Here is a 144,179-nt window from a genome sequence, read left to right as displayed (position 1 = left end):
TCATAAGTAATCAAGGGAAGCATTCCAATGAGAGCCTGATTTAAATTTTTTCCAAAATGATTCCCCAATTGATTGATTTTTAAAAATTTTAGTGTATATTAGCATGCTACAACCATACAACTTACCTGAAGGAAACTGACTGCCATTAAAAAGAGACTGTAAGAACCAATTCCACCTGTAAAGACTTCATTAAGGTCCCTCTGTAATAAGAATTGTTTCAATACTAAAACCAAGTATGGTAATACAGGATATTTCTGAAAAAGAAATAACATTATATTTTCAATGAATTCCTCTATGAGTAATAGCTCGAAGCATTAACAGTACAATGGTCATAAACTGGTCCTTATGTTACAAACTTTGGTGGAGATTGGCAATATACTTAATTTTCTATTTTAAAAACAAGCTATAAAAGAGTCAGCTGTAAGTAACTAAGGATTCTCTCCTCACATCTAAAACCTAAGACATGCAGATGTAAACAATGGCGCCAAGCACTCACTGTAGGCCAGAAACACTAGCAGTATAAGCTTGATGACCTGCACTTATGGCCATTACCAGATACTCATTTGTAAACCGCTTAACAGAAACAATACACGACAGTCTCAACTCCGAAAGCACTCAATCAGCAGGATTTTGAAGAAGCACGTTTTGCCGGTGGCGCTCCACCAGGTAAACCAGAGTCCTTCAGATCATTCTGCACAGCCTAAGAGGAGGAGCAGTTCCGCCTGCTGTCGGCCATGTGCCCAGGTGACCACACACAGACCCACCTTCCATGCTGTACAGAGAACGGTGAGAATACTTGAGCTGGCACATTTGGACAGTGTGAGTCCACCTTTCACTCATGCATATACTCATTAAGTACTCTCCACAAGCCAGGCCATAGGCCAGGGACGCTCAGGGGAACAAAGCAGGCAGAAACATCTAGAAAGAACTCTTAACAGCCATTACCTAGGGTGGTAGAATTACTAGTGATTTCTAGTTTCTTCTTGACACAGTGAACACATTCTAATTCCATAAGAAAGAAAAAAGTTTATACTTTTGCAAACCATGTCAAGGTAAGCAAGCATGAGAAACAACAAAAATATGGAGAAATAATTATTTTTAAACATTATTGTTGAAGTCAAAAGTAGATACAGTCTCTTTAAGAACAATTAGGCAAATTTCCAATAGAATTTTATCTGCATACTATATCCTTTGACCCAGAAATTCCACTTCCAGGGAAACATTTCACAAGTATAAAGAAAGCTACAGACATGAAACGATGTTCCCCAAGCACTTATATCACGGCAAAGACCACTCGCGACCACAGTGGGAACGCCACACAAAGTGTGACACATCCACACAAAGGACACCGTGGAGTCAGTAAAAGGACGGAGGAGACCTGTCTGCGCTGATAGGAAAAAAAACCCTAAAATGTTCCGTTAAAAAAAAGTATACGACAATGTGCATGTAGCGTGCTGTTCCTTTGTTTAAAATTTCAAGAAGAGGATAATAAGCAAAGAAAAAAACAAGGTTGATGGTGGCAAATCCTATAAAGCTGATCTAAGCAGAAACGGAACAAGGGCGACTTGTTTTTCACTCTCCTTTTCCATCGGTAAATTTTTATCATGCATATTATGTCAATTAAAAAATGTTTCTTTTCTGGGGAAAACAAAATTTACACAACCCAACGTCTCCAAAACACTGGGATTATGGATAATATTTCTTATTTCTTTTCTTTTTCTACTTTTCTGTACTCTGCACATCTATACAAGAATATAATGTTTATAACATGATAAAGCAGTTAGAAGTTCTTCTTACAAAAAAAGGTAAGCCCATAGAGCTGCTGAAGAAAAAAACTGTAAACGGATAGAAAAGATAATCTACATAAGCCAAAGCAGTTAGTGATTTTATCTTAGAGAGAAAAAGGCTGACGTGTCTGAGCATGTGAAATGTCCTCAAGATGATGCTGACAAACTCCTTATCCTGGAGGGAAGACAGCAAGAGTAGAAAGAGACTTAAATCACTTCCAGATAAGTAAGGAAACTTGCAGCAACTAGGCTGACAATGAGGTGGGGAGCAAAATCTAGCAAAGGCTCCCAGGGAGGTTGTTAATCTTAACAGCAAAGAGCAATCAACTGTGCAGCAGGACTTCAGCCCTCGTCTCTCTAAGGAAGGATCCAGAGCAGGGAACTTTTTCAGAAGCTTTCCCAACCCCTAATTCTTACTGGAGGTCACTTTATAAATGACTGATTATTACAAGCCGATCACAGAAAATAAAACCATTGCACTGAAAAGAAGTGTTTGTCAGCAACAGGCATATAAAAATAGCAAAATATATCACAATACCACCACAACAGAATCTCAAAACAAAACTCCATTTCTAAAAGTTTCACTAAATAAACACTGTAAGTTCTCTGACCTTGGTAAAATCTTTGATGAGGTCAGCGGCTCTCACGCCATTCTGCACATTAAAGCTGATATCAACTTTCACTTCAGTAAAAGAATCTGTTAGTTTAATAATAGGTACCTAGAAAGAGAAGAAAGGTAAAATTAAAATACTTCAACCAAATTAAACGACAAAATCAGGGGATGGAAGGTTACCAGACTTGAGGTTCGACCTCGTCATGAAGACATAAAAACAGAGTGTTCTGAACACTATGTACCAGTTAACTTGGCCTGCTACATACGTTACATACTTAGCGTTGAACTTCATACAATGTATTTTTAAATTTCTATTGATTGAGAATTTTGAAATCAGGTAACAAAAACCTTTCTCAACTTTATGTACTTTGGAGAACAGTTTCCAACCCAGTAAAAGATCAAGAATCATGAATGTCAGGCGTATCACCACACTGTTTCTAATAAGAAAACTGCCAGATTGTTTAGTCACACACAATAACCCACTGGCATTACTGGTCAATGTTGCAAACAGTCTAAACAGAATCTAACAAGATAAGATAAAACATGAGAATTATTCTCAAATGAAAAATGAGAGAATGATTTATATGATATATTAAGAGTTCTTTAAAAAAGAAAAAGTCTTATTTGCACGATGCATTAGAAAACTTAGGCCAATAAACTCTGTGTGCAGAAATGAGTTTCTAAAATAACAGCTGTTTGTAAGAAACAATATAAGTTGTTTCACTTTAAGAAAACCTAATATGGGGCTGGCTCCGTGCCGAATGATTAAGTTTGCGTGCTCTGCTTTGGCCACCCAGTTTGGATCCTGGGCGCCAACATGGCGCCACTCATCAAACCATGCTGACACAGCATCCCACATGCCACAACTAGAAGGACCCAAAACTAAAATATACAACTATGTACTGGGGGGCTTTGGGGAGAAGAAGGAAAAATAAAAAATAAATTAAAAAAAAAAGAAAACCTAATATACAAAAATCCAAACTTCCAAAATAGATATATTTATTTCTAGAATGAGCTCCCATGAAAGTTCTTTAATGGCCAGTCCAGATATAGTTAAAATATGACTTGATTTACAAAATTTCAACAAATTTTTCAAGGAGACAAAATAAGACAAAAGAGCAACATCTTCTGTGTAACTATAAATTGTTTAATAGATATCCATTTTTTTATATTTAAAAAACCTCTACAGTGAGTATTACAAAATTGGATATTATTTTTTAAAGAAATGAATAACCAGAACAGGTTCATTTTTTCACAAAGCTTCTTTCTTTTAAAATGCAAACTAAAATCAATTTATTTCCACAGATCAACACTACGTTTCTACAGATTGTGGCATATCATGTCAGACATTTTTAAGAAATGACAGAAAGTAGATTATTAACCTAACCAGCCTTTCCTTCAAACTAAACAACAAATTCTGTACATGCCATGACCATAGTTTTTTTCAAACTCTTCTTTTTTTCTTAACTTTTTATTGAGATTATGATAGTTTACAACCTTGTGAAATTTCAGTTGTACATTATTGCTTGTCAGTCGTGTTGTAGGTGCACCCCTTCACCCTTAGTGCCCACCCCCACCCCCTCTTTCCTCTGGTAACCACTGCTCTACAAACACAACTTTTTATGTGCAAGTTCTGTGATCATTAACAAAAGGAAAGAGTCATTGCTCACAATCTAGCTGTGCTCACCAAAATCAAATCTTAATTTTATAAGTTTCATGCATAAGTAACAAGTAACTAGAGATGTTTAAGACAAAATGCTGAAGAACTTACAGTTGCTTTGTCTAGAACTTTCACTGAATCCTCATCTGCAACTTTATGTTTCCGAAGAGCTTCTTCCAGGGTCCAGAGGGGCAGGTTCTCCCACTTTCCAAACACCACGAGGTCGATGTCACTGAGCACACAACACACACACAAGATGTTTGAAGACGCAAGAAACTGATGTGTTTTACCTTACATTCAAGCGTACAGCCTTGAAATTAGTGCATCAGAGCCTGTCCGCACCCTGCCCACAAGGAGCAAACGCACGGGGATGCTGCTTTCTAGCGGGTGGAGGGCGGTGATTCCAACAACCTCCCCTAGTCACTTCACACAGTCAGGCCGCAGGAGACAGAGATTTTCAAAGAGGTAAAACCTCAAAAACTACCAGCTAGCATTTCCTGTTCATAAAGGTTTCTGGTACTAAAAACCTTAAGACTTTCCTATGTCGATTGAGATTCACTGATTGTGACAGATTATTAGGTGTAAAAAGCGAGATGCAGACAAGGTACCCACTATGCTACCATGTGTGTAACAGAAAGAAGACACACACGCACACACATTTCCCTTTCTATGCACAGAATGTCTCTGGAAGGATATGCGAGCCACTGGTAACAGTGGCTCCTCCAAGAAGAGAACCTAGAAGACAGAGGTGGGGTGCAGACTCTTCAGTGTAATTATTTTTGTGCCCTTTTCAAATCTCAACTATGTAAATGTACTACCTATTCATAAAATTTAATTAAATTTTTTAGAATGAGTGACTCAAGAGTTTTGCTGAAGCTCAGAACCTAAATAAGGAAAAACACTAATGAACTCAAAATTGAATGTTATGGCTTTCGTAGGCCTAGGGCAGCAATGGGAAGAAGGGAAACTGCTGGGGCCGGCCCAGTGGTGTGGTGGTGAAGTTCACGAGCTCGACTTCGGAGGCCTGGGGTTCAGAGGTTGGGATCCCAGGCCCTGACCACCCTCATCAAGCCACACAGTGGTGGTGTTCCAAATAAAATGGAGGAAGACTGGCACAGATGCTAGCTCAGTGACAATCTTCCTCAAGCAAAAAGGAGGAACACTGGCAACAGACGTTAGCTCAGGGTCAGTCCTCCTCACACACACACACACACACACACACACAAGAATGGAAATTGCTAGGATACATCCACTTCAACACGTTTTAAGTTTGGGTAAAGCAGATCAAATCAAGCTCAAATCAAAAAAGGTGACAGATGCCTACAGTTAATCATACCCTATTGTGTACTTAAAAATTTGTTGAGAGTAAATCTCATGTTAAGTGTTCCTACCACAACAAAAACAATACTAAATGTTTTTCCTTCATAAAGACTACAGCATTTCAACTCTTAGAGATAAGTATTCAGCCCTCAGGGAAGCATTACCATGCCCAAAAAGCGCCCCTCCCCCTGCCCCCAGGCTGTGGCCAAGACAGCCCTCATTTGCGAACACTGAGATAAACAAGGGGCCTGAAAAGACCAAGGCCTCCCTCAGAGTTTGTACTCTGAATTTCTGGGTCAGGATGCTGGGACAGTAGCTAGCAGTATGAGTTTTTAATAAAAAATGAGAGACCTGGCATTCCACAGTATACACAGCTCTACAATATAGTCAGGAGTCTTGTCATATGACATGAACCTCTGTGTTAGTGGGTTGAGTTATGGGGTTGAACAGTTCTCTGAAGGGTAGTCAATTGCTAAAATTCGTAACTAATTGATTCTACTGCTACATGCTCCCTCTTTTACATGTATCTGAGATGACAGACAAGATATCGTTATCATCTCAGTTTGATAAGATGATCTGCAGTGATAGTCTCCCTCTAGGTAATTAGAATAAAATACAGGTAAGTGAATTTTTGTTTCATAAATCTTTTTTGTTCCTACTCTTACACATTCAACAGCCAAAATGAATACACTCTAGAAAAATGCACAATCCCTTGAAAGCTTCATAAATGTACTAACCTAGTAGGTAAATACAGGCCAGTTTTAAAACTTCCAAATATCTGGACCTGAAATAGAAAAAATTATTACATTAAGGTATCAGATGAAAAGCCACCAAGCACTGAAGAAATGCTGGGTTTCTGCTACCCTCTACTGGTATTTTTTTAGTACTACAAGAGTATTTTTTATAGCACCACACTTTGATGAAGGGGGACCCTGTGTCTCATAGGCAGACGTTTGGAATATAGTGTAAACTTATTAGGTCCAAATATCAAACATACAGACGCACACAGAAAACTTTCAAAAGTAATAATCACGTCACAATGTCCCCTTACAATCCCGAGACACGATCACAAATCCTTAACGCTTGTTCTCTAAGCAGGAGTCTTCTCCCAGATTACTGAACGAGGCTCAGACTACTCCAACTGCAGGACAAGCACTGGCCTGTTGGCCAGCGCCACAGAGAACACCAGGCACTGTCATTATAACATCATGCTGTGGCATAAAACCTGACACATCCTATCTCAACCCATGGAGAACAATAGAAGCCTCAGGCGGGTATGTGTACAAACGATGAAAAAGCTCAACCTCTGAGGGGAGACCGAGAACCTAATCATAGCCGTGAGTCCCTCATCTGTAAAACAATTTGGATAAAATCCCCCACACCTCAGAAGGAGGAGGATTACTTTAGATCAGGGTTTCTCAACCTCAGCACCACTGACATTGGGGCAGATGATTCTTTGTTGTGAGGGGTTGTCCTATGCACTGTAGGATTTTTAGCAACATCCTTGGCCTCTAGTCACTATATGCCAGGAACACCTCAAGAGTCATGATAATCAAAAATGTCTCCAACATTGTCAAATGCCTCCCGGAAGGCAAAGCTGCCCCCAGTTGAAGGCGCCTGATTCAGATCACAGAGGAGAAACAACTGTGGCATACAGCAGCTCATCAACGGAATATGAGCGCCTCCCTCTTCCTTATGCCTTCAGTGGCTTATCTGAAGCTTCTCTGTTTTGCCAATTGGACAAAAAAAGTTCCCTGGCTTCCCCTTCACCACCCCATGACAGAGTCTAAAGAACAGTTATAACACAAAGTAATGGATTCTAATAAGTTACTTCCTTGAATATACAAAATTATAGAGCAAACCCTCAAAGGAGCCCTAAAAAGTGAAGCACTAACTTCATGTCAACAACAAGAACCACAAATAAGCAAAGAGGAAATCTTGGGCAAAAGTTCTATTCACTGGGTGGGGGCGAAATTGGGAGACAAGAAGTGGTCAGAAACAGAGAAGAAAACAGTTTCAGGAGAGGAGTAGAACAGACTTACATCCGCATTAGCCCAAGAAAATGAACTTCAAGTGACATAAATTCCTACTTGAGATTTTCATTCAGTGATAAACAATCATAACATTTATAGTGGCAGGTTAGAGCAGAAGAGTAATGAGGTTTTGACATAACACATCCAATAACAGTCTACTACAACGAGGCTTGCTTTGTCTTACTAATGATTCCTAAATATAGTTTGCCTTTAGTAGTTGCTATTCAGCATGGTGAAGAAATAGTTTCAGTCAGTCACTTGATTCAATGCAAATGATAAGGAAGCCCAAAAGTATAAAGGCTGAAGAAACTTTAGACTCTAACCCTACAGCTGCACACACAGCTGCATGTGAGGGCTCAGAATGAGACGCCGACACATGCTCCTCATCCTGGGCCAGGGACGTTATCCTAAGCACCCAGCTACCCACACAGGTACTCACATCAGCGCTGGGCCAGAGCCCCTTAATCACACTCTCGATCCTGTTTACCACCTCCATCCGCATCTTCTCCTCCTCTGGTCTTGGAGACATGTATTCATAAAAATCACTGATTTCTTCATGCAGACTGAAGAAAAAAAGCAGAAAATTTAATAAGGTCAGGCCAATCTAATGAGAAAGTACTATCTTAAATAATCTTACCTAATTAAGTCTTATAAGATAACTCAAGCTGAGGACTTTACATTCATAGATTTCTACCTTAATTTTAATGTCACAATTCATGCTAAGCTAAAAATGGGAATGTACAGAATTTAATCAAAAAAGCCAAAATAATTCAATAAAACAAGAGATTCCAAGAAGTCTTGATGGAAGTGTACTAGCAACTCTCTCAGTATTTATTATGTGCCTGTGCAGAAAACTTGCTGGGTGCTGGTGATTTAAAAAATCTTTCAAAGTTAAAGGTAAGCCCTGGTTTCCACCTTTACACTTCCAATCCAGATGACACAGCCACAAGAAGACAGAGAATCCAAGTGACACAGGTAAGCTTCCTGGCAGTGGGGACTGACCCTGTTCCCCTCTGTCATCCGTTCCTCACAGGAGCAAAACAGCACGTCTTTCATAGTGTTTGCTTTGTGAATTAAGTGTCAAATGAACAGCTCAGCCAGTGAACATCAGCAAAGACCTAAGAGAACGGCTGGCAGACAAGGCTCCATGAAGGAGCTAAAGAACTCCAGAGACCCAGAGGTCCGAGGCACACCCAGGAAGCAGCAAGCAAACCACACAGGCTGTGGCAGAGGGAGGAGTGGGAGAAGTCCTTGAGAGGAAGGCAGGCACTGGATGACAGAAGGCTTTGAATGATGAGCTAAGAAGTCCACACTTAAGCAATCCAAATGCTCATCGGCTGATGACTGGATAACGATGTGGTATACACACACACACACACACACACACACACACACACACACACACACACAATGAAATACTACTCAGTCAGAAAAAAAGACAAATTCATCCCATTTGCAATAACATGGAAGGACCTAGGGGGAATTATGCTAAGCGAAACAAGCCCGTCTGAGAAAGACAAATACCAGATGATTTCACTCCTATGTGGAATATAAACAAATACATGGACAAAGAAAACAATTCAGCAGTTACCAGGGGAAGAGGGTTGGGGGTGGGCACAAAGGGGTGAAGGGGAGCGCTTATACGGTGACAGTCAAGAAATAATGTACAACTCAAATCTCACATTAATGTAAACTATTATGAACTTAATTAAAAAAAAAAAAAAAAAGAAGTCCAGACTTTCTCCTAGAGTAACAGGGAACTATGTAAATGTTTCTAAGAGGGACCAGGGAAAGATTGACTTCAAAAAGGCAGCACTTTAAGAAGACTCATCTGGCAACTGTGCAAACAATGGACTGGCAAAGAGGCAAGACTGGACGCAGAGAGAACAACCCATAAACTACTACAACTGTAGAAGGACTGGATGGTGGCAGGAAGGAATGGGCTCCAGAAACATCACACACTCACAGACATGATGGCTGGACCTGACCAGCAACGGAAAGAGAGGTAGGATGCTTCGAGGGCTGGCGTCTGAGGGGCCGGAGGAATCACTCACTGAACAGGATGAGAAGAAAAACTAGGCTGGCTAATGAGCTGAATGTAGTCAGTTAATAGTGGAGAACAGAAGAAAAATAAGGTAGCATTTCTGACAAAGCTGGTGCAACTGTGAAGAGCTACCTTTGGGAGGGGAAAGTGAGTGTGAAATGGGAGGAAACCTACTAAACCTGTGTTGAATGCTGACAAGGCCGGAGGCCGCGTTCCAGGTAGCTGGAGGTATGCTGGAGTGAGGGCCATCTCAAGCTATCTGTCTAGCACAGCTGTGATGCACCAGGAGGCCAGAAGAAGGGTGCTAAGAGCAATGGGTGCCAAGCACCGTGGGTGCATGAGGAGCAGAGGGGAGCATCCTGGGGGATGGCAGCCAGGCAGGGCAGCCTTGTAGTAACAGAATCTCGAAGAAGGAATGTGCCTGCAATTGTACAGCCCATTCAGGTCCAGAGCAGGTACAGGATTCACAGGAAGCTGGAAACACCAGGAGACCAAAAACAGTTTTGAGGAAGGAAAAAAATGTCTAAGTCCCAACCCCGACTAGCTATAACATTTAAAATGTGGCCAAGTAAGCAATCACAGTTTCTGCCTCTTCTGATGTTTTATTTTTAGACTGAGAGTCAAAATACTTCAATTTTAGACTCAGGCTCTGCCTGAGGGCAGCTGTGTTCCTTTCAAAAAGTGACTGGTGCTCTACGGCCACAGCATCCTCAGGCAAAACCTAAGGGTTGGCAACCAGGAACCTTTCCCGGCCCTTAGTTTCAAAGCGTGGCCCTTTGGTGAGAAATGATTTACAGCAACACTCTGCCTGCTTGCTGTGCAATACTGCAGAAAAACTGGATCTTAAAACTCCAGAGAGTTTTGCAGCTGAGTCCAGAGTCTCCCAGTCGAGTCAAGTCTTCCTTGGCATGCTTCTGGGTAGCTCACGATCTTAACCTTCTGATTTTTTTTTTTTAAAGCTTCCCAGGTTTTAATGTATTCTCTAAGGTTATCTGCTTTGGCTTTCTCTTGAAGACAACAGCCACAAAGATTAGTCATTAGCAAGTCTACAACCTGCTCTTCTGCACAGGTCTTTTGGCAAAGATGAGGACCACCAATAAACAGCAAAACAAATGGATTTCTTCTAACTGTGTCGTTTGCTATGAATTATCAGTGTTTATTTGTGGTTTGAAAGCACATCACCATAGAACATTTCCATTTTAACTAATGGAAAAACTTAAATTTGACTGTATGTAGACGCTACAAAGGCCCACTTGCACATTCTCTAATTCAAAAAATATTTAGCCCAATTTCCAGTTAATATTCAAGTCATATGAAACGGAGTAAGAATTCATTCTCCCAAAATTACTGAGTGCCTATGTTCAAAGCACTAGAAGCAAAAAGACTAAGCACACGTGATCATTGCCCTCACTGATTTCCATCTAACGACAAAAGGAAATACTCATTTAAAGTAATTTTGTGATGTGTAATGTGTATGTCCTGCACTGTTCCACCACAGGCAGATTTCACATGAACAGAAGGAGAGCTTTCCAGTGATCACAGCTGCAGGGAATGGAACGGGTTGCCTTGCAGGGTAGTGAGGTCCCTGTCACTACAAGTATAAAGAAAGAAACTAGAAGACCATGAGGTAAACAAAGGTCTAAAAAGAGATTTCTGAACTTGGTAAAAAGGAGAGAAGCTTCTAAAATTCCTGTTTATCACTAGAATTCTAGGTTTCTAATTAGCACATTCATTTGGAGGCAAATTATTATAGGTTTACGAGACAAGCTCTTAAAACAAGACTGCTCTGTTACTAGTCTATGGAACCACTTTCTTATTTAGGAAGAACTGGTTCCCCATGTTACCCTACTTCTTTTATTGACTTGCATTTGCCATACTGGAAGGGGGAAAAAGGAGGGCTTTTATTTTTTTAAAGCAAAGACATACTTGAACAGAAAGAACAAGAGAACCCATCTCAGGTCTGCCAGAATCATCTCCGTACCCACCTCAAAGACAAATAGCACAGCGTACCCTGCCTGGATGTAACCAGCTATGTGTAAACTGCAGAAGGACTAAGTGCGAAATCTTGGTACACTTTGGAAATAAACTTCCAGTACAGATTTTTAAGTAATTCTGTGGGGTTCCATCCTACGGACTGCATAATTTTACTGGCACGGTGCCACGTATTTCCAGGTGCTTAAAAAATCCTGAAGGAACTGTGAGTGCCCAATACATGCCTGGCTCATTTTTGAGTGACATCATGACCTAATAAAGGCCAGAAACTAGAGAAACTTTGTAAGCTTGCTTTCATATATTCATGAAACTTTATGCCTCTGAAATCATCTAAATACAGAGAGAAAACTTTAGTTTCTCCCATATCTGGATCCAAACTCAGTATATTAGTAAATAGTGCTGAATGCCACATATCCAGCCTTATAGTTTCTCATCTTAAACTATAAAATGCAACTCTTCTGTGATCAAAACACATGAGTGAGCAAAATACAGTGTCCTCTATTAGGATATCAGTGTTAGCTTTTTAAAAGGTCAAGTGAGCAAGAAAGGACACCACTCCCTGTTCACAAAAGTATATAATATAAAAGCAATATGATAAAAATAAATACCACTATACAACTGTAAAGGATGCCCCGAAAAAACAAGAAAAGAAAGAGAATCAAAATTAATTTGCTGAGGTAAAATTTATCTTAATCTCAAAATTAACGATAACACAAAAATTTAATGTGACAAGGAAGAGACAGCAACAAAAAATAGTTTCTATATTTTAGAGTACAATCCACAGATAATTTAGGTCAAAAAGGAGACAAGAAAAAAATCACTGTTGCTCTGAGAAAAGCTCTATCAGAGGAGAAATCTTGGCCTTTCAAAATTATATGAATTTTACAATGCTCATCATAGGAAAAGAAAGTAGAGCTGCCCGCAAAGGCTCAATTTCTCTAGCGATAAAGAGAAGAATCTGCTTCCCCCTTTCCAACTGGGGCCCTCGGGAGATGCCGCACCCTCAAACCGGACGCACTGTGGCAGCCGCCCTGCTGGGCCCTCTCCCCAGTCCCAGCAGGCAGACGACCCCCTGCTGGGCCCTCTGCTCAGCACCGTCCCCTGCAGCCCACCTAGCATCTGTGCAGGGGCTAGCACTGCTTCCTGCCCAGCCTGCACCATGCTTGAGGCCACCTCCCCATCCAGGTCAAGCCTTCCAGTTTTCATAACTGATGTCCGCGTTAATTACTAACTTCAGGCTTACATGGAGGCACTGACAAACTTCTATTCAATTACTGTCAATAAGAAGACACCCTGCAAAAAAATTTTTTAAGATTAATAATAACGAATTTTTACTAGGATATATGGAAAACGCATTCACATACTATGCGTCAAAGTGTAAATCACTATAAGCTCTCTGGAGATTGTTGTATTAATAAATGACAACACTTTTATAAATAATTGTTGAAATTCCCCTTCCTTCATTAAAATCAGGATCTTGAAGAGATATCTGCACTCCCATGTTCAGAGCAGCACTATTCATAATAGCCGAGATATGGAACAAACCCAAATGTCCACTGACAGAAGGGTACAAAAAATGTGGTATATACCAACAACGACATACTACTCAGCCTTAAAATAGGAAATCTTGCCTTTTGCAACATGGATGAACCTGGAGGACATTATGCTAAGTGAAATAAGCCACTCACAGAAGGACAAATACTGTATGATTCCAATTATATGTGATATCTAAAACAGTCAAACTCCTAGAAGCAGAGAATAGAATGGTGGTTGCCAGGGGTTGGGAGGAGGAGTGGGGAATGGGAGTTGTTCAATGGGTATGAAGTTTCAGTTAAGCAGGATGAGTAAGTTAGAGAGCTCTGCTGTATAACATAGGGCCCACGGTTAACAATACTGTACTGTGCACTTCAAAATTTGTTAAGAGGGTAGATTTCATGTTGCATTCTTATGGCAAAAAAGAAAGGAGGGACACAAGGAAACTTTTGGAGGTTTTGGATATGTCTATTACCTTGATTGTGGTGACGGTTTCATGGGTGTATGCTATGTCTAAACTCACCAAGTTGAATACAGTCATGCACCACATAACAATGTTTCAGTCAACAATGGAACGCATATACACTGGTGGTCCCATAAGATTATAATGGAGCTGAAAAATTCCTACCACCTAGTGATGTCACAGCTGTGGTAACATCCTAGCGCAAAGCATTACTCACGTGTTTATGGGAATGCTGGTGTCAACAAACCTACCGTACTGCTAGTCATATAAAAGCACGTATTCCAGAAGCAGGTATTGTTACCAGAGGAGACCATAGCTCCATGGGTGTTACTGCCCCTGAACCTTCCAGTGGGGACAAGGGGTGGAGGCAGAAGACAGTGATATTGATGATCCTGACGCTGTGTAGGCCTAGGTAATGTGAGTGTTTTTGTCTTAGTTTTTAACAAAAAAATTTTTAAAGTAAAAAAGACAAAAAATTTTAAAATAGAAAAAAGCTTATAGAATAAGCATATAAAGAAAATATTTTTGTACAGCTATACAATTTTGTGTTTTAAGCTGTGTTACCACAAAAGAGCTAAAAAGTTTTAAAAATTTTAAAGTTTATAAAGTAAGAAAGTTACAGTATGCTAAGGCGAATTTCTTATCGAAGAAAGAAACATTTTTATACATTAGTGCAGCCTAAGCGTGCAGTGTGGGTAAAGTCTACACTAGTGGGCGTGGTGTCTTAGGCCCTCACATCCACTCACTGACTCCCCCAGAGCAACCTCCAGACCTACAAGCCCCGTTCATGGTAAGTGCCCTGTCCAGGTGTACCATTTTTTATCTTTTATACCGTATTTTCACTGTACTTTTTCTATGTTTAGATACACAAATACTTACCATTGTGATACAACTGCCTATAGCATTCAGTGCAGTAGCACGCTGTACAGATTTGTAGCCTAGCAGGAACAGGCTATACCATATAGGCGAGGTGTATAGTAGGCTATATCATCTAGGTTTGTGTAAGTACACTCTTATGATGTTCGCACAACGACAAAATCACCCAACAATGCATTTCTCAGAATATATCCCTGTCGTTACATGACACATCACTGTATTTGTATTAAATGTGTGTAGTTTTTTGTTCATCAATCATACTTCAATAAAGCTGTTTAAAAACGAATTCCCTTCTTTTCATCCTCCAGAAATATTTCCATGAGGGAACAAGGATATTCATCACAGCATTATTTGGAATACTAAAAAACTTAGAAACAGCCTCAACGTCCATCAATGGGATCCACTTAAATAATCAGAAGAGCACTCATTGACTTTCCCTTAAATTATAGCCAATAACCCATTAAAAAGAACAAAGTAGCTACATGAGCTGATAAAGAAAGATCTAAGATTTGTTAAGTTTAAAAGAAAAAGCACAAGGTGTTTAGCAGGATCCCTTTGATGTGTATTAAACATGCACACACACCGAGAGAGACATTACAAGTTCTCCAGAAGGAGAGCTACTCACATTGACCATCTTAGGGACAGGGCATGAGAGGAGAGCTAGCGAGACTCTCACATTTTATTTCCTATCATTCTATACTATTACAGTTTTTTTTAAACCACCAGTGTGTATTTGTTTGTCTGCTTTCCTAACAGGGCTTATTATCTGTTTGGAGAGATTACAGGCCATTTGTCATCTTCTCTATATTTTCTCACATGAAAAATATATAGCATGTGTTTGTATTTCCAACCCCACCTCAGAGGACAAAGCCTATATATACCTTAGTGTCTGCAGTGATGAAGTCTACTGAGTGAATTTGGTGGAGGAGGGGAAATTCACTTTTTAAAAAATCTATACATTTGTATGATCTACCTTTAAAAATGCACACGTTAATTATCACTGTATATTTTTATAACAAAGGAAAACATTTATTACAGAAAACTACCACTTAAAGGAGAAAGACTCAAGTTACTCTAATAATCTAGCCTTGTAGACCAAAAAGCTACAGATCTGGCAACCGGAGAACCTCAGCAATCTCAGAAGGAGCCCGGTGCTCGGGCTGTGGAAAGCACTGACACCTGGGCACATAAGAGGGACCTCCCCCCCCAAACCCAGGCATGCAGCAACAGACACACAACATGACATTTGGGAAGCTGCTGCATGCCCGATGAGAGTGTAAGAGAGTTTCTGTTGGTGTCTGTCTTACCCTTTCTAGGAATTTATAGACTTAGGTCTGTGTATATATGCAAGACAAATTTCTGGAAGAATACACAGAACTGCTGGCAGCAGTTTCCTCTGGGGAGTGGGTGTGAGGTCTGAGGTGCAGAGATTTTTCCCCTTTGTACTGTCTGATCTTTCCCAAATGCAGGTAGGCACCAAGAGAAGTGAGTGACAGCACTAGCCCTGGGGCGATCCTAGTCCATCTGAGTGACATCTTCAAGAGGCACTAGAATTCGATTTTTACAAAGAAATGTCACACACAAAGATATCCATGCTCCCCTATTTCCAGCTGCCAGCTAGACACTTGTACATAGATGTCACCTCAAACTCACTAAGTCCAAAATGAAATTCCTTATCTTTCTCCAAAACCTATTCCTTCCCCTTGTATTTTCCTTCCTGAGTTATTGTTTCCCCAGATGGAAACTTCAGCCTTTCCTGGTTCATCCTTCTTCCTCATTCCCTAGAGCTAATAGGTCTCCAAACCACCCCCCCCACCCCCCGCCCCGCCAAAAACCCACTTCCAAATCAGACCCTGCTCTGCCTTAAAGTCCTTGTCCTTGACTGTCTTTGTAGGACACTGCAGCAGCCTCCAAACTGGTCTCCCTGCCACTAGCAGCTCCCTTCTCTAGGCCATCTTCCATGTGGTCCCCTGGGTTCCCCTCCTCAACCTAACTGTGCCACTTTCAAACTCCTTATCAGGGCACTACCTACCTCGCTAGCCCCCGGTCTGATCCCTCCTCTCCCCAGTACAGCCACGCAGAACTGTGCCAAAACATGCTATGCCTTTTCAAGAACCTGCCTTTGCACAGGGCAAACCCAGTGCCTGCAATACAGTCTTAGCCTTTAAGAGCTCAAATATCACCTCCTTGGTAGAATTTCCAGAAGCAGAATTACTTCAGACCGCCCTCAATGCTCCTGTACCACCCCAGTCCTAGTCCTGCCTCTTGCCTAGCAGTCAATCACAATGAATTACCTGCTTACAGGCCACCCCACTCAGAAGCAACTCTCCTGGATTCAGGTCTGTGTTCCCAGACCCAAGACGCAGCACAGGGAAGCACTTCCTCAAGAAGGGACCCCTCAGTCCACATGTGTACATCTCTCTACTCTCATGTTCATGTGATCATAAAACAGAGATTATGTGCCTTAAAATGACCTTGGTACCAGAATCCAAGGAAATGGGCTCTCATACACTGTGGGTGCAAAAAGAACGAGAAAGGAGGGCAATTTGGCCCAAGAATTACAGATGTCCTTTAAAGAAGGCAATTCCACTTCTCAGAACGTAGCCTAAGGAGGTAAGTATGCATGTGCACCGAGATATGGCTATAAGAAAATATCCACAATGAGCATATAATTTTTTTAAAAGCCAAGGTTTAGAAGTATTTCAAGAATGGAATACCCCATTATCTCTATATTTTAAAGCTACACATACGTCTACTTTTCTAAGGTATTGACAGGGATACAGCAAGGCCACTTGGAAAAAGCCATGCCTAACTCAACAGGAAGACCACCAGTAACAAAGCTAAAAGGAAAAAGCTCTCAACCTCTTCTATTTGTAGACAAGAAATGTACTCACACTCCACATAACTCTCACTATATCCTAGGATTTAAAAAAAGGGGAGTGAAAATACAGATGATGACATAAAATTAATTAAAAGGCTAAAAGAAGGAGCCCACAGATTTTACTTTGGCAAACTGTGTAGGCATTTAAAACTGTTATTCACAGTTAAGGAATGTCGTATTTGTGATGTCAGCCCCTCTCTGGTTAAGACATGGGAGTCAAAGTGCAGAAAACCGATCCTTCTCTCTGCGTCCTAGATTATCAAGTTTCCATTTTTTTCTTCTTTTAAGAGGTGTTCATATCTGTTTCCCTAGAAATTAGAGCATTCTTTTTAAAGGCCATTGTCTGTTGCTCTCAATTTTTGGACACAGCTTTATGAGGCCAGTGTTTCAGAAGGAGGGTCTTTTCGTTTGATTTCCTCTCTGTCCCTTCCCCCTTAACTGCTATGAAGACAGAGAGAATGAAAACCATCTGACGACTTCCCCTAAGCCTCTTATTTTTGCAACTCAACATTTCCACTACTTTCAATCACTTGTAAGATAAAGGAAACGAGAGAAAAGAAGGAAGAAATTATTACCTAAGGGTTACTTTATCTAATTCCAGTCATTAATTCCTTCCCCATCCAGTAATAATTCTAAATGCCCCCACCACTCTCAGTAGATCTAACCAAATTTGGATAAAGCTGGGAAGCCCAAAGAATAGCTGACAGTATCCCCCAACTAAGATCAAATATCTTGAAAAGCTTAGTTAATAAATTTATTTCCCAAATGGAAGAACCTCAAATGTTTGCTGAGTGAAAAAAACAAATAAATGAGGCTGAATCTTTCCTTATCTACAGGGTCCAAATGCCAATAAGAACAGTGCATTCCAGGGGCTGGCCTCACGGCATAGTGGTTAAATTTGGTGCACTCCACTTTGCCAGTCCAGGTTCACAGGTTCAGATCCCAGGAGCAGACCTACACCACTCATCAGCCATGCTGTGGCAGTGACCCACATATAAAGTGGAGAAAGATTGGCACAGATGTTGGCTCAGGGCTAATCTTTCTCAGGAAAAAATAAAAGAATGGTTTATTCTATAAAAGTTTGTTATATTCTTAAATATAACAATGAAATATGGATGTGTTTAACCCATACAATTCTAATACCAAAACTTTATTTTTTATTTGTTTTTCATTTATTTGTTTACATATTTATCTTTGGTTGAGGGGCTGGTGTTTGAGAACAGATGCTGCTCTATAAATACACAAGCACTTGTACTGTCTTCCCCTGTGCTGGAATACTGGTAAAAGAGGCAGAGAACCAGCAGAGGGGTACCTCACTTTCAAGGGCCCCTGCACATGAAAATCCAGATATCCAAAACATATTAGAGGTGATTATTTGCTTAATAAATAATTTAATCAAATAGGGTAAACAACTGATGCATATTTAAAATATTTTAACTATTAATAGTGATTACCTTGGATAATGGAACTGGAAACAAGCTTAACTGGGAGAAAGGCTTTCATAATTTACTTTTTTTTCCTGTACAGTTGAGATTTTTAGGATAAGTGTTGGTATTGTTTACAGAATTTTTTAATGCTTAAGCAAAGAAAAAAACACAACAAAAACAAACTGATTCACAAACAATCTATTTACACATACACCAAAAACACAATGTACGTAAACCTAGGTTGACTTTATGAGGTCTATACTTTTTCAAAATCAACAACAAAATAAACTCTGAAAGAATTATGGAAATTTACAGTGGTTTGGAAAAACAAACAGAAAAAAGCCCATAAAATCACCTATAGTTCCACCCCCCTAACAGCAGCAAACACAGCCAGCGGTGACTGTGCCAGACACACACACTCACCAAACACTTGCTGCACACCGCCTGACTCCACATACCACTTCGGAGTCGGTGGAAAAACACAGGGACTATATCATGGTCACTAGGCATGGCATTTGATACCATAAAAATGAATTTTAATGACTGCACATATTCTAGTATACGAATATACCACAATTTATTTTACCAATCCTTTATTGTTGAGCATTTAGGTTGCTTCCAATTTTTTACTACTTAATTAACATTATAATGCTATCCTGAACATAAATCTGCAATCAACTCTAATCTTTCTCTCAGAAGTGGAATCCCTTGGGGAACAAGTATGGGCAGTTAATACTTTTGAAGAAGATTCCCAAAATGCCCTCCGCCAGAATGGGTGATGATATATTCTCCCACAAAAATGGATGAGGGTCCTTCCTCAACCTCCACACCAATGGAGAGGGTTCTGTTTTTATTCTTTAATTCCCAATAAGGTTAGGAATTTTCTCCATGACTATTAGACATTTATATTCTTTGTTTTTCAACGCCTTTCAAAATAAGCTATGTGACGGACTGAATACAGTAGTTTAAAGAGCATGAGCTGGAATCAAACCTCTGCATCACCCCTTACTGGGTACGCCTGGGCAGGTGCTTTACCTCACCAGGCCCACTTCCCACCTGTGAAATGAGGACAACATAACCCATCTTGGAGGGTTTCTGTAAGGATTAAACGAGAGTGTGGGAAGGGCTTAGCATAGGTTTACTGCTTACTCAGCACATAGTAAAGCCTCAAGAAATATCAGCTATCATTAATTATTAACAAATATTTAAGGGATTATGTTAAGTGAAATAAGCCAGATAGAAAAGGACAATCTCTGTATGACTCCACTCACATGAGGACTTTAAACCTGTGGACAAAGAGAACAGATTAGTGGCTACCAGAGGAAAGGGGGGGTGGGAGGTGGGCACAAAGGGTGAAGGGTTGCACCTACAACACGACTGACAGATAATAATATACAACTGAAATTTCACAAGATTGTAACCTATCATTAACTCAATAAAAAATTTTTTTAAAAAACACCAAATATTTAATAAATACCTACAAAGTGTCAGGCACTGAGCTAGGCACTAAGTTACTGCACTGAACAAGAGAGACATGGACCCTGCCATCATGAAGCTTACAGCCATTAAGGAATTAATTTTTTTTAAATTTTATTCTTATTTTAGTGTTGTGCTGGTCCTATTTTCTTACTGGTTCATTAGCATTCTTTATATATTATGGCTACTAACCTTTTGCCATAGACACAAATATCCTTTCTTGTTATTCTTTCCATTTTAAGTTTCTACAGTGCGCATGAATTCTTTTTTTTATTTTGATGGGTTTATCTTTGCCTAAAAGGAACAGCCAGCCAAGGTAGATGAATGTAACTGTAACAAGAAAGGGTAACTCACATGCAACTTCAGTGCTAGGACCCACTGAGGAGTGGTGGAGAAGGCAGTAACCCAGAAAGCCCAGGCCCCATCTAAAAGAAGTGGCCACCACTTAATACTGGCTAATTGTTGCCACATCGGAATGTAAGCCCAGTATTGCCAGCACTGCCCATGTTTCAAGATAAACCAGAAATCTAGACTTGTAGGTAAATTTTCATTTTAAAATTCTGACACAATTTTCAAAAGACGAATTAAACAAGACAAAATGGTGTAGGCAAAAAGAAAATACGTATCCAGCTCTGATTCAGCCATTAGGCCATCAGTCTGCAGTCTTGGCTTTTAAGTCTCCCTTTTCCATATGTTTCAAAAGTCTTTTTTACCTTGACATTAGAAAAATATCTGACTCAAGAAAACGAGAAGACAGGCCATAGACTGGGAGAAAATACTTGTAAAACACATAATCTGATACAAGATTGGTATCCAAAATATACAAAGAACTCTTAAAACTCAACAATAAGAAAATAAACAACCCAATAAAAAATGGGCAAAAGACCTGAACCGACTCCTCACCAAAAAAAATACACAGGCAGCAAATAAGCATATGAAAAGATATTCGACATCCTATGTCATTAGGGAATTGCAAATTAAAACAACAGTAAGATGCTACTACACACCTATCTGAATGGCCAAAATCCAAAACACTGAAAACACCAAATGCTGACAAGGATGTGGAGCTTCTCATTCATTGCTGGTGGGAATGCAAAATGGTACAGCCACTTTGGAAGGCAGTTTGGTGGTTTCTTACAAAACTAAACATAGTCTTACCATAGGAGCCAGTAATCATGCTCCTCAGTATTTACCCAAAGGAGCTGAAAACTTACGTCCACACAAAAACCTGCACACAGATGTTTACAGCAGCTTTATTCATAATCATCAAAACCTGGAAGCAACCAAGATGTCCTTCACTAGGTAACCGAATAAACTGGCACATCCAGACAATGAATATTATTCAATGCTAAAAAGAAACGAGCTATCAAAGCCATGAAGAGACATGAAAGTACCTTAAATCCATATTACTAAGTGAAAGAAGCCAATCTGAAAAGGCTACGTACTATATGATTCTAACTATATGACATTCTGGAAAAGGCAAAACTATGGAGACAGTAAAAGGACCAGTGGTTGCCAGGGGCTGGGGGGAGGGTGGGATGAAAAGGCAGCACACAGAGGATTTTTATGGCAGTGAACCTATTCTGTATATTATGATAGTGGATATATGTCATTATACATTTATCCAAACCCATAAAATGTACAACACTAAGAGGGAATCCTTATGTAAACTGCAGACTATATGATAATGACGTATCAATGAAGATTCACTGATTGTCACAAATGTACTGCCCTGGTGGGATATGGGAAGAAATCTAGGTACCTTCCACTCAGTTTTGCTGTGAACCTAAAATGCTCAAAAAAAAAAAAGTCTATCAAAAAATGTGACTCTTTTTCTTCTAGTTATTTAATTTTTTCCTTTTTCCTACTTATCATCACTTATTCATTTGTAATTTAACTGAATACGATGAAAGGTAGGGATATAACTCTTTTTTTCCAATAGCTAGCTAATCAAGTGTCCAGCACCCTTTACCGACTACTCCATCCTTTCCTCAGAGATTGAGTAAACACTTGCTGTTTCCAGTCTGCCCAGAGGCCTGTCTCCTGCTTCCCCCAGTAATTCTACCAGCCCACCCCCTTCCTTTGGGGAACAATTCCTTTCTCTACTGTTCCATGTGATCCTGGTAAGGCTACAAAGCAGAGCCAGCTGAGTTCTGGACAGCAGCAGGCACGAGTGGCCCTGTTAGCGCAGCATCCCATGGCTGTGGTCCAGGGATGGGCACATGACCCAAGTAGCCCACGTGGTGTCCTTCCTTGGGACTTTACATACTGAAACTAAGGACGGTCATATTCTTCTTTCCCCTTGAGCTGTAAAAATAGAGCCTGGAAGTATCAACAACCACACCTCCTTTTCCTCTAGCTGCAAAAGGAAGCCCATCTGCAATAGGACAGAATGGAGCCAAACCCGGGAAAAAAGCAAAGTCAGGGAGAGAGAGGGCATCTGAGCCTTCTCTGGAGTCACTGAAGCAAGTACCACCCCAAGGGTACCCTAGGATCTTGACAAAATAAATGCCTTTGTTTGGCTTTTGCTTAAACCAAGATGACTGATTTTCTTTCCCTTGCACTTGAAAAACTCCTAATTTACACACCAAGCCTTTAATTATACACTAAACTCATATGCGTAGTTGAGGCAGGTCTTAGGCTTTCTCTTCAGATTTACTTCTGTTTTTGTCTATTCTAGGGCTCAGATTACCCTTTAAAATTCTTGTATAGATCCATAAATAGTTGATAGTACAAAACCAATCCTCCTCCAAACTCATCTTTAGTTTTAAAATGTTCTTGGCTATTCTTGCCTGTTTATTCTTTTAGATGCTCTTCAGAATCATTTTAACAAGTCACTCTCTCCCTTCAGAAAAAATTCACTAGGATTTTATTTGAATTACATGAATTAACAAATTAATGAGTTGATTTAACATCTTCAAGTCTTTTACGCCTCTCATATAACATTTTTCATTTTCTTAACATTTCTGGCTTTGTTTTAAATTATTTTGAGGGTTTTTATGTGCTAGTGAGTGAAATTTTTTTCCTTGTTTTAATTATATTTTCTGATTGTAATATAGAAAAGCTAACAACTTTTGAATATTTATTTTATAACCAACCAGACAATTTTCTAGCCCTACCACATGGGCTAGAATTACCAAGATAAGGCCAAACAACACTGGTGAGAGCAGGCATCTGTGTCATGTTCCTGATTTAACAGGAAGTATTCCTAGTTTTCACATAATGTTGAATATTGGTTTGAAAGTGCCACTTTTTATCAGGCAATGGAACTGTCTGCATAGTCCTAGCTTACTACAGTTGTCCCTTTTTTAACAAATTTCACTTAAGGCCTCCCTCAATAAAGTTATTTTATACAAGCATCTGTTACACTTTTTGCCAGAACAAAGCAACATGGTACTCTCTTCCTTTCATGACGACAACGATGATGATGATGATTAAATGCTACAACTTTAATTATGTGGCTTTCTTCTAAACAAATTTCACAAGTCACTAATATGATAACAACAAAAATGTTTAAAGTCAAACAGAAACCTAATAGGCTGACAAATCAACCTTTTTCTCCCCATATTCCCAACTAGGTAACTTTTTTAACCCAAAAAACAGCAAATAAAACAAAATAGAAACAATACATCTTATATTTTCATTGAGAACCTAATGAGCACATAATAGGAAGACATTTTCCAGATGTGCATAAAAATTAAAACATTGAAGGCTAGCCTGGTGGTGTAGTGGGTAAGTTTGTGTGCTCTGCTTCAGCGACCTGGGGTTCACAGGTTCAGATCCCAGGTGCAGACCTAGCACTGCCTGTCAAGCCACGCTCTGGCGGCATCCCACATACAAAATAGAGGAAGACTGGCACAGATGTTAGCTCAGCAACAATCTTCCACAAGCAAAAGGAGGAAGATTGGCAATAGATGTTAGCTCAGGGCCAATCTTCCTCACAAAAATAAAAGAATAAAATTAAAAAATAAAAATAAAAAACCAAAACATTGATTATAAAAATCATCTGGACTCTGTACCGTGTCATCTGGTTCAATCTCTCAGACCAAATTTATTTTAAATACACGTCTCATTTACTATCTAACTTTTCTTAAAATCTGCATAAGTTATGGGCAGTCACATCCATCTGCAGGGTATTGTGAAGTTCTTCTACACTGTTTGTTCCACTCCAAAGTGAGGCCGGAGATGATTATTATTTCAAGACTATTTATGTCTACACTGGGCCACACAGCACTTTATCAGAATAATGCTTACTCATCAACCTTGTAAAAATTCCCACTAAATTTATCCTTAATCCCTGGAAACAGTTTAAAGTTTTTAAGACCTAGGGACAAAATAAAAAATCTATTAGATAGCCTATCAAATTAAAAAATATATTTATATATATATATATATAAAGTTTTTAGAGACACTGTAAACACTCTGATACTTCTAAAGAGGCCCTGTAATGATAAATAATGCCTCATTTAGTCTTCACCAACAGAAAATAAAATATACAAGATTTGCCAAACTTCCCTCTCTACAAGCTAAAGCTTTAATAATGAGAAAAATATGCTGTATCACTATATTTAAGCCCTCTTTTTGCTTCCGTAACTCAGGGCCGTCACTGGGCACACTCATGGTCGTCCAGCATCATTCAGAGCAGCACGAGGTCTGAATGTGGGCTTTGCTGCTTGGCTATCAGCTCATTCTTGCTACGTCATTCTGACTTCCACTCCTCTTCTTTTTCAGTTTCTATTTCGTTTACTAGGGGCATTAAAGGAAAGTAAACTCACTGAGAGCTTAAGGTTTCTCCAAAGAACCGAGTTCCCAGTTCTGGCGCTAGGCTCTGAGAGCTGTACTGACAGGAAGACTCTATTCTGGAGAGGCCTCACCCCGACAAAGCATCTCACATCTGGATGGCACTTCGTATCTTTCAAAGGGCTCTGACCTAGTCCCTAATTCAATCAGCCACAATAATTCTGTGAGGCAGCCTAGGTAGAAGTTACTTTCTAACTAAATGAATTTTTTTAATGGGGAATAACTGATTTCCCTAAGATCACAAAAAAAATCAACAGGAGAACCAAATCTGGAAAACAGCTCTCACTCGAACATGGCAACCATTAGGATCACAGAGATAAAATTACTTTCAAATCCCCACTAAGACTTCTCTAGGTGAGTGACCTTTCAAAAGCTACCAACTGCCCTCAGCCCCAGAGTCTCATCTGTAAAACAGGCACATTAATGCCCACTCTGCAGTTCCGTGAGGCCCCAGCCCACTGCCTGGCACTTGGTACATTTTAGAGTCCCCACCGATCTCAGGTTTTAGCTGCCTGAGGTCTTCATGAGCTCACACATACATGAGGATGATGACAGGGTAGGATAGGTCCACCAAAACAGCACAGTCACTTAATATGGCAGCCACCAGCTGCCGCCCTTATCCTTTTTGGACCACCGTTAACGACTCCTCCTCATTACCTACATTCCCACAAACACTTATGGAAGGCGATGACATCTCACACACTGTGCCATATGTTGGTCCAATCACTTAATCTTTGTTACATCAAACACACATCCCACCTGAGATTCCAGGATCTGCTCCTCTGACCCTACTCCTCCTCTCTAGCAGCCTGACTCCCTTAGCTCTTGGCCCTTTACCTGGACCAAAAAGTTAACTCCAACGTATTTCAACAAATAACTCAAGTATCACATGAGTTCCACATCATCTCTAATATCCACTAATTCCTCTCTACCAGAGGTCAACAAATGACAGCCACAGGCCAAACCCAGTCCTTCCTATTTTCATGCAGCCCACAAGGTAAGAATGTTTTTAGAATTCTAAATGGTTAAAATCAAAAGAATAATAATATTGCCGGTTAGGAGTAAGTCATATGCAATTCAAATTACAGTGTACATACATAAAGTTTTACTGGAACATGGCCATGCTCATTCATGTACATATTGTCAATGGCTGCTGTCATGGATTACAACAGCAGAGTTGAGTAGTCAAGAAAGAGACTATAGAACCAAAAAAGCTTAAAATATTTATTGTGTTCACAGAAAAAGTTTGCAGAGCCCTGCCCTATAGGTAGGCTCCATACTGGATCCAAGAGTAACTTGACAGATCAAGTCTACCAAGTTCTACCATCTTCCTGTGCATTGCCTTATCCATTATTTGGAAGATAAAGAAAGCTATGAAATAGAGGTTTTAGAAGTACCATAGTAACAACTGTCTCCTCAACATCCTCCATGCTCCCATCCCAGTTCATATTAAAAGGTCAACTAAGGTCCTATTTGTTACTGATATTAAAAAAGTGCTAACTGCTAAGTGCTTAGTTATATAGTAAAATTTAGCTATACATTAAAAATTAAAATATATTTTTAAAGTAGCCACCAGGAAGGCTCCTATCAAAAAACAAAAAATAATAAGGATTGGAAAGGATGTAGAGAAATTGGAACTCTTGTGCATTGCCAGTAGGAATATTAAATAGTGCAGTGGTTGTGGAAAACAGTATGGTAGTTCCTCAAAAAGTTAAACATAGATTTGCCAGATGATCCAGCAATTTCACTTCTAGGTACATACTCAAAAAAAGTGAAAGCAGGAACACAAAAAGGATACTTGTATACCCATGTTTATAGCAGCGTTATTCACAATAGCCAAAAGGTGGAAGCAACCCAGTGTCCATCCATAAGTGAATAAACAAAATGTGGAATATACATACAATGGAATACTATTCAGCCTTAAAAAGGAAGGAAATTCTGACATGGGCTACAACATGGATGGTCCTTGAAGACTTTATGCTAAGTGAAATAAGCCAGTCACAAAAGGACAAATACTATATGATTCTACTTATATTCGGTACCTAGAGTAGTCAAATCTCTATCCTAGAGACAGAAAGTAGAATAGTGGCTGCCCGGGGCTGAGGAGAATGGAGAACGGGGAGTTAGTATGTAATGGGTATCTTCAGCTGGGGAAGATAAACTTGTGGAGATAAACACTAGTGGTGATGACTGCACAACAATGTGCATATACTTAGTGCCACTGAACTATAATTAAAATGGTTCATGCCACTTAACAATGGTTAGAGGGGCCAGCCCCATGGCCAAGTGGTTAAGTTCACGTGCTCCACTTTGGCAGCCTGAGGTTTTGCCAGTTTGGATTCTGAACGCAGACATGGCATTGCTCATCAGGCCATGTTGAGGTGGTGTCTCACATGCCACAACTAGAAGCACCCACAACTGGGATATGCAACTATGTTCTGGGGGGATGTGAGGAGAAAAAGCAGGAAAACGAAAAAAAAAGACTGGCAACAGTTGTTAGCTCAGGTGCCAATCTTTAAAAAAAAAAAAAAAAAAAGGTTAGAATGGGGGGCCAACCCAGTGGCATAGCGGTTAAGTTCACACACTCTTGCTTCAGTGGCCTGGGGTTCACAGGTTCAGATCTGGGCGTGGACTTACACACTGTTCCTCAAGTGATGCTGTGGTGGTGTCCCATATACAAAATAGAAGAGGACTGGCACAGGTATTAGCTAAAGGCCAATCTTCCTCACCAAAAAAAAAAAAAAAAAAAAGGAATTAGTTACTGATACATGCTACAACATGGATGAACCTTGAAAACACGATGCTAACTGAAAGAAGCAGACACAAAAGACAATATATTATTGTCTGATTCCATAATATCAATGTCCAGAACAGATAAATCCATACAGACAGAAAGCAGATTATTGGCTGCCAGGGCCTGAGGGGAAGGGAAATGGGGAACGGGGCATAGGGTTTCTGTTTAGGGATACAATGCTCTGAAACTACGTAGTGGCAATGGTTGCACAACATTGTGAATATACTTAATGCCACTGAACAGTACCCGTAAAAATGTTTACAATGGTCAATTTTATTTTTGCATGTTTTACCACAATTTTAAAAAAGCATTAAAAAATGCACTGTTCTTGGGGCTGGCCAGGTATCACAGTGGGAAAGTTCACGTGCTCCGCTTCAGCGGCCCAGGGTTCAGATCCCAGGTGTGGACCTACACACTGATCATTAAACCACACTGTGATGGCATCTCACATACAAAATAGTGGAAGATTGGCATAGATGTTAGCTCAACGACAATCTTCCTTAAGTAAAAAGAGGAAGATTGGCAACAAACGCTCGCTCAGGGCCAATCTTCCTCACACAGACACACACAAAAAAATCACGCGCTGTTCTCAACAAAACCCAAAAATAGCCCACAGTTCACTTAGGTATCACGTAGCTAGAGACACATCAGCAGAGAGACATCACTGAGGAACTAGGATAGTCCTAACCTACTATCAATCATAGCAATATGTTATTTTACATAAATGCTATTGGTCAGGTGAAAAGAAATACCAAAAAGGGCATTTTCTCTTTTTTCTTTTTTTTGGGGGGGAAGATTAGCCCTGAGCTAACATCTGCCTCCAATCCTCCTCTTTTTTGCTAAGGAAGACTGGCCCTGAGCTAACATCCACGCCCATCTTCCTCTACTTTATATATGGGACGCCTACCACAGCATGGCTTGTCATGCAGTGCCATGTCCGCACCTGGGATCCGAACCGGCGAACCCCGGGCCACCGAAGCGGAACATGTGCACTTAACTGCTGAGCCAATGGGCTGGCCCCAAAAGGGCATTTTCTTAATAAATATGGTTCTCTGGTTATTTCTCGACACAAATTTAGAAAACCAACATATACACATTTTTTTAAAAGATTGGCACCTGAGCTAACAACTGCTGCCAATCTTCTTTTCTTCTTCTTCATCTTCTCCCCAAAGCTCCCCAGTACACAGCTGTATATTCTAGTTGTGAGTGCATCTGGCTCTACTATGTGGGACGCCACCTGAGCATAGCCTGATGAGTGGTGCCATGTCTGTGCCCGGAATCCGAGCCAGTGAAACCCTGGGCTGCCAAAGCAGACCGAGTGAACTTAACCACTCTGCCATGGGGCTGGCCCCAGAAACCCAATACATTTTCAGTAGAAATATTTAATCACATCATGCATAGAAGATAGAAGTTTGATTTTAGGTGCTATAATATAGGAGTTCACAGGAATAAGAAACACACTACACACTGGAACACTTGAGAGAGAGCATGAAGGGGACCTCCTGACAGGAGACAGCCCAGGGCCTCAGTTAACGTCTTTGCCCCCAGACCTGTCTGAAGAGGTGAGAGGTTCTCTCCTCAAAAAAGCATTAGGAAAAAGTTATCCCCAAGTTGAAACAATGCCAAAGGCACTTATAATCAAAGGAACACGAAGGTTCTTTCTGCGCAGCTTTATCTCACCATAACTTACTTTCAATATTTTAAAATCAAATTGGAAGCCTCACACTTTAAATAAGGACAACTTAGTTGAGAATTTAACAGCGAGAAGACGTGGCATTCGAGGGTCATGTTAACCACGTAAAACAAAATTAACGTAGTAAAAGCCCACTTGACAGATTTTTGGCAGTAAAATTATTTTTAAATACATATATCATGATCTAAGATTAACAATACAAGTTTTTATTTTGGTTGTATTCAAGGGAAAAAGCAATAAGATATCAGCACTAAAAAAGAGCAATAAGAGAAACCAAAGTTACAATAAGAATAACTAAAGTTCACGCAATTATGAAAAAGGTGGCCCATCAGCTAAAGGTAAGGAATCCTAACCGCCACATCTAGGAGAGCAGAGGCAATACAGAAGACAGTCAGCACTGAGATGCTCTATAAACGCTTACTAAAGAAAACAAAACGGAAAAAAAGGCAAAACATATTCCTCCTGCCAAACTCGAATGTCAGCATCTCTATCTTAATTGTTTAAACTTAAGGGAAAAAAATTAAATTTATAAGCAGTATAGGAAATAAAGCAATGTTTGTCAAACACTGAGAAATGTGTCTCAAACTGGGTCTGTAGACACTTGTCCAAGTCCATACGTTCTCTATGAGAATTTTTAAATTGTGTGTTTTCACTTCAATATTATTCTAAAAACATTAGCATAAGCCTGTTCTGGATCATCCAGATGCTTCCCTGGAAACACAGAGCTGCCCAGGGATTTCCCGGCCCACGTGTGCTGCTGTGTTTACTACCAGGCTGAGGCCAAACAATAGGATTTTAATTGGTCTGTACTAACAGTCAAGAACAGAGTAAGACCTGATCCATGTTCATGCATACATGCCAAGTAAAGGTCAAATGGCACCCCTGCAAAGTGTTACAGTTTTCAGAATACAGAAAAGTGTTGAGAGAACTGAGTCGTCATATGGCAAGGCAATAAAATCACTCTCAATGCATTCCCAACACCACAGCAGGCAATACCATATTCACACTGACAGTAGCAATTTGATTTGAGCAAAACATCATCTGTCCCATAAAATTAATTTTAATTTTATTGGTTTTGTCATTTTATCTGTATTTGTTAATTTTTTAAATAATTTTTTAAGCATAAAAAACTTACACTTGTGTGCATCCTTAATGTTATAACAAAAATAACTTAAGCTAGGGTGCCAAGAGCAGTCAATGGGGAAAGGACAGTCTTTTCAACAAACGTGCTGGGGAAATTGGATATTCACATGCAAAAGAATCAGCTGGACCCCTACCTTACATGGTATACAAAAACTAACTCAGAATGGGATCAAAGACCTAAATTTTAGAGCTAAAACTATAAAATTCTTAGAAGAAACATTAGGGAGTCATGACAGTGAATTTGGCAATGATTTCTTGGATATAATACCAAAGCACAGGCAACAGAAGAAAAATAAACAAACTGAACTTCAGTGAAATTGAAAACCTGTGCATCAAAGGACACTATCAAGAGAGTAAAAAGACAACCAACAGAATGGGAGAAAATATTTGCAAATCATATATCTCATAAACAATTAATATCCACAATATATAAAGAACTCCTACAACTCAACAACAAAAAAACAAACAATTCAATTCAAAAATGGAAGATGACTTAAATGGACATTTCTTCAAAGAACATACATAAATGACCAATAAGCACATGAAAAGATACTAACATCACTAGTTATTAGAGAAATGCAAATCAAAACAACAAGATACTATTTCAACCCATTAGGATAGCTATTATAAAAAAAAAAAGCAACAGAAAATAACAAATGTTGGTGAAGATAGAGAAAAATCAGAAGCCTCCTGCACTGCTGGATGGTTTAGCCGTGGTGAAAAACAGTTTGGCAGGTCCTCAAAAAGTGAAAAATAGAATTACCATGTGATCCAACAATTCCACTCCTAAGTATAAATCCCAAAGAATTAAAAGCAGAAACTCAGATACTTATATGCCAATGTTCACAGAATTATTCTCAATAGCCAAAAGGTGCAAACAACCCCAATGTCCATCAACAGATGAATGAATAAAGAAAATGTGGTATAACCACGCGGTGGAATATTACTTAGCCTTAAAAAAGAAGGAAATTCTGATACATGCTACAACATAGATGAAACTGGAAAATATTATGCTAAATGAAACAATAAGCCAGACACAAAAGGACAAATATTGAATGATTCCACTTATAGGAGGTACCTAGAACAGGCAAATTCATAGAGAAAGTACAACAGAGGTCAGTCATCAGGGGCTGTGGTGCTGGGTGGGGAGGAATGCGGAGTAATTTAACAGACAGTTTCTGTTTAGGATAACGAAAAAGTTCTGGAAATGGATAGTGGTGATGGTTGCAAAACAATGTGAATGTACTTAATGCCACTGAGTTATATACTCAAAAATGACTAAAATGGTAAATTTTACGTTATGTATATTTTATCATAATAAAAAAAACTTAAGCTAACACTGGATATCTGCCAAAAATATTATGAAGATTTCAATTTGAGAAACACTGCTACAGAGTTAGAATTAAATATTAAACTGTATGTAATGTTTAAAAAATACAGACTCCAAGGGTGTATATTGCTATGGACGTAAATATAGACAGAAGCATAAAAACATGGATGCAAAGGACACACTTCTGCCTTGCAAGAGTGGTTACCTCTGGGAAAGGAAGGAGGTAAATGAGAGGTATACCAAAGGGTGTTCAAGTGTATCTGAAAAGCTGTATTCCTTAAATTTAAAACAAGGAAGGAAGGAGAGAAAGAGGGAGGGAGGAAAAAGTAAAAGTCAAATTTGTTAAACCCAGGTGGTAACTACTCAGGGGTTCATTATGTTACTCTGTATCTTCTCCATATGTTTGAAATAGTTAATAATATTTTTTATTATTTTCCTGAAATAACTAGGAATCAAAAGTCTACATAATGAGGAATTAAAACTTCCTTTAGCCATTCTACATGATGAATGAGCAGATGGCCCACTGACACACAGGCCACGTTCCCCAATTTATCACAGAGAGCACCTTCCACTTGTCTCCTCTCTCCCCACAGATCTAAGATACCATCAACAGGCAATGAGTTGTCAATCAGCATTCACTAGCCTGACTTCTCTCTCACCCTGAGACCATAATTGGCCCTACAATATTTGCTTGCCTCCAAAATTGCAAACTAAACACTAATTCCCATTAGAACTAATGTAAAAACTGCAGCATTTCTACCAACGTACAAGCAAATTCATATGAGGCTTGTAATACAGTCAAGATTGGTTTGTAATACTTACTTCACGTAACTGAAAATTGTCATTAACAAAAGGCAAAAATTTCCAAATAAGCCAGGAACCTGGAAGCAACTGCAACTTGGAGCTTGCCAGTTATATCAAAACTGTACAAGTAAGATCAAGTGGAAACAACCGAAGAACCATTCTCTCTTTCTATCACACTCACACACACACATACAAAGTCTAGACCTTTTTAATTTTTTATTGTTTTTAGCCAAAACACTATTTCCACATAAGTATGGGAGATGTGAAAGCACGCAAGACGCAAGGCTCAAAATGACAATACGAACCAGAGGGAACACTCCTAGGTACCTAACCCAAGAGAAACGAAATGTACGCCCACACAAAAACTGTTCGTGACAGCATTATTCATAACAGCCAGAGAGTGGAAACAACCCAAATATCCCTCAACTGATGAATGATAAACATAATGCAGTATATATCCATACAGCGGCATGTTATTCGGCCACATAAAGGAATGAAGTGTTGATTCCTGCTACAACGTGGATGAACCTTGAAAACACTACGCTAAGTGAAAGAAGCTAGACACAAAAGATCACATGTATTGGATGATTCACTTACATGAATGTCCAGAATAGGGAAATCCACAAAGACAGAAAGCAGACTGCTGGTTGCCTAGGGCTGGGGATTTTTGGGGAAAGATGGAGAGTAACTGCTAATGAATACGAAGTTTCTTTTGGGGGTGATAAAAATGTTCTAAAATTTATTCTAGTGATGGCTGCACAACTCTGTGAATACACTAAAAACCATTTGACCTGTGCACTTTAAATGGGTAAATTATACGCTGTGTGAATTATATCTCAATGAGGCTGTTATTGGGGGGGGAAAACGGCAGGAAAAAAAAGCTGCCATTACAGCCGTAAAAAGATTCAGCCTAAACTTGTGTGCTAGCACAAAACAAAATAAGAGGAATAAGAAAGTCTCTAAGTCAATAAAAAGAAGAGTTGTACATCCAAGTAATAAATGACTTACACAAACCCGAAACAAATCAACTTGACATTTTAGTTAGCACTTGAACCAAGGTAACAGGCAAATTGTTACCCTTTTTGAAATCCTGAAAACACTGGCAGACCACAATATATTAGGACCCAAAGGGGGCCTAGGAATCCCAGGGTCACCACTCATCTAAGGCATTCAGAGGTTTTAATGTAAAAACAATTTAATCCTAGAATCCCAACAGCTCCTCCACACGTCCCTGGAAAGGCCATGAATCTACATCTGCCCATCTCAGCTCCCTCCTTGGTACTGCTGGTTTCATAGGATAATCTTGAAGCATCCACAGAAGGTCAAAAAAAGCCTTCTCACCATTAACTTCCTTACCAGTGTTCATATTACATGTCCTTAAGTTTACCATTACTTAGGGAACCTTGTCTCATTTTATGGGAAGTTACACAGATCTGAACAACTCTGGCATTCTTCTCCACTGGAAGACACAACTACTAATTTCTGGAACTGCTGAATCCCTCGCCTTACCTCGTTCCTGAGCATGTGATCTTCTGGCCAAAGACAAACAGCCAACATGCTAATTCAATGGTGCCAAGTCTACTAGTACCTGCCTCACTTTCAGGTAAGAAAGTGATAAGCATGAGACAAATTAAAACACTAACACACTAGTGAAACTTCAAAGTAGAATGACACTAACACATTTACACATACCTCAAAACACAAACACGGGCACCAACAAACCCAGGGGGCAAAAATCTCACAACAACTATACCAAGACACAGGAAAGTAAACTGATAAAACCTAATCTATCCAGCGGGGGTGGGGGGGGTGGGGGGGGGGCCAGCCTAGGGAGCCTGCACAAAAGCAGGAACAGTTTCCCTCATTCCCTGTTAACCCTCACAGTCTTTCTGGTAACAGAGAATAAGAAACCCAGCATCTTTTTTGGAGGAACGCAGATGGAGAAACTACTTGAAAAGTAAACACTTTGTACAAGTATGCTTCTAGCACTTTATTCACAGTAGAAAACAGAAAGCAAATGAAATGTCCGACAATAGGAGAGTGCTTAAGTAAACCCTGTATATCAGTAGAGGAAAATATATTTGCCCCCCTCCAAAAGAAGCTGCATTTGTAAACTATGCAAATACATGGAAAAAATCATGATGTAAACTATGGGAAGCATTAAGACCTTTCCTGTCGGTGAAAATTATTTTTAAAATGGGTCATTTACAGTATCACAAATAAGGTTTTATGGAGAAATAGCTGATACTTTATATAATGAAGAGCTTCTTTGAAATGGCATGTTTGTTGTTATTTTATAGTCAATTGATTAAATGTATAAGGAAAACTATTTGAAACAACCTAAAGTTTCTAACACTATAATGAAAGGCAAGCCCCAAAGAAAATGCAGGACACATCAAATTCTCTTGATATTTCTTGCTGTTTTGACACAATTATTCTAGCTACCATTATCTGTTAATCATCTTCACATCACTAAACTAATTCAGCCTTTTTTATAAAATGTTTCCAAGTCAGCACCCAGCACACTGGCAATGGGCATGCAGACATTCAGAGTCTACAGGGCAAACCCAAATCACCCCTCAAAGTCAGGAAAATTACAAAGAAAAAACTGACATATGCTCTGCTACTCTGTGTCTTCACTCAAATATCTGAAACTGCAACGAAGTCAAGCAAATTGTCTTGAGTCTGCTCCTCAACTCCATCACCCCTGCATCACGGCCTGGCTGCAGGACCATTTAGCATTCACCTATTTACCCTCTGCCTCGGCAGTCACTGCTCATGTGGACAAGGAGGTGTGCAGAAGAACGTTCATTGCAGCACTGCAATAGCAAACACTGGAAACAACTTTCGTCTTCATCAACAGAAAAAAGGCTTAAAAAATTATAGTGCAGCTACATAGTCGGATTCTACATAACACTTAAACCAACGTGAAAACGTTTCCAAGATAAATTATGTGGAAAAAAGCAAACGTTACGGGGCTAGCCCTGTGGCCAAGTGGTTGGGTTCGTACGCTCCGGGGCAGGCGGCCGCCCAGTGTTTCGTTGGTTCGAATCCTGGGCACGGACATGGCACTGCTCATCAAACCATGCTGAGGCAGCGTCCCACGTGCCACAACTGGAAAGACCCATAACGAAGAATATACAACTTTGTACCGGGGGGATTTTGGGAGAAAAAGGAAAAAAATAAAATAAAATAAAAATTCTTTAAAAAAAAAAAAAAGCAAACGTTACAAAATAATACACATTTTCTTTGGTCAGTCTACCTGGTAGGAAAAGTTCTGGGAAGATCTACAGGACACTGGAATCAATCACTACCTCGGAGGAAGAGGCTGGGGCTAAGAATGGTGGTCACACAAGACTGAACAATTATGTAATGTTTTAAGTTTTTACAAGGAGAATAAACTCATGCTTTACTTATTACATAATTAAAATTTAAGAAAAATCTCTGGATCACAAATTCCATGTGATTTATCTAATACTCCACTAAGGGTATTCAAATCTCTACGAATGCAGGTGGTTCGAGTCTAACTGATAAACGGCACTGAAGGCACACTGTATTCACATATAAATACACACACATACTTCCCTCTCCTCTCCAAAAAAAGAAAAAAGACACTTTTAGTACAAGACCATATTTTTAAAAAATCTTACATGTAATCTCAAATTCCTTAATAAGCATTTTTACTTTCAATCCAAAAAAACAACAGTGTTACAAGGCCTGAGCCAAATTTAAGGAATAGGATTTTTTTTTTTAGGATTTTATTTTTCCTTTTTCTCCCCAAATCCCCCCAGCACATAGCTGCATATTTTAGTTGTGGGTCCTTCTAGTTGTGGCATGTGGGACGCCATCTCAACACAGCCTGACCAGTGGTGCCATGTCCGCACCCGGGATCTGAACCAGCAAAACCTTGGGCCGTGGCGGCAACGGAGCGCACAAACTTAACCACTCAGCCAGGGGCCGGCCCCTGAAGACCCTTTGATCTCAAATGCCATGACGTTTCTACCACGTGGCTACAAATCAATCAAGCCCATAAGCAGAGTGCTCTTTAAATAAATGCATGAACATCTTCTGCAAGTATCAGATTTGTCATATATACAATTTTGTGCTGGTCTACATAAAAATCCTATTCCTGGGGGCTGGCCCGTGGCCAAGTGGTTAAGTTCGAGTGCTCCACTTTGGTGGCCCAGGGTTTTGCTGGTTCAGATCTTGGGCGCAGACATGGCACTGCTCATCAAGCCACACTGAGGCAGCATCCCACATGCCACAACTAGAAGGACCCACAACTAAAAATATACAACTATGTACCGGGGGACTTTGGGGAGAAGAAGGAAAAATAAAATCCTAAAAAAAAAAAATCCTATTCCTTATCAGACCCTAAGAAATCCTAACTGAAAATAATTATGTTCTATCAGATCAACCACAAAGAAAAATTAAACTAGTCGCATAAGTCCCAAAATAAATACAAACATTTGGAATAAAAGATATTTTATAAATAACTCTTTAACCTTTTCCTTGCCAACATTCTGATTTTTTAAATGTTTCCATTTTTTAAAATAGTGGTAAAATATGCATAAAATTTACCATTTGAACCAATTTTAAGTGTATAGTTCTATGACATTAAGTATGTTCACACTGTTGTGTAACCATAACTACTATCCACCTACAGAACTTTTTCTTAAACTTTACTGAAGTATGACTGACATATAAAACATTTAATATTTAATGTATACAACTTGATGAGTTAGGGGATAAGTATATACTCACGAAACCATCAAGGTCAGAAGCATATCAGCTCCCAAAGTTCCCTCGTGCCCTTTATTTCTCTATTTTCATATGTGTGGTAGGAGCACTTTACATACGATCTACCCTCTCAGCAAATTTTAAGTATACAAGACAGTATTATTAGTTATAGACACTGTGCTGTATAAATCTCCAGAACGTATTTAAACTGCACAACTGAAACTCTGCTCCACAACTTTTTAATCTTCCCCAAATGAAACTCTGTACCCATTAAACACTGACTCCCCATTCTCTTCTCCCCACAGCCCATGGCAACCACCGGTATACTTTTTGTCTCTATGAATCTGACTACTCTCTTGGGACACCTCACAGAAGTAAAATCATTCAGTATCTGTCCTTTGTGACTGGCTTTTTTTCACTTAGCATGTCCTCAAGGTTCACCCCTGCTCTACTATGTGTCAGAATTTCCTTCCTTTTTAAGGCTAAATAATATTCCATTTTGTGTACATACCACATTTTGTTTATCCATTCATCCGCTGATGAACACTTTGGTTGCTTCATTTTGATTTTTTTAACCATATGTCATTTTGAAGTCACATACAATAAAGATGAGAAAGCCTTACATCATCACCATTTCTTTAAAAAAACAAAACAAAACAAAAAGATAACCGGACCACATTCTGGGCCATAAAATACCCTTTAACAAATTTAAAGAACAGAAATCATACGAAATATGCTCTCAGACCACAATGGAATTAAACTAGAAATCAGTAACAAAAAGATAGTTGGAAAACCCCAAAATACAATACTGGAGATTAAATCCACAATACTTGGAGATTATATAAAACATGGGTCAAAGAAGAAGTCTCAAGAGACATTTCTAACTAAATGAAAATGAAAATACAACTTATTAAAACATGTGGGATGCAGGGAAGCAGTGGTTAGAGGAAAATTCATAGCACTGAGTGCGAATATTAGAAAAGAAGATCTAAAAAATCAATTATCTAAGTTTCTACCTTAGGAAACTAAAAAAGATGAACAAACTAAAGTCAAAGTAAGCACAGGAAAATAAATAATTAAAATTAGAGGAGAAATCAATGGAAACAAGAAATCAATAGAGAAAAATCAATGAAGCCAAAAGTTGATTCTTTGAAAAGATCAATTCAACTGATAAACCTCTAGCCAGATTAACTAAGAAAAAGAGAAGACACAAATTACTAGTATTAGAAATGAAAGAAGGGCCATCACTACTGATCCAATAGGCATTAAGAGGGAAATAATAGAATATTATGAATGACTCTATGCCCACAAATTTTATAACTTAAATGAAACAGACTAATCCCTTCAAAGAGACAATCTACCAGAATTTACACAAGGAGAAAACAATCTGAATAGGCCTATATTCATTAAGGAAACTGAATCAATAATTAATTAACCTTCTAAAACAGAAAGCACCAACCCCAAATGGGTTCACTGGCAAAACCTTTTAAGATTTAAGGAAGAAATGATCTCAATTCTCTACTATCTCTTTCAGAAAAGAGAAGCAGAAGGAATACTTTCTAATTCATTCTACAAGGCCACCATTACCCTAATCCCCAAACCAGACAAAGACATTACAAGAAAGAAAAACTACAGACCAGTATCTCTCATGAACACAGATGTAAAAATCATAAACAAAATATTAGCAAACTAAATCCAACAATGTACAAAAATAATTATACACTAAGACCAAGTGGGATTTATTCCAAGGTATGCAAGACTGGTTCAACATTCAAAAATAAATTTATGGGGGACAGGCCCAGTGGCGTAGTAGTTAAGTTTACACACTCCAATTTGGCAGCCCAGGGTTCACAGGTTCGGATCCTGGGTGTGGACCTACACAGCACTCATCAAGTCATGCTGTGGCAGCGTCCCACATATAAAACAGAGGAAGGCTGGCAACAGATATTAGCTAGGGCCAATCTTCCTCAACAAAATAAATAAGTAAATAAATTTATATAATCTGTCATATCAACATATCAGTAGACACAGAAAAAGCATTTGAAAAAATCCAACACCCAATCAAAAACTCTCAGCAAACTGGAAATAGAGGGAAAGTTGCTCAATTTGATAACAAACATATACAAAAATCCTACAGCTAACATTGTACTTAATGATGAGAAATTAAGATGCTTTCCCACTAAGATTAGGAACAAGGCAAGAAGTCCACTCTCACCACTCCTACTCAACATCATATTGGAAAGCCTTGCTAATGCAATAAGACAAGAAAAGGAAAGAAAAAGTGTACAGATTGGGAAGGAAGAAATAAAACTGCTTTTCTTCACTGATTATCTATAGAAAATCCCAAAGAAACAACAAAAATTTCTGGAACTAACAAGCCATTAGAGCAAGGTTGCAGGATACAAGACTAATAAACAAAAGTCAATTGTTTTCTTATATGCCAGAAATAAACAACTGGAATTTGAAGTTTAAAAGGCAATATCATTTAAATTAGCATAAACAAATGGAAATACTTAGGTATAAATCTAACATTATATGTACAAGAACTATATGAAGAAAACTACAAAACTTTGATGAAAGAAACCAAAGATCCAAAGAAATGAAGGTCTACTCTAGGTGCATGGTTCAGAAGAACCAATACTGTCAAGATGGCATTATTATTTCTTCCCAACTCGATCTACAGATTCAATGAAATATCAATCTAAATTCTAGCAAGATATTTTGTACATATCAACAAACTGATTCTAAAATTTATATGAGAAGGCAAATGACCCAGAAAAGCAATACAGTACAGAAGGAGAACAAATTCAGAGGAGTGACACTACCTAACTTCCAGACTTACTATAAAGCTAAAGTAATCAAGACAGTGTAGTACTGGCAAAAGACTAGACAAAACTAACTCAAAACTATAAAATAAAATGGTCTATGATCCATTTTGAGTGAATTTTTATGAAAGGTGGGAGACCTGCGTCTAGATTCATTATGTTTGGTAGTGACTTTATAGACACAATACCAAAAGTACAATCCATGAAAGATTTGCTAAATAGGACTTCACTAAAAGTAAAAATTTCTGCTCTGCAAAAGACACTGTCAAGAGAATGAAAAGGCAAGCCACAGACTGGGAGAAAATTTTTACAAAACACATATCTGATAAAGGACTGGTATACGAAATATACAAAGATCTCTTAAAACTCAACAATAAGGAAATAACCCAATTAAAAAATGAGCAGAAGATCTGAGCAGACACCTCACCAAAGGACATACAGATGGCAAATAAGCATATGAAAAAAATACTCCATATCATATGTCATTAGGCAATTGCAAATTAAAACGATTACATACCACTACACACCTATTAGAATGGCCAAAATCCAGAACACTGACAACACAAAACGTGGACAAGGATGTAGAGCACCACTGCTGGTGGGAACACAAAATAGCACAGCCACTTTGGAAGACACTTTGGCAGTTTCTTACAAAACTAAACATACTCTTACCATCCAATCCAGCAATCTCGCTCCTTGGTATTTACCCAATGAGCTAAGAACTTATGTCCACACAAAAACCTGCACACAGATGTCATAGTAGCTTTATTCATAACTGCCAAAACTGGGAACAAACAAGATGTCCTTCAGTAGGTAAGTAGATAAATAAACTGTGGTACATCCAGACAATGGAGTATTTATTCAGCAGTTTAAAAAAAAAAAAAAAAGAGCTATCAAGCCAGGAAAAGATATGGAGAAAACCTGAATTCATATTGCTAAACAGACAATGTGAAAAGGCCACATACTGCATGATTCCAACTATACGACATTCTGGGAAATGCAAAACTGTGGAGACAGTAAAAAGATCAGTGGCTGCTAGGGGCTCGGGGGAGGGAGGGGGGAATAGGTGGAGCACAGCAGATTTTTAGGGCAGTGAAACTATTCTGTATGATATTATAATGACGGATACATGTCATTATACACTTGCCAAAACCCACAGAATGTACAACACAGAGAGTTACTCCTAAAATAAACTGTGGACTTTATTTGGATTGTATCAATATATGGCTCATCAATTATAATAAATGCAAGATGTTAATTATAGGGAAAACTGGCGTCAGAGTAGGAAAGTGAGGGAGTATATGAAAACTCTGTACTTTTTGCTCAATTTTCCTGTAAACCTAAAACTGCTCAAAAAAAATAAATTCTACTACTGCACACACTTACACACACACACACACACACACACACACACGCCTTGGGGAAGAAAAAGAAAGGAACAGCTACTTCAGAATAGAAAAGTCCATGACTATCTCTATCTTGCCCAGGTCCGAGAGATGACCTTACCTACTGACCTCCCTAGAAGAGGCTACCACAAACTCCTGAGGAAGCTGAAGCCAAACTGTGGTCAAGAGGCTCGGGTCAGGTCACCTTGGAGCCTTCCTTTACAGAAGCCATAAAGCCCTTTCTCTACACAGCTGCTACCATGCTTGCTACATGGTTTTTACATGTAAACAGTGGTTCTTAAAATCAATATTTGACTGGGGGGAAAAAAAATCACTGGACAGATTTACCCCCAATAGGAAGCCTTCCTATAATGCTGTATGGGTTACATTAGCCTGAGGACAGGAATGATTCATGGTAAGGTTAAAGAATATTAATACAAGATGAAGAAATCTAATCCAAGTTTAATTTCAAGGAAAAATAAATGTGTTACAACTGGTTGTTGAGTTAAGGCTATGAGAATTCTGTCTCCTGAGCAGAGGCTCATAGGCCACCAGATCCATCGCGGTTTTTTTTCAGCTACCACAGCTGAAAGCAAGGGTCAGGTACAGCTACAGGTGAAAGGCTTCCTTGACAGTCCAAGCCACAGACCAGAGGCCAAGCATAGTTCACTACAGGGAAAATTAACTACCTTTCCCACACGCCTGGCCCAAAGCCCGCTTCAGCTTCCTGTAGCCCACCTTGCTTCTCTTAGCTTAGGGATGACAGCTCAGGAACGGCACCCATTAGAAGTTAGAGCCCCTTTTTCACTCTTACCCAGTTCCCCTATAACAAGTGTACCCTCAGAATAACCAAATAGCTGAGGGGGAAGAGTTTCTCCATTTAGGAGTGTTCCAGCTAACAAATGATAAAGGTTCAAGAGAATAAGAATACCACAAGTTTAGCCAGTAATGAATTCATCACTCTAGTAATGAATTAATAAATATAGGCAACAATCATTCATAGCTACTAATATCACAAAAAGAAAGACAGTCAGACATTATGTGTCTTTTAGGAAAAGTACACACCACCATCTATGACGTGTTCTTGCAAAAATCAAAAAAAAAATCTAAGCAAACGTCTAGATCTAATTAGAAACTTACAGAAAATACAGGAGGACAAAGGAACATATTAAACTGACATCACGGGGATGCAATCAGCAAAACTCAGAGAGTAGAAAAGTCTACAGGAAAAACAACCCAGTTTTTTCAACAAATAAATTAATAGGGGGGAAAACAGACGGCAGAGAAAGCTGTAGATGAAGATTTAAAAAGCATTTCAACTAATAACAATACAAGAACCTCACGGATGTGATTTGAATGAATTGTTACAAAAATAATTACGGGACAACTGGGGAAACATAAACATTGGATATTTGATGCAACTAAAGAACTAGTGTTAATTTGTTTAAGTGTAATAATGGTGCTGTGATTACGGTTTCTTCTTAAGTCCTTACCCACACATACATACAGAAACATTTATACAACATGACAGGACATCTGGAATTTGCTTCAAAACGATGTGGGGTGGGAAGGGACTGGGGTAAGGTAAAATAAGCTTGGCCCTGAGTTGATGACTACTGAAGCTGCCTGATAAGTACATGGAGGTTCATTATTCTAGTCTCTCTACTTACGAATTGTTTATAATTTTCTATAATAAAAAGGTTTTAAGAAATGAATTGGAGTAATTTCCGATCTCAATATTCCTTTCAAAGAGGTTGACCTTCACAGTAGATTCTGTTCACCATCCAGCTCAATTATGCTAAATATTATATATCCAATCTGTCCTGTACAGCTTCTCATTTGAAACCAATACAACCAGTTTTTCCTTTCCAACCCTCCACAACCTGGATCTTCAAAACAGTGGCAAAAATCTCCACTCTAAAAGTGTGCCCTCACCTCACTCATTGAAAGCAACGTCTTCACTTTATACACTGTCTATCCAACCAAACCATAATTTCCCAGGAGGCAAGAACTATGTTTTACTTTCTTTATTTCCCACAAAAAGCCTAGCACAGTCGTTTGCACACAGCAGTTATTATCCAACAAAAAAATGTGTGGGTCAGTTCTGGCCTGTTCAGAGATGAGTCGCAAAACCAACAAGTAATATAACACCAAAAGTCTTACAAATTAATAAGAAACATCTCCAAAAGAAAGACAGGCAAGGGAAACAAGCAATTCCAAATAAAAACAAATAGCCAATTAATGCAAAGATATGTGCTCATTAAATCAGTAAAATGCTACTTTTCAACTATAAACTAGGCAAAAGCTATTTTCTTTTGTATTGGTTTTTGTTTTTAATTGTACTACTTAGCAATGGTGAGGGTTTAGGGAAAACTGGGGGACTCTTAGACACAGCTGTAAGGGTAAGCTGGTCCAATCTTTCCACAGGAAAATTCGGCAAAAGCCTTACAAGATACAAACACCATCCAATCTAAAACTTTACCTTCAAGAAATAATCATGCGCCAAGACAATCTATGGAGAAAGAACAGTCTTGAACAGAATCCACCAGAAAGCTACTGGAAATAATCAACAACTACAGGAAAGTGGCAGGGTAAAAACTAGTTGCATTTCTATTCCCTAATAACAAACTACCAGAAAAAGAAGTCAAGAATATGATCCTGGTGACTATCGCAACAAAAATAATAAAATATCTAGGAACAAATTTAACCAAGGAGGTGAAAGACCTATACACTGAAAACTATAAGACATTATTGAAAGAAATCGAAGAAGACATAAATAAAGAAATAGATATTCCATGCTCATGGGTTGGAAGAATAAACATAGTTAAAATATCCACATTACCTAAAGCAGTCTACAAATTCAATGCAACCCCAATCAGAATCCCAATGACATTCTTCACAGAAACAGAACAAAGACTACTAAAATTTATATGGAAGAACAAAAGACCCCGAATAGCCAAAGCAATCCTGAGAAAAAAGAACAAAGCTGGAGGCATCACAATCCCTGACTTCAAAATATACTACAAAGCCATACTAATCAAAATAGCACGGTACTGGTACAAAAAGACACAGAGATCAATGGAACAGAACTGAAAACCCAGAAATAAAACTACACATCTGTGGACAGCAAATCTTTGACAAAGAAGCCAAGAACATATAATGGAGAAAGGAAAGTCTCTTCAATAAATGGTGTTGGGACAACTGGACAGCCATATGCAAAAGAATGGAAGTAGACCATTATCTGACACCATACACAAAAATAAACTCAAAATGGATTAAAGACTTGAATGAAGCTATGAAACTCCTAGAAGAAAACATAGGCAGTACATTCTTTGACACTGGTCTTAGCAGCATCTTTTCAAATACCATGTCTACTCAGACAAGGGAAACAAAAGAAAAAATAAATGGGACATCAGATTAAAAAGCTTCTGCAAGGCAAAGGAAATCATGAACAAAATGAAAAGATAACCCACCAACTGGGAGAAAATATTTACAAATCATATATCCAACAGGGTGTTAATTTCCAAAATATATAAAGAACTCATACAACTCAACAACAGAAAGACAACCTTGATCAAAAAATGGGCAGAAGATATGAACAGATATTTTTCCAAAGAAGATGGCCAACAGGCACATGAAAAGATGTTCAACATCACTAATTATTAGGGAAATGCAAATCTAAAACTACAAGGAGATATCACCTCACACCCGATAGAATGGCTATAATTAACAAGACAAGAAATAACACGCTGGAAATAATAAGCTGGAGAAGATGTGGGGAAAACAGAACCCTCATACACTACTGGTGGGAATGCAAACTGGTGCAGCCACTATGGAAAACAGTATGAAGATTTCTCAAAAAGTTAAAAATAGAAATATCATACGACCCAGCCATCCCACTACTGAGTATTTATCCAAAGAACATGAAATCAATGACACAAAGAGATTTATGCACCCCTATGTTCACTGCAACATTATTCACAATAGCCAAGACACGGAAGCAACCCAAGTACCCATCAACTGATGAATGGATAAAGAAGATGTGATATTATATACAATGGAATACTACTCAGCCATAAAAAGACAAAATCGTCCCATTTGCAATAACATGGACGAACCATGAAGGTATTATGTTAAGTAAAATAAGCCAGACAGAGAAAGACAAACACCATATGATTTCACTCATATGTGGAAGATAAACAAACACAAGGATAAAGAGAACAGATTAGTGGTTACCAGAGGGGAAGAGGGAGGGGTTGGGGGATGGGAGAAAGGGGTAAAGGGCACACACATATGGTGACAGATAAAAACTAGACTATTGGTGGTGAGCACGATATAGTCTATACAGAAATTGATATATAATAATGTACACCTGAAATTACACAATGTTGTAAACCGATGCTACCTCAATAAAATTAAAAAGCACTTTAATTCATTTAAAAACATAATTTAAAAATAGTTTTTAAAAATAAATACTTCTTTGAAACTTAAAAAAAAAGGGGGGGGGGGCCTGCCGGGTGGTGCAGTGGTTAAGTGCACATGTTCTGCTTTGGCGGCCTGGGGTTCACTGGTTTGGATCCCAGATGCGGATATGGCACTGCCTGGCAAGCCACGCTGTGGTAGGCATCCCACGTACAAAGTAGAGGAAGATGGGCATGGATGTGAGCTCAGGGCCAGTCTTCCTCAGCAAAAAGAGCAGGATTGGCAGATGTTAGCTCAGGGCTAATCTTCCTCAAAAAAAAAAAAAGAAAAAAAGAATAGTCTTTTACAAATGGTGCTGGGACAACTGGATATCCACAGCAAAAGAATGAAGTTGGACCTCTACCTCACACCATATACAAAAACGAACTCAAACTAGATCAAGGACATAAATGTAAGGGCTAACACTTTAAAACTCTTAGAAGGAAACATAGGGGTTAATTTTCATGAACTTGGATTAGGCAACGGTTTCTTAGATATGACACCTAAAGCACAAGCAACAGAAAAAAACAGACTTGAAATCTATAAAATACATAAAATTATGTACAACTATAAAAATTATATAAAAAATATAAAATTACATAAACAAACAAACATTTGTGCTTCAAAGGACACTATTAAGAAAATAAAAAGATAACCCATAGGATGGGAGAAAATATCTGCAAATAATCTATCTGCTAAGGGTCTAATATCAAGACTATACAAAGAACTCTTACAACCCAACAGTAAAAAGACAACTCAATTAAAAAATGGCGAAAGGATTTGAATAGACATTTCTCCAAAGAAGATATACATATGGGCTGGATACACATGAAAAGATGCTCAACATCACTGCCATTAGGGAAATGCAAATCAAAACCACAATGAGATACCACATCACACCCACTAGGATGGCTATAATCAAAAAGATAATAAAAAGTGTTGACAAGAACATGGAGAAACTGGGAACCTTACACATTGCTGGTGGGAATGAAAAATGTTACAGCTGCTTTACAAGACCTAGCAATCTCACTCCTAGGTATTTACCCAAGAGAAATGAAAACATACGTCCACACAAAAACTTGTACATGAATGTTCAGAGCAGCATGATTTATAATCACCCAAAAGTTGAAAACTAAATGTCCATCAACTGATAAATGGAGAACCAAAATGTGGTATATTCATACAACGGATATTCAGCCACAAAAAGAAACGAGGCACTGATACATGCTACATGAATGAATTGTGAAAACATTATGTAAATGAGACACAAAAGGCCACATATTTTATGAGTCCATTCTTATGAAATGTCCAGAATAGTAAATTCAGAGACAGAAAGTCTGTACGAGGTTACCAGGGGTTGAGGAGGAAGCGGGGGGGGGGAGGGAGTGGGGGGTGATAATGGGTATGGGGTTTCTTTCCTGAATGATAAAAATGTTCTGGAATTAAACAGCTGTGATGGTTATACAACCTTGTAATAGTCTAAAGCCACCGAGTTGTACACTTTAAAAGAGTAAATTTGATGGTATGTGAATTATATCTCTGTAAAAGTAAGTACAAAAACAAAAGAAATAATCCTGTCTGGGGCAAAGGCTCAGCTAAAAGCATGTCTTCTGTAAAAAACAGAAGACTGGAAACAAACTAAATGTCCAAGAGGAGACTGGTGAAATCAGTTAAGGGGTATGCAATCAGTGGACTACCAAGCCCACACACGGCAAGTACATGGAGTCATACTAAACATAACGGAGTATTAAAACATGCTGCAAAAATACACTGTACAGGAAGAGATGTTTGTCATATTGTTTGATTTTTTTTTTTAGTCAAAAAAGTATGCCCACAATATTCCGATGCCCTTCTCCCAAAGAAGAAAACAATTTTAGGATAAAAACTAGTTCTAACCTCTGGTCTCCAGACTGAGAGAGAATAAATTACTATTACTTAAAAAAATTCTTTAAGTTAGAAAAAAAATATATTTTTAAGTATACTCATAGTAGGAGTCCATACTGATAAAATGAAAAAAGGTAATATATGTATACATACATTAAAAAATCTAAAAATACTTACACCAAAATGTTAACAATAGTTATATCCTGGTAGTAGTAGAATATGCGCTGTATTTTCTTCCTTTGGGTTAGCTGTATTTTCTGGGTTTTTTGACAACTAGCATTTATTAGTAGTATGTAAAATACATGTTGATTTTAAAAACAAGTATTCTAAGGGACAGTGGTATTAACACCTCATACAAAGAAGAAAATAAAGGGTGAATAACTAACTTCAAGGAATAAAAACACAAAATCTCAAAACTCATCACTGATCTAACACTTTATTAAATCCAAAGTACTGGAAGTTAACTTTTAAAACTCCACAACCACAATCCTAATGGATTCTTATTCCTGCTTTGGCAGAAATTTACAATACTCAATAGTGCTAAAAGTTGTTATTTTGACAAAATCAAAACAGTGACAACAAAGGGCTAGTAAGGGAAAAATGAGAGACCAGGTCCCAATTCTCAGTCCAGAAAACAGTTCCATGAAACAGTTTATTCTAAGATAGACTTGAAGATAAAGTATTTATTCTACAGTCTGAAGGCTCAGACATAAAAATATAAAATGCAACATAAAAATACTGTACAAAAACTTCACCACCACCACCAACAAAAAACCACCACCACTACCACAGGGTTTACTCTTCAAAATATATCCAAGCCAACGGAAAATAAAGTTTACTCATAACATATCAAGAGACAGGACTCTTGGAGCCGGCCCCATGGCCGAGTGGTTAAGTTCATGCGCTCTGCTTTGGCGGCCCAGGGTTTCGCCAGTTCGAATCCTAGGCGCGGACATGGCACCGCTCATCAGGCCATGTTGAGGTGGCATCCCACATGCCACAACTAGAAAGACCCACAACTAAAAAATCCACAACTATGTACCGGGGGGCTTTGGGGAGAAAAAGGAAAAATAAAATCTTAAAAAAAAAAAGACAGGACTCTAAATTTTGAAATCAACTCTGCAGTTATCCTTTTATATGTTTTTAGAAAATGAAAATAAAACTCTATTTCATACTAGTTTCTAACTAGTTTCTAAGAAACAGCAACATATAAAGGAAACACTGCAAACAACTTCAAAGACAAAACAAAGAAAAAGAGTTCAAATGATACTAAGAATAAAACTAAGTAAAACTTGAAAATTAAGACCCTTTTAAGCTACAATTTTACTTAGAGATTTTTACTGAGGACATTCTCAACACTGCCAAGAAGTTTTTAAAATAAAAATTAAGGTTAGGTAGGATTATCTATGAGAAGGTTAATATGATGAAAGCACAATGAACTATCACTACCAATATCAGAATGGCTAAAATATAAAACCGTGGTAACACCAAATGCTGACAAGGATGCAGAGAAGCTGCATCTCTCACATTGCTGGGAGGAATGTAACATGATACCGCCACTCTAGAGGAGAGTTTAGCAGTTTCTTTTAAAACTAAATATGTACTTACCACATGACCCAGCACTTTGGGGCATTTATCCCCCCAAAATGAAAACTTACGTTCACATAAAAACGTGTACATGAATATCTATAGCAGCTTTATTTATCCGGAAACTCTTCTGGAATGTTCTTCAACGAGTGAATCGTTAAACAAACTGTGGTATGTCCACACTATGGAACACTACTCAACATTACGAAGGAATGAACTATTAATACATGCCAAAATTTGGACCGATCTCAAACGAATTATGGTGAGAGGAAAAAAGCCCAAGTAACATAGTGTATGATTCCACTTATATAACATTCTCAAAAATGACAAAATTATGGAGATGGAGAACAGGTCAGTGGTTGCTTAGGGTTAGAGATGAGGGTGTGTGCGTGAAAATAAAGGGGTAGCATGAGGGATCTTTGAGGTGATGGTACAGTTCTGCACCTTGATTGTGGTGGTGGCTACACAAATCTGCACATGTAAAATTGCACAGAATCACACACACACTCTACACAAACGAGTGCATGTAAAACTGATGAAATCTGAATAAGGCTGTGGATTGTAACAATGTCAACTTCCTGGTTTTGATATTAAACTACAGTTATGCAAGATGTTACCATTGCAGGAAACTAGGTGAAAGGACTAGGAGATCTCTGTGCACTATCTTTTTGCAACTTTCTATGAATCTATATTTCAAAATAAAAAGTAAAAAAAAATTAGATGAGACTATGCAGGAGAAGGTTAACATAAAGTTTTAACATAGCATTTGGAACATAGTAAGAAGGCCACCACGAGCACTTTTAATAAACGAACTAATTCAAAAATACAGGTTTCTGCATACTATTCCAAGTACTTCAGCAGAAAGCATGACTTGAGCTAGAATTCCTAAGTTTACTTACTAGACGCTACATGAAATCTCTTATGCACATGGCAAAATTTTTTTTCAACTGTTCAAGTAAACAAGGAGCCAGTACATAACATAAATGGCTCCACATTCAGTTCTTTCCCAAAATCTTGAACTCAAACTTCCATTTGGCCCGAAGCCCTTAGTATACAAAAGTCTCTCATATCCTCAAGTAACTTACAGAATGGAAATAAATGTATCACCAGCTGTTTGGGTCCAAATTAATGAAAAGTCTAGCTCAAGGTCATCCTCAACTTCAATCAATATTGTCTTAGAAAAAAATAATTGCGTGTCATGTTACAAATGAGTTGGTGTTCTGTAGCAGCTAAGTCCCTAACAAATATTGAGGGGTAGAAAGAACACCCTGCTGGCGGTCCTCTGAATTCCGAGAGCAGGGTGAGCTGTCCAGCCGGCTCCGTAGGAAAGAGCAAAGACAGCAGTCGCAGACCAGCTGCCGGGAACTGGACCGCACTTCTTCAAATAAGCCTCCTCTGGCCTACAGCCCCCCTTCAGGATTACTCCACATCTATCGCGTGTAAGTGATTAATACATACAGTCTCGAGTGCCGTGGGTGTGATCCTGAAATAGTTTCCTCCACTAAATATTACTCTAACGAATTCAAAGAAAGGAGACTAGAAAGCTGAGTGAAATCATACAACAGCTTGCATTTCTACTTTCTACAGAAAAAATGGCTTAAATTTTTCTCAGCTTTAGCAGGTATAAGAATACCTAACCACAACCGTCTGAGCACTCCAGTATCAGCAAGGGAGTCCTTGAATTTTCTTCCCATGAATTTATCAGTAGGGGTTTCATGGAAGAAGTTGTGATGTAACGCCATCTCTCACACCAGGACCAGAATCGTTCTAACACACATACTCCCCATCCCCACCTTATACTCTTCTAGGATCCCTTTCTCATCCTTCTCTCTTGTAATATACTCAACCTTCTGTGTGAACACAGGGTAGACTCCAAAAAGCTTATTCACTCCCTATTTCCTTTTGCCATACAACAGCAAAAACTTAACGGGGGTTGAAAAAGATACCACACACTAAAATGTCAACGATTCTGACAGTGACAGTGTTCACCAGTTTTAGATTTTAGAAAGAAGATGAGCTGTGGCATGAAAGCAACTTAGCTGAACACAGTATACTAGATTTTGGGAAATTCTCAAATACGAATTACACTGTTAGTGTAGCATCTACACTGTAGAAAACCTTGTCTTCTTGAAAGCACATTTCAGTACCCAAATGCAGTAAGATTCAACAACCTGAAGAGATAGTTCACTAAAGAACTACTGGGGGCTACATTTGAAAATGCAGAGAAATTATATTTAGAGCAAGCACTTGGAATAATACTTTCATATTCAACCTATATTAATCGGCCTGATCACTTTGGAGCCCAGCACTAACACGAATCCCACTGATTATACTGTGTAGAAACAAGCAAAAAGAGGCCAGAATGCCAGGGCTGAAGAATAGTGTCAGCATCCTGGGCTTACTGTGACACTGCCCCACTGCAGTAAAGATGACTACATCTCAGCCCCCAAATTTCAACTCCCTGCTAGACCGTTCCACCTAAACATCAGTCTTACTTTTTTACTGCTTTTACTGCTAACCAACAGTCTTACCGCCTATTTTCAATAATAATACCAATATTTCCCCAGTCACTCCAGTTCAAAGCTATACTGTTATTATTAAATCCATAAGGGAGTCAGAATGCTCTCCAGCCTTACCTTGTAGAATCTCTCTCAGTATTCTTCTTTCCCATTCCCATGATCCTATCTCAAGAAATTATTCCTTAAACCCAGTTTCCCACCAGGGTCTTCTTTATGTCCCACAGTCAAATTCATACTGCAAACATTACTTTGAACAAGTCATCCAAGCCTTGAAAAAATATCTAAAGATCTGGCAGTGCAGCCAACATAAACCTATTCTCATGAGCTTGGACAAGCACCAAGCACCTTCTACAAGAAGTTTCTGGACACCAGGCTCAGGACCAAGGACTCTGAATCCTCCATAAGTTTCCTGTGTTAGCTCCCTTTTGTCATCTCTTCTTTCTCCATGGTGATCAACAATTAAATCCTTGAAAAGAAAAGGGCTTATGGCTCATTCTCATGGACGACCAGAAGGAGCAGGTGGTGGACTGCTTCCTACACCATAGGCAGCTTTGGAGGGAAATGAATCCCAAAAAATAGAATAAGTAAAAGTAACTTTAACAAGATAGAAAGGAAAGCGATCAAATTCCTTGGGTCTGCGGGTAGATGGAGAAGAAGACTGAGATGGTGAGCCCAGGCGAGTTTCATTTTAAAAGAGGACTATGAAGACTTCAGGACGAAATCCAAATATCTTACTCTACATTTAAGAAATTTCCATCTTAACTAGCGACCTAGTGGGTAAGAACAAACATATCTATAATAAAAAAAATTAAACATAAGCAAGCTATAGTAAGAGCATTAAGCTTAAGACTTCAGAGGAAGAACCAAAAAAACCAAGAACCTGGGCAAGGGAGAAGTCAGGATTTTGAACCGTATCTTGGAGTGTTCAGGGAGTAAGTCAACCAACTAGTTCGGCTGAAGCAGAGAACACAGAGAGATCAAAAAAGATGTGAGAGGATGTACATATACGGCTGTCCCAGAGTTCTAGTCCACTCTTCATGGGCTTTTTCTCCTCTCCCTATCTGGACTATCAGGTCAGAGGCCAGGGACCACCACAAATCGGTTAACAATGTTAACCTATCAGCTAAACGCCCGTCACATCCCAAGAACTCAGAATGCTGGGAACTTTTACTATATTTAATTTCAGAACAGCCTAACAGTGAGGTGCTCTCTGAACTCAGGTTTCTTAAATACCTATACTAAAAATAGCAAAACTTCTGTAAAAGTCAAGAAATAAGGATCCATAAATCAAAACAAGAATTTTTAAGCAGCCAGACACTCTTAGAACCACTTAATAAAATAAAATAAAAAATTTAAACTGCTGACATCCTCTAAAGGAGGAGGCACAGGAATGGAAAGTCCGATGAAGTGATAAGCAGTTTTAAACAGGTTTACAATCAGTTTTTAAACATTCATCCCTCTAAGAAACGGAAATTTCTCTTCTTAATCCCTCTGAGAGCAACACAATGTTTGAATCAGGAACAAGAACATCTTGCTTCTTCCTAACTTCAAATGTGAACCTTTTACAGTATCCTCGACATTAAATAGAAGTAGAAGAGAGGACAATTTCTAATCTATCAAAAAGAGAGGCAGCCAGCATTTTAGATCTATAATATATCTTTGCTACACACATGCAGAAGCTTCGGTGAAATGAAATTAGGGAACTTCAAGGTTTTAGTTAATGATAACTGGAGCTTATTCCTGTGAAATGAAACTACTAGAAGCCCCCTATCAATCTGCTTGTCACTCAACCACAGGTTTATGGTTCCTTTTGGAAAAGCTAACAGGATGGAACGAGCAGCCTTTTCTGAAAATGTGATGACCATGGAGAGCGCCCTTGAAGCCCAGCAACAGAGGACTCGAGCCTGAAGGGCTGAGGCCCCGTGACGGGCCCGCCAGCGCCAGTCCTACCGAGGGAGCGCCTGTCCAGCAAGGTGGGAGCTGGAGCCGCAGCGGAGCAGGCACCGACTCGGCCCCCCAGACCCCCGGCGCGCGCACGGGCCGGCCCCGCTCACCAAGGCCGCGCAGCCCTCACCGGGGAGTCCAAGAAACGCCTCACAAGGGACTACCAACGGTGATTTCCCTTGCCCCAATGGAAAACAGGCTCAGAAACGGAAAGCAAGGTGGAAGCTCCTCTCCACACTCCAGCCACACACACGCACACGCGCACACACGCGCGCGCACACGCACCCGCGGCCCAAAAGCTTTATTTTACAAAATAAAAAGACCGAGCGACCTCTTGCACCCAGAGGCTGCCCGGAAGAGAGCGCGAGCTGGGACACCCCCGCCCGTGCGCGGTCCCCGGGGTCGCGCGGCAGCCGCGTCGCCACGGCCCAACTTGAGAGCGCCGGCGGCGCCGCGGCCGCCAGTCAGCACCGAGTTGCCGGGACCCGAGCGCGGCGCCGCACAGGGGGCGACCCAGGGCGGGGCCCGGCCGCCGCCTCCCGCGCGGTCCCACCGGCCGGCTCCGCGGCCACCTCGTGCTCGCTCCGCAGGACCAGGCGCCGCCAACGCAGCAGGGTTTTCGAAACAAGAAACAGAAAGGCGGGCCAGGGTCCCCGGCGGGCAGGCGGCACGCGGACCGCACTCTGGCCGGGCGGCGGAGGGAGGAGCCTTCTGGACGCTTCTGCCCTGGCGAGGACAGCACCTCCGGCCCCCGTGCCGCCGCGACGCGCGAACGCGGGAGCGCCCTCGGCAGCCAGCGGCCCGGCACGCACGCGGGGGCGGCGGAGGGTCCGGGCCCGGCGGCCGCGCTGCCACTCACCCCACGACGCCCTGGTTGTAGTTCCTCCGCTTCCACGGCGTCCCGCTGTACGCGCCGCCGCCGCCGTCCGCGCGGCCGGGCCCCGCGGCGCGCCCGCCGCCGGGCTGCAGCAGGCTGTAGTTGAGTCCGTAGGTGCTGGCCTTGTTGTCGCGCTTCCTCTTGTTGCTGCCGCCCGCGGCCGGGTCGGCGGGCTCGGCGGCCGGGCCGGCGGCCGGGGGGTGCGGGGCGGGCGCCGCGGCGGGGGCCGGGGGCGCCGCGGCCGCCCGGCGGGCCCAGGCGGCGGGCTGGTGGTGGTTGTTGTTGTTGTTGGTCGTCTCCAGGGGCAGGAAGTCCCGCTGCTCCGCGGGCTGCGCGGGGCGGTACATGCCGGCCGGGGCCGGGGCCGCGCCGCCGGGGCTGCCGGGGCTGCCGCCGCTCCCGCCGCTGGCCGCGCCGCCGCTGGCCGCGCCGCTGTGACAGTGGTGGCCGAAGTAGAGGTTCCGCAGCCCCTGGGTCGTCTCCCAGATCTGCATCCACAGACTGTTGGACGGTCCGAGCTGCTCTGGCTGGAACCAGGCGATCCTCGGATCCATCAAACGGCGGCGGCCGCTGCCCCCGCCCCTCCCGGCCTCCCGCGGGCCGCCGCCGCCGCCGCGCCTCAGGCGCACGCCCGGCCTCGGCGGCTGCCGCGGCTGCTCCGGGCCCGCCGCGGGCGGCGCGGTCGCGCAGGGGGCCCGCCGGCGGCGTCGCTCCCGCCCTCGGGGCTCCGCGGGCCCTCCCCCTCCCTCCGCCCCTCCGCCGAGCCCCTGTCACCGGGGTCCCCGTGCAAATGGCGGCGGCGGCGGCGGCTCCAGAGAAGGGCGAGAGGCTGCTGCGGCGGCGGCGGCGGCGGCAGCGGCGGCGGCGGCGGGGGGGACGCGCCTGCTCCGTAGCGTCCTCGCTCTCCGGCGCCGGGGCGGGGCCTCCGCCGGCTCCGCCCCGCTCGCCCCGCCCCGCCCGCCCGCGCTCGCCCCGCCCTGCCCCGCCGCGCCGCGCCGGGCGCTCGCGCAGCCTGCAGGCCGCGGCGTGCGTCATAGAGGCCGCGGCGGGCGCGGCGGGCCCGCAACCGCCTGGCCCAACCGCCACGCGCCGGCGGGGCCGCTCGTACCTGGGCGTCCGGGCGCTCGCGCGCGCGCCGCCGGGCCTCGGGAGCCGGCCCCTGAGACGGGCGAGGCCGGCCGGAGGTCGCGCCGGCTCCTCAGGGAAGGGGCTGTGGGAGGTGCCGCCCCGCCCATCGCCCCTCCCCACGGCCCGCGGGAGCCCGCGGGCCCGCCGACCCCGCCCGGGGAGGCTCCGCTCCGAGCGCTCCTCCGGGGGCGCGCCCGCCCGGCCGGCCCGCACTCTGGGGCCGCGGGCGGCGCCGCTCCACGCAGCTCCCCGGCCGCCGCGCCCGAGACGGGGAGCCGGCGGCCGCCCTCAGGCCGCACGCGCGTCCCCGCCGAGCGTGTGAGCTGCGGGCGCCGGCTCCGTCACGCGCGCGCCCGCGCAGGTGCGCGCGCCCGCGGAGCTCGGGGTTCGGAGGGGCTGCGGGGGTGTCCGCGATCAGCTGCGGGCTTGGCGGCTCGGACGGGGGCCGCGTTGCTGGCGACGGCAGGTTCCCAGAGGCGGACGTTTGCGTGTCCCCCAGCGTCTGCGGTGAAGCAGGAGGACGAGGAGCGGGCCGCCGCCAGCACCTGCCCGGCGCCCTCCGAGGCCGGCCCGCTGCCGGCCTTCTGCTCCGGGAGCTCAGTGCCCTGGAGGGTTTTTTTGGCAAATGCGGAAAAACTACGTATTTATCAAGGATCAAAGCATTGCTCTGCCTTTTTTTTCTTACTGAGAGAATAACGCGGCCATAAATGCGGAAAACACACAAAAAAACTTTCAGAATTTTAGTTCGTTCTGTCGTTAGTGCTTTACTACAAATCAGTATTAAAAGTTTTCTCGGAATGCAGTTTGCTCTATACTGAAAATTACAGAGCCAGGAAAATGAGTAGTGGTATTTTTTACGCTATTCACACTGACAAATTAGACAAAAATAAAGCACTGTATAGAAATAGGGTTCTTTTGACGACTTTAAATTTATTTTAAAAGTTCAAAGGAGAAAAATGGAAAGCCAAAGTAAATATTAGGAAGTTTCCGTGAAGATTTTGTGAAACACTCTTCCAGAAATCTCTCCATGCGCATCTCAGTGTCAAGATAGTCTTTTATTCTTCTTTTACATGTTATTCAGTCTTTTAAAATACTTTTTCAGATATCTAAGAAGACATTAAATACCAATATGTAAGACCAAAACAAAAGTATTCAAAATTAGCAATAGTACATGCTGTAATTAACGTTTGTTATATTTGAGTGCTCATTTCTTTAGGCAAACCTCAAGAACTACTAAAATATTGGCAAAATGATCAAATGAGTTAATATACATAAATGCACTTTGTGAAACGTGAGCTGAAGGGCAGGACATTGCTGTCGTGGGTCTGCACAGGGCACGGGGTGGGCAGCCCGGGAGGCTCCGGGTCGTTCAGTGGGTCTGGGCTGAGTGTCTGTGTGTCCTTGCGGAACTGAGCTGAGTGCTTTAGAGAAGACAAATAAGCAGCCACGGTCTTTGACTGCCTTCCATGAATTTACCGTCTGCTTAGGGAGGGAAAAATATGTAAATATTTACAGTCATCCTGCAGTTCATTCAATTAATTCAACAAATACGTCTTGAGCAAGTATTATGTACTTACTGTATCTGGGGAGACAGCAATGAACAATACTGTTGAGGTCCCTGCCTTTATGGATCTTACCTTCTAGTGGGTAAGGTGTATAAGGTCAGACAGTGGTTAAGTGCTGTGAAGAAAAAGAAAGCCAGCTAAAGGGATAGTGACCGTGTGCTATTTTTAGGTGGGCTAATCAGGGAAGGCTGCTCTGAGGAAGTGATATTTGAGCAGGCACTTAAATGAAGCAGTGGGCCATGACCATCTAGGGAATGATCCACCAGGCAGAGGGAATAGTAAGCGCAAAGGCCCTGAGGCAGGAATATACTTTGTGTGCAAGATGATAAGATAATGTAATTGAGTCTTGAATGTGTAGCATGGTATAGATTTCCTCAAAAATCATCCCATCTAAAGCAAAACAGTAGGGAATTTTACATACACAAAAGGTATTCACTTTCCAAAAAAAATCTGCAGTGTTTTTTGTCTCAAAGTAATCTATTACTTTGCATCTACAGACATAGACTATGCTAATTTCAATAATAAATTTTGATTATTCAGTCTTTTCATTCTGCTATAAAACACATTTATTACAGTCTTCAAAGCCATCTGCATTAAATTGCTGAGCCAAAAAACCCAGCTATCACAAACCAAGACATTTTCCCACATAATGTAATGTCCTCTTCATTCTCAATATTCTTGTTCTTAGGGGAAAAATGTTGAGCTGATGGTCTCAACTTGAAAGGTTTACTGAAACCCCAAGATTCTGTGGAGTAAAAATTGAGTAGAGAAATGAGAAGAAAGCAAGTTACCAAGAACCAGGCAAATTTAAATATGATTTCATTGATTTATTAATTTGAAGAAAACAGAAGAAGAATCGCACATACATACTACTACATAGTATTATTAATGTCATTATAATTAAATCTTAGACAGCATGTGATTATATTACTCCGCCTCAGAGTTAACAAGAACAATGAATAATAGTCATATAGTTATTAGTAGCTTCAGTATTCAGGTTATGAAGCATTTGCTCCGGGTGTTAGTAATCGTTGACTTAGGCCACACTTACAAACTTTCCCTCTTTTGCACAAAATATACATCATTGTACCATGTTTTTTGTCCTACATGAATACAAAGAAGATTCCAAGGAGAGGAATCGTTTTTCAATGAGACTTCAAAATAATAGGCAATATGGAAACCTGTGTCTTGTTCTGGACAGTCAAAATTTCTTCCATTCCTGTTTTAGAAACAAAATTGCTCTAATGGTATGCCATTGTGGGATCTCTGGAGTGAGTGTGCGTGTGTGTATGTGTGTGTAAGAGCTTTATAGTATACTTTATATACTACAAAAGTCACCCATTTTAAGCATACAATTTAATGATTTTTTAGTAAATTTACATAGTTATGCAACCACTGCCACAATCCAATTTTGGAATATTTCCAACCCCCAAAAGATCTCTAGGGCCCATTTGCAGTCAATCCGTTTTCCCAACCCCAGCCCCAGGCAACTGCTCATCTACTTTCTATCTCTATAGATTTGCCTTTTCTGGATAATCTCTGCTTTGAGTGGGGTTTCTATAGAGTTTGACCCTGGTGGCTGGCTGCTAAAGCCCCCACAGAGAATTGCCTGCCTAGCCTAACGACAACGAAAACAAAGCCACTGCCATAACGGGTGCATTTTCTCATAGTTTTTGACCAATCTGTAAAAAGTCCAAACATTTTTCAGATTCAAGTTTCCACGAACCTATTAAGGCAGCTCCTTCCCCCATCTTTCCCGCAGTCAGAGAAGTAGCATCCTTGGACGCGAGCATGCGGAACAGGAGACAGTCCCTGGGCAGCCGCGCTCTGGAGAGAGCCCAGAGGCTCAGCTGAGGTCCAACACCCAAAGAACTCTCTGATTTTATCGTTTCTTTTTAACTCATCAGTGCACTCAAGCAGAGACTCGATTTCTAAAGGTCAAAGGCTCACTCCAGAATATTCCCTTGCTAGAACCTGCACAACTTGAAATTCTGTCAGGACCTTTCCCTCAAAAAAGATTTGTTTGGTGTGATGGTTACTTTCATGTATCAACTTGACGGGTCATGGGGTGCCCAGGTTAAGCATTATTTCTGGGCGTTTGAATTAGTGGTCTCAGTAAAATAAATTGCCCTCCCCAAGGTGGGTGGGTCTTATCCTATAGGTCAAGGGCCAGAATAGAACAAAGGCAGAGGAGCAAGGAGCTCGCCCCTTTGTTCCTGCCTCGCTGACTGAGCTGGGACATCTCATCTCATCTTCTCCAGCCCTCAAACTGGGATTGACACCATTGGCGTCCCAGGTTCCCAGGCCTTCAGATTCAGACTTATTGTGCTGCTGGCTTTACTGGGTCTCCAACTTGCAGACAGCAGATCGGGGGACTTCTTGCTCTCCCGTAATTGTGTGAGCCAATTCCTCATAATAAATCCCCATATAAATCTCTCTCTATGGATATATATTATATATAGTGAATCCAAATAAATCGTATGTATATACTCCTGGTTCTGTTTTTCTGGAGAACCGTGACTAATACAGAAAATTGGTGTTGAGAAGTGGCTGTGCTGCTGTCACCCCTACTAAAAGTGCAGAAGTGGCTTTGGAACTGGGTGATGAGTAGAGACTGGAGGAGTTTGGAGGTGCATGCTAGAAAAAGCCTACAATACCATGAACGAACATTTAAAGGTAATTCTGGCGAGTGCTCAGAAAAAAAAGAGAGCTGTAGAGAAAGCCTCAGTCTTCTTAAGAATACCTGAGTAGTCACGAACAGTACGTTGATAGAAATATGATAGTAAAGGCCGTTCTGATGTGGTCTCAGACGGAAATGAGGAACATGTTATTGGAAACTGGAGGAAAGGCGATCCGTGTTATAAAGTGGCAAAGAACTTGGCTGAATTGTGTTCGTGTTCTAATGTTTTGCAGAAGGTAGAACTTGCAAGCAATGAAATTGGAGGGGGGCCGCCCCGTGGCCCAGTGGTTAAGTTCGCACGCTCTGCTTCGGTGGCCCGGGGTTTCACTGGTTTGGATCCTGGGCGTGGACATGGCACCGCTCATCAGACCATGTTGGGGAGGTGTCCCACATGCCACAACTAGAAGGATCCACAAGTGAAAAAATATACAGCTATGTACTGGGGGGATTTGGGGAGGAAAAGCGGAAAAAAAAAAAAAGATTAGCAAGAGTTGAAATGGAATATTTAACTGAAGCCATTTCTAAAAAGAGTGTTGAAGGTGTGGCTTGGCTCCTCCTGGCTGCTTATAGTAGAATTCAAGAAGAGGGAAATTACTTAAAGACGGAACTATTAAGCAAAAAGGAGGTAGAACTTAATGATTTGGAAAATTCTCAGCCTATCCTTATTGCAAAGAATGAGAACACTAAGGATATGGCCAAGCCACCGCTGGGTCACTGGGAAACAAGCATGGGTATGAACCACAGGTAATCAGTCACCCCAGGCGGAAACTTGCTAGCTTGACCTGAGGGAGTGGGAGATGGGAAGGAATGAAGGAAGGCTGTTAGACTTTTGGGATTTTACAGGATGAGACCATAGAGCTATTTGGCTGAGACTGTGCACAATTCTTCAAGACAAGGGTAGTATAACCACAAAAGCGATTCAGAGATCATCAGGCCTTCCTTCTTGGTTTCAGAAGAGGGGACCATTGCCTTTCTTCCAACAGGCCAGACAGCCTCCACCCAGAGCCGTAGGGGCAGGGCTGCCTAGAGCTGTGGGGATGGGGCTTCCTGGCAGAGCCCTGGGGGCTGACTCCTGCCTAGTGGGGCTGCTGGGGGCAGTACCTCCACCCCAGCGGGGCTGGGACTGCCACCCCAGTGGGTTAGGATGTTGGGATTTCTGCCCCCGTGGGCCTAGAGGGCAGCGCATGGAGCCAAAGAGAATTATTCTGGAGGCTTAAGATCTCTTGGAGTTTGCCTTGCTAGGGTTCGGATTTGCTTGGGCCCCATCACCCCTCCCTTGTTCCCTGTTTCTCGGAGTGTCTGTCCTATGCTTGTCCCACCATGGTATTTTGGAAGCACATAACTCTTTCGGCTTCACAGGTTCACAGCTGGAGAGGAATTAACCTCAGGATGAATCATCACGTCCCACCCACACCTGATTCAGATGCTGTTTAGATGAGACTTTGGACTTCAGACTTGAGCATTGGTGCTGGAGTGAGTTAAGGCTTTTGGGATTTGGGGAATGGAGTGAGGGTGTTTTGTAGGTGAGAAGGACATGAATTGAGGGGTCCAGGGGCAGAATGTTGTGGATTGAATGTCTGAGTCCTCTCAGAATTCATGTGTTGAAACCCTTCCCCACAACGTGATGGCATAGGAGGTGGGGCCTTGGGAGGTGATTAGACTTAGATGAGGTTGTGAGGGGGGAGCTCTTATGAATGGGATTGGTGCCCTTCTAAGAGTCATGAGAGAGCTCGTTCCCTCTCTCTGCCCTCCACCCTACGAGGGCACAGTGGACAGTCAGCAGCATGCAACTGGAAGAGAGTCTGCACCAGAACCTGACCACGCTGGCACCCTGACCTTGGACTTCCAGCCTCCAGAACCGTGAGAAATAAATTTCTGTCGTTTATAAGCCACCCTGTCAGTGGTGTTCTGCTATAGCAGCCCGAACTAAGACGCTTGGTCGTGAAAGAAGGTTCCAAGCCCCTGGAGTAGCCCACTTTACTGCTGTTCTCATTCTGCTCTGAGTCGCCCTCTGCTTTATGTCTATCAGACGTGCCTGATCTTCCCCCCAACAAAAGTGTTCCTCCCCCGCTCAGACCACCCCAAACCTTCCCTATGTGACCTCCAGAACACGTCTCAGGCCATTCACTCCGCTCTACTCCCACCCCATCCGCGAGCCCTGGCTGCCCCACTTCTTGCCCAGGCTAAGGCTTCCACAATTCCTTTCCAAGTGTTGGCCTCAGAGGTCCACACTTCAACCCCCTCCATCTCGTGGCACCCAGAGTGGACTTTTAAAAATACAAATTTGACTATCTCCTTAAAGTGCATAATAAAATCAAACTCTAGATTTTTTCTGCCAAAACCCATTTCTCTCACTGTCTTCTGCATCTCAGTAAATGGTGACTCTGTTCTTCAAAGTCAAAGCTGCTCAGGCTAAAATCCTTGCTGTTACCCCTAATGTTTTTCTTTCCTTCCCGCTGCACGTCCATTCCACCATGGACGCTGCATGCTCCACCATCTGACTATAGCATCCTGCTATCCAGGAAACACACCAGCACCTCTCCATCCAAATCTCTATTGTTTCTTGCTGAGATTATTCAAACAGCCTACAAACTGGTCTGTCTGCTCCCACCCATGCTTCCCTTCAGTCTGTTCCCATCCCAGGAGCAATGGGATCCTTTGCAAAGGTAGGCCAAACGGTGTTCCACCTCTGCCCCAGATTTTCTGATGGCTCTGCATCTCTCAGAGATCCTTACATCCACAAGGACCTACCTGATCTGACCCGCTCTCCTCTCTAGTCTTGTGTCCTACTGCCCGAGCCCTGTGCTCCAGCCACACTGGTCCGCTGTTGCAGGACTCCGGCATGCTCACAAGGCAGGGGCCATGCACGTGCTGTCTTAGGCTGGAGCCCACTTCTCTCAGTTCTCTCTGTGGCTCCCTCACTTTCTTCAGGTCTCTGTTCCAGTGTTGCTGCCCGAGCGAAGCCTGCCCTGATTGCCCGCTTCTGCAACAATGCTCCTTCCCCTCAGCGGGCTTTCTTGTTCGGCTTTACCACTTGTTTGCAGCCCCGAGATTTATTTGTCCGTTCTTCTGTTGTCCGCCCTCCCCACTATAATGTGAGCTCCATGGCAGCCGGGGCTTGGTTTGTGAGGCAGATGGACTCTAAGGTGGCCCCCCATGATCCCTGCTCCCTGGTTTTTGTTTGTCTTTGTGAAATTCCCTCTCCTTCAGTGTGGGCGGAACGTGTGACTTGTTTCTAACCAACAGAATGTGGCAAAGCAATGGGGTGGCATTCCCATGATGGCGTTGCGTAACACAGGACTCCGTGCTGCTGGCAGACTCACTCTCCGGCTCCTGCTGCCCCTGATGAAGCCGCCTGCCTGAGGGCAGCCTCTCAGAGGGAACCCGGGGCCTCTGACCAACAGCCAGTGAAAGCTGAACCTCTCAGTCCTATTGCCGCAGGGAAACGAATTCTGCCAACTGGAGTGAGCTTGCAGGCAGCTCCAGAGCCTCCAGAGGAGAAGGCAGCCCTGCTGGCAGGTTGGCGCAGCCTGGCAAGACCCTGAGGGCAGGAACTTGGCTAGGCGCTGACCAGACCCGACCCACTGACACTGGGAGATGATCAGTGTCTGTTGTCTTAAGCTGCTAAACTCATGGTAGTTTGTTACTCAGCAATAGAAAACGCGTATAGTTTGTTTAGTTCCTTGCTCAATCCCAAGCGCTTAGAACAGAATCCAGTATTGACTAGGTGCTCAATAAGCATTTGTTGAATGTATGTATTATTATGGAAAGGCAAAACAGAACAAACCAAGTGGACGACAGTGTTACAGTATGCAACCAGTCCTGAGTGTGTCCGTGTGTGCATCCGTCTTTGTTTGGTGGAGGTGAAAACATACTCTGGAAGGGCACAGAGGCTGGCGGGGGCTGGGGAGGGATCCAGAGAATTAGAAATCCGTGAAGCAGGGGGCAGTCATCTTATCTCGTACCCTCCTGAACTGTTTGGAATGTTTATTTACTCTGTAAATGTGTTAAACACATACATGCACAGAGCATACACACAACCAAACAAAACAGCCCCCGTGACTTCAAATTTTAAGTTTCCAAAATAAGATCACTTCCTCGGCACTTACTCGTTCACTCAGCACTCTGCCTTCCCATCCAAGCAACATCCTAGTCTATTGTTCATTTCCACCTCATACCCTCCAGCATGTTTCATGGCAGGCATCGTCAACAGCAGAATTGCCACAGACAGAATTAAGTACGCATTGAACTTGCACATCGTGCTTTGACTGCTCACAAAGAGGCAGTAAGGCAAACTTGGTTTGCAGACGTGCAAGCCAAGCCACAAGGGCCTTTTCTAAAGTAAAATGCAAGACAAAGGATGCTGAGCTTTTCCCTTATTGCTATTGTGTGTCCAGCCTAAAAGTCATTTCATTCAAGAAAAATTCGAATAGTTTAAGTTACAATTACCCTGGAGTTTTAGGATGGTCCTATAGGGTTTGACAAGTGTGGGCAGAATAAGGAGGGGACAATTTCCGTCTTTGTTTGGTGGAGGTGAAAAAAACCAAGTGAAAATTTGCAGGCTGAGTACAAACAGGAGGACCCATTACACAGCGAGGAAAACTAAGAGAGTAAAGCATAGAGCTCCAGGAGGCCACACGCCATGTGCCGCAACTAGAAGCTGCGAAGGTCACCACTTACAAAACTCCTGTGACATCATGCTAGTGGAACAGTTTCAAATTTGTAGCCCCTGATCTGTTTTGAAACTAACCTATATAACAAATTTAAGATATACTGAAAGTCATTTCTCCCAGGGCTCAGGAGAACGCTTGAGACGGAGTTCTTCGCTCTCAGGAATTAGTGAGGGACCGTGACCGCAGCAGCATTAGATTATTGACCTTGTTCAGAGTTCTAAAACTGGACCTGAAAACACACAACCATAATGAATGTTCAGTGATTAATCAGCATCTGTGAATTGATGCTAAAATACAGTGAGTTACAAGATATCATTTCATGCTAGCTTCTTAAATTGTAATTAGTTTTGTGTGAGTGTGTATAAGTGTGTGTGTGTTTGTGTGCAAAACATTTCAATTTCTCCTAGGTGACACTAAGGCTACAGCAGCTCGATCAATCTGTTTAACCTACACATCTTGCCAATGTGGCTACAAGGTCATGACTGAATCTTAGGAGGATCAAAAGCTATGCTCAGCCTCTTGGCCAAAATAACGTCTTTCCCAAGAAACATCTGAGTACCTAACTAATTGATGTCTTTGCCATTCATTCGTATGTATATACATTTATTCATTCATTCCACCAACATTTAACACTGTGGTACAAAGAGGCATAAGTCAGGGGCCTTGCTCACGGTCCAATGGTCCATGGGTGTGTGGATGTGTTTTCTATCAATATATGTCATTGTAGCCAATCTTTTTTCAGTTGGCTGGAATGCAAGCACCTGGAGGACAGGCCTAAGGGATGCGTAACTCGAATGGGGCCCCTGGGAGCCCCTGGGGCAGTGTCCTGGTGACACATCCTTGCACTCCCAAGTGGTGAGAAGGAGGAAAGAAGAATGCTCAGGAAGACTCTAGCTCAACATATTTCAAAGAACAGAAGTTGCACGTCCCCCATCCCTACTTCTAAGAGTCTGTGGACACACGTGGTAACTACTTCTGTTCTAAAACTGTTCAAATCCATTTCACATTGTGATCAGGCAGTCGAGAAAATTAGACTCCAGTGGGATGTTATTTTCATCTATAGTATTATATGACCCATAGCTCATTTTCCCAAATCACTGTGAATTAAATATCTTACTACCAAATATGAGAGACCTCAAAATAATGTTCACTTACCTTTAGCTCTTTTATAGCCATTTCAACTCATGAAATATGAAAGAAGCAAGAGGAAGTGGAAAGTGAGTAAGAAAGTTGCTTGAAACGTCTCTGGAGTTGAATAAGCTTTCGTGTCATACCGCATAATGGCTTCCAGGGATGGAGAGGGAGGATGAAGAATTTGCTTATTAAAAGTCACACACACATTTGGAAAAGTCTCGACTTGAAGCATACATTAAAATTAAGTACCTCTTTTGCATTTCTCAGATTGACAAAGATTAAACAGTGTGATACCCAGTGTTGGTGAGAGTATTGGAGAAGCAAGTTTTGTTCATTGCGTGTGGAAGTGTGAAGAGGAGCAATAGCTTTGGAGGATTATTTTGGTCCTGTTTATCAAATTACCAATGTGTAGGTCCTTTGACCTAACGTATTAGCCTGCTCAGCTGCCATAAGAGAACACCACGGACTGGAGGTTTAAACATCAGACAGTTACTTTCCCACAGTTCTAGAGGCTGGAAATCCAAGATCAAGGTGCCATCGGGGTTGGTTTCTGGTGAGAACTCTCTTCCTGGCTTGTAGATGGCATCTTTTCCCTATGTCCTTACATGTGCACACAGAGAGAGATCTCTGGTATCTCTTCCACTTCTTATAAGGACACTAATCTTATTGAATTAGGGCCCCACCCTTATGACCTCATTTAACCTTACCTCCCTAAATGCCCTGTCTCCAAATACAGTCACATCAGAGGCTAGGGCTTCAAATATGAATTGGGGAGGGTGTCACAGTATAACCAGCACACTCAGTTTCAGAAATTTATCCTACATATGTGTTTGCATATGTGCACAAAGATCTTTAAATAAGAATGTTTAATGTTGCATTGTCTACATTGTGGTCTAGAAGTAGCTAGAACTGTAAACAACCTGAGCATCCATCAAGAGGGGGCTAGTAAACAAAGAAAGGTACGTTCAGCCAATAAAATATTACTATTCAACTGTTAAAGTGAATGAGCCAGGGCCAGCCCTGGTTGCCTAGTGGTTAAGTTCAGCGTGTTCCGCTTGAGCGGCCCGGGTTTGGTCCCTGGCATGGACCTACACCACTCGTCTGTCAATGGCCATGCTGAGATGGCAGCTCACATGCAAGAAGAGGAAGATTGGCAACAGATGTCAGCTCAGAGAGAATCTTCCAATATATGATCCAATTTCTGTGAAAAAAAAAAAAAGCCTAAGCGCCAATATTTTCTGGAACGATTTAACAGGAAACCATTGGCAATTACCTCTGAGGAAGGGACTTGGAGCACAAGGAGGAAGAATTTGTTCCTCGTACCCTTCTGTACTGTTTGCACTTTGCCCACCCTCTCTGCTGGTGGAGGTATGCTACTTTTCTTTTTTAATCGAGGTAAAATTCACGTAGAAAAACAATCACGATTTTAACCATCGGAAGGCCTACGTTCAGTGGCACTCAGCGTGCTCACAATGTTGTGCAACCATCACCTCTGTCTAGTTCCAGACATTTTCATCTCCCCAACGGGCACTCACTACCTGCTCTCCACTCCTTTAGACTCTGGCAACCACTGATCTGCTTTCCGTCTCTATGGATATGTCAAAAATGGAATCATTAAATACGTGGCCTTTGTGTCTGGCCTGTTTTACTTGCAGTAATGTTTTCAAGGTTCATCCGTGTTGTAGCATGTATCCATACTTCATTCCTTTTTACGGCTCAATCATATTTCATTGTATGAATATACTATACTTAGTTTGCCCATTCATCCCTTAATGGACATTTGGGTTGTTTCTACCTTTTGACTATTGAATAGTGCCTCTGGGAACATTCGTGTGCAAGCTTTTATTTGAATACCCGTTTTCAGTTCTTTTGGGTACATGCCTGGGAGTGGAATTGTTGAGTCATATGGTAATTCTATGCTCAATGTTTTGAGAATGAATATTCCTTTTTATTGTGTTTAAATATTTAATTACATGCCATAAATGAGTCTGTATAGGAGAGGATCCTGAAAGATTTTTAGTACAGTCTCTCTTTGACAATGGACAGTGTTTATCTTAACTAAAGCAGTAATTTGGGTTTAACAATATATTTTGTCTTAGGGCCTATTAGATGTCTTATACAAAATGGACACTCCAATGTTCTTGCTATTGAATTGAACTGAGACAGTATATCTCAAAAGGATACAAGCATCCTTTTGAAAACACTAATATCTTTAGACAAGATACAATGCAATAAATAGTAATTATTCTAATTCAGAGATATTGTTTGTTTATTTGTTTACTCAAAAAATAACTATTGATGGCTTCATATCCATTAAAATGGTTATGATCAAAACATAGAAAATAGCAAGTGTTGTCAAGGATGTGGAGAAATTGTAACCCTTATGCACTGTTGGTGGGAATGTAAAATGTTGCAGCTGTTAAGGAAAACAATATAGCAGTTCCTCAAAATTTTTAAATTAGAACTACTATATGATACAGCAATTCCACTTCTGAGTATATACCCCAAAGAGTTGAAATCAGAGACTTGAGCACGTACATATATATACTCATGTTTATAGCCGCATTATTCACAACAGCCAAGGGGTGGAAGCAACCCAAGTGGCCATCGACAGACGAATGGATAAACAAAATATGATATATATACATGTATACACACACAATGGAATATTATTCAGCCTTAAAAAGGAAGGAAACTCTGATACATGTGATGACATAGATGAGCCTTGAAGACATAATGCTAAGTGAAATAAGCCAGTCGGAAAACAATAAATAGCATGTGATTCCACTTATATGAGGTACCTAGAGTAGTCAGATTCATAGAGATGGAAAGTAGAATGGTGGTTGCCAGGGGTTGGGATCGGGGGCAGTTAATGTTTAATGGGTACAGAATTTCGGTTGGGGAGATTGAAAAACATTCTGGAGATGGATGGATGGTGACGGTTGCACAAGAATGTGAATGTTCTTAATGCCACTGAACTGTACACTTAAAAAAGGTTAAAATGGTAAATTTATATTATGTATATTTTACCACAAAAAAGGAAAGGAGCACACACACACACACACACACAAGTAAATAAACTAACTATTGAGCTCCTACTACAGATACTGAGAACATAGTAGTGAGCAAAACATAGTCCCTGCCTTCCTAGAGCTCAGGTCTAGTGGGAGAGACAGGCTGTAAAAAATAAAAGTTTAATACACACACACACTCTTAGATACATATACATATGTATCTTTATAAAAACATATATATTGGGCTGGCCTGGTGGTGCAGCGGTTAAATGCGCATGTCCTGCTTCGCCAGCCTGGGCTTCACCGGTTCGGATCCCCAGTGCGGACACGGCACCACTTGATAAGCCATGCTGTGGCAGCTGTCCCACATATAAAGTAGAGGAAGATGGGCACGGATGTTAGCTCAGGGCCAGTCTTCCTCAGCGAAAGAGAAGGATTGGCAGCAGATGTTAGCTCAGGGCTAATCTTCCCCCCCCAAAAAAAAAAATTAGTCCCCAGACCTGTCCAAAGAATCATCGAGGTGGTCCCCCTGAACAGATGCAGAAACGGAAGCACAGCTTGGATAAGCAAGGCCCTGTACGTTTTACACCTGCTCTCTCTTCCAGATGAGAATATTGTTTGTCAAACCAGAGTGTACTGCTCTGCATTCCCAGAATCTCGTTCCATCTCATTCCTGTTAGAAAAGAACTTATCCGTAGGCTTTCCAGCTGCATGCACATGCACATGCAGTTCAGCGAGTATTCCCATGCACACATTCATGGATTGGATCTCAAAGTTAGCCTTGAAGTTGGTTGTTTAGACCTCAGAACACAGCAGCAATTTTTAGTTTTAGCCTGAAAGATTTCCTCTTGAATTTGCTTCCCATATATTTGACATTGCCTTTCTGTGGCAAGTGTGGGCATGCCATCATATTTTCCCACTAGTATTTTTTAATACCTTTTTTTCAGTTCAAAAAGCTGTATTGTTCTGATCCTAAGTAGATCTAAATATAATTTAATCTATCATCAAATTAATTTCTACTAAATAGAGATTTGGATTGATAAGCAATTTTTGATATCTCCAGAAGGAAATTAGTTTGATAAATGGAAATGAGAATTATCATCTATCTAAGGGAAGAAATCTAAGATATTCACTCTGCACACTGACTAACACATTGACCAGCACTGCTCCATGAGTGTGGCCAATGTACAAAACTCTTACACACCCAGGATGTGAATTTATGAACTTAGGGATCTTACACCTCCCCCCCCAACACACACACTTAATTTTCTCCCTGAAACATAACCCCAGCATGTCTTGTGTTGCTTTGAGTTCCCCTAGAAGCAGGCACCGAGCCAAGGTGTCAAGAGCAAGCAGTTTAGGTGGGAGGTGATCCCAGGAAACACCAGCCGGGAAAGGGGAGTCAGACGAGGAAGGGAGGGCAGCAAAAAGCGTTTGTTTTCAAACAGGGTATTACTGCGAGTAATCAGAAATCAGTCCTGCTGGAGAACTCGGGGTCCTCAGGGTTACCCCGTCCAGGGGCAGGAGTGCTGGGTATTTGTACACCTCCTCCTATCAGTCAGCGATGGAGGGGTCAGGAGGGAGGAGGTTTCATCCTTTCCTTGCACTTATGACCTGTCATCCTTGGGCAAAGGGAGACCTGGGGGCCAAAGAAAGTCCTCAGGCAGGAAATATGGGGGCTGGCAGCTAGGAGTCAGGTAAGGATAAGGGTAGATATGCAGGACAGCCTCTGCCACATCTCTCTTCCTGAAACTTCAAAGTAGGATTACTTACCTCTTCTGTTTCCTCCAGAATTTATTCGGTTGCCCATGTCATTACACGTGTCACACAGACAGTCACAGCCCCTCATTCTCTGCGGGGATTCTGCAGCCCCCAGAAGGCAGGGAGGGACAGTAACTTCCTCACCTCCCAGCACAAGCAGGAAAGAGTGTGGGGAGCGCTGCATGACCCGCGGCTTCCAGATGTCGGGTTCTTCCTAAGCCTCTTTAAAGCAACGACAAAATCTAGAACACAGGAGGCTTCTCAGGTTTCTGGTTGTTATTTTTCTTTCCAAAGGTAAAGAGAAGAAATTTGGGCCAATTTGTGGAATTAAAAATATAAAGTTCTAAATAAATGTCTATGTCAAACAGTGATAAATACTAAGGAAGAAAAATACAGCATAGTAAGGGGGTATAGTGTACGTAGGGTGCTACTTTAGACGAGAGGTGTGGGAAGGCTCTCTGATAAAGGGGCATTATAATATATAGAACATATATATACATATATATATATTTTTTCTCCTTACCCTTTAGTAACTCAAGTTCTCAGATCTTGTGCATAGATATTCACACAAGTACTAGAACATTCACTGCAGCATTGTCTGTAGCAGCAAGACTGGAAACAATCTAGACATCCATGTATGTAAGAAACATTTGTATCGCATTTAATAGGGTTAGGCATTATTCTGTATTCTACCAATATTAATTCATTTAACCCCCAACAAAAACCTATTAAGTGGCTAATGTCATTATCCCCTTTTTCAGATGAGAAAACTGAGGCACAGAAATTAAGTCATTTGTCCAAGTTGACGGTGAGGAAGTAGTAGGGTCAGGATTCGAACCCAGACTGGCCCGAGTCTGATCGCTTGACCTGGATTCAATGCTGCCTCCCAGTCTAAGGGGAGACCAATTAAGTTATGGTTCCAACCCTGCGATGGGATTCTACGGAGCTGCTAAGAGAATGGGGCGGTTCTACAGATGTTGCTAGGGAAATACCTCTAAGATATTAGCTAACAACGAGGAGCTATTGAACAGTATGAATACACTGCCATTTGCATACAAAACAGATGAAGAACACACACATGTGCTTTATTATGCAAGGAGCATTCTGGAAATGGAAATGCAAAACCGGTAGGGGTATTTTTGGGGAGAGGAATTAGGAGACAGAAAAATTTTTCAAGGACTTTTCTGGCATTGTTTTAATTGCTTATCATACACATGTAATACCTGTTTTATTAAACAAGAGTTTAAAAAATTGAAAGGAAATATAATGGAAAATGTCATCTTCTGAAATTTTCAGAACTTATTTTACCTTGTAATTCAAGGGGAAGTGAAAGATCAAAGGTGAAAACTTCCATATCTTTCATATGGCTTCCCAGTTTTTTTTTGGTAGCTTATCAGATTATTTTCTCAAATTGTGAAATGCATTAAATTCATGGGTAAATTTTAATGAAAATAGTTGCATAACATAGAGTTTTTCTTTCATTAGAGTGTGTAATATTTTAAAGACTGTTTTGATTTTAAACTTACTTTCTGACTTCGTACACTAATCTTTGAGATAAAAAGGGAGGCAGCTATTTCAAACACCTTTGTGAAATCATTTCAGCTCCAAGGTCTGTACCTCTTCCGCTATCTGTAATTTGAAATCAGGTAGCTCTAAAAACACATCCGTTATTTCTTTAATTCAGTAGCATTTATTTAAAAAAATCTTTATTTCTTCCTATTTTACTTGAATAACCTTGATTATCTTTACGTTAAATAAACTCAGAAAACTGGTCCCTACAAATGAGAGTAGGGAAGTGTTTTTCCTTCCTTCACTCATACTAAATGGAAATAATTGATGACAGGAGCTCCTTTATTTAAAAAGAATTTGTTCTTTTCGTGGACAAGCATACATTGCTGAAAACGTTAAAATTTTAGGGCAACTGTATTCTCGGAATTCCTATATAAGATTAGGGAGGATAAAAATACATTTAGGCAAATACTGGAAACCATTTGCTTATAATTTCTCACTCTGCATAGAAAAAAATGACTCAAGTTAATTCTGTTCATTAAAATAAGAAAATGCTCAATTAAGTGGACCAAAATAGTTTTAATTAAAGATATAAATTTCTCTAATAGGACAAAATTTGAGTATCTTCCACTATGTGAAAACATAACATTTTTTTGATTAGATAGTAAAACTAAGGTGAACTTTTAACTCCGAGAAGAGACTAGATACAAAGAGCATTAACTAAGACTCTGAAGCTCTCAATGTTTGTTACCAACAGAAGCTGTAAGCAGGCTTCGAGGTTTGGGGGAGAAAAACCCAACTTCTTTACAAGGGAGATTAAGATTTCCTAGATAAATGCTTCCTCAACTCAAACTACAGGTATGCCCCACCAAACTTGGGTCTTGTTTCCTTCTCAACAAACAGATCACTATTCCCCTAGTTCCATAAGCTGGAAAGCAGGCTCATCTTGGAGTTTTCTTTTGCTCTATTCTCCACATGCAATGCATCACCAGGCCATTCCTTTGTTCGTTTACGGTAAGTGAACAGTCGCGACTCCCTCCTTCAGCTACTGCCTTGTCTCTTTCTTCCCCATCACAAATTTCTCTGAAGGCAGGTCTCTCCTCGCCAGCTTCATTTTCTCACCTCTCACGCTCTCCCAACTCCCTCCAATCTGACTTCACTTGGTGGAATGAGCTCTTGCTAATGGCACCGGTGACATGCATGTCGCTAGGACGATGAGCCGATGGGCGTCTTTCGTCTCTCCTCTCCCTGGTCCTCACCCAGCATCCCTGCTGTTCGCCCTCCTCCTCCCGACAGCATTCTCTTGGCTCCCTGACTCTGCACTCTTGGGTTTTGCTCTCACCTCCCAGGTTGCTCCTTCAGTGTTTCCGGTTAGGTTCACCTCCTACTAGGCCATTAAATACTAGATTTCTTTAAGGCTTGGTCTTGGTCCTCCTTCTTTTCTCTCTTTACCTCTTTCTAGACCAATAGTTCTCAAAGTCCGTTCCACAGGTCCTTTCAGGGGGTCCACAAGGTCAAAACTATTTTCGCGACAATACTAAAATGTTACTAGCCTTTATCTCTGTGTTGACACACTGGCACTGTGGGCACAAAGGCAATGGTGGGTAAAACTACTGGTAGCTAGTATGAATCAAGACATTCGCACCAAACTGTGTTAATAGTCACTGCATTCGTCCCCATGATGCACTCATAGGAAAAGAGCCAACTGCGCTTAAGAATGTGCTTGATGAATTAGTAAAAAATATTAAATTTTATTAAACCTTGACTCTTGAATACATTTCTTTTTCCATATAAATATCAGTTATTCTAGCATCATTTATTGAAAAGACTATTATTTCTGCATTGAATGAATTTGGAAACTTAGTGGAAGAGCAACTGGCCGTATCCTTATGGGTCTATTTCTGGACTCACAATTTTGTTTCATTGATCTCCATGTCTTTCCTTATGCCGATACCATACTGTCACAATTACTCTAGCTTTATAGTAAGCTTTAAAATCAGGTATTTTAACTCCAACTTTGTTCTTCTTTTTAAAAGTTGTTTTGGATATTCTAAGTCCTTTGCTTTTCCACATAAATTTTAGAGTCAGCTTCTAAATTTCTATAGAAAAGCCTGCTGGCATGTTGATGGGGATTGAGTTGAATCTATGGAACGATTTGGGGAGAAATGTCATCTTCCAATCCATGAACATGGTATATTTCTCCATTCATTTAGGTTTTCTTTAATTTCTCTCAACAATATTTTTTAGTTTTCAATGTCCAGATATTATATATCACCTATAAATTTATTCCTAAGTATATCTTTGGATGCTAACATAAATAGAATTGTTACATGCATTTCTTTTTTGGATTGTTCATTGCTAGTGTATAGAAATACAATTGACTTTGGATATTGACGCTGTATTCTATGGCCTTGTTAAATTCACTGATGAGTTTTAGTAGCTTTTTCGTATGTTCCTTTGGCTACTCTACATACATAATCTTGTCAACAGCAAATAAAGGCAGCCTCACTTCTTTTTTTCCAATGTGTTTGTCTTTTATTTATTTTTTGCCTTATTGCATTAGTTAGGATCTCCAACACAATGTTGAATAAAAGTGGTGAGAGTGGAGGGGCTGGCCCCATGGCCTAGTGGTTAAGTTCAGCGCGCTCTGCTTCAGCAGCCAGGATTTGATTGCTGGGCATGGACCTACACCACTCAGTGGCAGCCATGCTGTGGCAGCAACCCACATACAAAGTAGAGGAAGACTGGTATAGACGTTAGCTCAGGGCAAATCCTACTCAGCTGAAACAAAAAAGAAAGGTGGCAAGAGTGGAAATCCTTGCCATGTTTCTGATCTTAGGCAGAAAAAAATTCAGTCTTTCACCATTAGGTATGCTAGTTGTAAGTTTTTTTGTAGATATTCTTTAAAGCATCAAGAAAGTACCCTTTTATTCCCAGTTTGCTAAGAATGTTAAGTGTTTGTCAAATGCTTTTCCTGCATCTATTAAGATGACCATATGGTTTCTACTTTCATTCTGTACAAATAACAGAAAATGTGACTCAACTGGTTTAAATCGTAATGAATTTTTTATCTGATAAAAAAATCCGATGAGAAAGGTGGCTAATCTTCGGTGGCTGAAGGATGGCTCCAGCAGGGTTGCTTTGCATTTAACCTGTCGCAATATGTCATTTTGACTGAAGTTTAGGAGGAAAATCTAAACTTACACAGATGTGATTAAAATAAGCCAATCATGGGAATTCCATCCCCTTTGCAGTGGTAGGAGTAGGAAGAGGTATTTGACCCAATTCTGGCCATTGATATGTGACAGGACTGCTGACTGACTGTATGCTGACCAATCCCAGCTCCTCTTCTTGGGCACGGATGAAGACTACACTTCCCAGCCTCCTGCGCTGTCGGGTCAGGTTAGGGACTCCATTTGGCCAATGGAATGTGGGCAGAAATGATGTTTGCCATTTTGGAGCTTGGCCCCGAAATTTCAAGTGAGATCTGTAGGTCACTGTTCTACCCACTCATGAGGCTGAAAGAAAAGGACACCAAGATGGTGGGAGCACACAAAAGAAGGGTCCTACCTCCCTGAAACAACCCCCCAGCTGGCACGGAACTATGACATGAGGGAAGCCCCTTGAATATTGAGACTGCTTGTTATGGCACACAACAGTAACTGTCATGACCGACACGGAGGGGATCTGCTGCGGGGGTTTCTGGGACAGGGACGCAAGAGGGAGAAAGTCCCCATCCTGTCTGGACACTGATAGCTAGCCATCTTTCACCACGGAAGGGAGCTAGTCCACATGCTGAAGCAGCAGAGAAAAAATGTGGAAAGAACCCAGAGATTCGATGATGTTAGTGAATTAGCCAACCCTCTGACTGAATTTTTTTTTTCCCTAAGGAAGATTTGCCCTGAGCTAACATCCACCGCTGATCTACCTCTTTTTGTACGTGAGCTGCCACCACAGCCTGGCCACTGACAGACAAGTGGGGTAGGTCTGTGCCTGGGAACTGGGCCTAAGCCGCCGAAGCAAAGTGTGCCAGCCTTAACCACTAGGCCACCAGGGCTGGCCCTCACTGGATTTTTTATGAGTTAAGTTGATTACAATTTAAGAAATGGATTCACATTTTCTGTTATTTGCATTCAAAAACAACGTAACCGATACAGTAACCACTCAAAAGTGAACTCGTCAGTTTCCCCCCAGCCTGTTACTCTCCTACTGCTTCTTATTTTGGTTGACAGTAACATTGTCCAACAAGTGATGTAAGCCCAAAACCCGAGTCAGCCGTAACCCTTGCCTCTCTTTCGCTCTTCTCCTCCCGTATCTAACCCTTTACCACCTGCTTATGAGTCCACTGCATCAACACCACACTGACCAGAACCAACACATCTGTCTCCCAAACTACCCCATGACTTCCTAACTGGTCCACCTGCTTCTCCTCTGCCTCCTTTCTAATCTTTTCTCCACTTTGTAGCCAGGCAAGAGGTTTTCAAAATTTAAGTCTGATCATATCATCCCTCTTGTCTCTCTATCCCTCTCTGCTAAAAAAATACTTTAAGGACTTCATTTCCCCATTGATTTTTGGAAAAATATGTAGCATCTTACAAAGCCCTGGAGATCTGGCCCTCGCCAGGCTCTTGGGTCACATCTTGCAATGAACTCCCTCTACTGACCCTTTCAACCTTGTCTCACTCCCTCTGGCCCCAGGATCTTTGCACATGCTATTCTCTCTTCCTGGGAACTATTCTCCCTACTTCTTCACCTTGTTTACTGCTTCTATCACTTCTCCAGGGAAGCTCCGCTGACCTCCCTCACTAGGTTGAGTCTCTCTGTGATCTGATAGCAGCACGTACTCTCTTTTTGTAGGACTTGTCATTTTTGTAATTTTACATTGATTATGTCTGTCTCCTACTAGTCCATAAGCTCTGTAAAGACAAGGACTATGTCTATTTTGCTTACCTTGGTGTCCTCAGTGTCTAGCAGAGTGTCTGGCACACAGTTAGGAGCCTCAATAAATCTGATCAAGAATGAAGTGCTGGGAAACTGGGCTGGTGGCACAGTAGCTAAGTTTGCATGTTCCACTTCAGGGGCCCAGGGTTCACCCGTTCAGATCCTGGATGCAGACCTACACACCACTTGTCAAACCATGCTGTGGCAGGTGTCCCACATATAAAGTAGAGGAAGATGGACACAGATGTTAGCCCAGTGACAAACTTCCTTGGCAAAAAGAGCAATGGCAGGGATGTTAGCTCAGGGCTAATCTTCCTTAAGAAAAAGAAAAGAAAAGAATGAAATGCTGGGGGCCAGCCCCGTGGCAAAGTGATTGAAGTTCCACGTGCTGTGCTTGGGTGGCCCAGGGTTCACAGGTTGAGATCCCGGGTGCGGACCTACTCCACTTATCAGCCATGCTGTGGAGGCATCCCACATACAAAGTGGAGGAAGACTGACACGTACATTAGCTCAGGGCTAATTTTCCTGAAGCAAAGAAAGGAAAAAAAAAAAAAGAGGAGGATTGGCAATGGATGTTAGCTCAGGGTGAATCTACCTCACACACACAGAAAGAATGAAGTGCTATGAAGGAAGAGCATACGTACAAGATGCTGTGAGTGTCCAGAACACAGGCCCCTGATTGCGTCTGGAGGTGAGAGAGAGTTTCCCTGTGCAACTGCTATTCGAGCTGAGTTTAACAGGAGTTAACTAGACTAAGCGGGAAAAGAAGCCAGGCAGTGAGAATGCATATGCACGTGACACAAAGGACATGGCACATTCAAACCACCGAATTAAGGACCGAATGGCTGAAGCTTAGACAGTGAGGCAGACAGCAGAGCAGGAGACCAGAGGGTCAAGCAGGACCACGCTATGCAGCGGTTTATGGTAGGATGACCATATAATTTTATGTCTAAACTGGAGCACTATTTTCTCAGCCCTTTAAAAAATTATTTTCCTAAATTTTTATTTTGATTTAATTTTAAGTTTAATGAAAAGTTGCAAGAATACTTCAGAGAAGTCCCATGTATCATTTACCCAATTCACTTGGTTACATTTTGCCCCATTTGCTCTATTATTCTTTCTCTCTACATTTATATATGGATGAATTTTTTTCTGAATCATTTGAGAGTAAGTTGAAGACATCATGACCCTTTACCCCTAAATACTTCAATGTGTATTTCCTCCAAGAAGAAGAACACTGTCTACACACAGTAATCAAATCAGGAAATTTAGCATTATAAAGTACTATTATCTACTCCACATTACAAATTCAGCTTGGTCAGTTGTCTCAATTATGTCCATTGTAGCTGTTTCCATCCTGGTCCCAGACCCGATCCTGGGTTTCACATTGTCTTTTTAGTTTCTTTTAACTTTAATCCAGGGCCCTTTTGACAGCCAAACAGAGTGTTGTTAATAATTATGCTGGGCTAACAGGCTAACAAATCCGGGCTCTCTCAGGCAAACCTGACATAACCTGCAAGTACGTGCAGGTTATGGCGAGGGTTTTACAATTGTGGGTAATGGGAACCACTGAGGTGTTAAAGCATAAAAGGAAGGAAGCAACTTGTTTGTTCACGTTTCAGAAAGACTACGTATGTTCACTCCATTCTGGAGGAAAAGTAAAATGGGCAATATTTGTTTAATAAAATAAAAACAAATAATTGCATCTAGATCATTATTTCTGGACAATTGCATCTGGAAGCGCTTGAAATACTTTTGACTTAAAGCTTGAAGGGTAACCAGTACAACATGAAACCGCAATTCTCCTCCTGATGTCCATGCTTGAACTGAAAAATCCATGAACACTCTGAGCTCGGATGCAGAGTAAAGGGATGTATTTGCACATGGTGGTTTAGAAATACGTCCACTGATTCTTTAAGATGCCTCCCTTCAAGGCGTGGAACCTACCTCCACCTTAGTGTGGTCTGGACCTGGTGACGCACAGTGAACAGAACATGGCAGAAGTGATGGCTACTTCTCAAATTAGGCGTTAAAAGGCATCACAGCTTTCTCCTTCTCTCTCTTGGAATACTGACTCCAGGGGGAGACAGCTGCTGTGTCATGATGACACTCAGCAAGGAACTGTGGCCTCCTGCCAACAGCCACGTGAGTGAGCCACCCTGGAAGAAATCTTTCAGTCCAGGTCAAGCCTTCAGGTGACTGCAGCCTGGCTGCCACCTTGATTGCCAGCCTTGTGAGACCTGAGACAGAACCACCAGCTAAGCTGCTCCTGGATCGCTGCCCTATAGAAACTGAGAGGTAATACATTTTTCATTTTAAAGTACTAAGTTGGGGTAATTTGTTACACAATAGATAACTGATGCTGTGCATTAATTTGCAGAGTCTATGATTTTCATCAGATTCTCTGCAAAATTAACGACCTGAAAAAGGTTAAGATTTGCTACTGTGAAACAACTGCTAGATTTCTAAAAATCTTTGGTCCTCAGCCTATAGTTTCTATGGATTTATTTTTCATTCAAGTTTGAGATTAGGTCCAACAGATTAAATTTTCCAAACCACTGGAAAACTCACATGAACGTTTAAAAGTGCTGTCTCAAAAACAAGCTGAGAAAAGCAAACTCCACCTGAACCTATCAAGCTAAGATCTAACAGAGTATCTAGCGGAAATGAAATGATTTTTCATTTTCAAGAAGAAAGGTCCACCCTAACCATGATCCTGACCTGACAGTGCAAGCATGAATCACTGTGAAAGCGAAAAGCCGAGCTGCAGAACATGATGCTTCCGTTACAGAAACAATGCAATCACGTAGGTTACAGACAGAGGTGTCTAGAAGTTGAGCATATTCTATCAATCAGGGGTTTTCCGGCTGCAAGCAGTAGACACGGACCATGACTATCAAAAAATAAAGTTTATTACAAAGTTCCAAGGAAGCTCACAAGATTGCTGAGAAGGAAAGAGGATCAGGCTGTGTAAACGGACAGGAGATGTGGACACAGGGCACAGGGGGCTCCGTGCAGCCATAGGAACAGTGTAAGCAGCAGCTGCCTGAGAAAAGAGGACACCATTGTGGTCACAGGCCTCTTGTGCTGGCATGAATACGTCTACTAACCCTCGATTTTATGTTGGTTCCACAACATTCCAAGTCCTAGGGCAGAATCATTCAAAGGGCCAAGATTTCTTTGGTGAAGAAAATCTGTCAGTATCCTAGTCTACTCAAAACAGAAGACTTAGGCCAGAGCAGTTACAGGACAGAGACAATGACAGGATTCCTTTTGAAGGGGATAGAATACATGGAGTAAACCTAGACTATAAATCCGAATTTTACAAAAAGAAAATGGCAAGGAAAGGGAGTCTGCTGCTCCTAAAAGCGGATGCTTTAAAATATTATAGCACAACTTCACTATTGTTGCTGAAAACAAAGAATTTCGGGAATGGTGAAGCGAGTTCTGAGATCGCGCATGTCCTCCATCTCGGTTAAACTCAGTCAAGCACCGGCCCGGGCATCCCCAAGAGGCAGGCAGCAAGCCCTCCGCGGAGCCCGCGGAGCCCGCGAGCGCCGGGAGAGCCGGGCCGTTCCTCTCCCCACAACTCCAAGGTGTTTCTTTGAAAGACTATGGCAAAAGATAAAATTGCAAATAAAGAAATGTCATTAAATGACATTTCGTGAGTTTCCATCTGAAAGGCAAACAAAAAACACAAAGATGAGAAGTGAAGCAGTGACTTCTGTTTCCTTGGGCAAACACGCCAGGGCAGGCTGAACTTAAAAATCTCTCCTCCGAGCATCTGATATGAGTTCATCCTTCGACGCTTACAGCAGTGTCTATTTCTAGTGGACTATTCTAGACCATTTACAAATACATGCATTTTAAAGCAGACTATTTTTTTTCCTATAGACACACAGTGAAAAACTATAGTTTCTATTCCACCAGGCCATGAGCAATCCTCGCCTGCTCTGCTGAGCTGTCACGTGAACAGCGAGAGCCGGAGAGGATGCTCAGCCCCCTTTTCTGCTGTTAGAGCAGCAACACTGCACGGCAGCAACACAGACCGAACCATTAACGTGAGTGTGACACATTCTTAGCTTGGCACAGCTTGGACGGAATAACTCACCTGCCACTGTTCTGTGGGGTGATTCTGCATTCATCAACTGTGTGTGAGCTTACTTAAGAAAGCAGGAAACCATTAATTTATTCATTCAATAAATATTATCAACTGCCTCCTACGGACTAGGCCCTGTGCCAGACGTTCTGCACAATGCCTATAGGTTGGAAAGTGTGGGAAAAATGACAGAATGGGAAATTTTGTTTCCCTTTAAAATAATTATGTTCTGTAAATATTCGAAGGAAGGAGAACTGTGAAACTTTTCTTCACTGGGAGGCTCCGTCTCTCAGAACCATAATGAGAATAACCTCACACCTGTTGGAATGGTTTTTATAAAAGACAAGAGAGAACAAGCGTTGGTAAGGATGTGGAGAAAAGGGAACCCTTATGCACTGTTGGTGGGAATGTAGTGCTACAGGCATTATGGAAAGCAGTATGGATGTTCCTCTAAAAATTAAAATGTGGGGGGGGGGAACCTGGTGGTTTAGTGGTTAAGTTGGGTGCACTCTGCTTTGGCGGCCTGGGTTCGTGGGTTCAGATTCCAGGTGTGGACCTACACCACTTGTCAGCCATGCTGTGGTGGTGACCCACACACAAAATAAGAGAAAGACTGGCACAGATGTCAGTTGACGGCTAGTCTTCCTCAAGCAAAATGAGGCATATTGGCAACAGATGTTAGTTCAGGGCCACTCTTTCTCACCAAAAAAAAAAAAAAAAAAAAAAATTTAAAACTAGAGCTACTATATGATCCAGCAATTCCACTTCTGGTATGTCTGAAGGAAATGAAATCACTCTCTTGAAAAGCCATCTGCACCCCATGTTCACTGCAGCATTATTCACAATGAAATCAAGACAGGGAAACAACCCAAATGTCACTGATGTCCATTCATTAACGGATAAAGAAAATGTGGATATATATACAATGGAATACTATTGAGCCATGAAAAAGAAGGAAATCCTGCCATTTGCAACAACACGGATGGACCTCGAAAGCATTATGCTAAATGAAGTAAGTCTGAGAAAGCCAAATACTGTATGATCTCACTTGTATGTGGAATCCAAATAAAAAAACAACGGGAGCTCACAGATACAGAGAGCAGACCGGGGGCAGCCGAGGGGGTGGGTGGGGAATGGGCGAACCGGGTGAAGGGGTGGAAAGGCACCAACTCCCAGCTGTGAGTGAGCAGGCCCTGGGCTGTGATGTGCAGTGTGGTGACTACAGTCGCCAACACTGAGCTGTACAGTGGAAAGCTGCTCAGAGAGTAGATCTTAAAGGTTCCTACCAGAAGAAAGAGATGGTGATTATGCGAGGTGATGGATGCTAACTAAACAGTCAGGCCTATACTGGGCACTGGGCCTGTCATCAGGGCAACTGAGATCAACCAGTGAAAACGGTCAAATCTCCACCGACAACTCTTGTGAACAGGCAAACGGATGGAAACAGCTGGTCCAGGGCTCCTCTCTGACACTGTGCACACTGAAGCCCTTCCCTCGCTCCAGCCGTCACCCTATTACCTCAAGGACATTGAGAGTCGTGCTGGAGATGCCTGCTGCAAGTCTTGTTTTTAATATCTCACATGCATTCGAAGCAATATCCATTAGCAAGCAAACTCCCAGGAATGGGGTTATCTGGTATTTAAAAAAAGATTTTGTAAGACACAAAGCTTTCAATTCAAAAGTTATTTATTAAAAAATATTTTCTCATAATTCTGATCAAATTAAACAAGGAGTGATGTTACAAAGTGGTAACTGATCAGATCCATTTGTGGAGAGGATGACAATGACTTCATTAGCTCATTAGTATACTCCATCTACTAAACAGTGGAACAGAAATTCAACTCATTCACTTCTTCACAAAAGGTAAGCCTAATTGGTATACTTCATACAAAAACATTTTATAAAGCTTGTCATCATATTTTAGTCAAAGATCGAGTGAATATAAAATGATACTGGCTTAAAAGATCATCCAAGCAAGGCTCTGGATTTTCCTTTATGCAAAATTCAAGGGAAACATGATTGTTTGGAAGTTTCTTCACTGCTCACAAAGAACCACCTGAGATTCCTTTGTTTCCACGCCTCCATTCCTCCTGTTTCCCGGGATTAAAACACGCTGGAAACATAATTTAGAGAGCATTGGAAAAGCCACAGATCCCAGAGCTTAAAAAAAGTTTCTGACAGGTTTTGAAGTTTTTATGAACTTCAAAATTAATGTACAGAAATACAGGCATTAAAAATGACTTTCAGAAGTGTACACACTCGAAGGAAACCCTTTGGTGTTCCTCAGCACTGAACACTTTGAGGCAAGAGATGCTCTCTTTTGCAAAGGTTCAAGAAGTCAGTCTTTTCTCCACAGCTTCCTGGTAAGTGACAAACCTTCTCAGATTCATCTTCACGTTGTCGAGGACACCCAGCTGATCTGGACTGTATTTACCTCTCCCTTCTTTTCGTATCTGCCAAAAAATAACATGTCATTTGGTATATATTACTAATTCTGTTAAATAAAGACAGCATTTAATTTGGGGCACATTCAACCATTTTCTGAAAAAGACAGCTGCCAGAATGTGGTAAAAACATTCTTACTTCCAAGGTGAATGGAACACAGTACATGAGCATAAAGATAAACTAAGATTGTGCACCTTTTAAATGACAGTTACAAAGACCGCTGAATCGCAGACGTAAAGAGCGGGTTTTGTGTTATGTGCACTGCACCTCGCGCCCCGTCTAGAGCAGCGGTTCTCACATTTCAGGGCGCCACAGCATCCAGAAAGCATGTTACAAACAGACGGGTGGACCCGTCCACAGAGCTGCTGATTTTCAGTAGGTCTGGAGGTGGGCCTGAGGATTTGCATTTCTAACAGTAATCAAGTGCTGCTGCTGGGGCGGACACGGGGCACTTCTGAGAACCAGTGCTCTAGAGAAGCTCTTTAGTCAAACGCACTGTATTGTGTTTAAATGCAATTTGGGGCTAAATATATATTGAACAGCCTTTAATGAAATTGTGGCTTCATTCACAAAGGAGCTTCATATAAAAAAACTACAGGCTGCTCTCCTGGCTAACAAAGAAATTTCATTAGGGCTTTATAGCTCTGAGAAAAGAAAAACACTTAATTAAATATTATTACCATAGCAATGCATATAAAGTAGAAAAATCAATCAGGACAACAGGCCTTCCAGAGGTTCGCGTTATTTCCTAGTTCATAGTTCACACCCCTCCTTTCTAGGCACTTGTTCCTGCAGTTCGCCGGCTCTAACCACGTCTGCTTTCCCTGCAGTTGCACGGAACTAGGGGGAGACGGTCTCCTTCCTATCCTGCAGACTCCTTTCTCAGAAGGGCAGAGGGCCTGGGACTCAAGAACTGTGGACGTGCTCCATGTGCTGGTATGGAAATCTCTCCAGGAGACAGTAAGTTAAGGAAAAACACAGGGAGTGCAGGGCTGTGAATATATTATGCTACCCTTTGGATAATAAGGGGGAAAATACTAATGTCCATTAGTCTTTGCTTAGAGAAACACCACTCCATTTGGTACATATGAGGCAGGTAAGAGGTGGGAATAAAGCCTCTCACTGCTGAAAAAACTGCAGGCTTGAGCAAAGTATAATTAAGAGCAAACCGTTCAATTTCTTCCCCCTGAATTAAGTCACCGACTGGTGAAGCTTAACTCAAATGTTAGCCACTTTTATTACATTTTTAAATGTAACATGCCAAAACATGAAAATGCTAAAAACAAAGCAAAATTCACACTCTTAAACAAACACTGACTTCAATGTGGTGATGACAGAATGTGTATGGTGTGTGTTCCTGTTTTTCTTTTCTTCTGGAAAAGAAAACTATTTTTTATGCCTTAAAGAAATTCCAGAAAATTAAAATTTCCAGACACACCATCACATTCACCTAAAAACTTATCACAGAGTTCTCTCCATGAGAACTGAATTTTGAGCTAGAACCTTGTTAGATAAAAGCAATACATATTGGAAAACAATAAAAGTAAGCTAATATTTCATCAAAACCTGTACTCTCTTGACAAAGACTTAAGAGAAAATGTTTAAAATCTAAAAGCAAAAAATACAAATATTTTTATTTCTTAGTGACATAGGAAAAACTGATGTTTAGATAAGAGGAGAACGGCAAACTTCAACTTGCAGACATGTGAGTCAAGGCTGCTTTTAAAATTCCTCGTTGCTCTTCCCCCTGCCGCCAAAGAGTACTAAAAATTATTTTCTGACTCAAAGTTAGGTTTGATGCTTCTGATGAAACATAAATAAATAAAATGGCTAAGGAAAGTAGCTACATTCTCCAGTACAGACCAGCTGGGAGTTTGCCTTTTCTTCAGGGCACCAAAGGGAAACAGTCATGAAAATGAAATGAAGCTAGAATGATTACAAGGCAAAATACAGTCCAATGTGCGTGAAAGTGCTCTGTCGGCTGCAGACACAGTGCTCCCTGTGGGCAGCACTGTCAGCAGCACTAAACTGGTGCAGAAAGAGGAACCTGCCAGACCCCGTGTGGGCTCAGGCCCCGGTGATTCGGCAGCAAGGATGCTGAGCCGCCCAGCCCGCAGGCGTCCACACAGACGAGGCAGCGCCGCGGGAGGCACTGGGACTGCGTGGAGGGGGCCACTCGCCCTTTCACAGACTGCTGACACCTAAGATTTCCAAATAAAATGGCTACATGCCTTCATTCTGAAGACTGGCTGGAATTCTTTCAGAGCAGAGAACAATTTAATTTGAACTGAGGCCCTTTCAGCTTCTTTACCATCGGCAAAAACATCAAAGAGGGCGTCCAGAGCTTCTCCTGCCACAACCAGGGAAGGGTCTTTGGTGGCCACCTCCAGCAGAAGGCACCCGATGGTCTGGGGACAACAAAACGCACTGTCACCGTACAACAGTCTAAGGTCAGCTTCCAAAACAAGTGCTGACTTTAAATGTGGCAATAATTTATGCATAATATTATATATAAAAATGCCAGGGAAAAATTAAAGCTTTGAAAAGACTAAAGATTAAAGACAGCATATATTTATAAATATACCAAGATCAATTAAACATTAGAGTTTATATTCCTAAATAAAATGAATTAAGATCCATAAACGAGATATGAAAAATTGATTTTGGAAATTATTAAATTTTCCCCTCTATCTTCCTCAAAAAGGCTTTCCCCATGGTGTCAAAATGCATAGAAATATTATCTGTAACAAAAAATTCTGCAACAAAAAATTCTGCTTTTTAAATTAATGACAAACACTCTAGGACAATTTAAAAACCCCACAACACTTACCTAATTTTGCTTCACTTGTAATGATTTTTAACATCCACCCATTTTTTCACAACTAGCTAGGTGATGAACAGACCATTTCTAATCTGCAAAGAACTGTTCAAGAGTGGATTTGCTTCATTTTGGCTGTTCTGCGTCACCCTTTGTGTCTTAAGGGTGATGTGCTCGTCCGGCATCACGGGTGGGAGCCTGGAAATGCTGAGTACCCCAAGTCCAGGCTCTGGCTCTACCGTAAATAACAGTTGACTCCTGGACAGTGCACTAGCCCCTCTGGGCCTCAACTTTCTCATCTGAATTTAAGTGGGCTAGATAACCGCTAAGATAGTGCTTAGATTTAATATCCTATAATATAACATGAAGCACACAGCATCACCTATGAAGCAGTTTTATTATAAAGATGAATCTGAATCTGAATCTAATCTGGCCTTTAGACCTAACTTCCAGTTTGCAGGAAACACAGAGGATAAAGGACAAACTCAACACCACAAGGCGGCAGTGAGACAAACCCACGAGGCTGGACACTCCGTGGGCAACGACGACAGCATGCAACTCAACGACCCAGCAACTGAGGACGAAACAGGTGGCACTGGGTGGTGCCGGGGGAGAGCTCTTCTAGACTGAGAGAGGCCTAAAGACCCCAAACCAAGCATGGCATGTGCACTTCACTTAGATCCTAGTTGAAACAAACTATCTGTAAAGAGAGAATTTTGGAACAACTGGAAAAATCTGAATATGGACCAGGTATCAGACATATTAAGAAACAACTGTTAACTGTGTAAGGAGTCATAATGGTGGCTACCTAAGAAACTGTCTCTGTTTTAAGACATGCAGTGAACCACGAAGATCAAAATACCATGATGTCTTTAATTTACTTTAACATACCCAGCAAGGAAACTCTATGATGTACATATGATCGAATACTAACGGCTGTTAAGTACACTTGACGGGCATACAAAATTCAGTGTACTTTCTGCTTCATGCTTGGAAAGATGACTAAGTAACAACATTTAAAGACTCTTACGTTCTGCCTGAGTAAAGACTGCTGTTCCTCTAAAGTGAGGCCTTGGAAGTTCTCATCTTAAGGGGCGGAGGTGGCACATACACACACCCACCTGAGTACGTGTGCACACACACAGCCACACAGCCACACTCTCGCTCACTTCTGGGGCTGCCTATCAAAAATCTCTGGAATGATACAGAACAAACAGGTGCCAGCAGCTGCCTCTCTAGAGCTGAACTGAGGGACTAGGAGTTTCGAGTGGAGAGGAGCCCTTTCACTATATTATTCTTTTCTGTTTTTCTAAATGTTTTGCTATGTGCATGTATCATCTTTTCAGAATAAGGGTCTTAAAATATTTGGTTATCATTGTAAAGTACTTAGTAAGTTAAGAAGTGCTTTCTAGTAATTGGCTTATTTCCCATTAGGCAGTAATAACACTCCAGCAATGACTTGCACAAGGAAGGGTAATTTTACTATTCCTGTCCGTTTAGCTACTCGTGATGCTGCATCTCTAGCAGTGCAGCTCCTGAGCAACTGTGCTGGAAGCAAATATGTTGAGTGAGTTCCTTCGGTATTGGCACTACCAGAGCTGCTGCTTAAAATGTATGGAGTGTCTTAGAGTGAACTGTGTGGTGTTGGCTGGTATGTGCTTCAGCCTGGTGTGCTAAGAAAACTGGGCGGACTGCTCCTTCATCACAGGAGACTATGATGTGCACACATTTTATGTGACAGCAAAGGCAGAGGAATCTTTAACGATTTTGAACTTGGCCTTTCACTGAAGACAAATTTACTTTTGAAAAAACAGTTCCAGAGTAAAGTTAAGTGGAAAACTGTGGCTCAACTTTCCAAGCAGCTGTCTGAGGCATGGAGTGACATCAAGCCGAGGGTCTATCTTAATAATACACCTTAGGAAGCAACTTCTTGATATGACTTCTTCTCACGTCCATGCAAGTTTTTAAAAATGCATACTCTTCCCCCATTTCTAATTATTTACCATTTTAGGTTGGAAGCATATTACTTTACCTTAAGAGTTTCGAGTGTACCATCTTCTTTGGCAAGGACACTCCCAGTGATTCCTAAAATACTAACAACATTTACTCTAACCCCGACATTACTACTGTGAATGCCTGCTTTGCACAGCGTCATCAGCTGATCAGGAGTCATACACTGTTGAAAGAGAAGAAGAGAGCATTTACAGTGTTAAACTCAACCAATTCCAATAGCATGTGAAACAGGATTGACAGGAATCTCTTCTATAGGCTGCACAATTAGAACAGAGAAGCAACCACACGTTTTAATCACTCCCAAATGCAGCTGGGAATCCTGAACTGCGAGGGGGCTGTTCGCGTCACTGTCATTCAAGCTACCCCAGGCTTCAGCTCCTGGTAGTTTCATTTGAAGAGACTTTCATTGAGATGTACACAGACTAAAGAGATTCTAATGTCTTTTTAACATTGATCATAAAAAACGTAAATAGGATCACGTTGCTTTAATAAAAACTGGTGGCATCTCTACAAGGCGAGAACATACTCTGAGATGTATGTGCTATGGTAAATTATTAAAGATTGTAAAAACCGTTAAATTATACAGCGCTGCCACCATGGAGTGATCCTTTTCATTTTAAGCTAATGTGAACACACACGCGGACAGAGGTTCCGAGAGAAAGAGCGAGTGTGGCGTGGCCAGGCCGCCACGTGTGGGCAGCAGCAGAGTGTGGTGATGAAGGCCTGGGATTTGGAGCCTGACGTCTCGGATCCAAATCCCGGCCCCACTACTTCCCACTCACACGCCAGCACGAGTCAGTGACCCACTAGATTCCCCACGTCCCCATCGGGAACATGGGGACAGGCGAAGTAACCTCCCTACAGAGTTACTGCGAGGAGTAAATAATGCGTACACAGCCCTCACTCCATCTTCGCTGTTATTACCTATAGCAGTACTGAACAGTTCTAATCCTCAAACTCATTTCTGAATCATTTGCATTGCTTCTGCCAAATCTAGAGGTAACAGCTAGCAGGCCCACATTTCTCAGAAAATACTCTCATGAAAAAAATTCCACCAACTCTTCTTGACGGCTGGGCCGAGGCTGCCGTGAACAGGAAGGGTGCGCTGTGCAGCACCAGCACGGCTCACAAGCGTGGGCGGCCCAGCGTGTACAGACCCGCGATGTGCAGAGCACAGGGAAGCAGCACAGCTGTATTCGCTCCTGGTGCCGTCACTCAGCAACCTAGTCCTTGATGTCCTCTCCACAGAATGCACTGGAGAGCCAGGCTCCTTCTCACTCATGCCAACCTGAGAATGCATGATCTTAAGACATATGAATGGGTCACTGTGCGCGGGCTTTGAGGAATTTTCTTTAAACATCTGGCTGACCCAGTAAGCTACTGTCCGAACACCATGGGAAAATCAATGAAAAACTTCATATTCCTATAGGCCCTACATAGGGTTTTTGGATCCTCTCAATAGCCACACAGCAGGGCAGGTATTATTACCATTCTCATTTCACAGAAACTGAGGGTCAAAAATTACGTTCTTAGAAAAAATTCTCAAATATATAAAGGAAAATTTTTTTTTTTTTTTTAGTGATTCAAAGCAATTTATTTCTTGATAACCTATATTCCAATTAGTGGCAGAGATAGATGGTGGTGACGTCTCTGTTCCATGTTACCCTCAGTGAACCAGACTGATAAATGCTTTATCTTCAACATCAGGCTTTCAAAGTCCCCCAGGGCATTGACACATGCTGGCAAAAGGTGAGGGTAGGGGAATGAAGTTTTTAAAGGACCAAGCTTAGGAGTGGCATTCCTTAAAGAAAAATTTTTTTAAATAAAAAGTTTATATTAGAAGCCAACAGCATACTATATTTAACAGTGAAACAGCAGACAGTCCCATTAAATTCTGGACAAGATAAAGTTTTGGGAGCACCACTCTAGAAGAGTGGCCGGCCATGGAGTGACTAAGGGAGGAGGAAGACAGGAGCACTGGAGAAAAGGAGGCCAAGAGCTGCGAAGCCGTTACTGGAAAGGGCATCTGCGTGGACAGTAAAGTCACCTAGAATTGTGACAGGACTAGTGAAGAGTTACAGAGCCCAACAGCAGGAATCTTCAAGAAACAGGAAGTGCCTCAGAGGGCAGCAGATGACTGCAACCGAGAGAAGCGGGTGGGACGGTCTGATGACGTGTTAATCAAACTGGGGGATTGTAGGAAGAGCAAGGATGGTTTTGAACAGCGGTTCTCAAACTTTAGTGTGTGGGAGAATCACCCGGAGAACTTGTTAAAACATGGATTGCTGAGCCCTCCCCAAAGTTTCTGCTTCAGTAGACTGAGGTAAGGCCCTAGATTTGCTCTTACATACAAAGACGACGACTACCAACCCAATAGCAAAGCTGGTGAAAGACAGGAACGGTCACAGAAAAAGAGATGCAAAGGCCCTTAAAACACACTAAAAGATGTCCAACCTCCTCATAATAAGAGAAATGCAAATTAAAGTTGAGATATAATTTGTCACCTAGCAATTCAGTAAAAATCCAACATTCTGACAACCCACCCTGCTGGTGAGGCTGCGGCAAAAGAGGCACTCTCCAACACGGCTGTGGGGGCTCGCCACGGCTGACCTGAGGAGGAGACCACAGCAATGCGGAAACACGGCAATCTGTCCCCTCTCCACCCCAGCAAGCCCACTCCTAGGGATCTATCCCAAAGACACAACAGCAAAACACAAAACAACATCTGTAAAAAAGCTATTCCTTGCAGTGCTGTTTATAATAGCAAAAGACTGAAAATTACTCAAATAGCCATCAGTAGCGGACAGGCTGAATAAATATGGAACATCTACCTAATGGAGGAATATGAAGCTGTAGAAAGAAAAAAGAACGACATCTGTATACTATGATGATTGGAAAGGGAGAGAAGAAGAGCAAGGTGGAGAGCACTACTTTTAAGAAAAGGGGTGAAATACAAACATATATATATATACTGGCTTATGTTTTCAAAAAAAGAACAAAAGAATGATAAATCAAAACCCAAGGGGCCAGCCCCAGTGCGGAGTGGTTAAGTTTCGCGCCCCACTTCAGCAACCCAGGGTTTCCCTGGTTCGGATCCTGGGCACGGACATGGCACCACTCGTCAGGCCATGCTGAGGAGGCATCCCACATGCCACAACTAGAAGGACCCACAACTAAAAATACACAACTATGTACTGGGGAGCTTTGGGGAGAAAAAGGAAAAATAAAATCTTTAAAAAAAAAAACCTAAAAAGGATGATTATCAACGGCAGAAAGAAAAGAACAGGGCAAAAGGGATAGAAGCTAGACCTCTCTAAATATCTTTCTTGAATAAAGTACACGTAATGTAAAGTGTACCATCTAACCATTTTTAAGCGCACAGTTCAGTGGCAGTACGCACATTCACATTGTTGCGTAACCATCGCCACCACCCACCGCCAGGACCTTCTCATCATCCCATATGGAAACCGTCCCCACGAGGCCCTGACTCTGCTCCCCCTCTCCCTCAGCCCTGGTAACCACTACTCCACTCCTTCCTGCCTCTGAATCCAACTACACCAGGCACCTCACAGTGGAATCATTCACTCCCTGTCCTTTTGTGCCTTCAAGGTTCACCCCTTCTGTAGTACGTACCAGAATTCCATTTCTTTTTAAAGTGAAAAATATTCCATTGTATGTATATACCATATTTTTCTCTATCTCTTGCTTCAGTTTTAACTCTGAAACTGTAATTATTTTTTATAATTAAAAAATAAAAACTAAAGCAAACAAAAAAAGTCTCAAAAAATAAAAAGCTGCAACAACTGAAGCTAAGTTTATAACAAGACACATAGAGAATTTTTTTAAGCAACTTTAAAACACAGCAATTGGACCGTATAGTCCTAGAGGGATTTTCCTAAGGACGAGAAGAATCACAAAGAAAGCTGAAACTGCATTCGGCAGTGTACTGTTAGTAATCATAACAGCATTGTCATTTTGAAACAAATTTGAATTAAATACATTCTGTAGGATAAAGCAAATGATAATTTAAATATCACTAAGACGCAAAATTTCCAGGACCAAAAAGATACAATTATATAATCAAAAGTTAAGTAAAAACACTTTACTCTTTTTATTTAAACTGAAAATATCAGCATGAAATTATGATGTATTTTTATCTTCCTAAAAAATACTATTTCCACTTAGAAGGTCTAGAAGCAATCACACAGTAGCAGTAAGCACTCCAAAATTTAATTTCCCACCAAAGAAATCAGTGCTTCTTGAAAAAACTGATGTCAGGTTTTAAAGAGTAAAAGTACAAGATGAGTGTTGGACACGGCCTTGTGCCTGGAAGCTATCAGAACTGCTGGGTCCACGTCAAAGGGAGACAGGAGCCAAGCTGAACAGACTCCTAGCTAAGGATGGGACAACTTTTGCATCAAAAAGAATGACTACAATGGAATGAAACACAAATCTATAAAAACCCCTGAGTTATAATGATACTTCAAAAAAAACCACTTCACTGGTCACTTAGAGACTGGCTGGGGCACCAACTAATTATTCCAGAAAAAAGGGTGGGGGGAGAATCATACATTTATCTTGTCTTTTTTTGAATGAACTTTATTTCAAAATTACCAAATAATCAAAGACAGAAAGTTCTTATTTATAGAAGAAGCATAGCTAACAAATGTAAAAGGAATGACACAATTAGGATATCTCCATTTTGTAATGAAATGATGCATCTAGACCACAGCAATCACTGGGAGCTACAACCACTAAGTGAGCACGCTGATTAACCTTAACGTCAGTATCTTACGACATTATGTGATTTGTGATATAAAAGTAGGAACAACACCATGAATTGTTTTTGCCAAAAAAATCTGATCCGGAATCTAATTCAGGCTCTAGACCCAGCTCCTAGTTTACAGGAAACATGGGAGATAGAGGGACATACTGAACAATACCACTGCAGTAAACCAGCCGAATCTGAGAATGCAGAAGATGCTACAGCACAAGCGACAGCGTCCACAACGGATGAATAGCATGGGGAAGGGGGCTGGGCAGGGGAAAGGTTACAGATTAGGAGACCCAAGAATCCAGGAATACATTAAAAACCTCTGAGTTGCATACTTTAAACGGGTGAATTGTATGGTATGTAAATTAAATCTCACTAAAGCTGTTAAAAGCAACGAGTGGGATTCTGATTTAAACAAAGCAACTGAAAAAGACATTTCTAAGGCAATCAGGAAAACTGAACTCAGGCGGCATATCAAATGATAAATTAAGAAACGTCTGGGGGCTGGCCCAGTGGTGTAGCAGTTAACTTTGCCCGTCTGCTTTGGTGGCCCAGGGTTTGCAGGTTCAGATCCCGGGCGCAGACCCAGCACCGCTCATCAGGCCACGCTGTGGCAGTGTCCCACATGAAACAGAGGAAGACTGGCATAGATGTTAGCTCAGCAGGAATCTTTCTGAAGTAAAAAGAGGAAGATTGGCAACAGATGCTAGCTCAGGGCCAATCTTCCTCACACACACACAAAACCAAAAGAAATGTCTGTTAATTTGGGGGTTAGGGGTAATGGTATTGTGGTTAAGTTCTCTAAAAGTTCATTTTCTTTCTTGTTTTAAAGATTGTTTTCCTTCTTCTTCTCCCCAAAGCTCCCCAGTACATAGTTGTATATTCTAGTTGTGAGTGCCTCTGTTTGTGCTATGCTATGTGAGATGCCGCCTCAGTGTGGCCTGACGAACAGTGCCATGTCCATGACTGGGATCTGAACCAGCGAAACTCTAGGCTGCCAAAGCCTAGTGTGCGAACTTAACCACTTGGCCACGGGGCCGGCCCCTAAAAGTTCATTTTCTGTCACAGACACATAATGAAGCGCATAATAAAATATTTACGGGTGAAATAATATGACTTGCTTTAAACAACTCCAGGAAGCAAAACCCAAAAATATAGGGGAGATGAATGAAACAAGAATGACAGGATGTTGAGAATCTGTTGACAGCTGGTGATAGAGCCTGCAGGTTCGTTATACTATTATTTGCTTTTTGGAATGTTAGAAAATTTCCTTAATTAAAAAAAATAAAAGTGATAAGGCACCTATCACAGAGATGCAAATGGATCACTGTGGAGGATCAGGAGGGCACGCTTGAAAATTTCTGTAATATAATGTTAAAAAAAGGGGGCCAGCCCCTTGGCATAGAGGTTGAGTTTGGCATGCTCAGCTTTGGGGGCCCAGGTTCACAGGTTCAGATTCCAGGCTCAGATCTACACTACTTGTCAGCCGTGCTGTGGCGGCAACCGACACACAAAATAGAGGAAGACTGGCACAGATGTTAGCTCAGGGCAAATCTTCTTCAGAAAAAAAAAAAGTTAAAAAAATGACAAATGACATTCAGTAAAAATATTTACAACACATGTCAAATAAGTTAGATCAATAAAAATCTTCTATATGTATGTTGGTGGTGGTGGTGGGGAGAAGGAGAAGATCTTACTTTTTATTTAAAGCATTTTTATTTTCTTTTTACAAGGATTAATTGTACAAATGTAAATCCTTGTAAACCATAAAAATCATGCGGGGCCGGCTCCATGGCCGAGTGGTTAAGTTCATGTGCTCCGCTGCGGCCGCCCAGGGTTCGGGTCCTGGGCGCAGACATGGTACCGCTTGTCAGGCCACATTGAGGCAGCGTCCCACATCCCACAACTAGAAGGACGTGCAACTAGGATATGCAACTGTGTACAGGGGGGGTTTGGGGAGATAAAGCAGAAAAAAAAAAAAATTGGCAGCAGTTGTTAGCCCAGGTGCCAATCTTTGAAAAAAACAGGAAGATTGGCAACAGTTGGTAGCCCAGGTGCCAATCTTTAGGGAAAAAAAAGAATTCTTATATAACAAAGTTGAAGCAGATGAAATTCAAAGGGAAAAAAGAAAAAAAAAATAAATAAATAAAAATCATGCATTACTCTGATAACAGACACAAATACATAAAAAAAGTTAAGTAATGAATTTTGCCTCCATAATACATAATCTTTGCTAGTTTCACATAAACATTTAAAAATCTTACCTGAGAAATGTTCTTGGAGGCCATTGTTTGCAAAAGGGCCCTCAAGGCACTACTTATGGCTTCTAGAAAGTCAACATGCTTAGCAAAATCTAAAACACAAGAATGAAATATAAATTTGTCTTTCTCCAAGACATTCTATAGAAAAAGAATCAAAACAAAGCATGTCAAATGTTAATACATGCTATAATTATAAAAACACTTGATATTTAAGCCAAAACTTCTAGTAAACAGCCCCGTGGGAACCATATACTTGCATTTGAAGGACGACTACCATTAAAATAACCATGACAGGGAGTGTTCTTCAGACAGTTCTTGGCTTCCAGACACTGGATTCTCATTTGACTCACCCTTTAGCATGTGACACACCTGAGCCAGCTTTTGCAGACTGAATTCAGCTTTTCAGAGATCACCATCACAGTGCTGGGCAGACCTAGAGTAGAGTCACCACGCGAGCAAGAGTGCTTCCTCGCCAGCCTGACCCACTGCCTAGCCAAGAGCTGTTGCTTGTGCAGTGGCCTGGCACTGGTTTTCAGTGATTTCTAATGTTTTCACTGATCTGACTTCCCCTTCTCTCCCCTGCCCATTTTACTCTTTTCTCACGGTCTCTTTTTCCCACGTGGGACAAACAGAACAAGAACAATAGACAGTTATGCTAACACCGTCACACAGAAGGGTGAGCGAGCCGGGGTGCGCTGGCTCCCTAACCCTTTGGTGGAAAGGAAAAGTGACTGACTTGGCGTGGTAGATTTCATTTTACATAAATAGCCACAACAGTATTTCCAGTTCTGCATGATCTTCCAGAACCCTGCCCCTGCCATAAAGATGTGGAGTCTATTTTCCCTCCCCTTGAATCTAGGTGGCACTTTGTGACCTCTTCAACCAACAGAACACATTAAAGTGACAGGCCAGGTCACAAAAGGCAGCACGACTTCCACTGGCTCACGTGTGTGCCCTCTCTTCTCTCGACTCTTGCCCTGGGACTCAGCCCCCATGTGAGGAAGCCCGGGTCACATGAAGAGGTTACTTGTGGGTGTTCTGGCTGACAGCCCCAGGACCAACTGTCAGACACGTGCGGGAACAAGACTGCAGATGATGCTAACTCCTAGTTTTCCAGCAGAGGCCCTAAGCTAGGGTTTCTCAACCTCAGCACACTGACATTTTGGACCAGATCGTTCTTTGATGTGTGTATAGGTTCTCCTATGCACTGTAGGATGTTTAGCAACATCCCAGGCCTCTACCCTCTAGATATCAGCAGCAACCCCAAGTTGTAACAACAAAAAATGCCTCCAGACACTGCCAAATGTTCCTGGGGGGCAAAACTGCTCCCAGTTGAGAACCATAAGCCTAGACATTGTGAGTACAGACAAACCATCTCGGTTGTGCCCTGTCTAAATTCCTGACCTATAGAAGCCATGAGAAACAGCCTGTGATTATTGCTGTTTTAAGCTGCAAAGTTTTGGGGTGATTTTTTATGAAGCAATAGATACCTCGGCTTTCTGCCCTGTGGTGCCCGGGACCCTATAAAGATTCTGACGCCCCTTTTTAGGCTGTCTGCATGAAAGCAGGGACAGCTTCTGCACAAATTTGATTCAAAGCTTACCATATTTTTGGCTCTCTCATTTTCAGCTCTGCATTACATAGAGCTGTGAGGCTTTCCCTAAGTATCACAGAACAGACAATGCGAGAGTTTTAGGGTCAGACAGACTGGGACGGATCCTGCCTTTGACAGGATGTAACCTCTCACTTCGTTTTGGTATCTGCTCAAATGTTACCTCCTCAGAGAGGACTTTCCACACAAACTGCCTAATGCAGCACCTCACACCATTCAGCTTCTATGTTTTTCTTCATAGCTGAAATTACATCAAAATTTTATTTACACGAGAATGCAAGCTCCATGAGCATAGTGGCCTTGCCCATCTTGTTCACATCTGTATCCCTCGGACCTCGAACAGCACATGGCATCAAGGAAGTGTTCAATAAATAACACATTAAAAGAATGAATGACCTTCAAGAAGTTTCTCAAGCTCCCTAAGTCTCAGCTTCCTCATCAGGAAGATGAGGTCAGAGCGCCGAGGTCATACAGCCTCGTACCCAACAGGCACTCAAAAACTGGTATCAAGTCGTTACCATCAAACTTCAAAAGTCACCACGCTGGTTCTGAAATGTACGTTGTATTTCTATTTGATTAAAGTTGTAAGTGTGGCCCTAGAAATTCATACTACACATAAAACGAGTCATGTTGTGAAGAACTCAATACAAACTAGAACATATCTCAGAATCAATTTTTTTCTGTCCTCCATTCTCAGGAAAATAAGCATTACCTTAGATTCAAAACTCTAATCTAAACAACACAACTGTTTTACATTATGTGTAATTCATACTCTGCCTGAATTAAGAAAAATATGTTGGCAATTTCTACTTAATTCACATTTCTGGTCATTTATCCAAATTGGGGAACGGAATTTCACATCATTCTGCCTTTCTGACAAATTCTCAGTAAAGGTCAACACAAGTGGTATTGTTAAAGAATATAAGTAAATGTCAAACGTGGTAACACGAAAAAGTAGAGACATTTAGCTTCATCCTACCCGCCAGATTCCCAGTAAGAGTTCACATATGTAGAATCCATAGGATAGGATTACCTCATTTAATAAATCCCAAATGTTTAGAAGGACTATACTGGAATATCATCTCCAAATATACGTGATTATCCTTTATCAAACAGTTCATTCAGATAAGAAGAGATTATGTCAAGAATAGCCCTGCAATTGGAATTTACTTTAAAATCAAAGTGTTTAATTCTATTTTCCCACAATTCAGAAACTTTCCATTATTTCCCCAGGGCTCAGCTTGGTACGCTCTTCCTGTGATCCTTCCGGGTGATAAACGAGCAAGCATCAATGACCACAAAAAGGAGCTGAACTGGGAGAAACACACCGAAGTGCTTCTGTAGGGCAGAGGTACAGAATACGTGCATTTATTCCAAGTGAAATAAACCCTCCACGCTGCCTGGGGATGGGGCTTATGGTAGCTTGATCAGATTTTCACTGAGAAAAGGCCCAGAGGAAAGAGAGGGCAGACTGTGGAACCAGAGCAGACGCGGTTCCCTCAGCTTAGACAGAGCTTGAAAGCAGCAAGAGGTAGGGTAGGTCCTGCTCGCGTGGAGCCTAGCAGTGTGCTACCACTCCCTGCAGGGAACCCATGGGAATGGGTGGATGGGAGTGGGCATGAGGAACAGCCATCCATCCCCTCCCCACCCCATGGAACATCCTGCTGGGCTAACGGGAGCTAGAATGCCAGCAAAAGTCAGATAAAACTACCCTCTTCCTGCCATACCATCCAGATTACGTCCAGGTTTATAAGGCCGGGAGAGAAATACAAAGCCACAGTCATAATCTGGCCAGCTCACACTGACAAGTGCCTGTGTACTCCAGAGCTGGCCCAGTCCTGGTTTGGAATGGGAATGGGGCTAGCACTGTGCATATCCTGTCTATATCCTGTCTTTGGTACTGCGGGGCATGGCTTCACAAGATTATGCCAGCTAAAGAATGCACAGCTCGAGACCACCTGAAGACTCCACATTAACTGACAAACGTTGAAAAGTCAGTAGAGACAGAACAATAACTATATATGCGTTTCTGGATGTTCATTTACTTAATTTAAAAAAAACTAACCTAGAACTTCTAAAACATATGCCATTAAACACATAGCACCTCTTATGAACTGGACAGAGTGCAAAATAGATGTCTCTAGAACTGGGGAATATTCTTGAATGAATGCTTACACAGACACTTGTATTTTGTCAAAATTGACCATGTTTTGATCTCTTAAGACTTTCAACTGTTGGACATAATGTCGTGTCTGAGAAGGGGAAATGTTAAACAGTTTACAATGAAACATATGAACGATACACTGAAGGTGACACAGTGGAGTTAGATCTTATTTGGTGGTTAGATTCTAACCTTAGTGCAAAAAGCAGGTATTATACACCTTCAAGTTTACCCTCAAAAAACCCCTAAAGACATGTGAACCTGAGGAGCCGAGCGAGCAGCAGATTCACACTCCCATGTTACTCTCACCCCAGACATGCACGCTGGGTAGAGTGACGTGGACAATTTTCCTTTAATGCATAAAAGACTACCTTTCTTCTGTTTCAGTGTCTATCTGTTTTGTTCATTTGGTGTGAGCTCCCAGTTCAACGTAGCTAAGCCAAAGGAGATTCCACTACAACGAACTATGAAAATCTGTTAGAAGAGCATGCGTTAAACCTTGTACAGGCAAGTCATTTGAAAAAAATAATTAACCACATACAATACGTCTCTCGGTTTTTATGGACAAATGAAATTAATCCACATCAGAGACCTGCAGTTTGGAGATTCAGCTCCTAGCATGTGAAGGTGTTTGAAGAAAGATATGTGTTAGGAAAAAGCAGAGTGCAGAACTGTGTGTATGGTATTCCACCATATGCCTTAAAACACACATACACACTTTTATACTGAGAATTTGGAAGAATACACAAGAAACTGCTGACAGGGACTGGCTCTGGGAGAGGACCTGGATGGTGTGAAACAAAGAAGGGAGGCTTTCTACTTTATGATCTCAATAACTCTTGAATTCTGTAATACATGTATGCATTACCCAATCAAATGGTTTTATATTTTAGAAAAATTAAAAATAGAGAATTACCAAAATATCTTAATGAGGCCTATATTTATGATATTTGTGACTCAGCCTTAACTGGCCTGACATAACTAGATGCAAGCAATTTTAATAAAAAAGAAAAATATGACCCATAGACTTGCTTGCACACCTTGTTTCGACTGTACCACTGGCAACTATAAATAAATGACTGCTAGTGTTTGGGAGAGGTTTCTGCAGGTCGGATGGCAAAGTATAACCACAAAGTCCAAATTTTTGTTCCTTCAAACTTCTGCTCAATCCGAGCAGTCTTTCACAACAAGCCCTCAGTATTTACCTGGCTGAGAAAAAAGCAGTTGTGACAGATGTTGGGCAAGGGCCTGAAGGGCTGGGGCTCCTCCCAGATGGTCCACGTCCAGGAGGGACACCAGACTCTGGAGACACACGAGGGCTCTGCACTGTATAGTGTTCATTCTGGAAGGAAGTGAGAGAATGCCGTCTGTCTCCCCACCAGTCACCCAACAGAAGCTGACATAAAAGTTGAACGTAAGCTTCAGGTTCTGACTGGAGTATCTGTAAGCAGGAAGTCTATGGCAGTCAGCAAAGAATCCTAAGGTGAACTGATAACCTACTACGTCAATTGCTTGAGCACTTAAGGCCTCTGAGGGACAATTCATTTATGAATCATAAGGAATCTGCTTTAGAAAAATTTCTACACATGGCATCTTTAAAATTATTTTGCATTGTGAAATATACATGAGTAAAGCTCTCAGTGCAGATACAGAGTTTAACAAACAGTTTATAAAGCAAACACTCATGCATCTGGGTAAGAAATCAACGCTGCCAGCACCCTCACAGCCCCCCATCCCTTCCCTATCACACCCACCTCCCTGACCTCTAAAGGTGACCTCTATATATCTATATATAAATGTAGACATCTAGATCTACAGATCACCAGTATCTGGACTTTCGTGGTAAACATTTCCTTGCTTTTCTTTATAAGTTCACCACCTACGGGTCCCTAAACAAAACAGTTTAGTGTTTGTGAACCTTGTAAACCCTGAATCGCAATGTGTATATTCTTCTGTGCCTTGCTTTCTTGCTCGTTATAAGTTGCATCCATGTTGTGCAGTTCTAGTTCAGATTCCTTTTACTGCTGTATGTATTCTACTGTATGATTATGTCAAAATTTATTTATCCATTCTGCCATTGATGGACACTGAGCTTGTTTCCAGGTTGGGGGACTGTGAACCACACTGCCGTGTACATTCTCATGTTTTACTGCATATGCACATATTTCTCTAGGGAATAGACACAGGATTGGAGCTTTTGAGTCTGGGAGGAAGTCAGCATCTTCTATTTAATGGTCCTCTATTTCATATAATAACATAACGACAAATGGTTTTGAAAATAGAAAAGTTCTTACTTTCTAATCAAAGGTTTCCAAGTGGGGTTCCTAAAACATATGTCAACTGCAACGCTGTTTGGAAAGGCAGTTTTTTCAAAAACCTAGATTTAAAAAAGGCAGTAAAAGCAAAGGTTAAAGAGCAGAGTCATTTACATCCAATCCCTTTATAAGATCCTGACCTAGGACTTCTAAGTGAAATGGTTAGGCTTGACAAAGACACTCTTCAGCCTACTTCCTCTAGAGTGAATTCTGTTTTGTTCCCCAGGTCTTACTGTTCACTACACCTGGAGTGGGAGCCTCTTTTGTATACAAAATGGAGAGCCTTCTCAAGCCTTTCCCACGCTCCATAGTGAGCCTAGACTGAAAACAGGTTACCTTCTTTGGGATGAGGTGGCTGGTGAGAGCAGAGTGAACCTCGTGGGAGAGGCAGAGGGGAGACAGCAGCTGCCCGCCACCCTCACTGCAGGAATCCTCCATAAACGCATCGCTTTCGTCGCTGCTAGACAGCTCTTCCCATTCATCGTCGGAAGCATCTGGGGAGAGTGCAAATCACACACAACTTTCAGAATATTTAAGAAAATCCTCTTGGAAGCGGCCTTCTCAGTGCAGGGGGAGAAGGTCGAAATGTGAACAGTAACCAACCTTCATTGCAGCACATGTTGACAATAAGTTCCAGAGCGGTCTGCTGAGCTGTCAGCAACGCCATGGTCTCTCTCAGCTCCTTGTCAGTGGGCTAAAAGAAAGCAAACAACCAACTCTCAAACATTTGGGAAAATACTTTTGTGTGCATTTCCTTAGTTAAGGCCTACTAGATGATTTCTGCATGTGGAATGCAGCAGGTGGGGGGTGGGCAGGAGAAGAGCAGTGGTGAAGTGCTGGAAGCAGGAACAGGCACTCTGATTCCTTGGTGCTGAGGAGCACACGCGCCACTGTTGCCTGGGCCTCCATCCATCTGCATGGTCACTCGAAGTGTCGCTTAGTTAGTTGTGGAGGACAGATAAATATTCAGGAATTCTGAACTGAATTCACCCTGAAACTTAACCTAGTGTGTTAAGAAGGAGCTCAGCACACTAAGGTTACAACGAGAGTTCACTTCAGACAGCAGGCACTTTACACAACAAACCTCTTAGACGCTCAGACGTCTTTCTGGAAAAGAGTGCATTAACAAGAACTACTAACAAGCCCTTAAACGACCAACAGAGCTTGGCTAAGGAGAAGAGCTTGCTTCCTGCTTTCTTTGAAGACCACCATAAAGCATTTCTTTAAGACTGAAGAACGAGGGGGACTTTTTCCTCTGGAAATAAATAACATGAACTTATCAATTACCATTCTTAAAATGGGCTGTGTAAATTTACATGACTTTAATTCTCAAGTCTCCTATGAAAAATGAAGTAGCTACATTTTATCGTTTGAATATTTCCTAACTTCAACAGTTTTCTAATTGTCTTTTTAACAGCCACACAATATTCCACTAAATCGATGCACTATAATTTATTAACATTCCACCAGTGTGGACTATTTCAGATTATGTGGATATCTTATATCCTCAGAAATACTGGGTCAAAGGTTAAAAATACATCTTTAGCTCCTGTGACATATTCCCACTTTTTTCCCAGAATGTTCAGACTCATTTATAATTCTCCAGCAACTTCTTTGTGCAGCAATTTTAATCCATGTTCAAAAAAAAAAAAAAGCAGCAAATTGCTAGTTCAATAGATGTAGCTCAGGAATCCCTGTACTTGTGTTCCTCTTACTGCTGGCAAGACTGTATATCAAAATTATTCCTATTTGCCTTGTGTGTGATGCTCAACTACATAGACATTGATTAGAGCAGACTCACAGCTAAATAAGACATGCTGCTGCTGGGCGCTCGACCAGTTCAAACGTACAATCTGCCTTAGAGGAACTCTGAATTAAGCTCCACTTCTTTATATAACTCTCCTGCTCAGAACATTTTCCTGCTGCTTATTGTTATCAATCTGACATAAAGAACCAATCTAGATGAAATGTTACGACATCTGAGATTTGCTTCAAAATATTCAGTAGCGAGAGGGGAGAGTGGGTGGGGAAACAGATGAAATAAAACAGACTATGATTTGATAACTGATAACTGTGGAAGCTGGGAGGGGAGTACTCTGCTTTTGCGTATATTAAAACAACAACTTGGGTTGGTTCTTTCTTTACATTATTTGTGACTACAGCTTCTTGAGTTAAATGATGCCATTAAGGATTTGGACTCCAAAGGACTCCTGCACAAGCCACGGGGCAGTGTGAAAGCCGGGAGCCGACGGACTGTAAATCTGCATTCCTGGCACGCATCAGCACGATGCCTAGCCCCCAGCTGGCACTTCAACATCGGCCCACTGACCAGCATGTCAATCATCCAGGCTACTCAGTTCTGTTAACAGCCTTTAAAAAGCAAGCTTTTGTTAGGAGAAAACACTGCACTGTATAGCACCAAAATTCTATTTTAAAATAATACTTAGGGAAGTCTCTCTTAAATTGCAGTTAAATTACCAGTACTTTTTAAACAGTGGCACTTAATCTTGGTAGACGAGGATCTCAATCCCCACTTACTCCCTCCAGGAGCCCCTTGGAAGCCAGGCTGGAGTTGGGGAAAATCCTCAGAGTGCCCTGCGCCCACTCCCAGCAGGGCGCCAGTTACTCCAGAGTTCCTGACAGCCCGACTCACTTCCACCTCCTCTCTGACAGGAATCCTGGTGGTGAGACATGGCACGTGTGCCCAGTCATGACGAGGTCAGTGCACTGCCGACAGCTGCACAGGTGCCCCAAGCCCTGATTTGGGATACTTGCCGTTGCACGTGTGGCTAAAGCTGTGTCCATCTCAGACCTACAGCTCACCCTTGCAGTGATGACCAAGGAGACGCTGCTAGGTGCTTTACAGCACCCCTTTGGGAGGACGAGGCGCACAGCTAGGCCTCTGTCTACCCTCCTGTACTGACTCTAAATTCTACTCAACACTAACGCAGATGCACAGGTGAGACAAGGAGTAAATCTGGGGTTCAGATACGTACCCCCTGCACCGAAAGGGGGTCTGTGATTTTTAAGCCACTTTATGATGTGCACGCAGCTCAAGGGCAGGACAGCCCCTCATTCGGTGCCACCCAGCACACAGCACGAGGCTTTGCACCTGACAGCTACTCATGGGGATTGGGAAAGCAGTGCTAACTACGGCATTTCTTTAAAACACCACTAATGCATGCCTTACAAGTCTGTGAATGAGAGAAAATAGTGTACTGATACATTTATTTTCAGGTATATTCCATTCAAAGAATTCTTAATGGGTAAAAACTTATCAAAACTCTAAAACACTGACTTAAGACAATTCTCAGCTTCAGTTCATTTTCTATGAGTCAGGACAGGCCATGTCTGAAATTGCAGAAACTACAAGAGGACGTTAATGGCATTCTTCCAGTTCAGGCTTCATCCTCCTCCTTCAGAATGACTTTAGCAGCTTCCTGGCTGATCTTCCTGCCTCCAGGCCCCCTGAACAGCACTAACCTGCTTTCACCATGCTGTTTCCTACTCTAACTCTAAGACAGCTCGAGTGTTCTGTCCAAAAAGCCTTCCCTGACAGCCTCTTCCTGTGTTTCCCCATCAGGGCTGAGTCAGGAGAACCTCCTCTGTAGGAACCACTCCCTTAGAAACCTGTGCATAGCCCAGCACTGTTCTTAGCACAGGCATTATAATAAATTATAATTATATGTCTGTCCTCTCAAGATGGAAAAGGTCCTGAAGACAGGAAAAACGTCTTAATCATCTTTCCATCATCAGCATCTGGCAGAGGGCCTGGCACAGGGCAGGAGCACAGAAAATGCGCACCTGAATGAACAAAGCCCAACTCTTGGTCCCCCTTCCTTGGGGGAGACGTTTTCCCATGGCATGGCTCCCTCTCTGCTGACTGGCTCAGCTGAAGCGTCTCCTGCCTCCAGACTGTGTACCCTTGCCCTGACATCACACCTACTAGCCCAAGTGTGCCACAATCGCCCAGGCTGCCAAAACGACAAACACCATTAATTCTCACCATCACCCAACTGCCTCTGCTCAGCAGCAGTGGGTAAATGAGAGTCTGGTTTGCTCCTTTGGTAAGGCTACACACTAAAATAAAAGAGGTAAGGATGCAAGGGCCAATGCAAGCAAAGTAAAAATTCCTACAGGAAAATGTGAATAAATTGAGGCTTATATCATCTGTAGCTGCAAGAAGAACTCTCTTCAAAGTATCATCTCTTCTCTAGTTATTCTATAGTTTTAGCCTAATAACAATAAATCTAACAAATTTATCATACTGAACAAAATAATTCTGCAACTTGTCTGGAAAAATGTAGACATAAAACTGAAAGTGCTTCAATATGATACAACTGCTCATACCACACCAAAGAACAGATGAAGTGGGGCTCTCCCGGTGGCACAGCGGTTAAGTTCGCATACTCCGTTTCGACGGCCTGGGGTGTGGACCTATACACCACTTGACCAGCCATGCTGTGGCAGGCGTCCCACATATAAAGTAGAGAAAGATGAGCACGGATGCTGGCTCAGGGCCAGTCTTCCTCAGCAAAAAGAGGAGGATTAGTGGCGGATGTTAGCTCAGGGCTAATCTTCCTCAAATAAAAAAAGAACAGGGGCTGGCCCCGTGGCCAAATGGTTAAGTTTGCACGCTCCACTTCGGCGGCCCAGGGTTTTGCCGGTTCGCTGGAGCACGGATATGGCACTGCTCATCAAGCCAAGCTGAGGCGGCATCCCACATGCCACAACTAGAAGGACCTACAACTAAAAATAAACAACTATGTACCAGGGGGCTTTGGGGAGAAAAAGGAAAAATAAAATCTTAAAAAAAAAAACAAAACAGAAACCATATGTGCATTTAAAAAACCTAAAACCAACAAATAAACTATTTTTAAATTCTAAAAAAAACCCTTCCTTTAGCATGAAAACAATCTGGGAGACAGTGTGCAACTGAGGTGGGTCAGGAAGATGACTGTGGGCTTCTAAAGTGTTGCAAAAGTTTTGGTCTCTCCCAACTCTGAAATCTGTACACAAAAGTTTCATTTTACACAGGAGATTTTCTTCCCCTTTGGGAGTAGATTTCTAATGTTATAGTGAGAGTTAATGGGAAAACATGACTGATTTTTATTGAAATTCACTTTCTAATTAATTTTGCTGTAACATTTTTCTACAAAGCTTAGGACACGTCTTGAAAGAAAACAGCTGTATTAATCTATGTTTGAAAGCATCAATCTGACTTACTGGAAGTAAATCTGAAATGAAAGTTTTCCTTCTGACTTTTCTTCTTGGAGGAGTTTCTTCCATTTCATCATCTTCAACCACAACACCACCATTAGCATTTTCTAATATTTCCTCGGTCTCTGCAGCAGTTTTTAACTTCTGAGTCTCAGCCTCCTTCATTTGAATAACTATTTTGCCAGCATCCATTTCCAAAACCTCAGATAAGATCTTTAGAATGGCATTTATGATTTCTGCCTGACTCTTGGATGGAATAATGTCTTTTAGATTCCACATTGTGCCTGGAAAAAATGAACATAAGGACAAAGGAAGTGCCTGTGAAATCTTTTATTGAATACAGTTTCCATAAGATTGGTTTTTTAAGCTCAGGTATAATTTCAAAAAAATCTTAACCCTACTGCCTTTGTTCAGTTTTTATTAAATGTGAAAAAGCCTTAGACAGAAGCAGCTCACTTTATTACAATCTTTCACAATCATCTCCCTGCCTTGGCCTCTCTCTGATCCATCACATAGCAGCAGACCAAGAGAATACTGATCAAGTTTCTTCTGAAACAACAAATTAAGTTGCCTCACTTTCTTTCATCTTAACCTGAGTTGCTCTCCTAAGTAGCTTCTTATATTCCAAGAGTGGAATGGAATGTACTAAAATTCCAAGGTCTCACGAACAAACCAGAGAGCAGGTTCTTGGTTTTTCGCTTATCAAAATAGAACAGGACTTACCATTAAGTAGTTAGACTAATTAAAAAAAAAGCAACTGTAAAAATAAAAATACTTCCTGGTATATACCCAAAAGAACTGAAAGGAGGAACTCAAACATATATTTTTACATTCACATTCACAGCAGCATTATTCAAAAGCCAAAAGGTGTAAGCAACCCAAGTGGCCATTCATGGATGAACAGATCAACAAAATGTGGTATACATATATGTAGTGTGAAATATTACTCAGCTTTAAAAAGGAGAGAAATTCTGACACATGCTACAACATGGATGAACTTTGAGGACATTATGCTAAGTGAAATAAGCCAGTTACAAAAAGAAAAACACCGTATGATTCCACTTATATGAGGCACCTAGAGTAGTCATATTCATAGAGACAGAAAGCAGCATGGTGGTTGCTGAGGACTGGGGAGAGGAGGAAATGGAGCGTAATTTAATGTGTATCGAGTTTCAGTTTTGCAAAACGAAAAGAGCTGTGGAGACTGGTTGCATAACAATGTGAATGTACTTAACGTCACTGAACTGTACCCTTAAAAATGGTTAAGATGGTAAATTTTTTACGCGTATTTTGCCACTTTGGAAAAAACCACCTCTGCAAGGCTAAAGGGCAAGAGGAAAATATATACAGAAACTGTATAAACTACCTGTTACTCAACAGATCATCAGATTATTTCTCATTTCTGGATTTAGAAATTCCAAGGAGAAAAGAGTTGGGGGTAAAGAACTTATAGAAAAGTGAGTGGTCATGTCCTGGGTGGCCACAGTTAATTTCTGAACTCACTGGCTCATAAATAAGAGGGGATCCTGACAACAGCATTTCTTTTTCAGACAACAGTAGTTCTTTAGATTGAAAACAAATCTATTCTAGAAGGCTTTGCAACTAGGCACAACTGCTTGAATTAAGCATCTCTATTTAAATATTAAAATTTTTCAGAGTAGACATAAGTGTGGAAGGCCCTGATGTGAAATGAAGGAATGATTCAATTTTGGCCTCCATCTCTACCCATTACGAGTTACTAAACAAGCATACTATTGCATACGGCTAAATTGCACCTGATAGCAGTGTCTTTAATAGAAGGTATTCCATGGAGCTGACAGGAGAAAGCATCGCTGACTCCAGCACATGCAATGCTGGGGCACTGAAAGATCTCAGTAGCTCTGGGTTATCTTCGGTCACTGTCTGTAAACAATAAGCTAAAAGACAAAAATTAAATATTCAGAAACAAATGACTCCTGCTGGTATAATTTACACCAGAATAACTTATCCAAAAACATTTGCATCTGTAAACTTCTTCAGATACACGTCGCTTTTTGGATATATATGCTTTACCTCAAGGATGGGACACACAAATGAGGCTTCTCAAATTATCAGTGCTTCGAGATCATTTTGCTTTTCTTCTTCTTAATTTCTAATTCTTTACAGAACTACACTTTTATTAAAAACAATTTAAAAGGCTTTTAAATGTTGTGACAATGTGAAATTACTATAAACATTTATAGGGGCCAGCCTGTGGCCTAGTGGGTAAGTTCGGTGCATTCTGCTTCAGCGACCTGGGTTCAGAGGTTCGGGTCCTGGGTGTGGACCTGCACTGCTTGTTGGCTGTGCTGTGGTGGCATCCCACATATAAAATGGAGGAAGACTGGCACAGATGTTGGCTCAGGGCTAATCTTCCTCAAGCAAAAAAAAAGAGGAAGATTGGCAACAGATGTTAGCTCAGGGAGAATCTTCCTCAGAAAAAAAACACCCCCCAAAACCAAAAAACAAAACATACTATAAAGGTTCATCCTGAGTTTCTGTACTCATGGTGGACCAGCAGCAAACAGCCTGTGGACTAAACATCAGGCCACAGACAACACTCTTAGAGTAGTCCTGCCATCACTAACAACAAGCACTAGGTTTGGGGACACTCCGGCTTCTTTCAAATTCAGCATGACCTTAAAAGTTGAGAGTTATTTCTGGTTAAGCAATTTCTTTAAGAAAAAAAGTATTAGAGTAAGACAATGGATTACAACTTGCATATTAGAAATAATTAACTGAAAGTATAAAAACAACTGGGATTGCATAAAAGGTTGACAGAAAAGATCTTCGAAGCACAAAAGAGGAAGCAAGCCCAAATTTGTTTTCTTTGAGATACTGTATTCTATACAAATCCACTTCTTTCTAGGTCTATAAATTTCAAAGTAGATCATGGCCATCCAAATTAGTCAAAATACATGCTATTGCTATGATCTAGTTTGGTTCCCAAAATACATTTGTATACAAATCCACATATATGCATACATGTACATAGACATATATGCAAATGTAACATTTTCCATTAAGACACTAATTAAATTCACTTCAGCAAAAAGCCAAGATAAGTTCACTTTACTATTTGCAAGCCCTGCTGAATTTTCAAAACAAAAGTAATTTGACATTTGTTTAAAAAATCATGAATCTAGTTAAATGCAGAGGGAAAACACTACTATACAATGCAAAATTACTTTGCCCTGATCCATTTTTTAAAAGTTCATTAGAGGAAAAAAAACTAAAAAAATAGCAATCTAAAAGACCAAAGTTAGTAAAATAGGAGAGAAGCTCTTCTTTTAAATGCTATGAACTAACTTTCCTGAAATTCTCTTATTGTTATAAAAACTGTTCTCTGAGATTAAAAGTCATCTACCAATTTTTAGTTCAACTGTTTTTAAATTCACTTTTACTCACAAATCTCCCTTCTGCCAGAGACTCCATTTTAAGAAACTGATTTTTAAATTTTTCCCAGTAGTGTTTATTTCACCATTTCCTTTTTCTTTTCTGTTCTCCTAAGCTTATCCATTAGAGCCAAGAGAAACACCAGTAAGGGAATACACTTCAGTAAGGGAAACACACTTTGTCCTCGCCAGGAGAAACGCATAGGAAATAAAAGGAGAGGTGGGTGCCCACCATTATCATGGGTACAAGAGAAGCACTTTTCATCAATCATTTCTCCACTCTCCCCCAGAGTTCTGTTGAGCCACCCACTCTCCAGTTTCTGTCTCTTCCTCCTGCTGAGTGAGGGCCCCCAATGGCTCTCTAACCCCATGTGGAGAAGCCAAGGGAGCCAACGCAGCTGAAGCTGCCAGACTGTGCTTTCCTTGTCCCAAAGAAGGAAAGCAGGTCCCAGCGATATTTCAATCCCTTATTTTCCTCTCTCAAAAAAACCACAGGTTATCAGTTTTCTGCTGGAAGTATGAGATAGTGGTACAAGACATTTGAATAAGTCTAGATTCCAATTAACTTTGGCTAAAAGGCCTGGTAGTTGTGGGTTACTATTTCTCAGTAAATGAAAGATGAAAGCTTCAAGAATTAATAAAGTCTTCTAAGAATGGGAATACACTGGAAACTATATATACTCACATAATTACCTTCTTCCCTTTCAGAGGGAAGAGTAGGAAAATTCTATGAGTAAGTAAAGTTTTAAATACAGATTTTAAAAGATTCAGAACAAACAGAACTCAGCTATGCATTTACATACAATGAGAAAAAAACTGCTCCTGAAGAATAAACATGCTATGTCTGAATAACAATTTTTGAATACGGCCACCCACACTTAATAAATTATCACCTTTTCTTCACTTACCTACTGAAATAGCCAGGTCAACATTGGTGGAAAACCTACTTAAACACTTTAACACAATCTCCAAACACCCTTCTTTGGTGAATATAGACACTGCTCTACTACTGCATTCACTAAATTGAAGGGGGAAAAAAAAGTTTTACTATTCACATTTTAACATCAAGAAATCAACCACAGAAATTCACAAAAAGATAAATCAGGCTTTATAAAAGAACACAAGAATTGGAGTCAAACACTCGCCATTTTTACAGATGAAGAAACCAATGCCCCCTCATATTCACTGTACAAGAGCACAACCGGCTATCTGTATTTTTATTTCTATCACAGTAGGATCTTTTAACCAATTTCTTTACCCACATGCCAGTTTCCTTACAGAAGGTTAGAGCTGGAAGAGATCTGAGCAATCATTTACTTGAACTCCTCGTTTTATAGATGAGGAAACCCAGGGCCCAAAAGGCGAAGTGATCTGACCAAAGATCACACATTTTTGTCAGTAGTGGTTCCTTGGGCCCAGCCGACTGTTCTTTCCACTAGACCACAGTAATAAGTTCAAGTGAGGGTCAAAGGTCTCCATATTTATCACAAAAAAGGCACACATTTAAAAGAAAGTAAAATTAAATTTTATTCATTCCTTCTAGACCACTATTATAATTTCAACAACGTACAGTCTTCAACAGAGAAATTACTTAAAAAATATTTTTGAAATTACACTACCTTTTAATAAAAGAACCAATATTAATGTTATCAATGTCATTAATAAACATACATACTAAATACAGGGTAAACTGAGCTAATTATAATAATTTTATCAATATTTCCAGAGAAAAGTATTCCTCCATAATACCACATATACATGACACACTAATAGCTATCAGAGCGGACTAAATTATTAAATTCAATCCTGTTATCTAAAGATAAACTATTTTCTTTCCATCCATCCATCCATCCATCCATCCACTTACTGCAATACTGCTGTGAGCTACCCTTAAGAAGCCATCAGTAAAGTCAGGTATAATCAGGAAGATAAAGCACCTATGAGTTAAGATCACATATATATATTTGTAAATATAATTTAAAAGATAAACTATGAAACAAAAATGTTAAGAGCTGTGATAACTGGAAATGATACAGATAGGACTCACAGGCATTCAGGAAAGAGATCATGGTGGAGATCACTTTTTCAGGTTCTTTTCAAAGAAATGTTTAAAAAACTTCCAAGTTCAACAATTTATATCAGTTAAGTTCTCTAATGCACAGAAAAACAGCACCCACCTGCTTGCTCAAAGTCCATTTCCTCAATCTGATCTCGCCAATTTTTCTGGCGGAATGTATCCACCAGTATAAAATGAAATCCTAAGCAAGTTCAGATTGCTATGTAGGCAGCTTTTCAGGATCCTTAATGTTGTATTCTAAGAAATATCTGTGCTATTAGGTCAGAAGTTATAATTGCTGCAGATTGAAAATAAGGAACCATGACAGAATCTTGCTAGAAGTGTGGGACATAAAATGGGGTAGAAAAAAATAATCCAGGTAGTGTTTCTAGCCCTTCTCATTCCTAACAGCAAGTCCACTCCAGTCCACTACTGCTACCATCATGGAATGCAGCATGGCCTACATCCTCCCGGGGAGCTCTTCTCAGGCACTGACCTCCCTGTCAAACGGCAATTGCCAGGGTCGAGGAACAAACCACTGGCCAGTCTGTGGTCCTCTCTCATTCCAGATGCCAGGCCAAGCAGCTAGTGCACTGCGGCCTGACTAGCTTTAAGACAACTGCTGCTTCAGGTATGTGAGTGGAGCAGGAGAAACGGGGTGCAGTAGGTGCTAACGGCCATGCTTCCTCTTATTTTTGTCAGCAGCAATGACTGGAGAGAAGAGTTGTAAAGCAAAAAAACAGATGTAGTGATGCTCTGAGGAAAGGGCTTGGGAAGGAAGGCTGACCTCAGGGCCCCTGAGACCGCCTCCTACCAAGCGTCAGCATCATGGATTTAAAGGCCTGCGAAAGAGAACTCTGCAGCTGCGGGGCACCGTAACAGGAGGCTGCACTTGGAAAGCATCTTACCAGATATTCCACAGCACATTCACGGCCTCATTGGCTATGTTCTCAATAGAATTTCTGCTCCGATCTTTTTTTTCCGGAGACATCTCATTTGAATCCAGTCCAGCACTACACTGTAACCAAATATCATGATTAGCACCCTGGTTCAAAAGAATAATTAAACAAAGAAGACTAATGATAGTGAAGAATCACAAAAACTGAACATCAGAAATTAGAGTGGTTAAGGAACCAATCAAATCCTCATAAGCAGTACAGTTTCCACAACCCTGCCCTTTTCTGGTCAAGAAATACAGACAAGAGAGGTTCACAAGTCATTGTACAAACTAGACATAAAGGATTTCACATTTTAAATGCAAGCGTAAAATCAATACAAAGCATTTCATCTAACGTGATAAGGATAGTGTATAAGGCAAAGAAAGGTAATTCATAGTAAGACCTAACATCTACGTATCACCTGTGTGCAAGGCACTTTTCTAAGCACTTAATATATATCAAGTCATTTAACCCTCACCCCAAACCTACGAAGGAGATGAACTATTGCCCCCAGTCTCTCTACAAATAGGAAACCGAGGTACAGAGAGTTTGCTGACGTGCAGCTTAATGTACGGCAAAGCTGTGGTTCAGAGCCAGGCACGCCGGCTCCAAAGTCGGGGCTCCGAGCCACTCTGCAGTCCTGCCCCTCCAGCATAATCCAAGCACCCGCCAAAGCAGGGCTGCTCAATCTCGGCATGACTGGCATTTTGGACCAGATATTTCTGCGTGTGGGGGGCTGTCATGTGCACTGTGGGATCTTTATCAGCATCCTTGGCCTCTACCCACTATGTGCCAGTAGCAACCCCCACCCCCAAGCAGTGACAATCAAAAATGGCTCCGGACATTGCCAAATGTCCTCTGAGGGGCAAATCATCCCAAGTAGAACCACTGTTCCAAAGGGAACAAGACTGACACCTCTCATCAAAACTGGATATTCTTTATACAGCCTTAAGTGAAAGTCAGATAGTGGACTAGAGGCACTCCAGAGAGCGAGCTCCTTCATCCCAGAACTACGTCGTGCAATAGGCTGGCATGATTTTAAATTTGAGGACTTAACATCATCTTCACACCAAATTCCTAGTGTCTGTCTCAGCTTCCTACCTGCTAAATAAGACTGCTGTGAAGATTAAATAAGACACAAAACAAAAAACAGCACCTGGCACATAAATAAGCAATCAATAAATACTAATTTTTATTGTATGAAGTTTAGAGTCTAAAGGAGTCAGTCTATAGTTTCAGGAAGGCCTTTTCCAACTAGCATATAAATAAAAGTAGTGGGGATGAAATAACGTGAGACTGTATCAATGATGAGATCAGTGTTCCCAGGAAAAGAAATAAAATTCCCATAGGATGTCTTGAGGGAAGACAAAGCAACTAACACCAAAGTACTAAAACAAAACAAAAAAACCTAAGTTTGTATACTAAAAGCTACATTTAAAAATTGCCATGAAGATGCTTTAAAACCTGCATACCTCTTTTAGCAGTGCCACCAGAGGAGTCATGATATCCTTAGTCACCATGTCGTCACAAACTTCAAAGCCTCCACAAGCACTGAGATTTCTACACAAGAAGTTTAAATGTTTTACTTTCAGATCACGTCATAAAATACTAAGCTCTCAAATTTATTTCATACTTAAGGTTTCCCAGATGAAACTGCTTATGATTTCTGTAAGACGCTGCAGAACCAATGCACAGATTTTCATCTGTTCTAATCCTTGTTGTACATGATGTCAACAAATGACTCTGTCATGTGAGAGCTTAGTTCTGAGGTCTGAGACAGTACACAGGTGTGTGGTTATAGGGAAGGAAGAGCGGAAAAGACCTCTCCTATTTAATGTTAATAAATCACAGCCTGATCTTATATGAACAGACCTTTTCTTGGAATCAAGACTTCAAGGACAGCAGGGGTGAGGCTACTGAGAATGACACCCCCAAAGCAAGCCTGACTAAATTTAATCTTAATTGGGAAGACACTGCTTGCCTTCTGAGTGCACAGCACTGTGCTAAGCACTTAGGATATGAAGACAAGTCACAGGATGCCTCACAATCTTCCAGGAGCTCCCAGTGTGTGTACGTTTCAGGGGGAAGGGCAGGGCTTTCTACATGCTGTTTCCTCCACCAAGTGGTTAATCCCCACTCATCCCTCACATCTCATCTCAAACATCACTCCCTTAGGGTTTTCTTCCCTGAACCCCCGGTTATGCCTTCTCACAGCATCCTTTGTAATTGTCACTGGTTGTAATTATACACTTGTGTGATTGTTTGGTTAATGCCCGTCTCCCTCGATAGTGTAAGATCCGTTAAGGACAGAAATTATGTGTCTTGCTATCACATGCCCACAACCTAAATGACTGCCTGGCACACAGCAGGCACTCATAATGTATATTTGCTAAATGAATGAATGAAACATAATAAATATAGACAGAGCTACAAGAACTACAAACATTAACTTCTCCTCTTGCTCGCTCTACAGTCTATTCTCTGGACAGCCACCAGAGTGGCCTTTTCCAAATGTAAATGAGATGCTACTCCTGATTACAACAGATCCTTTCTCCCTACACCATGGAATCCTTGTCCATCTCTCCAGCCTCATCTCCTATAATACCCTACCCCATACTCTACTCAGCCGCACTAACCTTGCTGTTCTTTAACCACGCCAAGCCCTTTGCTGGCGCACTTCTTTGCTGTTCCCTCTGTTGTGAATGATTTTTCCCCTGTTTTTCCAAGTCTGGCTCTCTCATCCATCAGCTCTCAGTTCGCAAACGTCATCTAAAGATCACCCAATTGCAAAACTTCCCATCCCCAACTCATCATCCTCTTGGTTTTCTCCACAGCACTTCTCACTATCTAATATTACGTTTTACCTGTTTGCTAGTGTCCTGTCTCCTCATCAACATGGGTTCTGCGAAGGCCGGGAACTTGGCTGCCTTGCTCACTGTCCTGCCTGCTCAAAATCCTCTGCACCTAGAGCACCTGGCACACACACTGAAAGAGCTCCTTGAACCTCAGGACTCTACGGAGGATTCCTGGAGAGGGTGCAATGTGCGCTCGGCCTAGAGGGAACTTGACAGGTGGCTGCTGCAGGCGAGCAGCCAGGAGGACCTATGGAATGTGTGCGGTCTGGGGGTCACGGCAGCCTCTCGAGTCGGAAGCCTGAGTTCAAATCTCCCTCCTGCAAACGGCAGACCCTGGGCAGTTCTTGGCCCTCTCGAACTGCCGAAGACAAGAGACCTGAGCATGAAACGGGATACACCGAAGGCGCTGGCTGGACGCCGCGCCGCCCGGATCCGAGGCACCGCCCCGGAACCCCTCCCGGCTCACCTCAGCGCGCCGGCCGCCGTCTCTCTCACGGCCAGGCTGGGGTCGAGCAGCAGCGGCCCGAGGCGGCGCACAGCATCCCGGCGCAACAGGCCCGGGAGTGCCGGCTGCTGCTGCACCAGCCGGGCCAGCCCCGCGCAGGCGCACTCGCGGACCTCGGCGCTAGGATGCTGGAGCTGCGGGAGGGGACAAGCGTCAGAGCGAGAGCAGAGCGCAGGCGCGGGCCGGGGCGGCAGCGGCGCGCCGCGCTGTCCCGGGACTCCGGGGGAGGCCCGCCCCACCCCCGCCTCACCTTTTCCAGCAGCTCCGCCGCCGGCCCCTCGTCCTCCTCTTGCTCAGTCCCGTTCGCCGCCGCCTCGGCCTGACAGTCGCCGGTAGGGGAGAACTGAGGTCGCTTGAAGCGCTTCGTCCGGCTCTTGCCCATGGCGATACGCGCCGGGGAAAAGACCAAGAGAGGAGGGCAAGAGCAAGACGCTCAAGGCTGCCGAGCCGGTGGCAAGGTCCTGTCGCCTGAGGGGGGCTTCGCGCCGCTGCTCGGCTAGGCCCGCTGACGGCCCGAGCCCACGTGGGGAAGCAGTGCGCAGGCGCGCGGCGTGTCAGGGCGAGGAGGGGGCTGGAGCGGAGAGCGCGCAGGCGTAGAGGAGAGGATGGGCGGGGCCAGACCTGGCCGAGGGGCGGAGTCCTGTGGATTTTCCCGGGAAGCAGGCGGCTGGATTTGAATGGTAATGACCAAGAGCAAAAGTGAAAAAAATACACCAATTGCTGAAGTAGTCTTTCAGTTCTTTATTTTGTACTAGCAGGTTAAAAATGTCTTCAAATAGAGAACAATATTCTAAAAGATTTTTTTAAAGAAAACATATCATTGGCTGAAATGAGCCAGATCAATTTTGTGCTGTAGGATATTTACATCTTTGCCCTTCAAATCTATTGCCTGCCTTGTTGTCTGTTTGGCCAAATTAAACACTGAAAAAATATCTAGGTTAGAACAAGTCACTTCTGCTTGTTAATTACGATTTAATTCTACTTGTAAATTAGGATTTAATCCTAATACGGACTGCCCTAAATCCCATCTAATTTACCCAACCTTTGGAAAGTGACAAACCATAAATGGTTATGATCAAAATAGACACTAATTACTATTGTTCTAGAGTGCTGAGAAAACAGTTTAAGGGCATCCTCTTTGCCAAAAAATCAACAGAACCAGTGTTCCATATCCTTCCCCAAACCAGGATTGTCAGTCTTTCTCATTTTAGCCATTTTAATGGATGTATAGCAACTGGAACTCTCAAAAATTGCTGGTGGGAATTAAAATGGGACACTACTTTAGAAAACAGTTTAGCAGTTTCTTTTAAAGTTACATACATTCAGCCTTTATGATCCAGCAATCCCACTCCAAGGTATTCCTAAGAAAAGTGAAAATATCCATAAGACTTGTACATGAATATTCATAGAATCTTTATTAATAATAGCACCAAACTGGAAGCAACTGAAATGCCCATCAACAGGTATAAGGAGAAACAAAAAAGAAAGAAAAAGGAATGAATTATGGATACTCATATTAACATAGATAAATTTTCAAAAATACGTTGAGTAAAAGAAGCCAGAAACAAGAGTATTGTACTATTTGATTATACTGTGATTTCATTTATATGAAACTCTAGAAACCACTAATCTAATCTACAGTGATAGAAGCTGGACAGTAGTTGCCAGGGGCCAGGGGTTGGGGATGGGAGTTGACTGGGAAGTGATGTAAGGAAATCCTTTGGAGTGATGGAAATGTTCTGTATCTTGCCTGTGGTGACTGCTATATGGGTGCTACATTTATCGAAATTCATCAAACTGTAGAATATTTTATAGTAATAAGAGATTTATTACCTGTAGGTTAACCTGAATAAAGTTGAATTTTAAAAAGCCTGCAGAACCTATCCCTGTTTTGATCAGTCCCTTCAGACTCATTGGTAATTATAATGGATTCTGTTCCCTATTTGGAGAGTGAGTGTCCCATTGGCATTTAGTATTTATTGAGCCATCACTATGTGCCAGACACTGCTCTAAGAGCTTTGCATGTATTAGGCTATTTAACCCAACAGTCCCATGTGATGTTAGTATCCCCTTGTTAGAGATGAGAGAACTGAGGCGCAGAGAAGTTAAGCTACTTGCCTAAGAGCACATGATTTGTAAATGACAAAGACAGGATTGACCCTACATGGACAGGCTTGAGTTGGTTTGTAATAATTGCAATACACTGTCTCCTACTGAATTTGCTGGTATGTACTGAAGAGCTAGTAAACTGAAGAAATCCAAATTGTAATGGGTAACACCAGGTAGAGGGAGGAACACAGAAAATGACTAAGAGGAGGGCAAGGGCTCCCAAATTGGGTGAAAGGCTCTCTACACCTGTTCCTCTACTTGTAAAATGAACTACTCCATCTAGCAAATTCATATTTCTCTAGCTCCCTCACTGAAAAGAAGTACTTCACGTGCATACACCATTTGAAAAGTCCTAAAAGGAAGAACAGCAGTCCCTTGCCTTCTTTCTTCCCAAGCCCTTTCTAGGAAGCAAACATTCTCGACTGTTGTACCTATTTCTCTTATTATCATCTCCATACTTCCAAATGATAAGCTATTGCTCTTTCTAATTTGTCGCTGTCATACGTTATTTCTTGATTTCTTGGCCTGGTAGGTAAGGACTTAGCTCTCCTATACTCCCTCCTCCCTTTCTCCCTTCATCCAACAAAACTGTACAAGGCTTGATTAAATCAACAGTCACTGTCTAAAGTACTAGGACAATGCAAGTATTGCTCACTGCTGCACTAAGAAGTCCACCAAAACCACAGTTCCTTTGTTGTGCAACCCTTCATTTTTAATGGAGTTTATAATTGCCTTTATCCTGGTTTCCCATCAATCTGTCATTTTTTTCCAAATGTCCAACATCTCTATCAAGTGTTTTCCATACGGTCAAACATATCCGTTCCAATTTCTTCCCTGCGATCTCCTTCCTATCCTCCTGCTTCTTATCTGGACTGGGAGCTCTCTAAGGATGCTGCACAGTGGGCATCCTGGACTTTGATTGTGGCTTGTGTGTTGGATTCCCCATTTCCTATGTGGTTGTTAATACATGAAGAGAGAGTAGTGGTGTTCACTATGAGAATGCTGTTTACTGTGGAAGCTCTTGGCAGGAGTCACTCTACATTATTTATTGGAAACATATCCTACATGCATAAGTTAAGTTCACAAATGTAATCAGATGTAATTCAGAAACAGGGATTTCAGAAACTCAGTCCCAGGCCCTAGGATGTGTTTTTCCAAACTGTTGCTGTTCAAATTTACTTTATCTGAATGTGATTCAAACAAACTAACTGTAAAAGAGACATTTATGAGACAATTGGGAAAATATGGGCTGAATATTTAATAGTATGAAATTATTGTTAATTTTTTAGGTGATATGGTATTGTGGTTAAGAGTCCTTATCCTTTGGAGATATTTACTGGAATATTTATAAAAGAAATGATAAAATATTTGGGATTTACTTCAAAACAATCCTTTGTGGGGTGACGGAGGACGGAGACAGAGCATATATGAGAGACAAGACTGGCTATGTGTATGTTGACAATTGTTGGAGTGATGGGTACATGGGCGTTCGTTATACTCCTCTTTCTACTTTTACATGTGCTTAAAATTTTCCATGATAACAACTTGTTGGGGTTTTTTTTGTGAATGGTTTTCAGGGTAGAGCAGGGAAAAGAATAAATCTGATATTGATAGATAATTGTAGGAAACTTAAAATTGAAAAAGCAACTTCCAGCCAGGACACATCTCTTGATTTACTTAACAAAGTTGTAATCGACAGTTATTCTGGTTTCCCTGCTGTTATTAAAAGGACAAGTCTTAGCATTAGCTTTCTATCTGAAAAACCTCTCCTACAGCCAAATAAATTATGTAAGAAAACTTATGAGTTAGTGTAATTATGTACAAACTCAATTTCAATACCAAAGTCAGGATTCACTCATTCGTTCAACCAACAGTAACTGAGCATCTTCCACATGCCAGGTGCTCTTGGGTACTATAGATACACATAGGACAAAGACTCAGGATAGGGACTTAAAATAAAAACTAGTTTGTAATAAAAAAATCAGAGTTCTATTTCTTACATGCATTATTTCATTTAGTCCTTATAACAACTCTGCAAGGTAGCTCTAACAGGCCCAAATGAAGAAAGCAAGGTTCAGAGAGAATAAGTCACTTGCCCAGGTGGTTAATGAAGGAACCAAGACCATAACCCAAGTCAATCTGGCAGCCTGGGCTCTTCCACTACACATGGCCCGAAGCCTCCTTAGCTGGCAGACGACATCATGCTTGGTTTGAAGCAGCTCCCTAGTTTTACACAGATCAACCCTCCTCAAAGTGTGCTTCCTGGAATACTCCTTTTGTGTAATATTCTGCCAGTCAGGATCTTAGTTGCAAGTTAAGAGAAGCTGACTTTGGCTGATTAAACAGAAAACAGATTATTGAAAGGATATTGGGTAACTCATGGAATTTTGAGGAGGTCTAGAGAGACCAATCCAAGGCTAAACTTTTAGGAAAAAATGGCCAAACCCATGCCATCGGACTGGCTTGATGAGGAGACTGGTACTACCACCATCACCAAGCACTAAGCACCCTGCAACAACACCCACCAAGAGCTAAGCGGCTTTATGGCCTCCCCTCATGCCTGGGGCCCAAACGCAAAGGAGTCAGAGATGTTTTTTAGGTTGTCTTGGGAGAGACTGGAGTGATTTGGCTGACACCATTCCCCAAACCTAGCAAGGGTACTCAAAAGGAGGTTGGTAGACAGAAAGCATGATAAATATCCAAATATCCAGTGTATGTTAATAGGTATTTCACAAAATGGCAGGGAAATAGGCAGAAACTACTGCAGGACCACTTGGAACTTTTAATACGCTTCAGAGCATGGGGAATGTCCAAGAGGAGGATATAATAGTTACCAAAAATTGGTGATCATGGAAGCTTTACTTCTGTAACAGGTTACATAGGATGAGAAAGTGGTAGTGGTAATGGTGGTGGTAGCTTTACGCTCCACTGGTCCCTCTCTAGGCCTCCCACCAAGTCCTACTCATTTGACTTCCAAAAGCTCTTACTTCCCTGCTTCCACTCCCTGAACTCTAGTCCCCGAGCCCGCTGCTCTCACCTGGACTGCAACAGCAGCTCCCAGCTGCCCTCCCAGGTCATGCCCCTGCAACAGCACTCAGTCCGGATCACAAAATGCAAATCCAGTTAAGTCACTTCCCTACTCTAAACCCTTGGCGGCTTCCCCCTGCCCTCACCAAACTCCCAACCCCTGGTTCCTACCTACTTGTAGCCTCACCTCTTGTCACAACCCATCTCCAACTCCATGCTGCCAGCCGCATTCAAGAACTGCCTCTGCCCCCTCTGCTCCCCCTGCCGCTCCCCACCCCGGGCCCTTCACATCTGTTTGGAAATAACCTTCTTTAGAAAGTCTTATCTGGGCTGGACCCTGTTCCCTTGGGTGTCCTACATTTTTACCTTTCATAGTACTTAAACCACATAGTAACTGCTCCATCACTGGTCTGCATTCACCACTGGATGACAAGTTCTGCGACAGCAAAAACTCTCCCTCACACATTTTTAACACCCAGCAAAGCACTTGCCACGTAAAGGGCAGTCTACAAAGGTGATGAAAGAGCACACCTACAATTTCAGACAACAGATATCCTTTTACTTTCTTGTCTCTCACACAATCAGATTTACATAAGAGATAACCAATCATACACTAAAAACATCAGTTTTTAAAATGTTTGTGTTCCACGATGCATTCAAGATGCACTTTCTATTTTTAGGGGAAAAAAGAGGGGAAAAGATAGAAATTATACTTACTCAATGTAAAAGCATATAGAAAGTTCATTCTGAAGAAGAATGAGACTCAAGGTTCTAGGGTTTCAACAGAGAGGAAATGATAGAGCCACTTTACTTGCTGATGAAGGCAGAGCATCTGCCAGCTGGGATTCTCAGCTCAGTCTCTACCAAATGCTAACCGAGAGTCCAGTTCTAAAGGAGAAAAGAGCCCCCCAAGATCAGCACCATCAGGCAGCCACAGACATGATGTTTTCAAGTGAGGTTGCTTGAGAGGAGGAAAACACCTAGAACCGTTTTAGGTTTCTTAATCATTAGAGGCCAAGTATCTTTTATCTTTGCATTTAATCTAGTATTCAGGAGTTTGCGTGGTTCAAAAGAGAAGCAGAATTTCCTTACGGTTATCTCAACTGATGTTGACATTGGGTAAATGTGCAACAATGAGATCTATTTTTTTTCACCTTAGGATTTGGTTTAACAACTAGATTTACTGAGCATTGACTCTGTAGCCAAGCACTGTTCAAGTGCTTTACATGAATTAAAATGTTTAATACTCGATATAAACCCGGCAGATCGGCATTATACCTATATCCTATATATTATCTACCTAGGAGATTGGCATTATGCTCATTTTATAAATGAGGACACTAAGGGTACATAATTTGCCTAAAGTTACAAAACTAGCAAGTAGCAGATCTGAGATTCAAATCCAGACAGTCTGGCCTAAGAGTCCACATTCTTAACCATCACTGTGATGGCTCATGAATTAAGTTCCACACACACAAACATCCTTCCAGTCGGAGTCAATGACTTGGGTTCTGGTGCTGGTTCTGTCTTTAATAGGTCGTGGGGACCTGGAGTAAAGTCACTTTGAAACTCTGACACTGTCTTCCCCACCTATGAAATCAGAGGACTGGCCTCGGTCAGTAATTCCCGAAGCGCGTGGAAGCGGGTGTGAGAGGCGGAGGGTGGCGGTGAAGGGCAGCTAACCTGGCAAGGATCCCTGGGCCGTTTCAACCAGAGCAAAGATGTTTTTGGAAAATGAATTGTTCTGCTACAAGTAAAGGTATGAAAAAATCTAAAAATCTGAAAGCGACCCTACCTCCATTAGCATAGTAAAAATCACATCCAGCGGTGGAGACCTAGCATGCTAATGATATGTGTGTCGCATGTAGCGCCGTATTACACAACGCAGGTGCAGGCACAACCCACCCCTACATGCCATGACAAGGCCCTCCTCCCAGCCTTTGCCTAATAAATGCTCCACAATCCCGCTCCCTAACTAGCCGGTCACCTGCCCCTTTCCTTTCTGCACAGACTCCCTTGTGCCTCTCCCGTGCACAAGCTAATAATCTTTTACTTTTCTACTCCCGTTTGTTGTCTCTCTTGATTTCCATCCTGGGGGACAACAAGAACCCATGTGCCAGTAACAGACACAGAATTGAAGTAAAATATCTCATTTGGAGCTTGCCTATATCTGACATACACAGTATGCTTTTATATTTTTTCAGAGTTACAGACTTACAATAAACCAAGGAAAAAGCCCAATCACTAATTATATATAAAGTATTTATTTTTATGCACATATTTGCCTACAAAATTTACAGAAAATAAAACAAAGCAGTATAGAATACCCTCTTAAGACTTCTTAGGAGCAAAGGGTTTTATTGCTGCAGTTCAAAGAATAAAATTTTATACATGTGAAAGCCAAGATAAACATATTTAAGTTAAATGGTAGCCTTGTTAAAAAGTTTTTGTCCTGTTACTGAATTTTCAGCTTTATGTTAAATGAAATGTAAAAGATTGCTCATGAAATAATTTAAACCTTTTCAAAATCTTCAAATAAACAGGTAAAAGGCACCTCCAGTTCTTTAAAATATTTACAGCAATCCCAATAGTTTAATTTTTAGGGCTATTATAGTACATGTGGCTAATATGCATACACAGTATGTCATTAACACTCTCTAAACAGTGAGAATTGTCGACTCCAGTTTGTGGCACAGCTCCCAAGTTATCCCTGTGATGGAGTGGAGATCAATTACACTTGTGCGATACTATTTAACAGCATGTCTACCACAGCATAAAATCCAATTACCTAAAACAATGACTATTTGTTTTCCCAGACAACATAATTTATAACTAAACTTTATATTCAGAAGCCTTTGGAGTACTATTAAAATTATTAAAAAATATAAAGTATATTTAGCATTAAATGAAAACAATGAACTGGAAAACACCACCACAATAGTGGCTGAAGTTCACATTTAACAAAAATGTTTCTCAAAACATCTATAAGTTTGCAACATAATGGAGAGGAGTTTTCCTCAGTCTAAGCTCAATCCGACGACGTTACTCCTGCATTGACTGAGAGAGAGAAGTGTGAGAACGAAAGGCACAGCTACACACAACTGCTGTCTGTAAAGAGCTGTGGAGATGGCAAGCAGATGTTCCTGAAATACTGGGGTAGGAGAACAAAGTCCACATAACGGTTTCCTCTTTAACATTGGCATTGATTTACTATTTACAGTAGTTTGCAAAAATACATTATAAAAACTGGATGAGGTTCTAAGTTTAACTTAGTAACATACATATATCCTTCATCTGCAAACATCTTTGCAGAGTCTGAAGTACTAAAGTGACACTAATACTGAAACACAGATAACCAAAGGTACCAAACCAGTGATGATGCGAGTCACCATCATCAGGACAAGCTGGGGAAATATTGCACACTTCTCGTCAGCTGTTACTATGACCTTCACATGTCCAACTGTAAGAGGAATCCCTTATGGCTTTTTGCTTTATCACTTATTTGCAGAAAGGCTGTTTTAGGTCCCATAACAATGAATGCAGATTGTCACTGAACATGTGGCCTAGGTTTCAAAATTAGTTTTCCTGTCTGTAAAAATGAAAGGAGAAAAAAAAGTTTTTCAATACACACTTCTAGCAAAAACACCACCACTCACCTATAAACTGTAAAGGGCGTTCAAAGGATATCAGAACACCTCTCTACATTTAGTCAAGATTAAGCCATTAATGGTTATGTTGTCAACGTTTTCTTTGTGTGGAGCTTTTTTCTGAAATCTTTATTCCTTTAAAGAACACACATACAACCTTCATTTGATGAATTTCCTGTCCACTGGCTACCTAAAAATCAGCCAATCAACCTGCTGGATAAGACAGCACCCCAACTTGTGCAGACTGATTTATGCTCCTTACCAAAGTTTATAAGACATAAACAAAACTACATATTTGAGCAAACACATTTCTCCTTTCCCAACATTAAGTTTTTCATTTCCTAAAGTTAAACTGTAAAGCAAAGTTGGAGCAACAGATGCTCATATACTGCTGGTGTTAAGTTTAAGTAGAAACAACTCTTCTGTAGGGCCAACTGCCCTGTTTATTCAAAAAAAGAAAAGTGCACACCACATAACCCGAAGAATTCTACCTCTAGGAATTTACCTGAAGGAAACCATACTGCAAATGTAAACATGTACATGTCAGTGTTATTAATGCTCATTCAACATTTATTGAGTGCCTACTATGTGCCAGGCCTGCGTGAAATGCTCGGGATCCAGTAATGAACTAGACAAAGTCCTCTGTCTTCATGGGTTTTAAGTTCTGGTAGAAAACACACAACACATATAATAAAGGAAGTGTGGAACCAATTGTATGTCCAATAGGGGATTAAATTATGATGCCCCCATAAAATGGGACAATATGTAATTGAACAAAACGGAAGGCCTTAATTGAGATAATGCAGGTAAAAAGATAAGCCCAGGACATCACACATGGTTAATGTCCAATACACGGCCACTTTTAAATTCTAATGTTGGGTCAAAGAAGCAGATCTGAAAAATCCATAACATCTTTCTTTTACAAAAAGTAAGTGAGAATATACAATATATAAAACATGGTGATCGTCTCTGGTTGGTAAGATTCTAGGTGGTTTTAATTAACATTTTATTATCATCCTCAGGTCAAAAGTGTCGGGATTCTGGCTACCTCTTGATTCTCACTTTCACATAAATTTTGGTCATTTAATTTTTGGTAATTCCTTGATATCTTGGTAGTACTTTGATACTAATTTTTCCACTGTTTTATGAGGTATAATTTATATACAGCAGAATGCTCAAATCTTGTGTACAGTTTTATGAGTTTTGACAAATGTATACACCCATGGAGCTGCCACCCAGATCAAGCTACAGAGCATCACCATTACCCAGAAAGTTTCTCCATGTCCCTTTCTGGTCATTGGTATCCCCACTCCCTACATGGACACACTCGCTTGCCAGATTAACTTTACCTGTCTCTGATCTTTAAATAAATGCAATCACACAGTGTGTGTTCTTTTGCACCTGCTTCTTTCACTCAATGTGTTTCTGAGATCCATCCACGCTACTATGTTTCAGTAGTCTGTACCTTTCATACCTCATGAAATATACAGTATTCCACATTATGAAGATACAGTCATGCCCGTAAGGTTAGTACTACACAGCCTAGGTGTGCAGTAGGCTATACCATTGGGTTTGTGTTTGAGTGCAGCCTGTGATGTTCGTACAATGACAAAATTGCCTAATGATGCACTTCTCAGTGCATGTCCCTATCAAGTGACACATGACTGTACCACTATTTGTTTATTCATGGTTTTAATCTATTTTAAATTACATAAGACAATAATGTAAACTCATTATTAAAAATTCAAATAATACATATAAACTAAAGTCCTCCTTTCCACCTACCTCAAGTTCTACCCCTCTTACAGAAGAAACCAGTTTTAGCATGAATTCTTCCAGATTGTTTTCTATGGATTTACATTCATATATATAAATAATAAAAATTTGGTGTTTCTAACATGCTGAAATATTTGAGGGTAACATATCTCACTTGGGATTTGTTTAAAACACTGCAATGAAGGGACGCTGGGCAGGGCTAAACATGAATAAGAATGACTGTGAGCTGTGGTTACTACTGACACTGGCCGATGGGTACATGGGAGTTCATTAAAGTCTTCTCTTTACTTTTTTGTTTGAAAATTTTCATAATTTAAATTGTAAAAAAATGGTACCAAACTGAGCATACTGTTTGGTAATTTACTTTTTGCACCTAACATTATGTTTTAGAGACCCTCCCATGTCTACACACAGACTTACTTCTCATTTCCTAGGATGTGGCTATAGCACAGCCTATTTTATTACTCCCCTGTTGAGAAACATACAAATTGTTTCCATTTTTTCACTACTCCAAAGGATGTTGCAATGAACAACTTTGTACTTGCCTCCTTGTATGCATGTGTGATGGTCCCCCTCAACAGGGTAGATGGAGAGAAGCAAAACGGTTAGGTCATGAGGACGCACATTTTACATTTTATAATGATGATAACTGCCCTCCGAAATGGCTGTACCAAAGTATATTCTCAACAGGCAGTGTATGGGTGCATCCATTTCACCACGGTACTGGAATTATCAAAGTATTTAATTTTTGCCTATCTGACGGGTAACACAAATGGAAACTCAGTTTTACTTTGCACATCCCTGATTACAAATGAGGCTGTCCAGTCTTTGTGTGTTTACTGGCCATTTGTATTTCCATTTCTGTAACAGGACTTACCTTTTCCCATTTTTAAAATGTACTATTTGTCTTTTTCTTGTTGATCTTTTTTTTCTCAGATGAGGCAGATTTGCCCTGAGCTAACTAACATCCATTGCCAATCTTCCTCTTTCCGCTTGAGGAAGCTTCACCCTGAGCTAACATCTGTGCCAATCTTCCTCAAATTTGTATGTGGGTTGCCACCACAGCATGGCCACTGATAAGTGGTGCAGGTCTGCACCTGGGAACCAAACCTGGGCCCCTGAAGAGGAGCACACTGAACTTAATCACTAGGCCACAGGGCTGGCCTCTCTTACTGATTTTTAATAGGTCTTTAAATATACTGGATACTATCCTCTATTACATACCTTACAAGTACTTTCTTCTAACCACAGCTTAATTTCTTGCCTTATGCTGCACAAAAATTTCAAATGTTGGTGCAGTTAAATGTGTCCAATTTCTTCCATCACAGCATTTTTGTTTTGTGTCTTAAGATGTTTTTCTGTCCCAAGGTTATAAACATATTCTTCTGTATTTTCTTCTAATGCTTTTATGCTGAGATGTATATGTCTTTTTAAACATATTTAAGACTTCATCTGGAATTTAGTTTTTTTAATTGATGTGAGACAGAGATCTAAATTCATTTTTCTTCCAAGTGAAGAGCCAATTGTCCCAACACTACTAAACAGCCTATTTCTTCCCTATGACTTGAAATACTATCATTGTTCTCTACCAATTTTTTTTTTTGAGGAAGCTTAGCCCTGAGCTAATATCCGCGGCCAACCCGCCTCTTTTGGCTGAGGAAGACTGGCCCTGAGCCAACATCCACGCCCATCTTCCTCCACTTCATATGTGGGACGTCTACCACAGCACGGCCTGCCAAGCGGTACCATGTCTGCACCCAGGATCGGAAATGGCGAACCCCAGGCCATTGAAGTGGAACGTGGGAACCCAACCACTGCACCACCAGGCCAGCCCTCTACTAATTTTTTGAAAATTGAAGTGTTCAGTTGTTATTCTCTGCCATTGATCCAGCTGTCTTCTTGCTCTAATACTTGTTTTGCTCTTTAATTTTCTAAACTGGCTAGTATTACTTGTTTAATAGTTCTTAAAATTGAGGATTAAAAATGCTTTCATAGGAAAGTTCCATGGGTGGATAGTGGTAATGGTTGCACAACAGTATCAATGTACTTAATGCCACTGAACAGTACACTGAAAAATGGTTTAAATGGTAAATTTTTGTATTCTGTATATTTTACTACAACTTTAAAAAAAAAAAAAAATGCTTTCATAGGGCCGGCCCGGTGGCACAGCAGTTAAGTTTGCATGTTCCGCTTTGGCGGCCCGGGGTTCGCCGGTTCGGATCCCAGGTGCGGACATGGCACTGCTTGGCATGCCATGCTGTCGCAGGCGTCCCACATATAAAGTAGAGGAAGATGGGCATGGATGTCAGCTCAGGGTCAGTCTTCCTCAGCGAAAAGCGGAAGATTGGCAGCAGTTAGCTCAGGGCAGAATACCATTAGATAAATAATAATAGTTTACAAATCAACACCCACTGAGCCACTTTAGGCCAATAATGACAACTACATTTCATTGAATCTAAGATGGCTTGAATTATAAGATGAATCATGAGTTTATGTCATTAAGAAAGATTAAATTGTCAATTCTATCAATTTAAATATAAGACACCATTGACTATTAGATGCATCTCAATTTCAGAGATATTAAAATGTAAAAAAAAAGTCTTAGAATCAGTGCTGTAAGGACTATATCTACTATTAATTCCATGGAGACATTTTATAAATATAATGTCTGTTTTACTTAAGCCAAAACATTTCAGTCCTTTCATGCATGTCTACAATGTTCTAATGAAGACAGTACTTACATCATCACAAGACATATTGTACTCTGCTAATACAGTTCGACATCGAGCAGCGATACTGAATAAATGTGGTCAAAGGAAAACTTATTTCAAGAGCAAGTTTGTTTTTTTTGTTTTTCGGTTTTTTGGTGAGGAAGATTGGCCCTGAGCTAATATCTGTTGCCCGTCTTCCTCTTTTTGCTTTGAGGAAGACTGTCTCTGAGCTAACATCCATTCCAATCTTCCTCTGTTTTGTATGTGAGATGTTGCCACAGCATGGCTTGATGAGCAGTGAGTAGGTTGGCACCTGGAATCTGAACCCACGAACCCTGGACTGCTGAAGTGGACCACGTAAACTTAACCACTATGTCACCAGGCTGGCCCCAAGAACAAGTTGTTTTTTTTTTTTGAGGAAGATCTGCTCTGAGCTAACAGCTGCTGCCAATCCTCCTCTTTTTGCTGAGGAAGACTGGCCCTGAGCTAACATCCATGCCCATCTCCCTCTAGTTTATATGTGGGACGCCTACCATAGCATGGCTTGCTAAGCAGTGCCATATCCACACCTAGGATCTGAACTCATGAACCCTGGGCCACCAAAGTGGAACGTGCGCACTTAACTGCTGCACCACCCAGCTGGCCCCCTCAAGAGCAAGTTTTTAACAGAACCTAGAACATTGAGAAGGTGCTTTAATTTAGTCCAGATAATATAACTCAATTCATGGTAAAGGATACATTGATGGTGCAACTACTCTCTTGTGTATTCCAGCAAAGAACAAGCCTATTAGAGTGATACAGCTGATGGTGAAAAATGGATGATTCCACAATGATGTGAAGAAGGACACCTGTAAGAGTTTGAAAGATAAAAATGTTAAAAATCTTAAAATAATACTGATTCCTACCTCCCCATTTTTGCATAAATATATGTAACATTTTAATCATGTAAAACATGAGGATTTGATAACTTCCAATATTCCTAGTTCTCTGTATTGCTATGCTATAAAACTAATGTACGTTTTATATTTTCAACGAAGCAAGACAAGATAGCAACATTCCCTTCATTCACTCCAAATATTTGAACCATTACAAACTCATTCCTATAATCAAAAAACCACCCTACCAAAAATATTTACTAAACTCCTCCTAGTGAGAAGCAATTTAAAAGGCACAAGACGGTAGGTTCCATGAGAGCAGGGACACTGTCTTGTGCATCGCTGTTCTCCCAACATCTGAAAGAGCACTTGGCAAATATAGGTGCTCAATAAATACTGTTGAATGAATGAAGACGAGGCCTCTGATCTCGATGAAAACACAAGTCAAACATGATCCAGTTACCTTCCCTGTTGAAAACCTTCCTTAAGGGAGTTGGGCCAACTCTGCCATTCATAACCTGGTCCCAGTCTAATCATCTCCTGCCACACCTGCACACATGCTACCATATTACTTCTTTCCTCGCCATCTAACTCCTACATATCCTTATAAGACTCAGCTCCAGTATCACCCTTCCTCTCTGCAGAACAAAAAATGAGTTTGGTTTTGAAGCTACTGCGATTTAGATGGCCACACGACATTCAAGCAGGGACAAATAATTAGTAGCTATCAATAAAGAACTAGAGTTTAAGAGAGACAAAGGGCTAATCGCAGATCTGGGCATAATCAGATGATAGCAGAAAACAGGACAATACACTAATCCTAAGAATATGTAGAGGGACAAGGATCCAGGATCCAGGATTGTAACAAGAGTAGGCACTGAAGCCAGACTACTGCAGAATAGGAATGTAGACTGAAGCAGGAGAGAAGACAAGTATTTAGAGTCTGGAAAAAGAAATCAAGTGGACTAGTAACTAAATGGGAGCAAGAGAATCAAGCTAAGGGCATGTGCACTCCACTCTCATGTATGCAGGAGATACATCCATGTTTCAAGGCAGAGAACTAAACTTACTGAAAGAATCAGGTAGATGACCTAGCATGGTACTGATTAAATAAATACTTTTGTCAAATGAAGAAATGAAAGGCTGAAAACATCAAGAGGGAAGAAAGATGAGGCAATGAAGAAAGGTTAATATTCTAGAGGAATGTCTTCCTAAAACCTCTGAGGACAGTTTAATTCCCACAGGCCAGCACGTAGCCTGCACAATGTTGGCACATACAGCATTTTCTGTTTTAACTTTAATTAGGTCAGTTGGTATCAGCCTTCTTTCCTCCATGGCAACAATCAACTGCATCTGAAGGGCAGCTGCCCCCTTTAGATCAGGCGTTCTCGGACTGCCCAGGGTGCCACATGCCTTCTCTCCGGGGGCTCCTCCAGCGAGCCACCGGCTGTGGAGTGGGCAACTCCTACTACAGACACAAGTGCTGTCTAAAATCCTGTCGAGTTGGAGGTTATTAAATACTGAAATATAAAGAACTAACCCTTAGGCTAATAGTTATATTCTTACCTAATTTAGAAAATTATATTAACTACAGAGTTTTGGGCCTATTTCAAACTACATTTAATTCTGTGTTTTATTAAGATCTCAACTAGCTGAAATCAGCTTATATTTTTCCCAATTAGAAGTCAGATTCATTTCCCAAGATAGACCTTTTTCAATCTTCTTGTCAGCTTCCTTCACCCTTCCCCTAAAGATGAATACCAAGCACAACCTTAAGATCAGCTTTTTATAAATGAACACACAGGAGAGTTTCCTAACTGGCATAAAAACCCCTCTATTAACATAAAATCCCATCACCAACCTCCCCTGCTTCCTATCCTTTTTTATTTCCACCCAGTGGAGAAAGTCAGGGAGACTACATGCTAAATAAACCCCCAGCAGTCTCAACTGCCATTTAGACTGCTGACAAAAGTGTTACTATTAGGTTTTTCTTCTGCATAACCTAAGAGGTTATAAATAAAGCTACTGGAAGTAGTCTACCTAATTACAGTTTAAAAAGGGGGTGGGGTTAAGATTTGTGAAAATTACACTATTATTACCTAAATGAAGCTGCACTGGGGGGAAAAAACTTCACTGAAAAATTGGAGACTACTACCTTCTCTAATAAAAAAGCCTGAATTTGAAATTAAGGCACAAGTTAATAGAAAGAGGTAGAAACTTGAGAAACATGCTATAAGCTTTCATCAAAGGACGCTTCAAGAAATAACATTATGAAATTCTTTATGCATTTGCTAGAGGGGTATTCTTGGACAGCCCCCAATGGGAGATCTCTCAATATTTCCTATGTCAAACTTCAGGAAGGAATTTTTTTGAGGGATAAACACTGAGAAAGCAAAGCTTTGCGGACTTAAGGAACTTATACATGTGCTCTCTTCCCAGACAACGAAATCCATGGAGCTGACTGGGACTTTACTGATTGGGCAACTCAGAGACTAACTTATAACTCAATTCTGGCAACTGCACTGGCCCACACGGCCTCTTTACTAGGGACCTGGTTTCCTTCTTGGTTTTGACCTCCTAGTCTAGTCTGTTTTTTTCTAGTCCTAACTTTTTATTATATTTGTGTTTTGCTATCTTATTACATGTTTCCTGCAAAGTTGTTTCAAATGCTTTATAAGATGAGGAAAGGTATTAACAGAGATAACGCATAAAAGAAAACATTATAATTTTGAAAAGCTAGCACTGATGACACTAAATGAACAAAGCAGAACAAAGACAATGTTTACACTGAAATACATAAAAATATGTGAAAGAGATATGTAAAAATTGCACACAAGTTCGCAAATGAATGAGAAGGAATATAAGTGGAGTAATATTTCTTAGGCCTTTTTCCCTGTGAAGATACTTAATTCACAACAGCCAGCCAAAGTTTTTCTTAAGCAGAATAATATAAGGCATATTTTTAATATAAAGATTAATATCACTCCTAGTAGTAACAGGTAGCATTTGAATAATACTTTACAATGAGCAAAGCACTGCTATATGCATTATCTCATTTAAGCTATTCAATATTTTAAATGAAAACTTCTACCTTCTGCGTCTCGGGATCTATCAACCAGTTCCAGGCACCAGTAGCTGTACAGACAGATACCACTATAAGAAGCACTGAAGAAAGACAAACACAAAATTAGTAACGAAACAAGCTCTTACCAATTGATGCTACTGCCACCAGTTGCTAACAAATGACAGCTAAAGGATGCAGCACTTCGTCAAATGGAAAATGCACTCCACTCAGGAATGAGGAGACTTGCCACATGACCTTGAGGAATTCTCTTAAACATTGTGAACCTTAGTAATTGAGGATGACACTGTCTCCCTTATTACTTTAGTCAGAACTTATGAAGATTAATGAAATTAAAAGTAGTAAGAACTAAGATGGTAAAACTTTAACATAAGATTCTATGTTACGTAACTTTCAACGTGCTGTAACTTTCAATGTGCTGTGAGCTGATTTTGCAGATCTTGTAAATTCAAATAAAAAAAAAACCCTCTCATTTTCTAATGTAAACAAACAAAACAAAGACTTCTTTATGAATGCACTGAGAATTGTGACTAAAGGATTTTGCCTTGCAGACAACTGCCCTGAATTAAACAAAGGTCAGTGTTAGGAAGAGTGGAGCACCGTATCAGTATCAGATTTTCTTTAAGGAACTTGAAGGTCAGGGTAGAAATTACTGATAGTAGAACTTAGAAAAAGTTTCTTTCTTCCTACTAAGCTAGAATTATTTTAGAATTTCTAAATAGATCATAAGTATAACAAGGATAAATGGTATTACTAAAAAATAATAAAGGGGCACCAAGACCTGGTAAATATTCTGGAGATCAATACAGTTACTGTCTTTCAGTTGGGATGCATACATGCAGCAAATGTAGAGACCAAGCTTCAAAGAGCAACAGAAAAATAGTAAAACCATAATTATCTAGAATTCCTGGTGATGTACTTGCACAAGAGGCAAATCACAAACAATCTACCTCATTTTAGGCATTCAATAATAGAATCAAAATTTCAAAATTATGTTCTCAGCTCAGAACACATTAAATTCAATTTTTTATAATTCTATATTTCCAATAAGAAATATGCTACAGCACACAGATTAAAAATATATATATACACACATACGTATGCAGCAAAAGCAAAATCAAACCCACTAGAAGAGACCCCACACACACGCTTTATTTGATTGGTACATTAGCCAAGCTGATGTCATTTATACGTAAGCACATCAATCCAAGAAGCATTATATTACATTTGATAAGACAGGACAGCATCATACACATTTGAAAATATTCTCAAGTAGCAGTGAAACAGGTTTTGGGGGTAATTCCTAGGTAAACCAGACAACTGGGAAAATCACTACTTGTGAATTCTGACCAATCAGAATTCTCACAGCGTATGATTAAAACTTTGTAAATAGATCTAATAAATACTATACGAAAAATCTTGACATAGAAAAAGACCCCTAACTTCAACAGTGCTCTTTTGGTCGCGCAAACTGAGTTACACTTTGACATAAAGTATGTGCTTGCTAGGTGCAGTGGTACTTCCTTCTTGGCAGGAATTTTATTTTAACAATGAACATCTAAGAAATTAAGACTGGCCGTTACATAAATTAGCAAAGCGTTTTGTTTGCTGATGTCATCACTGTATACTGATCTGCATTTCCTATGTGTTTCCATGGGGCAGTAACCACGATTCTTTCAAATCATATTCTGCAGTACTCATGATACTCATGAATAAACAGTAACAATGTGAATTTCCTTTCCGGGTTAGGAGCCAATGCAGCACAATTATGCTCTGTTAAAATCAACTAAGGGTAATTTGATAACTTTTGCAAGTATAAGTCAAATATAATTTTCCTTAATGAAATTTTGTTTCCATAGTTTGCAGGCAAATTGTTAAAGTGCTGAACAGACTATGGAAATTTTTATTGTGTGTTGTTTATCAGATCTGTACTACCTGTTTTAAAAAAAAGTATGTGTATTTTAATGGAAAAATAAAAATTCAACTACATAAAATATTGTTCTTTTACAGTGGCCAGTTCCTCTTCTTAAAAACTTCTTTATAATGCATCGTTTACAATGTTGAATAAGTTTAAAAACTGTCAAAACAAAAGGAAATCTTATGGTTTGGTAAAGCAAGCACCTGTTAACCAAAAGTTTTACATAAAAGCAAATCATTGCTAGGCAGGGATAAAAGCATGAATTGTCAGTTTATTTTCCTTGCAAAAAACATTGAGGCACTTACTTCTCCAACGTCCAGTGGCAGGTTGCAAACAATGAATATACTCAGTAAGTCTCCTCTCGAAAGCCTTGAGATCTAGGTAAAAAGATTCCAATTTTCTGATTAGCTGCCTTACCAGTTTGAGTCTATGAAGACGAAATTTTAGACACTCTAACTGCTTCAGATCTGACACACCAACTTACATGTATGACTGCACTGTTTACTTCGTTTACTATGACAGCTTTAAGCACTTGACAAAAACATTAGGTTTCTTTAATTCCAATTTCACATATAAGGAAACTGGCGGGTTGACTTTTAGAAGCTTCTTAAAATGGTATGTGGAAAATCAGCAGCAGCCTCAGCCAGCGCCAAAAGCTAGAATTTTGGGGGTTGCAAATAAAAGGATCAAAATCAGGTCGAGTTTTACTTCTATAGGAACCAAGAACTCTCTATTAGACAGAACGTATTATCTAACATCAAAGTCTTCGCGGTCTACTTGAACGCATTACCCGATTCCCATTTCCAGCCCCTATATTTAATGAACGCCTACGCTTCCTGGCTCGGCTCCCTGGACTTGACACTGCGAACGGCGGGTGTGGAAAGACACTCCCCCTTCCTCCCGCCGAGGGGCGTACAGGTCTTCGCGGCACAAGGAAGCGCCGACCCCTGCAGGGCTCTACGAGATGGGGCGTCCCAGGGGCTCCCTCCGGGAGAGCAGGTGAGATCACGTCTTTTACACCTTACAAAGGGGATCAAGAGGCGCCCCCTCACCGCGCCGGTCACCACAAACCCGGCAAGAGGCAGGGGAACACGCGCGGGGCTATCGGAACACAGGAAGCGATCGGCACAGCACCGTGCGAAGGTGCGCCGACGGCTCGGAAGCGAAAGCAGCCCGCGCGAGGAGCTCCGCGGTCGGGGCCGGGCGGCTGACCAACGTCCCCGGGTCCGCGGAGGCCACGCGCCGCCGCAGCGTCTGGCCGGCCTCTGGCCCCCGCCGCGCCCCGCGCCCCGCGCCCCGCCAGCTCCGGCCCCGCCAGCGCATCCTTCGCGGCCTCTTCTCCCCGGGCGGGGTCTCCGCGACTCGAGCTCCCTTCCGGGAGGAGCCCGTGACGATCCGGGCGGCCCAGGCGGCCCACCGTACCTTCAGCCTGCTCCAGCGAGTTCATGTCGGGCGGCAGCTCGGGTCAGCGCCGCGGCCCCGTCCGCATCGCAGCCCCGCGGCCCCCGCCCGGCCCGCAGCGCCAACTCCCACCTCCAACCGTTCCCCTCGCCCCTCCTCGTCGCACCGCCCCTTGCCTAGACCCGCTGCGCTCATTGGGCACCTCTGCAGACCCCACAATAAGACGGCTTCCTATTGGCTAATCCTTCACTGGCCTCGGGGCCCATCGTTGGACGGTCAGCCGGAGGGACCAAGAACTGCCGGCGGTCGGGCTGGCGTAACGCTGGCGCCGCCTTCTGCTCCGGGGAGGAACTGCAGCCTGTCCGAGCCGGCTCGTTCATTCGTATATTCCTAGTTTCCTGCTTGGTTCCTGCGTTCGTCTAATATTTATTGACCACCCACTACCTTCCAGGCAGTGTTCTGGTCGCTGCGAGGGGTACAGAAATCAATGAGCTGTCCCCCCTCTAGGACTCAAGGGGAGAAAAGGTATGTACAGAACTAACTAAAACCCAGTATAATGGAATTCCTTACTTACAGTACCTCTTTCCTAAATACCCAATCCCTTAAGTAAGCATTTCTCCCTCGATTACTTTTTTCTCACGTCACCCAACTTTCATAAATCATAAGGTATGAGTTCCAATACCTAGAACTTAAAACAAATCTGTAAGGCATTGACTACATTTATATTTGATTAAAATGCTTCTTGCTTATTTCCTTGTCATTCATTCATTCAAGAATTATTTATTGCACGAAGCGGTAGGCACTGTACTTATCAAGGATACAGTTATGAGAAAGATAGACAAGATTCTTGTCCTCAAAGTGGAAAGATTATAGTAGGCGATAAATATGCAAATAAGAATCGGTTTCAGATAAAGATAGTTTTGTGAAGGAAGTAACAGGATAAGACCATACAGTGAGATAAAGGAGGGGTAGCAGGGAGAGCTTCACCAGCTCGGCATTTGAGCCGAGAACCTCAAGAAGCAACAAGCCGTGCAGAGATGAGGGCTAAGAAAGTGCCAAGCAGCACTGGAATTTTTTCACTATTGATACTTTGTGTGTTTTATTCATCCTTCAGTCTTCCTCTTTCCCACTTACCAGTAGAATTAACTGACCCTTCCGCCCCCGTTATTTCACTTTGTAGGCTCCTTTATCTCAGCACTTTTGAAAGTTTCCATTTAGAGAGCCTTCCTCTGGACCAAACTGTTGACATACATTATCTCATTTAATCCTCCAAGATGATATTTTTCAAACTGCGGGTCAAAATCCCTGAGGTCATGAAGTCCATTTAATGAGTCATGACTGTTATTTTTTTTTTTAAATGAACTAAAGTAAAATAAAAAATATCAGCATCACTGTAGGTAAAGATAACTATTGTTTCATGAACTTTTTTCTCAGTTGTGTATATGTGTGCATACTGTGTTCTGATCGTAATGTAAAGCATATACCTAACTGGGGTTGCCACTAAAAAAACAGCTTGAAAGTTTGAAAGCCACCAAGGTAGGTATTAATAGGCCCATTTTACAACTGAGAAAAGTAAAGGTAAGTTTGCCCAGGTCTTGCGACTATTGCCATAGCCTGGCTTTGAGCCCTAAGTCAAACTATCCCTTTTTTTTTATTTTTATTTTTTAAAGATTTTATTTTTTTCCTTTTTCTCCCCAAAGCCCCCCGGTACATAGTTGTGTATTCTTCGTTGTGGGTTCTTCTAGTTGTGGCATGTGGGACGCTGCCTCAGCGTGGTCTGATGAGCAGTGCCATGTCCGCGCCCAGGATTCGAACTAACGAAACACTGGGCCGCCTGCAGCGGAGCGCGCGAACTTAACCACTCGGCCACGGGGCCAGCCCTCAAACTATCCCTTTTGACTTCTTGCTCAGTATTCCAGTTCTCCATCTCCAAGTTTATTCATCCCGTCTCCCTTCGGCACCCAGCAGTGCTTAGAGAATGGCTATTGAACATCTGCTGTGTGACAGGCTATCCTGGGCTAGGTCCTGGGGGGGTGAGGAGTGACAGAGACTGATGAATGGGACACTGCAATGCATTGTGGTAAGTGGGAGCTTTGCTAACTTGCCTTCAAAGGAGACAGTTGTGTTAACTGCACGGCTTTTGTTTGCCCGATGGGGTGTGCATGTTTCTAGCAAGAACTTGGGACAACAGGGCAGACAAAGGACTACCTCCTGGGGTCCTCCCTTTCCGTCTTTCTCAACTGTGCTCAAATAAATGCTGAACATGCCTTCAAAAGCGTGCACATTATTAGCCTGTCATTGACATCTACGTGTATGGATTATGGGGGTTGGGGCTGGTAAGGGAGGAGGAGAGGAAAATAGGGCCTCATAGTCAGGTAAGAAATTTTGGAACTTGAGGTAATGGAGAAACCAAAGGATATGTATTTGTAGAAACATCATATCAATAAGATTTGTCAAGAAGATAGTCAATAAGTATTTAAGAAATGCATGTTCCAGGCACTGGGATATGAGCCCAGAATGTAAAGATCTCTCGCTCTCGCACTCCGTAAGGGTAAAGTTTAGTGTAAAAACAAAAGACAAAGCACCAAAGCCTCTTCGAACATCAGTGTTAAGATGAAGATCTGCTTCAAAGGGGGCTATCCACTGCAATAGCTGCAGTTAGTTATACTTTACTACCGGATCTGGCAGTCCATGTTTTGTAGTTCAGGAGCATTATATCTCCTTTCAACCTCACAGCAATAGCTCTCTGAGCAAAGGGTATTGCCAAACCCATTTCAGAGATGAGTTTATAGAGGACTAGGTGAGTTGATCAGCTCCAAACCCTGTAGCTGGGGTTATTGTTGGCTCTTCTCTCTTTTTTTTCCACCCCGTACATCAGATCAATTGGCAAGTCCTGTTGGCTCTACCCTCGACATATACGTAAAATTTAATCACTTCCTCCCACTTCCACTGCTACCCCTCTGGCCCGAGCCTCCATGGAACCTGGGTTTACGGCAGTGGCCTCCAGCTGGTCTGCTTCCACCCTTGTCCCAAATAGTTTGTACAACACTGAGAGATCACCTTCCTCTTGAGCTCAGAACCTTCCAACGGCCCCTCAGAGTGACCACACCCGTGATCTGCATGCCATTTCCATGGCTGTTCCTTCTGAAATAATTTCGACAAACAGTATGCTTCCTTACACATTTTAAAAATGACATCTGAAATTTTCGTCTTGGCTTTGTATCCTTATAAAAGATGTAATTTCTGATATAATGTAGTTATTGATGTTTGGAAATAAAACTGTTGTGTTACTCTTTTAAAGGTATTCAGTGGAATCTAAATACCATGGCAATTTGACACCTACCATCGTCCCTTTAAAAATACATGAACGTCTTTTCTGAACATAGACACAAAATTCCTCAAAAAAATTAGCAAATCTAATTCAGCAACATATAAAAAGGATTATACAACGTGATGAAGTGTGATCTATCCCAGAAATGCAAAGTTGGTTTGACATCAAAAAATGAATTAATGTAATACATTGTATCAATAGACTAAAGGATAAAACCCACATGATTTGATGAGGATGTAGAGAAATTAGAGCACTCATACATTGTGAGTAGGAATGTAAACTGGCACAGGCACTTTGGAAAACAGTTTTGCGGTTCCTCAAAAAGTTAAACATAGTTGCTATATGAACCAGCAATTCTGCTCCTAGGTGTATACCCAAGAGAATTAAAAACATATATTTACTGGGCTGGCCTGGTGGTGTAGTGGTTAACTTTGTGTGCTCCACTTTGGTGGCCCAGGGTTTGTGGGTTCAGACCCCAGGCATGGACCTGCACACCGCTCATCAAACCATGCTGTGGCAGAGTCCCACATACAAAATAGAGGAAGATCAGCACAGATGTTAGCTCAGCGACAATCTTCCTCACTAAAAACAAAGAAAGAAACAAATATATGTTCATGAAAAACCTAGTACACAAATGTGCATGGCAGCATTATTCATAATAGTCAAAGAGTAGAAACAATCCAAATGTCCACCAGCTAATAAATGGATAAACAAAATGTGGTGTTTCTCTAATAGTGGAATATTATTAAGGAGTAAAGTACTGATAAATGCTACAAAATGGATGAACCTTGAAAACATTATGTTAAGTGAAAGAAGGCAGACACAAAAGACCACATATTGTATGTTTCTCTTCATATTAAATATCCAGAATAGACAGATTCATGGAGAGAGTAGAATAGTGGTTTCCAGGGGGTTAGGGAAAGGGAAAATAGGGAGTGACTGCTAATGGGTATGAAATTTCTTTTTGGGGTGATGAAAATGTTATGGAATTAGATAGTGATGATGGTTGCATAAATTTGTATATACTAAAAACTACTGAATTGTACACTTTAAAAGTGAATTTTATGGTATATGAATTATACCGCAATAAAAAAGTGGGGGAAAACGCCCTCATGATCATCTCAATAGTTGTAGAAAAAGCATTTGACAAAATCCAACCCCATTTCCTGATAAAAACACACATCTAGGAATAGAAGGAAATTTCTTCAATATGGTAAAGAGCATCTACAAAACCCACAGCTCACATCATACTTAACAGTGAATGCTTTCTTCCTCAGATCAAGTAGACAAGGATGTCCATTCTTACTGCTTCTGTTCAATATCATACTGGAGATTCTATTCAGGCAATTAGGCAATAAAATGAGATCAAAGGTATCCAGATTGAAAACGAAGAGGTAAAACTATCTATTTGTGTAAGACATGATCTTATATGTAGAAAATCCTAAGGAATCCACCAAGAAACTATTAGAACCAACAAATGCATTCAGTAAGGTTGCAGGGTACAAGATCAATGTACAAAAATCAATTGTATTTCTGTACACTAGCAATAAATAATCCAAAAATGAAATTAATAAGACAATTCCACTTAGAATAACATCAAAAAGAATAAAGTGTTTAAGACTAAATTTAACAAAAGAAGGGCAAAACTTGTACTCTGAAAACTATAAAACATTACTGAAAGAAATTAATGAAGACCTAAATAAATGGAAAGACATCCCATGTTCATGGATTGGAAGACGATATGGTTAAGATAGCAGTATTCTCCAAAATGGTCTGCAGAGTCAATGCAATACCTGTTAAAATTCCAGCTGGCTTTTCTGCAGAAATTGACAAGTTGATTTTAAAATTCATGTGGAACCAGCCCCAGTGGCCTGGTGGTTAAATTTGGCACGCTCTGCTTTGGTGACCTGGCTTTGGTTTCCAGGCACGGACATACACTGCCCTTTTAGTGGCCTGCATTTATGGGCAATTGACTTTTGACAAGGGTGCCATTGAATTCAATGGGGAAAGAATAGTCTTCTCAACAAATGATGCTGGAGCAAACTGAGTAATATGAACACCAGGTGCAGATATCTCTTCGAGATAGTGATTTCATCTCCTTCAGATGTATTCTCAGAAGTGGAATTGCGGGATCATTTTTAATTTTTTAAATTAAACCTTCATACTATTTTCCAAAATGGCTGCAATAGCAATTCTATTCTTATTTTTCATTATTTTACATCTAAACACTGAAACGCTTCTTCACATAAAGAGGTAGACAGAAATGGGAGGAATTTCGTAAAAGCAATGTTACTCAGTTCTTCAAAGTCCTTTTGAGTCATCTGTCAGAAATCACATAATAACACTTCACACTCATTAGGATGGCTACTATAAAAAAAAAGTGTTGGGGCCAGCCCCGTGGCCGAGTGGTTGGGTTGGCGAGCTCTGCTTTGGCGGCCCAGGGTTTCACCGGTTCGGATCCTGGGTGGGGTCATGGCACCGCTCGTTGAGCCGCACTGGGGTGGTGTCCTGCATGCCACAACTGGAAGGACCCACGACTGAAAATACACAAGTATGTACGGCGGGGCTTTGGGGAGAAAGAGGAAAAAATAATAATAAAATCTTAAAAAAAAAAGTGTTGATGAGGATATGGAGAAATTGGGACCTCTGTGTACTGCTGGTGGGAAGGCACAAGGGTGCAGCAGCTGTGGAAAACAGCATGGCACTTCCTCAAAAAATTAAAAATAGAATTACCATATGATCCAGCAACCCCACTTCCGGGTATAGACCCCAAAGAATTGAAAACAGGGTCTTCAAGAGATATTTGTACACTCATGTTCATAGCAGCATGCCTCGCACACACTAGCCAAAAGGTAGAAGCGATCCAAGTATCCATTGATGGAGGGATGGATAAACAAAATGTGGTCCTACACACAGTGGAATATTATTCAGCCTTAAAAAGGAAGGAAATTCTGACACGTTATAGCATGGACGAACCCTGAGAACATTATGCTAAATGAAAAAGCCAGTCACAAAAGGACAAATACTGTATGATTTCAATTATACGGAGCTCCTAGAGTAGTTAAATTCACAGAGACAGGAAGCGGAATAGTGGTTGTCAAGGGCTGGGGAGTTCTTGTTTAATCCGTATAGAGTTTCAGTTTTGCAAGATGAAAAGAGTTCTGCCGGATGGATAGTGGTGATGATGGCACAACAGTGTGAGTGTACTTACTGCCACTGAACTGGACACTTAAAAGTGGTTAAGATGGTAAACTGACGCATGTTTTACCAAGATTTAAAAAATTTTTTGGAAGTCATGTAGTAATCTATCATCAAAAAATATTTTTATTGCTTTCTTGCTAGATTATGTCCTCCTCAGTACTGTGGAAACCTCCTCTTTCACAAAAGGATTTCCTACTTGGTCCTTAGACCATCTCACCTCCTCAGGTTCTGGAAAATATATCAAAAGGCTTTACCCAGACTTAACAAATGAGAACTCATTTTACCTGGTCCTCCTTCACCTAGAGATAGTTTGTTTAAGC

The 144,179-nt window shown here is 41.3% G+C and overlaps 3 protein-coding genes across 9 annotated transcripts in view; all 3 read right to left on the bottom strand.

Moving 5' to 3' along the window:
• The window catches only part of TENT4B (terminal nucleotidyltransferase 4B), a 64,585-nt gene extending 8,570 nt beyond the window's left edge, over positions 1 to 56,015 (bottom strand). Inside the window, exons 1-7 of one of the 3 annotated variants that reach the window (XM_070500379.1) lie at positions 56,000 to 56,015; positions 54,874 to 55,418; positions 7,853 to 7,976; positions 6,118 to 6,164; positions 4,172 to 4,292; positions 2,399 to 2,506; positions 126 to 254 (exon numbers count right to left, since the gene is read on the bottom strand). In XM_070500379.1, the coding sequence (XP_070356480.1) occupies positions 126 to 254; positions 2,399 to 2,506; positions 4,172 to 4,292; positions 6,118 to 6,164; positions 7,853 to 7,976; positions 54,874 to 55,385 (1,041 nt within the window). In that variant the 5' untranslated portion in view covers positions 55,386 to 55,418; positions 56,000 to 56,015. Of the gene's footprint in view, positions 1 to 125; positions 255 to 2,398; positions 2,507 to 4,171; positions 4,293 to 6,117; positions 6,165 to 7,852; positions 7,977 to 54,873; positions 55,606 to 55,999 lie in introns of those variants that run through there. The other 2 variants (XM_070500380.1, XM_044761155.2) reach the window with 2 other exon arrangements.
• Positions 56,016 to 83,063: 27,048 nt separating this feature from the next.
• On the bottom strand, positions 83,064 to 130,850 carry HEATR3 (HEAT repeat containing 3). 5 transcript variants are annotated; one of them, XM_070500742.1, is made up of 18 exons: positions 130,790 to 130,850; positions 130,082 to 130,136; positions 118,102 to 118,142; positions 117,032 to 117,448; positions 116,743 to 116,915; positions 114,894 to 114,981; positions 113,392 to 113,501; positions 111,336 to 111,445; positions 108,790 to 108,930; positions 107,021 to 107,298; positions 102,398 to 102,488; positions 102,131 to 102,288; positions 101,774 to 101,856; positions 100,685 to 100,821; positions 95,710 to 95,798; positions 88,691 to 88,834; positions 86,072 to 86,248; positions 83,064 to 83,848 (listed from the first exon to the last, which is right to left on the bottom strand). In XM_070500742.1, exons 4-18 carry the CDS (start codon positions 117,161 to 117,163, stop codon positions 83,726 to 83,728), a joined length of 2,034 nt encoding a protein of 677 aa, XP_070356843.1. In that variant the 5' UTR covers positions 117,164 to 117,448; positions 118,102 to 118,142; positions 130,082 to 130,136; positions 130,790 to 130,850; the 3' UTR covers positions 83,064 to 83,725. The 5 variants fall into 5 exon arrangements, with proteins under 5 accessions (XP_070356843.1, XP_044617749.1, XP_070356845.1 ...); XM_044761814.2 differs by lacking the exons at positions 86,072 to 86,248; positions 118,102 to 118,142; positions 130,082 to 130,136; positions 130,790 to 130,850 and having other exon boundaries at positions 117,032 to 117,319; XM_070500744.1 differs by lacking the exons at positions 111,336 to 111,445; positions 118,102 to 118,142; positions 130,082 to 130,136; positions 130,790 to 130,850 and having other exon boundaries at positions 117,032 to 117,302.
• On the bottom strand, positions 124,162 to 137,505 carry CNEP1R1 (CTD nuclear envelope phosphatase 1 regulatory subunit 1). The gene is made up of 6 exons (XM_014830277.3): positions 137,349 to 137,505; positions 136,232 to 136,303; positions 134,018 to 134,091; positions 130,790 to 130,899; positions 130,082 to 130,136; positions 124,162 to 125,506 (listed from the first exon to the last, which is right to left on the bottom strand). Exons 1-6 carry the CDS (start codon positions 137,371 to 137,373, stop codon positions 125,465 to 125,467), a joined length of 378 nt encoding a protein of 125 aa, XP_014685763.1. The 5' UTR covers positions 137,374 to 137,505; the 3' UTR covers positions 124,162 to 125,464.
• Between the last annotated feature and the right edge of the window lie 6,674 nt (positions 137,506 to 144,179).

This window comes from Equus asinus, chromosome 28 (genome assembly GCF_041296235.1).
Source record: "Equus asinus isolate D_3611 breed Donkey chromosome 28, EquAss-T2T_v2, whole genome shotgun sequence".
Lineage (NCBI taxonomy): Eukaryota > Metazoa > Chordata > Mammalia > Perissodactyla > Equidae > Equus > Equus asinus.
This window is presented reverse-complemented; position numbering and strand designations above follow the sequence as displayed.

What these genes read in the sequence shown, in the direction of transcription:
- CNEP1R1 (XM_014830277.3), bottom strand. Translation starts at nt 137,373, where the DNA reads ATGAACTCGCTGGAGCAGGCTGAAG. An exon ending in TGCCACTGGACGTTGGAGAA is followed by an intron (nt 134,092 to 136,231) that starts GTAAGTGCCTCA and finishes GTCTTTCTTCAG; the next exon opens with TGCTTCTTATAGTGGTATCT. An exon ending in ACAATATGTCTTGTGATGAT is followed by an intron (nt 125,507 to 130,081) that starts GTAAGTACTGTC and finishes TCATTTTTACAG; the next exon opens with ACAGGAAAACTAATTTTGAA.
- HEATR3 (XM_070500742.1), bottom strand. Translation starts at nt 117,163, where the DNA reads ATGGGCAAGAGCCGGACGAAGCGCTTCAAGCGACCTCAGTTCTCCCCT. An exon ending in CGGCGGAGCTGCTGGAAAAG is followed by an intron (nt 116,916 to 117,031) that starts GTGAGGCGGGGG and finishes CCCCTCCCGCAG; the next exon opens with CTCCAGCATCCTAGCGCCGA. An exon ending in ACTGCTTTTTTCTCAGCCAG is followed by an intron (nt 95,799 to 100,684) that starts GTAAATACTGAG and finishes CTTGTGTTTTAG; the next exon opens with ATTTTGCTAAGCATGTTGAC.